The sequence below is a fragment of the Amborella trichopoda genome, chromosome 9 (assembly GCF_054954075.1).
Source record: "Amborella trichopoda isolate Santa Cruz 75 chromosome 9, AtrichopodaSantaCruz75HAP2 v2.0, whole genome shotgun sequence".
In the NCBI taxonomy this organism is placed as follows: Eukaryota; Viridiplantae; Streptophyta; class Magnoliopsida; order Amborellales; family Amborellaceae; genus Amborella; species Amborella trichopoda.
In genome coordinates, this window is record NC_142344.1 from 42,517,974 (window position 1) to 42,662,152 (window position 144,179).

Sequence of the window (144,179 nt, forward strand, 5' to 3'; positions counted from 1 at the left end):
TTTTTTAATCAAGAGAAGAGTACGTTACTAAACAAGAGAAGGTACGTATATTTTGTTTTGGGGTAGAGCAAATACAAAATATGATTTTTGTCTCTATGGAAAAAATTTGAACGCATAAATTTTTAAGTGATTTGGATTTGTAAAAAAAATAAATGAAAATTCAAATACGAAATGAGATTGTAGCCTTCAGATCAACCCATATTAAATCTGAGCCATTGGCTGACATTGTAGCAATCTGCCCGTGGGCTAACAGAATCCACCCCTATATATATATATATATATATATATATATATATATATATATATATGGTCATTTTTATTAAAGATATAATTTTTAAATAAAAAAATTCAATTATAATTAACATACGACCAACAAAATATAATCCATTCACAATATTATTATTTATAATATATATTTTGAAGTAAATTAATTGATTAATTCAATAATAAAATATTTTCGAACAGTAATTGTAGTAGTAATAGTAATAGTAGTAGGAGCAACAAAGAATTAATAAGACTTCACAAAAATATTATAATGATGATGATGATGATGATGATGATGATGATGATAATAATAAAAATATTATTATTATTATTATTATTATTATTATTATGAGATAATCCAATATCTAAGAGGGATCCTTTCTTTAGAGAAGATGCAGGGCATGAGAACATCAAATGGAGAAATTTAGGTCATGATGTGGAATATGGTTCTATTTAAGAAAAACAATTCTTTTTTCTGGATAGAGAAAGATTTTAGGATAGGATAGAAAAAATATATGCGCTTTAAGAGACTTTAAGAGAGAAGTATGTCATGTGTGGAATCTATCTTATTAAAATATATATATAAGTGAAAATAAATATATTCTAATGTATATTAGGTCCTTTTTAATGATGAAAAGGTTTCTATACTGCCCTTATGGCATAGAAGATCTATGCTTCCCCTATCATTCAGCCATCCAATTTTGATCAAGAGAGCCAATTACCATTTGATCTTAGATCCGATGTCTCAAAGTATTTTATTTATAGTTTTTTTAATACAAATTTATGAATATGAAATTTGGTACGTGCCATCTTCTCATTGGGACGCACCTATAAAAAATTTAAAAATAAAAATACCCCTTTAAACTTTCAAGGATATTTTCGTCTTTTTATTTTATTGGAAATATTATTTTTATATTTTTTTCTAGTGCGAGTTTAATAGAGGATTGGACATCCAAAATTTGGTGTCAAAATAGTTTATAGAAAAAAATTAAAAATAAAATAGTGTAGAGACGTGACATTGTGATTGGAGCAATCTTAGCCCTTCATTCAGAATGGACGGTTGGATAAAGGGAAGTATATAAGTTTTATGCTATAGGGGAAGCCTAGAAAGCTTTCCTTTTTATTAAATATATAACTTTTAAATAAAATATTAACATATGACCAACAAAATATATTGTGTTTATGATGTTTTTATTTATAATAAAAATTTATTCAACAATAAATATTTCAAATAATTCTAATGATGATGATGATGATGATGATGATGAAGATGATAAATAGTAATAAGACTACATAAAAATATTAAAATTCCCTATTATAATTATATAATGATATTTTATTATAATTATTAGACAATGAAAAATCATAATATTAATGTTAATGTAATATTGTAATATATCAAACATAAATAAATAATGAATAATATTGATAATTACAATAATAATAAATATTGAATATGAATATTATTTCTAATTTGGTTTCTATCTCTATTTCTTGAAATGTGTCATCTTTGATTTAAGGGTTTTTCTTTTCTGGGGTGTTTTCATGTATGTAGAGATTTATATATTCGAGTATCTCCCTCCTCTTTAAATAAATATTTAGGAACGTCATGGGAATAAATGGGACCTTATTTTTAGAGAGGTCGTAGGAAAGACATTTGATTTAGAATCACATGCTTTTAATACGACAAGGCTTTGAAATACCATACTTGTATCGTGATGATTTTTATTTTCCCCTCTTTTGTATTATAAAATTCTTTTGGACATCTTTATGGGCCTAAATTCAAAACAACGAAAACAAATTGAAAAAAAAATTAAAAACCATAGAAAAGTTGGAGGAAAGGATGTTTAGCGAATTAAAATTGTAATGGACAAAATATGTTAGGATATTGGAATACTTGTATTGTGATGAATTTTATTTTCCCCTTTTTTGTATTATAAAAGTCTTTCAAGCATCTTTATGAGGCTAAATTAAAAAAAACGAAAAAAAATTTAAAAAAATTTAAAAACCATAGAAAAGTTGGAGGTAAGGATGTTTAGCGAACTAAAACTGTAATGGACAAAATATGTTAGGATATTAGAGGAGACTAAAGAAGTATATTAAATATTTTAGGGCATGAGAGGACAAGATAAATATTAATTTTAAGTAAATTTTTTATTACTATCATATTGTTTTTATGTTGTATGGTTTTTGGTATTTGTCTAGTCTTATTTGTTATTTTAATTTTATTATAATATATATCATTGAATATCTATTTATTTTCCTTGACGTTTAAGTAAATTTAGAGTTATCTAAGATCTATATTTAAAAAGAAATAATAAATTTATTATTTTAAAATTTCATTTACGCAAATATATTTTATGGTTTTGAAACTTTCTATTTTTGTAAATTTGTATGGAAATTTTTTTAGAGGATTAATTTTCAATTTCATTTATTTTATTGATCATTGTACTCTATCTATATAGTTATTTGTTATTCTTTTGTTTAAAACTGAAATTATCGTCATATGTCTTTTTGTTTATTATTCTTTTGTTTAAAATTGAAACTAACTTATATAGTTTTTGTGTTTGTTATTCTTTTGTTTAAAATTGAAATTAACTCCATATAGTATTTTATGCTTAAGCACGTGCATTAAACTAGTAAGAGAGAGAGAATTAGTTGTTTGATTTGGATCTCTTGAATTTCTGTGCTCAAGGAACTGAACCACCTAATACAATACATTATGCCCGCTATTGAAGACTTAGTTAGAGAGAATGAGAATTCAAGACTTGGTTCTCTATAAAGAGATTTTGTATTTCCTTCTTTGTAGTTTGGTTTCTCTTTCTATAATTTGGTTTCTCTTCCTATGTTCTGTGGTCTTCGGGATATTGAGCCTTCTTCTTCTTGAGGCATTTCATTCTATTACTTTTCTATTCGTCTTTGCTTTTTCTTTTTTCTTATTGATTTTTTGGGTTGGGTTTCATGCGTTCATCTTTATTGTTGTTTCTTGCAAATTCAATTGGAACATGTGTCTTGGTTTTGTATTGTTTTAATCAATTGGAACATGCGTCCATCAAATCCTTCTCTTATACTCTTAAATCTTGGTTTCAATCTCTATTTGTTTTCTTGATAGGGTCGCAAGGTAAAACTTAACTTTCTCTGATTTATCGTATCTTCGTTTCTTTTAAATATTTCTTCCATCGGTTGGCTTTGCTTTTGCGTATTTCTTCTTTGCATTTGTTCATTTCCATTTACCTTTTTTCAAGTAATATGAATTATTAAGTTTCTTGGGTAATTATAAAAAATGTCTCGTTTTTCCAAAAAATTAAAAAATACCCAAATTCTTTGAATTATGTATCCATACCCATTTTGTCGTTATTTTCTTATTTTTGGCTCAAAATGTGCTTTACGGACCCTAATATTTTTGCTCAAAATGTGCTTTACGGACCCGATAAGGCCGTGATCCTTAAATACGGCTCTATCTAGTCCGTAATCAATCAATGACCTTAAAACAATTGTGGTTTGGGTCTCATGGAGTATCACGATCTTAGTAGAATTGTCATTCTCCCTACTTAAACCCATGTCCTACTTTTTTTTGTTATGTGAAAATGAAATGACCATCATGGTTCTATTAAAACTATGATGGTCTATAGACAATATGCTTTTAAGGCCACACCAACAAGTTGGAGTGGGAGATGCTCGGATTTTTAGGCACCTATTTGGTCCATAATGGCCCTTCACGGCTCTATTGGGTTTGTGAATAGCATTTTAGGTGAAATAATAAATTGTGAAATGTCATGGACATAGTTTTTAAAAAATTGGATATTTTTGAATTTTTGGAAATTTTTTTTTTAATAATTACCCTATTTTCTATGATTTATTTCTTTGATGGTTTTTGCATTGTTTTTCATTTTCTTAGTTGTTCAAGGAAAGTGAACGTACTTATAAAGTAAATATTTGGTTTTTGCCTTTCTTTCTGATATGAAGTAAAAATTTCAAGATATTGGGTGCAATCAAACATGCCCATTGTTTTATTGAGTTTTAGCCCATCATTTATTTTTTTAAAATTTTGCAGAAATTTCTTACTATGCATGACATCATGTCTCTATTTTTTTTTATTTGTTTAATATTTCTAATTTTTCAAAAGAAGACTTCTGTATATCCCTTGGAACATAGTTTTTAGGCATTGTCCCTTTAATACTTTTCAAATCACACAACTAACCCAATTACTATTACTTTTGCAGCCACTCTCAAAAAGGAAATGGGTTTGTTTTAGATAAGGATATTCCCATATATAAACACACAATTGTGATAATTTCTCTCCAAAAATTTCGATATAATTTATCTTTAACTGTTTGGAATGGGAGGTTAACAGCTTATATGTGATGACTTTTCACGATTCTTTCAAGTTTGTGAAGGGAATTTTAGGTAAAAAAAAATCGTAGATACTAGGAATGGATGTAGTTTAGAAAAAATGGATATTTTCACATTTTTGGAGAAAATGGATATTTTTTATAATTACCATAGTTTATTTGATTTATTCTTCAATCGAGGAACTTTATTTGCTTCTCGTCTCTCTCTTTTCCCCAACCGCCCCACCCAGATTATAATAGAAAAAAAAAAAAAAACCCTAAATTTGTGTTATTGAGTTTTAGCACATCCATTTGTTTCTTTTATCTTTGAGAAAATTTCTTTCCATTCCTGACATGCTTCTATCTGGTTTTTGAATATTATAAAATATGTTCCTAATCTTTTAAGGGAGACTTATATATACGTCATGGACCGTACTTTCTTGGCGTTGTCTCCCAAATACTTTTCAATCCACACAACTAGCACAATTATTATTTATTTTTGCAGCGACTCTTAAAAGGAAAAACCTCTTTTGTTTTTTATAAAATTACCCTATATGTATAAATCCCCGATTCTTTCTCTAAAAATTTGAGATAATTTTTTTTAAAATTTTTTGAGACAGACTCTCTCTAAAGGTTTGGAGATAATTCTTTTCTACTTGAAATTTGAGATAATTTTTTTCTTTAAAGATTTTGAGATAGTTTATCTCTCTAAAAATTTAAAATTTGAGATGATTTTTCTCTAAAAATTGGAAGATTCTCTAAAATTTCAAATTTTAAGTTTGTAGATAGAGAATTGTGGATTTATTTATGGGGATATTTTTGTAACAAATTCATTTTCCACCTTAGGCAGTAGCTACAAAAATCAATAGTTATTCGGAGATATTTTTGTACGAAATTTACTTTCTACGTTAGGGAGTAGCAATTGAAAGTAAAAATAATTGGGTTAATTGTGGCTTAAAAAGAATGGGAGGGATCACGCCTATAAAGTATGGTTTAAGGGTATAAATAATTCTCCAAATCTGTAGCATGTACTATGTTCGTTATAACTTTCAGCCTATCCATTTATTCATGTAAATTTTTCTAAAGGCACATCCAAAAATGTTTGATTTTCTAAACTGCTCATGGAAACAATTTAATTTTGCGTTTTTTTAACGTTTCTTAATTTAAAAATATTGGCATATGTTTGTAGGAAATTATAATTCATGTGATTTGCTTGGGTTTTCTAATTTGTTTTGGTCACTCGAATTTACTCAATTTTTGAATTACCATCAAGATTTCCAGTGTTGAGCACTACATGTCTACCTAAATCCCCTTCTCCCCCCTTCGGACATGCCCCTACGCATTTTTTAAAATAGCTTAAGAGTTAGCTTTTTGAAAAGGTTAGTGGGAAGATATTAATGGAAATGAAAACCACAAACATGACAATTAAAGTGAAGCATCATTTCTTTATAAAATTGCGGTTGGGTGAAATCATGTTGAAGAGCTATTCCTTTTCAAGAATTCGAAAACATTATAAAATTGTGGTTCGTTGAACTCATGTTGAAGAGCTCTTCCTTTTCAAGAATTTGAAAACAACAAAGCTTAACTCCTTCTCCAACCCCGTCTCTCTCCAACTTTATAGAAGAATTCTATTTTGCGCCCTAACATTTTTTAAAGGAAAAAGTTCATATAAGTTTGACGCTCTAAATAATCAAATCACGGCCCACCTCAAAAGTTTCACTCGGAGAAGTTTTTTTGATGTTCAAATATCTTTAAATCGATCATCTCAACCTCAAGATGCATCAAATGAGAAAAAAATGAATTTCGAGTTTTGAAAATAGTGCATCTTGTAATGCATTTTTGGGTCATCAATTTTCAAGGTTTTCAAGTTTTTATAGATCAGCTCGATCTACACTATTTTTGAAGCTTTAAATTTTATAATTAAAGACGAAAATATATTTTAAGGCTATTACAAAGATTCTCATATTGAAACTACACTCTCGACTCTATTTAAAAATGTGTTTTACTTTGATAGTTTAGAGCCTCGGCTCCATACAAACCACACCTTCTTTAAAACCTAAAAAACAAGTCAAGATCCCTATATGCGCATATCAATCAGTTCTAAAATTTCTAGTTGAAGATTTACATTTACGTACTTTGAGCCCTTAAAAATAAAATAAAATTGGAACTCACTCTAGCTCTTTAGAACTCGCCCTTGAAAGTTGTATTTTTTCCCAGCGTTGCCACCCTTGAGAGTTCTATTTTTTCCCTGCGCTGCCACTTCACAAAGTTGCACTGCCGGGGCAATGTCGGGGACTTTCCCACGTTTTCGCCGTTATCAAACGCACAAAAAAAAGCCAAATATATTTCGGAACTCAGATAGTAAAAAAAAAAAAAAGCCAAATATAATTCGGAACTCAGGTGGTAAAAAAAAATGAAGAAATGCATACTCAACCACCTCACCAATGCTCGAGGTTCTGATCTCATGAGTCTCGAGCTTTCTTTCACTTCTCTTAATGGTGGAACTCTTTGGCTTTTGCCTATTGAGAGAGTAACCGTGCAGCTCTTACCTAGCCTTTAGGGCAAGTTAAGCCTTCCCCTAAATCAGCTTCATCTTTAAAACGAGGTTTGGGCTTTCTTCCTCTCCCATTAATAGTGATTCTTTATTTATTTATTTATTTATTGGTAATAATGGTGGTTCTCTTTCATTTTTCTGAAAATGATTCTTGCTAAACCTGAACCATGTACATTGGGGACCTTTAAATCCAGGTTATCTGATCAATGATTATAAGCTCTCAGGCCTTTTTCAGCTTTCGTTAATGGCTTCTAGGGTTCATTTTGTGAAATTAATGAGTATTTCATGTGTGTGCTTCCCTTAGGATTAGTTAGGCCTGGTTCTTATGTTGCTTTTTCCATTTGAAGGCAGGATATCCAACATAAGATCTGAATCATGTTGAAGTTAAGGGCTTTTCGCCCTACAAATGACAAGATCATGCGGATTCAGACGCACCCTACGTATCCATGGATTGTGACTGCGGATGCATCGGATCATGTGGTTGTCTGGAATTGGGAGCATCGCCAGGTAATTTTCAAAATTTCTTCCCTTCCCCTTCTCTGCAATATATTGATCTTGTAGTCTTTGTTGTTTCTCATTTATCTTTGTGTTTCGATTTTTTCTTGTGTCTCACGTTTGCTATTGAATTTTCAGATTATTTATGAGCTTAAAGCTGGGGGTGTGGATGAGAGGCGTTTGGTGGGGGCAAAGCTTGACAAGCTTGCTGAGGGCGAGACTGGTATGCGTCTTGCGCTTTTGAACTGTCTTTGACCTTTCTTCTCTTTTTTGATGAGTATTTCTCCGTTTTTTTTTTTTTTTTTTTTCTTTCAGTGGATCAGGGTTTTCATTTTTGTTAGTTTTGAGGTTTTATGCACGCAAAATGCTTCAAATATTGTGAATCATGGCTAGTTTTTTGGATCATATGATGAAAATGATCGAATGGGTCATTCTCAATATTTTGGTTTAGTTCTTTAAGGCTGTTAAGTATGATAATTTATGTCAATATAACCCAAAAGCAAGTCTATCAATGTGAAATTCATGTGTATAGAGATTTTTCTGCAAATCAACGTGTAAATAGCATAATAGAAAGAGGAAACTGAAGTTCTGAATTACATAACTACTAATTTGGAATTTAAGAGGAATATTCCTTGTAAATTATTATTTATTATTATTTTTTTGGAAAAAGATGCTCCATAGACTGTTAATGATGCCTTCTCTTAGTTGTGAGAAGGCATTATGTGTATGTCTATACCTTACATTTTGATCTCAGTAGCATGTCTTATCTCCTCACATTTTAGGCTGTGAAATTTCTTTAAACTTTTTTTTGTAATCAATCTATACAAACTTGCATTTGTTACATGATACATTGAATCTCAACATGATTACTTGACGTGCAAGTTTTGTTCACTTTTTATTGAGCAAACCATCAATGGCATTGATATCCGTTAACTCGTAGTCTTCCTTTTTGCTTGATTGCTAGACTCAAAAGCAAAACCCACAGAAGCCATGCGGGGAGGGAGGTAATGGTTCTATAAGTGCTACTTTCTTTCTCTCTTTTGACTTTTATCTAATTCAAATGCATTTGAGCTTTCGTCTTATCCAAGACACACCAAGTTATGGTCTTTTACATTTGGTTTCCAAACAATGAAGTGTTAAGCAGGTGAGCTTTTATGATGACGATGTTCGTTTTTGGCAACTTTGGCGCAACCGTTCTGCAGCTGCCGAGGCACCTTCTGCAACAAATCAGCTCTCCTCTGCCTTCAGTTCTCCAGTGTCTTCAACAAAGGGTAGACATTTTCTTGTTGTTTGTTGTGAGAATAAAGCCATATTTCTCGACTTGGTTACAATGCGTGGCCGTGATGTACCCAAGCAAGACCTTGACAACAAATCCCTTATCTGGCAAGTCCTTCTAGCTTCATATGTGATGGGGTTTGGTGTTTTACTTTTTCGTAAGCGACTTAATATGATCGGGACTGTGATTACATTCATAAATGAATGCATCTTAAGTTGCTATGTTTAATGATTATACAATGGCAATGAGAACATAAGCATTTGTGTACAACATGGATCGTGAGCAATTGAAGTGCCGTCTTCATTGCTATTATTATTTTCTTAATAATGACTAATTTTATTTCTACAAGTATGAGATTACAAAGTTGCTGTGGACACAACATATACACTTTACACAATTTTCATCCTCAAGTCTTTGAGGCTGAGTAACCCTCTCTAGCCAAAGACCACCAGAGAGTTTCTCCTCCTGAGTATGCACAAACTCTATGATTTGTATCATGATCTTTACATCAAGCAAAAGCTTACTCTGAAAAACACCAACCACCAAGATTGGTTGGCCCTGATTTTAGCCCAAGTTATGACAATCTCCTTCCATCACTATAGTTTTCCATTTACCTATCAATATTTCATACTGGAGAAGTGTTCTTGCCTCACTTCGCTCACATTGCATATTCCCATTGGACCACTTATGTTTAGATTTGTATCATTTGTGGTCAATCGAAAACCTATGCCGATACTCTCAGGGCCTGGATTGCCCTTAGAGATTCATACTTTTGAAAGACTGTATCAGTAGGAAAATTATTTATATTTTTTTTTGGAGAACTTGGGGTTAAGATGTAAGGTGAGATATATTAACAAAGTCAGTGATGTAATTCATGAATTTTTTGTGAAGCCCAGGGCTCATAGGCACTACGTACATGAAACATGATGGTAATAATGCCTATGAACTAGCTTTTGAAAATATGCTGGTTTTAAACATTAAAACTTAACCCTCTACCTCTCTTTGGTAGCATGAGGAGGAGACGTCATCTTCCTCCTCTTCCACCTCCTTTTCCTGCTCTTAGACATCCTTCTCATCCGGCCCTCTCTCGTCCTTCACCTTCTACACCAACTCCCTCCAGGCTTCACTCTTCTTGGTCCCCGGCCACTCCTTTCTGGAATAGAATATACAAACTTTACCCTAAACCTCTCTGTGCCCCACACAAGGCTTCCCCTAAGGGTGCGACAGTCTTTAACTCTTGGCTAACCACAAAGAGTGTTACCGACAACTGTTTCTGGGCCTCCTGTATCCTTCACGCTTGTTGTTGCACGCTCCTCACCCTCCCTCCCTCTTACAGGCTCTTCGGTTTGCCCTTAGGAGCCTCCCTCTTCTCTCTGCCGCCAGCCCTCGGTCGGTCCCTTCTTCGTCTCCATCCCTTCTGAAGAGTCATCCTCGCTTAAGGCAAAGTTCCAGTCTTTTTTAGTAGTCTCGTTTCGCCCTTCTTGGCATGATTTTAGAGGAGTTGAGAAATGGGCACAGAAAATTTGGGAGGATACCAATATTTCGGCTCGACGCCTCTCTAGCGGAGACTATCTTTTCACCTTTTCATCACAAGCTTATACCTGCCAGGTTTTGCAGGACTCCAAATCTATGTTTTTCAAAGGGGCATCTTTGTGTCTTGCTGCTTGGTCCCCCCAGGAAGGATCTTTCAGAAGGCAAAAAGTTTGGCTTACGCTACACCATGTGCCACTCCATGCTTGGTCTCTTGCAACTTTTGGGAGAATAGCAGAAATTTGCAAAAATTTGATCTCGATTCGATGGAAATATCTGAAAACTCTACCGCTAGGCTCCATCCTGCACCTAGTGGAGGTCCTGGACCCTAAGAGTATTCCACCTTGTGTGTGGATAGAAGTGGATAACCTGTTCTATCTGATTTCTCTGGCCTGGTCAGAGGTTTCTCCCCCCTCGGTTAACCTGGTAAATAGCTGTCCGTACTCGTTGCAGGAGATCTCTTCACCCCTTTCTTGGGGCGTCGTTACTAAGAAATCAAGCAAAGCCAAGCGGCGCCATCGCCGAAATCTCCATGACCATTTTCCTGGCAAGAGAAACAATCGGCCAAGCTTTCCGGCCAGTTACCAGTCTTCCCAGTGGACCCCACGGGGCACCCCCTCCCAATGCAATCTGGGGACGATGGGGACGGTGGAGTCAAAGAGTCGGCAACGATCGCATGCGTGGGGTCCACCTTCTCTGAACCATTTTCAGAAGGCGGTGGGCTTGGCCACAACGGTCTCTTACCATCGAGTCCCCTGGCTTCCTCGACCTGGTAAGGAGGTAGTAGAGGACTTTGTTCTCCAAACTTCTCCTGGTCTATCGGGCTCTGTAAAGGATCCGTCTTCCTCAGTCGGGGCTGTGGTTTGGGCCTCGGTAGCTGATCCGTTTCACGTGGTGAGGTCCCCAATGGACGAAGGTACACATGCCGCCCTGAAGCCTGTCTCTGTGGCCACGCGGCAGGTGCATCCTTCCCCATGTGTCCCAGGCTTTCGTGGGGAGACAAATGCTACCTTTCGCCACCTTCCATAGCTTCGGAAGCAGCTTTTGTCCTCTCGTATGATTGCACTTTGCCCAAGAAATTATCTCGCCTCCCCCTCTGCCACATGGCCTCCCGCCACAACCACCCCACGACGGTCCACCTAACGCCGTCCCTCCCTCTACCTTTTCCTCCCATGATATTCCACCTAGGCCTTCCAATGAACCTACCCCCGCTTAGAGCTCACCGATCTCCACGAGCGAGGAGTTGCAAGCTTCCATCCTATCCAGTTCTCCGTGCAGGTCCTCTCTGTGCCTCTCAGAGGATGTCTACACCAAAGACGAGAAAGCCAGACCCACTTTCTCTTGTCACCCTGGGTCCCCCTCTATTCTACACTGACTTTCCTACCCTTTCCCTTCTTTTCCCATAGAGGCCCCCCTCTGTTTGCTTCTTTTCTGCCAATGGAAGTGGACCCTTCACTTCTTCCTTTCGACATCATCATGGTACACTCCCTTCTTCCATCTCCCCCTGACCCTTCTCACCTCTCTGAGCTTCTTGGCCCCTTTCTTCCTCAGCCCTCTCTCCTTATCCCTCTCGGCAGGATAACGACAGTACTCTTCCCTTTTAAGTTCTCCCTTGCTTCGACTTTCAACCTTGGTCTCCAACCTTTTCCTTATCACTATTTATCATTCTACACCCCTCGTCCATCTCTGCCTGTCAACCCTTACCCTTATGCCGTTTCCAACTGGGCTCTTCCCCTTGTCACCTTCTGGACCCCTACCTAGTCTGAAGCCTCCCCCGGGCACCCTCTTGGCTCACCACATACTTCTACTCCTTCCCATGTTAACCCCATCGCTGAGTTCCCCACTGCACTGTCGCCTGGTCTTAGCCTTGGTGAGCCAATGTCCTTGCCGTCTGTCTTTCATCCCCCTTGCCAGTCCTCCTACTCCAGTTAATTTTTTGGGATTGTTCGTGACCCATTATCCCAAGCACCCTCTTCTTCTCTTTCGGCAGAAGGCGATCTAGAGAGAGCAGGTGGGAAAGATAACATTCGAGAAGCTGACAGGATGAAGGAGATCTATAGGGTAATGTGATTTGAACACCATGGACCCGAAGGCCCGACACATCTGTTCTTGCAGGCGGACGCCCAAAGCAGGCTCAAGGTGAATCTCAAAGGACATCACGAACTGCGTAACCTCTTTTCTTTTATTAATTATGACATAATCGCTACTGATGTCAAGCCTCCTCCCACCATTGCCCAAACCTCCCCCACTCCAAGGCGGTTGCCCAGAACTGCCTCCACCCCTGCTTCTCCCCATAACTTATGAAGATACTCTCTTGGAATATTAGAGGGTTGGGACAGAAGTCCAAAAGGGATTCGGTGAGAGACTTTTCTTTAAAACTCTCCCCATCGATCCTTGCCTTGACAGAGACAAAACAACCGGAGCCTACTCTGCAATCCATCCGCAGCGTGTGGGGCAGAAGGCCGTGTCAATGGGCTTCATTACTGACAATAGGGGCTTCTGGCGGAATTTGGGTAATTTGGAACCCAATTGAGTTTAATCTCCTCTCGTCCCACATAAGAGAATTCTCGGTCACTGTCCTTCTCTCCAGAACAACAGACGGTGCGCTGCTTAAATTCTCCGCCATTTATAGTCTAAACTCAGCTTCCCCTTGGTCTGAATTGGATCTGGTAGCAGCCTTACCACATCCTGCATGGTGTCTGGGTGGTGATTTCAATATCACCTGATGGTGTCATGAGAGAAACTTCAACACCAATATTTACCACGGAATGTTGGATTTCTCTGACTTCATCTCTCGACATGAACTTATAGACATTCCAATTCAAGGGAATGCCTTCACCTGGTCCAATCACTGTGCTCAGCCCTCCCTGGCTAAACTGGATCGTTTCCTTTTGTCCCTTGGTTGGGAAGTTGCTTTTCCTGGTTCCCATGCTCTTACCCTGCCTAAACCTACCTCGGATCATTGCCCCATTCTTCTTGATACACAAGGGATTTATAGGGGGCCAAAACCTTTTCTTGTGTGAATTGGCTTGGTTGGAAGAGCAGTCCCTTGTGACTCTCATCCCCAATTGGTGGGATTCTTTCTCTTCACAAGTCTCGGGTAGAGAGGGATTCAAGCTTCATACCAAAATCCAGCTGCTTAAAAAGTCCTTAAAAAATTGGAGCCAGTCTCGGCCAAGGAATTATTCTCGATTAAAAAGCTCTTGGCTCAATTGTATCCAAGACCTTGATAAAATTGAGGAAGTTAGACCCCTCTCAGACTCTGAAGTATAGGTCTGAACACAATCCAATCTGGAATACCTTTCTACACTCAAGAAAGAAGAGCTTTTTTGGTACCAGGGATCCTAGGTTAAAATCAAGGGACCAGAATACTGCCTTCTTTCATCGTATAGCCAATTGTAGAAGGAGAGAGAATCTGATATCCACAATTAAGGTGGATAACAATTTTCTTACCTAGCCAGATGATATCGAAAATGCCATCCTAAATTTCTTCACGTCCCTCTATACTGCCCTTGTGGGACTTAGGCCAAGGATGACCACTTTGGATTTCCTTACTGTTCTTGATCATTGGTCCAACGAGTTGGAAAGACCTTTTACAGTAGAGGAAATCTCAATCACCATTGACCAATTAGCTAAAGACAAAGCTTCGGGGCCAGATGGTTTTCCCATGGCCCCCTTTAAATCTTTCTTGAGTACTTTCCTACCTAATCTCAGGAGCTTCTTTGAAGAATTCTATCATAGGGGGATCCTCAACAAAGCTATCAATGGCACCTTTATAGCCCTTGTCCCCAAGAAAGAAGGTGCTGAAGAGCTTAAGGACTTTCGTCCAATTAGCTTACTCAACTCTTCATACAAAATTTTGGCCAAGGTATTGGCTGCAAGACTCAAGCAAGCCCTTCCTTTTATCTTCTCGCAGTCCCAATCAGCCTTCATCCAAGAAAGGCTGATCTTGGATAGTGCTTTGGTCGCTCATGAGTGTATCTACTCTAGGCACTTATCCAAGAAACCGGGCTTGATTTTCAAAATCGATTGGGAGAAAGCATATGACCATGTGGATTGGACATTACTGGATGAGACAATGGCTATAATGAATTTTGGTCCTCGATGGAGAAAATGGATAAAAGGCTGAATTTCTACCCCCCATTTTTCGGTCCTTATTAATGGAAGCCCTAAAGGATTCTTTACTGGGTCTCCGTCAAGGGGGACTCGTTATCTCCCTTTCTTTTGACAATAGTTGCCGAGGTTTTCAGTAGGTCTATCTCTCGTCTCTACCAGGAAGGACTACTTTCGGCTTTCCCCTGTAGCTCACAAGGTCCTTTGGTATCACACTTGCAATACGCAGATGATACCCTAGTCTTCCTAGATGCAGTCCCTCAGCAAATCGAGAACCTTAGAATCTGCCTCAAATGCTTTGAGAAGGCCACTGGCTTCAAAGTAAATATGGAAAAATCAAAGATGATGGGAGTGGGCCTCACATTTCAAGAAATCAAATCCCTGATTCCTTCCTGGGATTGTAAAGTAGAGGACCTTCCTACCACTTATCTGGGGATCCCTTTAGGTTTAGGGAAACCAAAAAAGAGACATTGGGCCCAAGTGATTGATAGAGTTGATAGGCGTCTAGCTGGTTGGAAAGGAAGATTCCTTTCCCTGGCCGGTCGTTCTACTTTGGTTAAGGCTACACTGGCAAACTTCGCTATTTACTTAATGTCCATCTTCCATATGCCAGTGTCGGTAGCTAATAGATTGGATCAACTGATGAGGAACTTCTGAGGTCCGGCCAAGCCGAAAAAACGAGACATCATCTAATCTCTTGGGATAGAGTCCGATTGCCCAAAGCCCATGGTGGTTTAGGTATCAGAGATCTAAGAAAGCATAATCTTGCTCTATTGGGGAAGTGGTGGTGGAGATTGGCCACCCAACTAAACTCTTTCTGAGCACAGGTTATTCGGAATAAATATAACATTCCGGACCGCATTTGGGTACCTGAGAGGCCATCACGAAGCAGGGCTTCAGGAGTTTGGAAATCTCTCGCCTCTTCTCTTTCTCAGTTCAAGAAAGCGCTTCGTTTCCGTCCAAAATAAGGAAACAGAGTTTGCTTTTGGTCTGATCTATGGATTGGACATGCTTCCCTTAGGGACTTATTTCCTAGCCTGTTTCAACTTGCTTCCAACAAAGAGTCCTGTATTGCAGATGAAATGTTCTTGGCAGGGGGGCGTAGAACTTGGAACCCCATGTTTCGAAGGAATCTCTCTGAAGAGGAAATATTAGCTTTCACCACTCTTTCAGCTGCTCTTCACCCGGTGTTCACTATCTCCATCTGGTAAGTTTTCAGTAGCATCTTTCGATAAAAAACTTATCCAACCTCCTATTTTCCCTTTAAATCCCATCTCTCCTCTCTCCAAAGTGTGGAACACTATAGCTCCTCCAAAAGTTCAGTCTTTCTATTGGATAGCAGGCTGTCAACGGGCCCTCACACTTGATCAGCTCCAAAAAAGCGGCCTGCCACTTCCTAACAGGTGTGTAATGTGCCTGAAAGAGGAGTCAAACTCCCACCTTTTTCTACATTGCAATGTGGCTTATGAGCTTTGGACACTGATTCGACACTTATTTAGTCTCAAATGGGTCCTCCCACATTCGGTTAAAGATTTATTTCTTCATTACTTGGAAGGTCCTTGGCCCAAAGCAGGTAGAACCTTGTGGAGGGCAGCAATCGCTGCTACCGTATGGGTTTTATGGCTAGAAAGAAATGAGAGGGTCTTTCAAGGACACAACAATGAAGTTTCAGGGCTGTTTCATAAGGTTACCTCACTCGTAACTTTTTGGGCTTCCACCCACAGTATCTTTGGTGGGATTCCTATGAGCTCTTTCTCAGGCAATGTGACAATATTATCCAACTCCAGCCTTTCGAGCTACAACGACCTCACAACTGGTTACCTCCTTTAGAAAATGCCATAAAGCTTAACTTCGATGGCTGTTCCTTGGGAAACCCGGGCCCTTCAGGAGTAGGGGGAGTTTTCCGCGACCACAATCGAAATGTTCTCATGACATACTCAAAATATGTCGGAAATGGAGATTCACAATTTGCCGAAGCATTGGCACTCCTAATGGGCCTGAAATTTTTTAAACCATCTTGGGGCTAATCATTAGTGGTGGAAGGAGACGCAAAAAACATTCTATCATAGGCAGCAGGCACCACTACCCCTCCTTGGTACCTTTCTAGAATCTTTGATGAAATTTACCACTCAACATCTGTTGGATGCATACCTGGCGGACGTCGAACGAGTTCGCCGACCTCCTCGCTAAAGATGGTGTGCGACGATGACCACACTTGGAAGACAATGAATGGTCTACCTCCTTTTTTGCACTGGACCATCGAGGTCTTCTAGGACACTAGATTTTTTGGTTGTTGTTTTTTGTAACAGGGTGTGCTTATAAGCCCAATTTTTTTGGGACCTCAATCTTTTGGTTACAGCCACTTCTAAGGATATAAGTTGTATAGGGTTTTTGGCTAAATGTTTTGACTGAGATACCTGGCTCGTGGGTATTCTCAGTCCTCTCCTCCCTCTTTCTGCGGTATTCCTTCTTTTTATATAGTAATACAATGATAACATTATTAAAAAAAAAAAAAAAAAAGCCTATGAACTATTTCCCTCCCCCCCCCTCCTCCAAAAAAAAAAAATAAAGTAAAAATGCAGTGCCTCTGAATTGTTACAAGATAAGATAATTAAAGTGGAGCATTACTTGTCTTCTGTCCTGTATATGCATGTGTGGCCAACCTTCAGCCCTCCTCACTATTCCCCCCACCCCAACCAAATGAAGAATACATGCCTTGAAAATGCCTATTTTTTAAAATCATGAAACTTGATTACTAGAAAAAATTATGCGAGTAGTGACGATTTGCCTATTTCTTACGTTTAGTCTTCACTTCTCATATCATATCCAGAAAAGATATATAAATAATTGTTGCTAAATGTGTTGAGGAGATGCAGCAGGAGTGAACTTCTACTTCAAAAATTATGAAATACATGTTTTGTAGAAATCTAGTTGATAGAAAAATATATTACTTGTAAGCTTTGCTTTGTGGATATGTTGTAGGCATTGGTGTTAAACATTTGTCCTGGTTTCCTATGTCATTGGTTTGAGCGTGTCAAAGTAGATGGTCTTTCTCTTGATAAGTTGGTCCACGTCTCCTATGCCTGCGGGAGATCTAATTAGAGAATGGATTTTTCTCTAGAACCCTGGTTTGGACTTTCTTTTCCCTTTTAGCCCACCCTTGAGGGTTTTTCAACGTTTTAGATGAGGAGGCTTGAACTCTTGCTATTCGGGCCATAATCCTAATATTTAGGCCCTAGTCCTTCTCTAATCCTCTAAAAATGTCTCTATTGAAAGGTGACTTAAGTCATTCTGATCAGATGGGGCACAAATGAGTCCTAGTTCCTTGGTGGGTCATTGACATTCTAGTAGAAGTCTAGGAGTCTGAGCTTCCACTTGTTGATCACCTTCAAACATGTTCTTCTTGAAGTGGTTCTCCTTATTGCGTTGAACATGATTTTATGTCATGTTATGGTCATAGATTGCATTGTCAAACAATGTATATGTGATATAATTAATAGATTGAATTGTTTAATGATAGAGAGTGATTAAAAAATTATAGTGAACAACATAACATTGAATGAGTGTAGCTGAGATGAGGATGTTGGGATGGATGAGTGACAATATAAGAAATGATAGAATTCGGAATGAATACATCCGAGGGACTTAGGGGTAGTTCCAATAGGCAATAAGATAAGGGAAAGTGGATTTAGGTGGATGGCCATGTACAACGGTGGCCTAGAATAGTACCAGTTAGAAGGGTGATTTGTTTTAAGTGGAAGCTCTAAAAGGGCAAGGGGCTGGCACCTAGGCCGCTAGGTCGGTGCCTGGAAACACCTTTGCCCCCTGCGGGGGGGGGGGGGGGGGGGCGGCACACCTTGGCTATCGTCTATTATTTCAAACATAGACTTTTGTTTTTTTGGTTTGTTTGTGCTGTAGTCTATTTATTTCAAACAACAATATCCCAATTACTTCAAATACATACATGAAGGAATGTACACAATATTCTTTTACTTTTTTTTTCACGCAAATTCTTTGTTGTGTAATATGAAACCATATGTTGCACCACTGATCTATAATCAAATTTCTTATAATCTTTTGTGGGGTTTAGCCAATTTTCTTAATTTGTTTTATAATTAGTATCCCGTCCAACCAAAACATGCAACTAACCCTAATTTGCGAGGGTCCCTGGCATATTTACTTCCACATATCATCGAGACCGGTCCTTTTTATCATCAACGATCATTTCAAAATCACGTTTAAAGAATAAAGGAAGGCATCTTTATGACCTTATGATTTGATTGAGGGTATGACCATTGATAGAGCAGATTGGTAGAACAAGATTCGTGCAGCTGACCCTAAATAGTTGGGATAAGGCTGGTTTGAACTTTTTTTCCCCCTTTCAGCCCGCCCGTGAGGGTTTTTCAACTTTTTAGATGAGGAGGCTAGAACTCTTTACTATTTGGGCCATAATCCTAATATTTGGGCCCTAATCCTTCTCTGTTCCTCTAAATTGTCACTATTGAAAGGTGACTTAAGTCATTATGATCAGATGTGGCACAAATGAGTCCTAGTTCCTTGGTGGGTCATTGCCGTGCTAGTTAAGGTCTAGGAGTTTGAGCTTTCACTTGTTGATGACCTTCAAACATTTTCTTCCAAAAGTGGTTCTCCTTACTGCATTGAACATGATTATATGTCGTTGTAGTGATAGATTGAATTGTCAAACGATGTATATGTTATATAATTAATATATTGAATTGTTTACTGATAAAGAGTGATTAGAAAAAATTATATTGAACAACATAACATAGAATGAGTGTAGCTGAGATGAGGATGTTAAGATGGATGAGTGGTAATGTAAGAAAGGATAGAATTCAGAATGAATACATCTGAGGGACTTAGGGGTAGTTCCAATAGGCAATAAGATAAGGGCAAGTAGACTTAGGTGGTCTGGCCATGTACAACGACGGTCTAGAATGGTACCAGTTAGAAGGGGTGATTTCTTTCAAGTGGAAGCTTTAAAAGGCCAAGGGAGAGGGTCAATATTAAAAAAAAACGAGGGTTGGCGCCTAGGCTGCTGAGTCGGTGCCTGGAAACACCTTTGCCCTCGGTGGGGGGGTGGGGGAGGCAAATTCTTTGTTGTGTAATATGAAACTATATATTGCACTGATCTATAGTCAGATTTCTTATAAATTTTTGCAGGGTTTAGCCAAATTTCTTAATTTTTTATAATTAATTTCCCATCCAACCAAAACATGCAACTAACCCTAATTTGTGAGAGTCCCATGCATATTTACTGCCACATATCATCAAGACCAGTCCTTTTTATCATCAACGATCATTTCAAAATCACGTTTAAAGAATAAAAGAAGCCATCTTTATGACCTTATGGTTTGACTGAGGGTATAACTTTTGATAGAGTAGATTGGCAAAGCAAGATTCGTATTGCTGATGGCTTGGATGATGATGATAATGATGATGTCAGTGGATCAAAAAACTTCTTTTTGTAAGATTCACAGAAATATTGGCAAAGCAGTATTTTTATTTCTAAAAATGTTATAGAAAAGTCCCTCTCTAGAAATTGCATTGATGATGAATTGCCATAGCTTTTTAATACATTTGCATTGTTAGGCATACTAATCACTGTGTTTGTTTTCTGGTGGGTTCTTGATGTTGCTGCTGAATAATTTGCTTGGTATCTTGACTTGGTTCTTGACAAGGCTTCTAAATGATTAGCATTGAACCTTGCAGTATGGAGTTTCTTTCAAGATCTGCTGCTGGTGACGGCCCACTTGTTGCATTTGGTAGTTCAGATGGTGTGATCAGGGTCCTTTCAATGATTACATGGAAGGTATGAATCTAATTTGAATTTTTTATATAGAGTATCCATGCTTTTTAAAACGCTAATGGTCAACAACTATTCTCTGTAGCTTGTTCGCAGATATACTGGTGGTCATAAGGGATCGATTTCTTGCTTGATGACATTCCTAGCTTCATCTGGTGAGGTAATTCGTACTTCTTATCCAACATAATGTGGCATATTAATATTGTTTACAGTATTATGGTTTCTAACTATTGTTCCTTGACAATCACTGTAGCCTTTCTATGAATGTGCTGCCTTCTTTTCTTTTTTAACATACTTGCATCTACTGAGTATGGTAGGGATTTTACATACTCCTTGCATAATATATAATGTAGTCCAAAAAATGGGGTGTGTCCAGTCTCCTTGCTAAACTATGTCTAATATTCATGAACATGGGCATCAGATGTACGAGTTGCTGTTGTTTGGCAATAGAATCTCCGCTTTTTGAGCTTCCCTACAAAATAAGTAATGGTTTTAGTTCTGTTCTGTGTACTTGTGTACTAAATGGGATAAGGCTTGGATGATGATGATGATGATGATATGTTGTTGTGTTCTATTTGACTTTAGTATAATAAAGCTATAGACACACATGTTGTTATTTCTTTGATGTACGCTTTGTTTAGGCTTCTGTTGATTTCCATATCATATTACAATTTGGGCCAATCTGGAATATTTTATTCATGTGCAATTTGACCTCGAGGGGTCTTTGATTTTCAAGTTTGAATTGATTCCAATTGGCCCCTCAAATTGAATGCTTCGCAAAGACTCCAAGTTGTTTTGCAAAAAAATTCATATTCGCTCTCTCTCTCTCTCTCTCACACACACACACACACACACACACACACATACACACACACACACACACACACACACATACACCCTGTCACCACCACCACTATCGCCGTTAAGGCTGAGAATTTACCTGGTTTGGATCCGAAAATTGAATTTCGGACCTTGTTCGGATCTGGGTATGGATCTAAAATTTGGATCCGATGGGTCGGATCTAGATCCAAAATTTGGAGCCAAATGGTAATTCGGATTGGATCCGGGTATAGGTGGATTCGATTAGGATCCGACCCAGTTATATAAAATATTATATATTGTTATATATATTCATATATGTTATATAGTATTTTTTGTTATATATTATTTTATAGATATAACATAATATATAAAATTTTTTTTTGGATCCAATCATGTCTGGATCCCTATCCGAATCCCATGTATACTTTTCGGATCCTCATCTAGATCCAAATATTCTAGATCCGATCTGATCTAGATGCGGATTTGGATCCCATGTATATTTTTTGTACCTAAATCTGGATCCCGGTGGATCTGGATCCAATCCGATCCATTCTCAGCCTTAATCGTGATTGCCACCCCTGCTACCACCACCAACACCACCGCCACTCCATTACCCACTCCACCCCACCACCTGCTAGCATCTCCTCCATTGCAGCCTCCTAGCCACCACTACCTCATCACGCACTCCACCGCCATCTCCACAGTCTCCAGTAGCAGCACCACCACCGCCATCACCACTGTATTTGCTCCATCGCCATCACCACCACCACTGCTGCCATGATATCGCATTGTGACCACCACATCATCACACCAAACAACCCTGGATAACAACCAATCACCATTGCCACCCCTGCTACCACCACCACCACCAACACCACCGCCACTCCACTACCCACTCCACCACCTTCTACCATCTCCTCCACTACCGCCTCCTGGCCACCACTAGCTCATCATGCACTCCACTGCCATTCTCCACAGTTTCCACCACCACCAGCAGCAGCAGCACCACCACCACCACTGCGTTTGCACCATCGCCATCACTACCACCAGCACCACGTCCACCACCACCACCACCACTCCACCCCCCCTCCCCCAAAAAACCACTACCTCCTCCATCACTACCTTCACCACCATCACACTGCTGCCATGATAATCACATTGTGACCACCACATCATCATGCCACACAATTATAACTTGCAATTCAATTTGAAACAATCAAACACCCCTGGATATCAAATGATATACAGCAATAGTCAATTCTAATTTGGATAAAAGCACCATTTGACAAAAAGTGAAATCAAATGGTGCCTTAATATTTCAACAAAGCTTTTCTATCATCACGTGATTTTTGGTCCATACATCTGAAGTGTATTTGGACGTTCTCATCTATATTTATGTATCTTGTCAATGCTTTCAGGCACTCCTAGTTTCTGGCGCTAGTGATGGTTTGCTTGTTCTTTGGAGTGCTGACCATATTCAAGATTCTCGTGAACTTGTACCCAAACTGAGTTTAAAGGTAACTTTTCTGCCCCCTGTAGTCATGCTTTTGATGGTTCTTTCATAATTGAGGCAACAAATAGCGACAAAAGGGGTGGTTTTTCTAGTTGCTTTTACCTGGTTTCTGTATTACGTTAGGTAGAAATAACGATTCCATGATTTTTGAATTAATTCACAAAATCTTGGATCGTTAAACAATAGGACTACTACAACTTGATCTTTGATGCAAGTTCTTATATATGATGTGGAAGAAAACCTTTAATTCTGTATGTTGTTTTTCTAATTGGTAATCATATAGTGAGCTTCTTATGTCTTTCTGCTCTAATTTTCTAGGCTCATGATGGTGGACTTGTAGCTGTTGAACTTTCCAGAGTATTGGGAGGTGCGCCGCAACTGATTACAATTGGTGCTGATAAGTCCTTGGCTATTTGGGACACTGTTTCCTTTAAGGTGCCAAAAGCCAAAATCTGTTTTACTTTTGATGCAAGGGATGGATTTTTATTTCAGGCTATATTCATTTAGTTATCAGGCTAGATTCCTAGGATGGAATTTTATTGTATATTTTCTTTAACTTAAGCATACTTCTTGGCTAATCAGGAGATGCGGCGTATTAAACCCGTTTCAAGGGTTGCTTGTCACAGTGTGGTTTCTTGGTGCCATCCTCGTGCTCCGAGCCTTGATATCCTAACTTGTGTTAAGGATTCCCATATTTGGTATGTAATATCAAACCTTTTGTACTACTGTTGTGGTTATTTGTAATGTTGAGCTTTGGAATGTTATGCTTTATCCTTTTTCTTTCTGTAGTATTATTATCACCCTGCTTAATTTGTTTTCTTTTATTTTTGGCCCTTTGTAGGGCGATAGAACATTCGACTTATTCCGCGGTGACACGACCCTTGTGTGAGCTGTCTTCATTAATTCCTCCAAGTGTGCTTGCACCAAATAAAAAACTGCGGGTATGTACGTTATATTTCTTCTCATTTAAATGCATAAAGGGAGTTAACTTTGTTAACGATTGTTCTCGGGAAAGCGATAAATTTTCATCATGTTGAATAGTTCTCCATGAAGCTTTTTAAGGTTAAAGGAATGCTTATAGTTTTTGAAGTAGACACGCTGGGGCCTTTACAATGAGCCTTTATTGTGAATTTCCATTCTAGAATATCTTTCAGTAGATGATATCAGGTATCCTATGACAAACGTACCAATCTATTGTGCAAAAAGCATTAAATTTTAATCTGTAGCTTACAGAAGTCCCGGAATTCTTTTCTTATATTGTTTGTATTTTTTCTTATAGTACTTTTCTAGAATTGTCCCTTCACAGCCACAACCATGGTAAGATCTCATTGTTAAGAAGCGTGTAGGAATCTATGACCTTAAAGTTTGAGATCTTAAATGCTATGATATTTTCTTAGTGGGGACTTTCTCTCTTTCTTGTATGCTATTTGCAGTATAGATATGCTCAAATAAGCCTTCCTTACACCCAGAGACATACTTGCAAACTTTGGATTGTCTACCTGTTGGCTGGTCAGCATTATTGTCATGCTTAGCTAGTGCCTTTTTGCATTTATAAGAAATCTGGTTCCTTCTTTTTCTTGATATATGCCTCTCATGTCATTTTTTATCTTGCTATATGCTTTGCCCCCTGGATATCTTCTACGTTCTAGATTCAGTTTGCTAATTACTAACTTCTTGTTTTGGTGTTGTGACGTAGATATTTCTGTTATATCCCTTGAAAGTTATATGGGATTTAACTGCTCTTTTTTTTACATAAATTACTTAGGAAGTGTATGATTATCTATGTAATTTATTATTATTATTATATTATTATTATTATTATTATATTATTATTATTATTATTATTATTATTATTATTATTATTATTATTATTATTATTATTATTATTATTATTATTTGATTTGGAAATGCACAACACCTTTCTGGTTTTCATACTAAATTTCGTTGCATCTTTTTCATACCCATGTTGTCAATGTGCTTTTTGCTGGCATCTAATGTGCTTGTGCTTTTTGATGGCCTCTAATGTTCTTGTCAGGATGTTTATTATAGTGTTGTTGCTGAAATGAAAATAGTAATCAAGTGTTGCTTTTTACTATCGTTGCTAGACACCTTGAATGACCTACTAGTTGGCTTCTTCTTGAATCATGTTGTGATGGATGCTAATTTAGAAGTGGGTTCCCTTGCGTTTGAAAGAGCCCTGAGAGTCTCCTTGAGTCATGTTGTGAGTTTTTGAAAGAGTCTTGAATGTCATCATCTGAACACCTTTCTGTTGCCTTAAGTCCCCTTATCTGCATTATGTCTATAGCAGTTTGTATGCTGTGGATTTTTACTTTTATTAAATATTATTGAATGTCACTCTATAGATTTTATTCTTGCATAGAGACCCTTTCACTTATCATTATGGGTATTCTAAATAACTATGCTACTATTTGTAGTACTCTGCAAATCACTATTTACTTTTTCGATTCTTTGTACCATGATTGTTGAGATAAATTCTGCGACCATCTATGACTAATATACTGTTGTAATCTTTCAATCATAATGAGTTGTTTAAGACAGAGAAGAAATCAGGTGGCTCTGGAATTATTCGTAGTTATTAAACGTAGATGCATCCCTAAAAGCATATAGATTACAGACATGCGAGATCTGACGTTACCTAGGTTAGCAGTAATTCTCTTATATATGTAACGAGAAGCAACCTATGTCATTTCTTAAAGTCGGAGTAGTCTGTTGTTTTCTATTGTAGTAGCATTCTATTCTATTCTATATAGTATTAAGTAGTCTATTGTTTCCTATTGCAGCAGTAGTCTAGTGTAAAAATAGTCTTTGCCTCGTATACATTGTTGTAGGGTGTTTTTGACATGTTTGTATCCTCTGTGCAAATAATGGAGAAGCCAATGGCAACATAGACCCACAGGTACAAAAAATGCTTAAAGACTAAGGAAACCTTGACTGAATAAGTCTTATTCTTGAGAGCCTTGATAGTAATGCCATTTCACCTCTAAATCAAGCACATGAGTCTAACATGATGATCTAAGAACCCCCTCCAAGTTTTGGTCTATTCGGATGCAAATGGAAGAAATAGGTACGATTGGTTTTCAACCCAAGTTCTTATCATGCTACAGTGCACCATAGCTTGAACTCTACTCTAGAGATTTCCAAATGACTATGAGACCACTGTCAATGGATTTGGGAGGCCGATAACAGTTATTGTGCCAAGTTTCAATCCAATCTGACCTTCTTAGGTCGTACCTACTAAAATTGGCAAGTTTCTAGCATGTTATGGTACAACATAGCTGGAACTCTACTCTAGAGATTTCCAATGAATATGAGACTACCGCCAATGGATTCAAGAGGTCGAGGACAGTCATCATGCCGAATTTCATCTCAGTCCGACCTTGCTAGGTCGTATTTACCAAAAATAGTAAGGTTTTTAGTATTCATTGAATCCATTTGAACCAGTTGCTATTTATAATAATTATTTTTTTTTGTAAAAAGGAAAGCTTTGGAAGCTTGACTCTCCCTCGTCTTAAAACGGATGGATCTCAAATTCGAGTATGCTGTTCCCCTCATAAAGTTCTACGATTCAGTGGGTGGCTTGCACCATGGTAGCTCACAGAAAGGGAGAAATCCTACAGAGAAGGTCACCAAAATCGATGAAAATGTAGAAAATTTCAGCTGTATATCTTCTCGCTCCAATGCTCATATCTTGAAATTCTGGACTCCCACGACCTCAAAGCCGGGTTCGTTGCGACCGCAGCTCAGAGAGCTTCGTTTTGAGTACTCATTCGCTAGTAATGGAGACTGAGAATGTGCTATATTACGGCTCGAAAGAAGGCACATTTTTCTACGCCAGGAATTCAATTTTCCAGTCACCTCCCCAATTTGGAATGTGATCATTTAACACCCAAATCGAGGGATTCTATTGCAAAATGATCAGAATAACTTTCCCTTGGATTTGTGATAAAAAAAATGACCGAAAACAAGAAGAAACGAGCTAGATCGAAGATTTAAAGTTGTAAATTTATGAGTTTGGCCGGATTTTGAGAACAACCTGAAAACTTCGACTCAAACTCAATAATGGACATGAAAACAATCTCCTTGATACGACAATGGTTTTTCCGATGATTGATCGTTTGAAAGCTCTTCGAAAAGTGCCTAGTATGGTTTATTGTGAATCCCTCAGGGTATTGAGGTTTCAAGCTTGATACCTTTCTTGTCATTCGTTAAATACCTCCTTGGGGACGTTACGTTGGAAGGCCGCCCAATTTTTGGGTGATTCTCTCTCTCTCTCTCTCTCTCTCTCTTCTACCTCTTTTACCTCTTCTATCTTCACTTTCTATAATTCTGTCTCGGCCCAAACCGCTAAGTTTTGGTTCCCAAATCTCCTAAGGACTATGACTAGTATGGGTAAAGGTGTATAGTTAGCTTGGGTTGGGTTGGGTAAGGTAGGTTAAGGACCATGATTAGTATGGACTATGGTTAAGGTGGGGTATAAGTTAGGGAGTATAATGAATGGGTAAGGTACGTTGTATGAACTAGGATCAAGTGTGGTGTATGGACTAGGATGGGTTAAATGTGGTACAGGGAGTATGGACTATGGGTGGTATGGACTATGGACTGGAGTTGGGTGTTATGATATGGGTAGTGTGGTCCAAGGTTTGGCTAGGGTGGTGCAAGGGTTGTCTCTCACTTGCAAAATATTTCTCTCTCCTCTCTCTTGGGGTGGAAATGAAGACACAAGCAGAAAAAAAGAGCTAGCACAAAGCACTTTCTTAATAATTTTCCACCTTAAGTTACAAATGAATGATAAGGAGCTTATATGTGATCTCCCCCAAACATGGGTGGATGATCAAAACAACTCAAAATTGCTCAAAATTATATTTTTCTTTATTAAAAAATGATTTTCGTCTTTGGGACAAAATGACCGTTTTGCCCTCTCAACTTTCTTTGAAATGACAAAATCGTCTCGAAAAAGGGGCCTCTTGCCTTCTTTGTGGTTTGGGGCTCTTTTGGGCACTTTCTGGCGAGCTTTCGGATGATCAATCATCGGAAAAGCGATTGTTGTGTCGAGGAGATTGTTTTGATATCCATTATTGAGTTTGAGTCGAAGTTTTCTGGTTTTCAAAATTCGGCCAAACTCATAAACTTGCAACTTTGAATATTCGATCTAGGTTGTTTCTTCTTGTTTTCGGTCATTTTTTTTATCATAAATCGTAGGGAAAGTTAATGCGATCAGTGTTCCAAAAAGCGGACTGCCTAGCTCTTGGGAGGCCGCCTAGGTGGATCTGAGGGGCGCCCTAAAAAAGCGGTGGTTCCTTGGCGCCCTCCTAGGCACCCAGGAAACCGCCCAGCGCTCAGACTTGGATGGCTGCCCATGTCCAGTGCCCCACCCAGAGTCGGAAATTGCTTTTGGTGGGGGCATTTTTTGTCCATTTGTTTTGATACTAAAGGGCCAAGGTTTTAGGTTCATTTGAACCTAAAACTTATTGGAGCCAATTTTAGAGAGAAAGAGCCTCCAAAAAACTACTTTTTTGGTGATTTCTTTAGGATCGTAGGGTTTCTCAAAATTGTGAGAAATTGATCAAAAGATCACACATTGATATTAGGTTTAATTTTTGATATTTTATAAATCTATTGTGGGTTTTTTTAGAAGATTGAGTCCTTAGAAGCATCTAGTTTGGAGATTGAGCAATCAAACTCAAAGTAAGTGATTTTTTTTATTGCTTGTATAAATTGCATTAGTTTGAGATGTCTTATTCGGGATCTAATAGGAGTGGTGATCCCGGTTGGATACATGGGTACAACCCAGATCCTAATGATAAAAATTGCATAAGATGCAATTTTTGTGAGAAAGATACAAAAGGGGGCATATGCTCAAGAAACATATTGCCGGTATCAGTGGGGATGTTGCCCCATGTAAAAAGACTCCTGATGCTGTTAAAGAAGAAATAAACAATTTTTGAATAATGTAAAAATGAAAAAAGATGAGAGATTTGCCTCTATAGCAGAGATTAGGTTTGGGGTTTGGGTCAATTATGATGATAATGAAAGTGATGAGGGTGAGATTGGGGAGAGATGTCAAGAGGTAGAAGTAGAACAATCCATTATTAGGGGAAAGGGAAAGGGAATTGTAATTGCTTTTGGTTTTTGTTCTGGGAGTAAGAAACCTCGGGTTAGAGGCCCTATGAAAAAAAAATGAAGAAGGTAGTGAGAGATAGAGCTGCTTATTATCTTGCTACGTGGTTTTATTAGGCGAGCATTCATTTCAATACCACTCGCTTAAGCATCTTTTATGCTGCGGTAGAGGCAATTGGCGAATTTGGGCGTAAGATGAAATCCCCAACCCCATATGCCTCTTTTGAAAAAGGCGGTGAGTGTCAAGAAGGAAGCTGTAGAAGTTAAAAAGGATGCATGGACTCAGTATGAGGTTCCTATTATGACTGATGCTTGGAGTGATATGAAGAGAAGAAGTCAGATGAATTTGCTTGTGAATTGTCTTTTAAGGGCTGTTTTTTTGAGTTCTATTGATGCCTTTGATCATATCCATGATGCCCATTACATATTCCAAGTTTTAGAGAAGGGAATCAAGGAGGTTGGGGAGCATCAGGAGCATCATGTTGTACTGGTTGTCACAGACAATGCTGCTCTTAATGTTGCTGCTGCTAATTTGTTGCGCATAGCTTATCCTAAAATCTTTTGGACACCATGTGCAGCACATTGTATAGACCTCATGCTTGAGGCTCTTGGCGGTTTAACCGAGATATCAGGTGTAGTGAAGAAAGCAAAGTCAGTTGCAAATTTCATTTATGGCCACCATCTCACCTTCAGCATGATATGTAGATTTACAAAGAAAATAGAGATTGAGGCCTTGGGTCATGAGATTTGCGACTTGGTACTTATGCCTAGATAGCATAGATTCGAGGAGAGTGTAGTTGAGGCAGATGTTTACCTCGGATGACTGGAGAGCATGCAAGTGGTCCAAGGATCAGGTTGGGAAGAAGGTGAGAGATTATCCTTTCTAAGGCTCTTTGGCGAGGAGTGAAGGGTGCGCATAAGGTATTTTTTCCGCTTGTCAAAGTCCTTCGCATGGTTGATAAGGACAAGCCTTCTATGGGCTATATATATGAGGCTATGGAGAAATGCAAAAGAGAGGTAGCCCAAAATTTTGATGATGATGAGAACTGCTACAAGCCTGTTTGGGAGATTATTGATGAGAAGTGAGATAGGCTGCTACATCGGCCATTGCATGTAGCTGGTTATTATTTGAACCCAGATTTTTTTATATTGACTAGGATATACACACAAATGATACAATTATGATTGGATTTAATAAGCGTGTAGATGTACTCGTCTTGATCCTGATATCCAGGATATTATTATATGCGCTGATCAGCTGATAAATTACAAGTGCTGATTAAAGTCTTTTGGAAGTCCAATGGCGATGAGGCAAAGGACCAAAATTGATCCAGGTAGTAATAATATTATTAAGTTCATCAAGTTCAAATAATCAAGTTTCATTTTTATAATTCTATTATTTGTTTATGAGTTTATTCTATATCTTAGCTGCCAATTGGTGGAGCCAACATGGGTGTAGGTCTCCAAATTTACAAAAGTGGGCCATTCGGATCTTAAACCTAACCACTTCCTCATCCGGTTATGAGCGCAATTGGAGTACTTTTCAAGGGGTAAGGCCGTATGGGTAATTTGTATAATTGTATTAATAATACATGAACCATAGATTTTTAATTTGTTTTATATGATTATGTTAGATTCATACAAAGAGAAGGAACATGCTTGAATCAAAGAGGCTCAATGATCGAGTCTATGTTAAGTATAATAGATTCTTGAAGGACATGTTTGCTAAGAGAGATAAGAGAGACCCCATCAGTCAAGGGGTATGAAGGATTGATATGGGACATGGTCATGGATGCTTCAGGGACATCAACTGACCCTCCTAGGGCCATTAGATCTTCTGCACAGAAAACAAGGGTGGAGGAGGAAGAAGAGGCAGATTCAGAAGAGACAGATGAGGAAGACCAATATGTCGAGGAGGGTGACTATAGTTTCAAAAAGCGCTGGGCGACACCCAGGCGGCCATGGGGGTCCGGGCCGCCCAGCGCCTAGGTGGGCGCTTAGAACCTGGGTGGCCCAGTTGAAAAAAAAAAAGAAAAACTAATGAGTAATTGATGATTGATAATGATTAATCTATAAGAATTTTGATAATCTATAAGAATTTTAATAATCCATAAGACCATAATCCCAGTTAAAAAAAGAAATATAAGTCGAGAAGAAAATTTTGATAATCCATAAGACCAAAATCCATATTTTCATATAATGATAAAGCAGTAAAACCATACAAGCATACACTAATAGTCTGATACATTGCAGACTGTACACACAAAAGTTAGATAGTAGAACTAGAAACTAGAAAGTAGAAACTAAAAATAAGAAAACGAAAATATAGAAAAATTAAGCAAATTTACAGGCTAGGACACAATAGTCAACACTTAACGCAACAATCAGTTCTCAACACCAATAGTCTTCAGTCATCATCATCATCATCAGAAGGAATAGGGTCATCTTCATCATATGCATCAGGATCGATGCCATCATCAGAGTCATTTCCCTCTTCAATATAACGCTCGTCCTCCTTAGTTTCTTCTGAATCTGTACTCTTCTTCTCTACCTCCCCTTACTAGTATGTGTAGATGAGGCCTTATGAGTCTTGGCTACTTTTCTATCTTTTTGTGCTTCCCTGAACTCAAATATTGTATAATTTCCTCCCTAGTAGCCTCAAGAATATTTTTACACGGGGCATCATCCCCTTTAATACCGGCAAGGTGTTTTTTAAACTGGTAATGCTCACATTAATATCCTTTCCACAATAATTATATTTAATATGATTTTTGTCATTCGGATTTGGGTTATAACCATACTTCCAACCCGGATCACCACTTCTAGAAGAACCTGGAGAAGATATTTCTGTAGAACAAAGCTCATTTTTATCATTTTCTGGTTCTTTTAAATTCAGAAGTTGTCTAATCTGATCCCGAATAGCTTCAGGAACCTTTTTACAAGAAACAACATTCCCTTTAATACCAACAAGGTGTTACTTAAATCAGTTAATACCCCCATTGGTATCTTTTTCACAAAAATTATACCTTATGCAATTTTTATCGTTTGGTTTTGGGTTATAACCATACTTCCAACCCGAATCACTTCTTCTAGAAGTAGCAGAAATAGATATATTCAAATGACAAGGATTTTGTTCCTGTTTTCGTTTTACAAAACTCATATATTGCTTAATCTCCTCTCTGATAGCTTCAAGAACATTTTTACAAGGGGCAACATCCCCCTTAATACCGATGAGATGCTTCTTAAAGCGGTGTATTCCCCCTTTCGTATCTTTTTCACAAAAATTGTCATTTGGATTTGTGTTATATCCATATTTCGAATCCGGATGTTCACTTTGACTAGATCTTGAAGAAGACATTTCAAAATAAAACAATCTAAAAAATAAATTTTTGCACTTACTTTGATTGTTCGAACTCCAAACTCCCACCTCTGAGATGTTTTCTGGTGCTAAAATAATAAAAAACGCTATTTAATAGGATTATAAAACTCCGAAACTAAATCAAATTTACCGAGGTAATATTTGGATCCTTTTTTCGTAACTTTGAGAAGCACTTTGATCCAATAAAAGTCACAAAATTTAGTTTTCTTGAGCTTTCTTTCTCTGTAAAATGGGTTATTGTGGATTTAGATTTGAAATGAGCCTAAAACCCATCCTTCAATTTATATTTTTAGAAAAAATCAATACAACTAAAAAACAAAAAAAAATTCCGACCCTAGGCAGGGCGTAAGCCCTTGGCGGTCGCCCATGGTTGGGCGCTCGCCTAGGCGGGTTCTGTATCGCCTTGGCGGCCACCCAGGGACTGCCACTCAGTTTGTCCGTCTAAGCTTGGGTGATGCGCCCAAGCCTTCTGGACCGCCTAGGCAGGGTCTTCTTTTTTGAACACTGGGGTGACGACTCCGATGAATATGTTGCCAATGCAGTTGACCCTAATTTTACTGATGATGAATGATGAATGTTGAATAATTATTAAACTTTGAACTTTGATTGAACCATGAATGGTAAGTTTTAAATTTTAATTGGATATTAGGGGTTTCCTAATCATTGTGAAATGAGGCGGAGACGTCTTCGTTCCCCACCCCCGTCCCCTCCCCTCCCCTCCCCTCCCCTTTCAACTGGAATTTTATCTATGACCTTTGCCCCAAGCCCTCTCGGTGTGATCCTCATCCTACTCCCAAGACTCAGCCAAGCCCTCGTGGTTTCTCCCCTCAGCCATCCCTCTCAAAGGAGATACATGCCCCTCTTCCCTCCTCTCTGTAGGAGGTTCGAGCGGCCTCCACCTTCTCTTTCCCTCTCTCCTTCTCGTAGGTTACTGCTCGCCCCAAGGCCCCCATTGCTCCATTAGTGTCTTCCGTGGCCTCAAAGCTTCTCCCCCTTTTAAGGCTTCCCCACCCTTTCTTTGTCTCCATCCCCCCAGAGGAGACCTCCCATCTTCAATCCAAATTTCTTTCCTCTCTAGTTGGATCATTCAAGCCCTTACGTGACGATGCGCGAGGAATAGAGATTTGGCCACAAAGCATTTGGCAGGACCCTAACATCATTGCCAGGCACCTCTCTGGAGGGAACTTTCTTTTCTCCTTCTTGTCCGTTGAACATGCCAACTAGGTGTTACAAAACCCCAACTATTTAGTCTTCAAAGGGGCTACCCTCTGTCTTCGGGCTTGGACCCCCCTGGAAGGGTCCTTTAGAAGGCGAAAAATCTGGCTCACGCTTCAACACTTGCCCCTTCATGTTTGGTCTCCGTCCACTTTTCAGAGAGTGGCGGAGGCCTGTGGCAGTTTTATTTCCATTCACTGGAAGTCCATTGAAACCCTTCCGCTTGGATCTATTCGGCTTCTTGTGGAGGTTCTGGATACAAAGCTCATCCCAGCGTGCGTGGGGATTGAATTTGCTAACCTCTTTTACCCTATCTCTCTCTCTTGGTCGGAGGCTTTTCCTCCCTCGGTCAATTTTCTCGACTGCTAGCCTCATCCCGTGGCCTCGCCCTCTTCTTGGACCACGGTTTCCAAGAACCCTAGCCACCACCAGTGGCGCTGCCGTCACCAGCTCCAAGGCCCCGCTTCCATTTCGGGCCATGCCAGGCCCAGACCTCCTGTTCGGCCCCAGCTCTCCACCTTGCTACCATGTGGCGCATCCCTGGTTCCCTCTGTTATAGCGAAAGCCAGTTTGCAGGAGCCACTGTTTGACCTCGAGCCTACCCACCCTGGCTCTTGCCCCGAAGGCGGCAAGGTAGTTGAACCCTGTCGGTCCCCCCCGGGCTTTCAGGCTCCACCTTCACACCGACCTGGGTAGGAGGTTATTGTGGATGGTGACCATCCTTTCCCTCCTGGGCTGTCGGGCTGCACCAATTTCCCGGATCCCCCCTTCGATAGGCCTCATCTTGAGAACCTCTGCTGACGTTCAAACACCTGTCCCATCCCCTCTGCCCACCCCTGTCCTTTGCTCTGCACGCTTGACACGTGGTCAACAGCCGTGCCCTCCCCTCCCCAGTCTGCATGGTCACTAGCCTTTTCGCCTGCCTCTGGTTCTTCGGTTGAGACACCTGGCGATCCTCAGCCACCCTCCGCCCCTTCCCCTCCTTCCTGTCCTTTCACCTGCCGACCCTTCCTCTCACCTTGTTGACACCTCCCCCCTCGCCTCGACACTTGGCCTCTCATAGCTGCTTTCCTCCGTCCCGTTTGCACCTGCCTCTTCGACAATTGTCCTCTCTTTCCCCACCTTGGGTGAGGCCTCCCTCCGCCCCTTTCAAACCAACCTCTCTCTCCCCTCCTTTCTCCCTCCGGGTTCCTAGGGGGTCTCTTCTTCCTCTGACCTTGCTCCGACCACTTACCCTCCCTTCTGCCGCTTCCCCTCGGCTGGCCTCCTCCCTTGCCTCCTCCTCCTGCTTCCCTTTCCCCTTCTGCTAGCAGTGAAGTCGGTCCATCTCTCACCCCTTGGCCCCTCCGCTGCTTTCCTTATCTTTTCTATCGCTAGATCTGCTCTTCGAGGGTGGTTTTTCCCAGTTTTCCACTGTGTGGAAATCTCTTTCGTTTATGGATTTGGACACCTCCCTACTCCCCTTTGGCATCCTTGCTGTGCACTCTCTTGACCCCTCTCCCCTTGACCCGGCCTACCTCTCCTCTCTCCTCGCCCCCTACTTTCCCCAATCCTCGCAACTCGTTCATATCAGCTGGGTCACAACGGTTCACTTCCCCTACCCCGCCTCTTATCCCTGCCCGTTCGCAGCTGTCCCCCACCCATACCCCCACCACTACCTGTCACTTTACCACCCACCCCCTTACTTTGGACCTCTCAGCACATATGGCGCAACACCTCTTTCTCCTTTTCTTTCTCCCGATGTCTTTGGTGCTTTCCCTCCCCCTTCCTACCTGGGGTACCAGCCAGTCCGTCCCCTGTAGTTCTCGCTTGGCCCCTCATTGCCTTTGACACGTCGGAGGCCCTTGTTCCTGCAACGTCAGTCGTGCCACCTCCCACTCCCACTTCTGTGGACTCGCCACCTCTGCCGCCTAACCTTTACCCTTCTCAATCCCCCCCCCACCCTCGAAACCTTCTTTGGTTTTGCCTTGGTTCCTTTCCTCGCCTGGCTCTCAGTCGAACAGAGAGTTACCCAGAGACCCTATAACTCTTGCACCATCTCTCCCCCCCTGGCAGCAGCGAAAGCCGAGATGGGGATGGGGACAATAGAATAGCAAAAAGAACGAAGGAGATGTTCCGGGTAATGGGACGACGGACTTGAAGGCCCGGCGCACCCCTTTTTGCTTGTTGATGCCCAAAGCCGTACCAAGGTGAGCGTAAAAGGTCAATGGGAACTGCTTAATCTCTTTTCGCAGATCAACTATGACAAAAATGCAGACAGTGCCCTAACTCCTACCACTCCACTGCTTCCATCCTCTAGGCGGTCGGATAGGATTGCCTTCTTCGCTGCTCCTCCCTCCATCAATGCAGATTCTCTCTTGGAACATTAGAGGGTTGGGACAGTTCCAAAAGGGACTCTGTTAGGGACTTCTCTTTCAAATTTCGCCCTGCCATCTTAGCCTTAACTGAGACCAAGCAGTTGGAGCCGAACTCCGGTTAATCCGCAGCGTGTGGGGTCGAAGACCTTGCCAATGGGTTACCTTACCGGCGGAAGGGGCTTCAGGGGGAATTTAGGTTCTCTGAGACCCAACTGAGCGCCGTCCCTTCGATCCTCTCACATAGGCTCTTTCTCTGTTACAGTCCTCCTTTCTCGGGTTTTTGATGGTTTTCTTTTCAAATTCTTTTGCTATTTACGGGCCCAACTCTTCCTCTCTTCGTCCTCTCCTATGGTCTGAATTACATTTTGTTGCTTCCTTACCACACTCTGCGTGGTGTTTGGGTGGTAATTTCAATATCACCAGGTGATCTTACGAGAGAAACCTCAACCCAAACATATCTCAGGGCATGCTCGATTTTTTCGACTTTGTGTTCCGCCAAGAACTCTTAGACATCCCTCTTCAAGGGAATGGTTATACTTGGTCCAACAACTCTGCTCAACCTTCCCTTGTCAAGCTGGACCTTTCCTTCTCTCGCTGGATTGGGATGCTTCTTTCCCTGGCTCCCATGCTCTCACTTTGCCTAAACCCACCTCGGATCATTGGCCCATTATGCTGAATACCTAGGCAATTCGAAGGGGGCTGAAAGCTTTTCACTTCGAACTAGCTTGGTTAGAAGAGCTTTTCCTCTCTGGTCTTATCCTTATTTGGTGGTCCTCTTTCTCATCCCAGGTCTCGGGTAGAGCGGGTTTTATGTTTCAAACTAAAGTCCAACTTCTCAAAAAGTCTCTCATTACTTGGAGCAAATCTCTACTAAGCAACTACTCTCAAACTAAAAACTCCCAGCTCCAATCTATTCAAGTTCTCAATGGGGTAGAAGAGTCCAGACACCTCTCAGAACCAGAAGCTAACCTTAGAACCCAAACTAAGTTGGACTACCTTTCCACCCTCAAGAAAGAAGAAATCTTCTAGTACCAGAGATCCAGGGTCAAATGGCTAAAAACAAGGGACCAGAACACTGCCTTCTTCCATCGTATTGCTAACTGCCGTAGAAGAGACAGTTTGATATCCGCTATCAAGGTGGATAATCGCTACATAGTTCAGCCTGATGAAATAGAATCCGCCATCCTTGTCTACTTCAAGTCTCTCTACACTGCCCTTATGGACCACAAACCAAGAATGACCTCTCTAGACTTCTTAACTCTTCCTGATCATTGGTCACAGTGGTTGGAATGACCTTTTTTGTAGAGGAAATTGTTGGTGCCGTTGCCCGACTAGCCAAAGACAGCGCTCCAGGGCCGGATGGTTTCCCGATGGCCCCCTTTAAATCCTTCTTGGGTACTTTTTTACCTGATCTCTGTAGCTTCTTCGATGAATTCCACCGTAGGGGGATTTTAAATAAAGCGATAAAAGCCACTTTTATCGCTCTTGTTCCCAAAATTGAAGAGGCAGAGGAGCTAAAGGACTTTCGTCCTATTAGCCTGCTAAACTCTTCATACAAGATTCTGGCTAAGGCCTTGGCATCGAGACTCAAGCATGTCCTCCCTCTGATCATATCCCCATCCAATCTGCCTTCATCCAAGATAGGCAGATTCTGGATGGGGCAGTGGTCGCTCATGAGTGCCTCCGCACAAGGCATTTATCCAAGAAACCTGGTTTAATTTTGAAAATCGTCTGCGAAAAAGTCTATGACCATGTTGATTGGTCATTACTTGATACAATGGCTAGGATGGGTTTCGGTAACATTTGGAGAAAGTGGATGAAAGGATGCAGTTTCCACCCCCATTTCTCTATTCTGATCAACAAGAGCCCTAAAGGGTTCTTCCCCTCCTCGAGGGTCCTTCGCCAAGGTGACCCCTTGTCCCCCTTTCTCTTCGCAATTGTAGCAGATGTTTTCAGCCGGTCTATCTCTCGCCTTTACCAGGAAGGTTTTCTTTCAGCCTTCCATAGTAGCTCACTAGGTCCTTCGGTGTCATATCTGCAATACGCAGATGATACCTTAGTGTTCCTAGATGCATCTCTACTCGAGATTGAAAACCTTAGGCTCCTCCTCAAATGTTTTGAGACTGCCACTGGCTTCAAAGTAAACATGGATAAATCTAAGATGATGGGGGTGGGTCTGACAACATAAGAGATCAGAGCCCTTATTCCTTCTTGGGATTGTAAAGTAGAGGACCTCCCCACTACCTACTTGGGCATACCTTTGGGGCTGGGGAAGCCCAAGAAAAGACAATGGGCTCAGGTTATTGACAGAGTGGATAGGCATCTGGCCGGTTGGAAAGGGAGGTTTCTTTCCCTGGCTGGCCGTTCAACGCTAGTCAAAGCCACTCTGGCCAATGTCCCGGTTTACTTAATGTCTATCTTCCATATGCCAGCCTCGGATGCTAACAGGCTGGATCAGCTCATGAGAAAGTTTCTTTGGTCTGGCCAAACGGAAAAAACCAGATACCATCTGATCTCTTGGGACAGAGTCCGTCTACCCAAATCCCAAGGTGGCTTCGGTATTAGGGACCTTAGAAAACCAAACCTGGCTTTGCTAGGAAAATGTGGTGGAGATTGGCCACCCAACCCAACTCCCACTAGGCGCAGTTTATCTGCTACAAATACAGGATCCCGGTTCACAAGTGGGTGCCTGAGAGGACCTCCCGCAGCAGGGCCTCTAGGCTGGCAGGCCTTTGCATCCTCTCTTGCCCTTTTCAACCAATCTATCCGTTTCCATCCTAAAGAAGGCACGAGAGTGCATTTTTGGTCCGACCTTTGGATTGGACATTCCCCTCTTAGGGACCTTTTCCCCTCTCTCTTTCACCTATGTTCCAACAAATAGTCCACCATAGCTGATGAAATGGTTCTTTCAGGGGGTCGTAGGTCTTGGAATCCCTCTTTCAAGAGAAACCTAACTGAAGAGGAGACCTCACTCTTCGTTTCTCTGTCTATTACCCTACACCCAATCTTCTTATCTCCATCAGGGATTGATTCTCTGGTTTGGACCCTCTCCCCATCCGGTAAGTTCTCAGTTGCCTCTTTCTACAACAAACTTATTCAACCCCCTACTTACCCGTTGAACCCCATTTCTATTCTTTCCAAAGTCTGGTCAACCTTAGCCCCTCCAAAAGTCCAAACGTTCAATTGGATAGCTTGCTGCCAACGGGCTCTCATAGTCGACCAGCTTAAAAAAAGAGGCCTTCCACTTCCTAACAGATGCGCTTTGTGCCTACAAGAGGAAGAGACAAACCCTCACCTTTTCCAACATTGCAGCCAGGCTTTCGATCTATGGAGCCGTATTCTTCAGCTGTTCCATATTCAATGGGTCCTCCCACCCTCGGTTATGGCACTCACATCCTCCTATTCTGGTTCCCATTGGCCAAAGGCCGGTAGAACTTTATGGAAGTCAACAATCGCTGCCACCACATGGATCATATGGATAGAAAGGAATGGAGGGTGTTCCAAGGCCACAAAAACGATGTTCCTGTGCTCTTCCATAAGGTTAATTCCCTAGTAACCTTTTGGGCTTCTACCCACAGAGACTTTGTAGGGATTCCCTCTAACACTTTACTCAGTCAGTGGGAGAATATCATGCACCTCCATTCTCACAAGATTCAAAGACCTTACAACCGGCAGGCCCCTCCAAAAAATGCAGTCAAACTCAACTTTGATGGTTGTTCGTTGGGGAACCCAGGGCCTTCAGGGGCACGAGGGGCATTTCGTGATCACAATAGCAATATCCTTCTCACCTACTCGGAAATGTGGGACAAGGAGATTCCCAGTTCGTTGAAGCCTTGGCTCTTCTGTTAGGCCTCAAAAGATTCAACTCCTCACGGGGTCAAATTTTGGTTGTGGAAGGAGACGCCCAAAACATCATCTCTTGAGCAGCAAGCACCTCCCCCCCTCCTTGGTACCTCTCAAGGATTTTGACGAAATCCACCACGTATGCAGGGATATCAACGTCTTATGGAGGCATACTTGGCGGACATCGAGAGAGCTCGCGGATCTTCTAGCTAAAGACGAAGCACGTGCATTTGTGGAAGACCCCGACCGGTCCATCTCCTTTTTTGCTCTGAACCACAGAGGGCTCCCAAACCTATAGTTAGCCTACTCTTTTTCTTGTACTCGAGCGTTCTTATAAGCCCCTTTTTTTTCTACACTATAATTTTTGTACTTCGGCAGTAGACTAGGCCATTTTTGTATAGGGTCTTGGGACCTATTTTTTGACCGCCCGTCTCGTGGGTACTCGAGTCCTCTCTTTCCTCCACTTGTACCCACTCTTACAACAATACAATGTCAACTTTATCAAATTTTTTTTTTTTTTAATTGGATATGGATTATGGACCAACTTATGGTTATGCTTATGGAGTGTGTATAATGTGTAGTATACTTTGAATTCTGATGTGCTCTAAATACTTAATTCTTATATTTTATATAATATACAACTGTAGAATCCATTTTGGGTTCAACTGGGCCGCTCATGTTCTGGGCACCCGCCTAGGCGCTGGGCGGCTTCGACCCGCCTGTCACTTTTTGAAACACTGATTGCAATCATTTTGCAATAAAATCCCTTGATTTGGGTGCCGAATGATCACATTCCCAATTGGGGAGGTGGTTGGAAAATGGAATTCCGGCCGCCAAAAAATGTGTCTTCATTCGAGCTTTAATAGAGCACATTCCCAGTCACCATTTCTAACGAATGAGTACTCAAATGAAGCTTTCAGAGCTGAGGTCGCAACGGACTTGGCCTTGAGGTTGTGGGAGTCTGGAATTTCAAGATATGAGCATTGGAGCAAGGAGATATATTGTTGAAATTTTTTGTATTTTCATGGTTTTTGGTGACCTTCTCTCTAGGATTTCTCCCTTTCTGTGAGCTCCCATGGTGCATGCTACCCACTAAATCGTAGAACTTTATGAGGGGAACAACATACTCGAATTTGAGATCCATCCGCTTTAAGACGAAAGAGATTCAAGCTTCCAAAGTTCCTTTTTTTACAAAAAAATTATTATTAGAAATATTAACTGGTTCAAATGGATCAAGTGAATAGTAAAAACCTTACTATTTTTGAGAAATACAACCTAGGAAGGTCGGATTGAGATGAAATTCAGCATGATGACTGTTCTCGGCCTCTCAAATCCATTGGCGGTAGTCTCATAGTCATTGGAAGTTTCTAGAGTAGAGTTCCAGCTATGGTGTACCGTAACATATTAGAAACTTGCCAATTTTAGCAGGTACGACCTAAGAAGGTCAGATTGGATTGAAACTTGGCACAATGACTGTTCTCGGCCTCCCAAATCCATTGGTGGTGGTCTCATAGTTATTGGAAGTCTCTAGAGTAGAGTTCAAGCTATGGTGCACTGTAGCATGATATGAACTTGGGTTGAAAACCGATTGTACCTGTTTCTTTGATTTGCATACGAATTTACCAAAACTTGGAGGGGGTTCTCTGATCACCATGGGAGACTTGTGTGCTTGATTTGGAGGTGAAATGACATTGCTATCAAGGCTCTCAAGAATAAGGCTTATTCAGTCAAGGTTTCCCTGTCTTTAGGCATTTTTGGTACCTGTGGGTCTAGGTCGCCACTGGCTTCTCCATTATTTGCACAGGGGATACAAACATGTCAAAAATACCCTACAACAATGTATACGAGGCAAAGACTATTTTCACACTAGACTACTACTACAATAGACTACTTAATACTATATAGAATAGAATAGAATACTACTACAATAGAAAACAATAGACTGGGCATTGGAGTGGGGAGATATATTGCTGGAATTTCCTACATTTTCATGGTTTTTAGCAATTTTCTTTCTTGGATTTCTCCCTATCCATGGGCTCCCATGGTGCGTGCCACCCAACGAATCGTAGAACTTGGGAAGGGGAACAACATACCCGAATTTGGGATCCATCTGCTTAAGACGAGGGAGATTCAAGCTTCCAAAGTTTGCTATTTTTGCAAAAACAAAGTTACTATAAATAGTAACTGGTTCAAATAGATCAAGTGAACAATTACAATCTTATTATTTTTGGAAAGTACGACCAAGGAAGGTCAGATTGAGCTGAAAGTTGGCATGGTGAATGTTCTCAGCCTCTTGAATCCATTGGCGGTGGTCCCATAGTCATTGGAAGTCTCTAGAGTAGAGTTCCAGCTATGGTGTACCGTAACATACTAGAAATTTGTCATTTTTAGTAGGTACGACCTAGGAAGGTTAGATTAGGTTGAAACTTGGTACAATGACTGTTCTCGACCTCTTGAATCCATTGGAGGTCTCTAGGGTAGAGTTTCAGTTATGGTGCACTGTAGAATGATAGGAACTTGGGCCGAAAACCGATTGTACCTGTTTCTTCCATTTGCATCCGAATTGACCGAAATTTGGAGGGGATTCTTGGATCATCATGGGAAACGCATGTGCTTAATTTGGAGGTGAAATGGAATTGCTATAATGGTTCTCAAGAATAAGGCTTATTTGCTCAGGGTTTCCGTAGTCGTTAGGCCTTTTTGGTACCTGCGGGTCTAGGTCGCCACTGGCTTCTCCATTATTCGCACCGGGGGTACAAGCATGTCAAAAATACCCTATAACATATATATTTGATATGCTATCAACTATTTAGATTGTTGTTCACCCAAAAAAAAAAAACTATTTGGATTATTTTCCCATTTTTTAGTTTGGGTCTTTGGGAAAGCAATTCAATAGAAAAAGTCCATTGCTCCCAACCCGAATGAATATTTACTGTTTAGAGTTGTGTATGCTATGTTTGATTTGTACCTCTGACTTTTTAGCAATATATTTTATACAAAACTTATTAAATAAAAAAATGTGAATTCTGTATACAATAAAAGACCGGGGGAGTGGTAGGGGGTCCAACAATCTGCAAGGATTTGATCCTCCACCCAATGCAGGCTGCCTTTGTGTCTGGGGTGCCGGCCTAGGTGGCCTAGACCCTTGGTCGCCTAGGCAGCCGCATCTGCTTTCTTGAACATTGGATGAGATGGAATCGGTATTTGCTTATGAGGTGACTCATTCGGATGATGATAACGATATGTACATGTGGCACATGAGGTTGGGTGAGGGCAAGATTGATGAGAAACGGCTTTTGGAAAAATGTAGAAGGGAATCTTTTGAAAATGTGAGCCATGCGTACAAGGCAAACTTAGTAAGAAACAGTTTTTGAAAACTATGAGAGCAATTGGCATTTTCGATGTTGTCCACTTTGACATTGTGGTTTAATGAATTGGCCACATGATGTCAGAAGAGATACCTTATTACTTTTCTAGATGACCGTTCATGTTTGGGGCATGTTTATTACTTAAGATTAAATTTGATGCAGTAGAAACTTTTAAGGAGTTTTAATGCTTAGGTGGAAAATCATCCTGCTAGGAAAATTATTGTCCTTTGGTCTGATATGGGATGCAAGTATTCATCTCAATTGCTGGAGTTCTCACACAGAATGGTAATTTCACCAATTCACCATGCCATGCACATTCGAACAGAATTGGTTGACGAAGAGACAAAACGGGAAAGAAGTGGAAATGGTGAGGAGTATGATGGGGTATGCTAAGCTCATCCTAGACTTTTGGGGTGAGGCAGCTCTTCAAGGAGAGAATGTCCTGAACATGATTTCCATGAAAGCAGTACCTTGGATGCACCATGAGTTGTTCACTCGTTGTGTTCCATCCCTTATCACCTGAAAGTGTGAGGGTGATCAACTCATGCATTGAGACCTTCTCAGAATAGGTCAAACCTGGATCCCAAAACAGTGAAATGCATTTTTTTTTTCTTTCTTTTTGGTATGTCCAACATGGGAAATGTTTTAGATCCTGTGGTGGTGATTGATTCTAAAGACACCCACCTTTTCGGTGATGAATTCCTTGAAACTACACATGGCCAAAAGGGCAGATTTTCATGAAATGAGTGACAATGAGATTGAGATTCGAGTCCATAAACCACAAGCTCTTAGAGAAGCTAAAGGATTAGGCACCTGCCTGAATTCTTTACCATCCTAGGAGGATATTAGCAAAAGGAACCAGATGGGCCTAATGATGATTTCTCAACCTAATAGGAAATCTCAGAAAGACTAGATAATGACTTGTGTTTGGCCGCTATGGATGAGGTAATGCACTCAACAGAATGGAATGGTGTCTGGCACCTGGTAACATGAAGTGGTCTTGTTTCCGGATGATGGGAAACCCATAGGCTATATATGGATGTTCAAAAGGAAATTGAACTTTGACGGGCAAATAGAGAAATATATGGCTAGACCGCTAACAAAAGATTTCACCCAAAATGCAGGGATAGACTATGATAAGACTTCAACTCTTGTAGCCAACTTCGTATCTATTCAATTTCTGATCTCCATGATGAGTTACTTTGATTTTGCAGTTCACTAATGAACATGAAAACGACACTTCTAAATGGAGAACTAGAAGAGAGAATATATATGAAATAGTGTGAATAATGGGAGGGAAGATCATCGATGATTTGGTTAGAAGTTTGTAAGCAGTTGGATTTAACTAGTCAAGAGTCCTAATTTGATTAGGATTGTGTGTAGTTAATAAAATTTATTGAATACAAGTCCTTGTTGCATTAGGAATTTAAATAAAAAATTATTAAATAGGCGTCCTTGTTGGATTAGGATTGTGTTTAACACGATAGAGTTCTATCGCTATTTGGGTTTGAAGAAGTCATCGAATAAGATTATAGTTACTTGTAGCATTAGTCTTCTAGTAAGACTTGTCTTCTTAGTTATTTGAGAGTTATTTGTAGGATTAATAAGACTTGTCTTCTTAGTTATTTGATAGTTATTTGTAGGATTAATAAGACTCTTCTTAGTTACTTTAGAGTGTTTACGAGCGGAATGATCATGAGATAAAAAAATACACCCTGAACACAGAAAAACACATGGGCGCTTCGAGAAACAAACTTTTGCTCGATGTACATCATACGCCCACCAACATAAGGTTGCAAAAAGAACACCATGGAAGATAACATAAGAGAACACTAGAGATAGAAAGAACATTTTCTTTCATTCATTCATCTGTTCTCAAAGTAACCCACTCGATATATATAGAACTATATTTATATATGGGAAAATTTTATATAGAGCCGATGCTCTAAACAATCAAATTCGAGCCTACCTCAAAAATTTCACTAGAAGAGGTTGTTTTGATGCCCAAATATCCTCAAATTGATCATCTCGACATCAAGAAACTTGGACATGAGAAAAAAATAGATTTCAACTTTTGAAAATAGTGTACTTTGTAACACATTTTTGGATTGCCAATTTTCAGGATTTTCAAGTTTTCATAGATCTCTCGATCTATGCTATTTTTTAAGCTTTAAACTTTATAAATAAAGATGAAAATATATTCTAAGGCTATCAAAAAGATTTCCAGTATTGAAACCACATTTCTTGACACTATTTGAAGGTAGGCTCTAATTTGATTGTTTAGAGCCTAGGCTCTATACAAACCATACCCTTTATATATATATATATATATATATATATATATAGATGCGCACGCGCACACACATGTTACTAAGAAACAAGTCTTACTAGAAGACTATTCGTACAAGTAACTCTAAAATAACTAAGAGGGCAAGTTTTACTAGAAGACTAATCAAGTAATTCTAATCTTTACCAATGAAATTTTTAAAACCAAATAGAAGTTGAACTCTATTATGTTAAACACAATCGAAATCTGACTAGGACTTTAGTTCTCAATTTTTATTTAAGCGCATTCCTAATCCATTTAGGACTCTTATTAATTTTTTTAAGTAAACAAAATCCTAATCCAATTAGGACCCTCGACTACCAATCCTACTACTTACGGACTTCTAACCAAATCAGCGACGATCTTCAAGACTCCCCCACAGCGCTGTGATTCTCTTCTTGTGACTCTAAGTCGTCCGTTGAACTTTGCAACGCTGTGATTCTCTTCTTGTGACTCCAAGTCGTCCCTTGAACTTTGCAAACTTCAGAAAATGCAAACCTTTTATGAGCCCTTTCATAGTTTGCTCATCTGTTGCCACAACTAAAAGGTTGATGTATCCAGTCAGTACTTCTTTCCGAATGAAGTGGGAGAGAGAACTTAGCGTGCAAATTGCATAGATCCATGTAGGGCCTAAAACAAGCCTCGTGGTTGAACTTGAAGTTTCATGAAGCCTTGGCACAGTTTGGCTCACTCTAAATGAAGAAGATTATTGTGTATATGTCAAGGTTAGTGGGAGATATGTTGTGTGACATGTCGATTGTTAGCAACTTGTTAGCTCTCGTAAATGAAAAAGAAAATGCTTTTTGTCTCGAAATTTAAAATGAAGGACCTTAGTGAGGCCTTGTATATAGTGGAGATCAAGATAATATGCTGTGCACACCATTTACTTCTCACAAGCCTCATATTTTAGAAACTAGAAAGGTTCTTGAAAGTTTTCCATGGAAAATTGCAAACTTGTGATTTCTTCAGTGGAGAATAGAGTCAAAGTGAGTTGAGCTGTGTCTCCAAGGGGGAAAGCTTAGTTCAAGTATACGGAGAAGGTGCTATATGTTAGTACAGTTGGATCTTTATGTATATGATACTAGGCACCCAACCCATGTTTTTCCGTGAGTCTGGTGAGAAAATACCAAAGCAGCTTGAGGCCTGACTGCTAGAAATTAGTGAAGAGAATCCTATGTTACACCCCAAAAGTACCGAATACTACATGTGTTACGGGGAACTGATGTGTGCGCAGAAGGTTCGTAGAATGCAGATTATTCCGGTGATCACATTGGAGTAGGATCATTGGATTGATTCCCACAAGGCAAGCTTCTTATGTGAAATGTGTATAATATGTTCTGTCATCATAAGGACTGGATTAGATTGGTTGGTCAGACTGGTTGAACCGGGAACTGGCCTAGTTTGTTCGGCCTAACCCAACATTGGAAATTGATCAACACTGATTAAAACTCCTTTCAAAATGGCAGGGCAGACTAGTCTGGTATAATTTTCTTCCCAATTTTTTCTACTTTTTATTTTCGTCTATTTTCTTTCTCTCTCTCTCTCTCTCTCTCTCTCTCTCTCTCTCTGTATCTCTTTTTTTTTTAATGACTGGTCCAATTTGACTGATTTTGACCTGACTGGAACCCTCACCTTTTGTCTTCTGCTCTGGTTCAGTCTATATTACTTATTTATGAGTGCTTCTGTGCTCTCTTTAATTTTTAATTGTGTTTCTATAACACACCTGTGGTATATAATTGCATTCTGGATCTGAAACTTTTGCCCATTGTGTAGGTATATTGCATGGTTGCACATCCTTTGCAACCACACCTTGTAGCAACTGGTACCAATATTGGTGTGATTCTCAGTGAATTTGATGCTAGGTCTCTACCGGCTGTGGTTCCTTTACCAACACCTCCAGGAAATAGAGAACATTCTGCTGTGTTTGTTGTTGAAAGAGAACTTAGACAGCTGAGTTTTCAGTTGTCTGCGCCTGCAAGTCCTTCTTTAGGAAGCACTGGTTCTTTGCCTGAAACAGAACGGTCAAGGGCAGAGTCAATAGAGCCATTACCTGTTAAGCAGACAAAGAAGCACCTAGGGGCCCCTGTTCCCCATGATTCATATTCAGTTCTTTCAGTGAGCACATCTGGCAAGTAAGTTCTTATCAACTCTCTCATCATATATTGAATATAAGCCTTTCTAATGGTTCCACATGTTTTCCTTTTATTTGGATTTGCCTTGATGATGCAAATATTAATAGTTGTTGTCTGATCAATATACTTTGATGCCTCGTGACAAATGGCTTCAGAAAAGACCATACTTTGGGAGATGAATTCCCCACTTTTTTTTTCTCAAGTTACAATGAAGAAAATATGATTGTACTTTGTCTGGATCTATCTGTGTCAGTTGATTTTCGAACCCTAAATTTGGCTGAAGATGTTTTCTATTTCTATTTTTTTTGATTTCCTGAACTGTATTGACAAACTTTCGTGTATGGCTGCTGCATGAATTTGAATGGTGCCACAAGTATTAGATCTTTGTATTATTTGTAAATCCAATGCGTTTTGGGTGATTTTGGGATTAGGTTCATCACTCTGCAAAAGCATGGGCAGAGGAAACAATTATGGGGAAAATGGATCCAAAATATTCATTTTGTTGCAATTTGGAGATTGGAACATGTGTTCACACAATCTGTTTACATGTAAAAAATGGGGTCCCTTTCTTAAATGCATTTTTGAACAGGAGGTATTGATTTTGAGTGTGTTAAGGGATCTGAAACTGAAATATTTGGCGAATTCTTAATCATTTCTTTCTTAGAATTAAGCGAAATTAACATTTGTTAATTATTGATATTTAGTTAGTAATTGTGCATTCATGTTTGTGATTTGTTTTTTCCATATAAATAATATTGTGAACTTTTTTTTGATAATCGACCAGTCTTTAAAGTAGCCACTTCTTAGGGCATTTCAAGTTGCACACGGGGCTGTAGATGCATATGTATATTAGAAACGTTAAGTAGGAACCAGGCATCAGAGCCAAGTTTCTGACAGAAGCTTTTCAGATAATCTCTCTCACCAGTGCATTAGCCTGTTTCATTGATTTCTCAAGGAAATGATGGAAATTATTGTCCTCCACCCAACTAGCTTGAGATATGTGATCTCTTCCACAGGATATGGAATCTTGCATGGGTAAGCGCCTTTTGTTGCAGTTATCCTATTACATACACATTTAGTGAACAGATGAAAGGTACTCTCTGGCATATCAAGTGGGTGGCCGCTTTTGTAATAGCCGAATCACAAATCCTAGCAAGTCTATCAAGACCTTCCTTGCTGTTGCAGGGCTGTCATGAGAAGGAAGGTCTAAATAAAAGTTTGGGAAGAGTACAGCTCTAGATTTTTGGGAAGAGTACAGCTCCAGATTTTTGGGAAGAGTACAGCTCTAGATTTCAGGAAGCATAGATACTCCGAATTAGTTAAGTGCTGCAATCTGCTCTGAACACTATGCCACATATTTGTGTTATGTATATTTGTTGAGAGGAACTCCTCAAAAAAAAAAAAAAATACACTCAAGCAAAGAAAATCCCGATGAAAATTTTAGTTGATTGAAGTGCTTAGCACTCTTTGTGTTCTATGCACTTTGGTTAATATTTCTGGAAGCTGCTTGAAACCTTGCTAAAGATTCCACTTTTCTCAAAGTTTTGCTTCACATTTTGTCACAAATGTGGCTGAAATGTTGTTCCATTTCGACCTTAAATTTCTATTTCTTTTTAAAAAATGCACTCAAAAGATGATGGCATGTGTTTTTCTCATCTTAAAGCCAATTATGGGCATGGACAGTGTTGAAAGCCCTTTTATCTGCAATACGAAACTCATGCTTACAACTTGGAAGTTAATGATGCTTTTGATGCTCAACTTCCATTTTTAATGGAAAACATTTCTATCCTCACCATGGTGAGGCCGCAACCTCCTCACCATCCTCATTTTGCCCCCCCCACCACCACCAAACCTGCTCACCACCCCTCCTCGTTGCCCCTTAGCTGTTCCCAATGCTATCTGGACTCTGATGCGTGCGAATCTTCACTCCTTCCTTATGCTCCCTTCTCCCCTCGCCAGGACAACTTTCGGGCCCTTGAGAGTTTGGGCGAGAACTGTTAGGGGGAGCCCCTTCTCGGTTGTCGCCTACCCGTAGATGGTTCCATTCTTTTCAACTTACCCTCTGAGAGCAGTGCGCTTCGTGCTCTTCATTCAGACGGTTCTGTAACCTTTAAAGGAGCCCAACTCTCCCTCCGCCGCCCCTTTTCCCAAGATGAAGGCTCCTTTTGCAAACAAAGAGTTTGGGTCACAGCTTCCCACATCCCTTTGCATGCTCTTGCCCCAACCACTTACCAAAGGATATCTGAAGCTTGTGGGTCTTTTGTGGCCATCAATCGGAGATCCATTGAGTTTCTTCTGTTGGGTTCCATGCAACTGTTGGTTGAGGTCTTGGACTACAATCTCTTACCCTCCTCCCTGTGGCTCGATGTTGAGGAGGTTTTTTTGCAGGATTCGATTATCTTGGACTCTTGCCTCTCCCTCGTTTCAACATTTCTATTGCCCCCCCCCCCTCGCTATTCCGACCCACCTGGAGCGCCCCTCTAACCTGTGGACGCTGGTTATTAGGAAACGTCGCTCTTCAAACAGCCCTTAACTCTAGAACCACCGCAAGCGCCACTTTCCTCCACCCCTCCGCTCCGCTTCATCCCTCGGTAACATTGTCGCTGCCTCAGCCCCTCCACCATTTCGCCCTAACTCCAATTCTGGGCTGTCCCCCCCCTCACCTTCCCCAGCCTCTCGTTTCCCCTTTGACTGTGCACCCCTCCCCACCACCTCTTGCGGCCCCACTCTTCTCTCTTCGCCACTCGCATCTCCCCATGGCCAGAATACCCCGCCTCCCTCCCCTCTCCTGGTCCCAACCCTTTACCCTAGCTTAACCGAGCGACACCCACTCACTCCCCTTCACTGCTGCAGTCTTGGTCCCTGACATAGCCTCCCTACCTACCGCCTCCGTTGGGCCTGTGATCGCTCCTCCCCTAGTTTGCACTCTCGGCTCCTCAGACCTATCGACATCTGCGACTAAACCTTCGTCCTCATAGGAAGCCAACATGGACTACCCCTCATCACCTTCCCCCCTCGGAGTTGGAGGCCGAACCCCTCATCTTTCCCTACCTATCGCCTTCCCTTCGGGGGCTTCTTGCGACCTGTGTCCCTTTTGTGGGCCCCATCCTTCAAGGCTTCTTCTCCACCACTATGCCCTTACTCCCTTGGCCACCCTACCAGATGCTTCACCTTGGCCTCTTACCCCACTCAATCCCAGCCCCTTCTTTCAATCTCATCCCAAGTCCTCCATCCCTCCTCTATAACCCTTTCTTGGACCCTTTCCCCCTTTCCTCTCCCCCTTCCCCTTTTTCCACCCCACCCCACCCCACCCCACCCGCCCCCCCCTCTGGCACCCATTCCGCCACTAGCCACTCGTTTCCAAGCTCCTCCCTCTTCACCCCCTCTTCTCCTATTCTCTCCCTCTCCACTCGCCCGCACTCTTCTCCTCCCTCATAACCTCTAACGCTACCCTCTTCCCCGGCTCCTCTCCCCTTCTATCCCTCTCTCTCTCCCCCTTCCCTCGAGGCCTTCACTTCTACTTCCCTCCCCTCTTTTCAGACTTCTAGCTCCTCACCTCTCTCCTCCCTCCTCTTCTAACCCTTCTCTCCCCCCATGTGACTTCTTCGTTCGTGGACTGTATGGACAAGGTAAGACAAAGTGAAGGACATTCTTCGTCTAATGGGCTTTCCCTACGTTGACACAAAAGGTCTGTTTCATCTCTTCTTTCAAGCCAATGCCCAAGCCAGGATGGAGGTAAGCTCTTTCTGTTCTTTGGAGGACATCGCCTTGCTTTTGGAAGCTCACCCAAATTCTATTACAGCCTCAACTTCTCCCTCTGCTGCACCTCCTTCCCCCCCCCCCCCTTCTTTGCCCCACCTCCTTCCCCCCCCCCACCTTCTCTGCCCCACCTCTTAGATGGTTTGCTAGGTTGGCCCACACCTCGCTGATTTCGCCAAGAAGCTCGTCGTCTCATGGAATATTAAGGGGTTGGGCCAACCCTTGAAATGTTCTTCTGCCCACGACCTTTGATCCAGACTATGCCCCTCCATCCTCTCTCTCTTGGAGACCATAGTTACCGGAGTCGCTTTCCTTGCTTGGCGATCCCTTGCAGAACCTTGATTCTCTCGATCTCAAAGTGGATCTCGTCTGAAACTCAATTTAGTGTTTTCGAGATCTCTCTCCATCTTATAAGGGAGCAAGTTCCTTCAAATTTAATTTTGCTTTCCTAAACACTATAGGATCTAGTTCCCTAGTCTTATGGTTCGTGCTTCAGAGCGCATAGGGATCTAGATTCCAAAGGACGGAACACAAGCATCGCCATAATTGGCATCTAGATCCCACCAATATGGGATCACTTTAGAGTTCCGTATTTATTTTCATAGAAGACTAAGCCAACATGTTATTGGTTAACAACTTTGGGAGCTACATTTTAAAGCCACAAATCCTTATTACCTATATGAGGAACTCGTGTTAAGAAAATGGAAATCACTCCTACAAAAGTCATTCTTCGCTCCATAATATGTTGGATCACTTTTACGAATGCACTCCTTGAGTTAAGAAACTAAAAAAAATGCCCTTGGGAACTTTGCTTCTGGCATATAGGATCTCACACCTTTATATAATAATTCTTCATCCTATGTAATAAAGGAGCTCGATCCCCAATACACATGGGCCTTGATTCTAACCTTTGAGACTCTACGGCCATCGATCCCTTACACATGGATCTTTAGTATAGCTTTGAGCAGCAGATCCCTACCCCAAATCTCGCAACCATTCCTGTTTCGTACTTAACAACTATGTTGGAGATTAAATCTCCTTCCCCTTCTCTTAGGCTGATTAGCCAGATTTGGGGACATCGACCATCCCAGTGGGAATCCATTCTAGCTTCTGGTGCGTCCGGTGGCATTTAGGTGGTCTAGGACCCCACTGAACACACGCTTATCTGCCCCCATCTGGGTTGGTTCTCGGACACTGTCCTCCTCTTCAAGATCTCTGATGGACAACTCTGGAAGTTCTCAGCCATCTACTGTCCAAACTTTGTTGAAGCTAGACCACAATTGTGGGAGGAACTTGACCTGGTAGCTTCTCTTCCACACCTGGCATGGTGCCTGGGGAGCAAATTTAATATCACTCGGTGGTCTTTCGAACGGAATTCCAACACCAACATTTCCTAGAATGCTCGACTTCTCTTATTTCATCTCCAGAAACAAACTTATTGACATTCCCCTCCAAGGTTTCCTTGGCTCTCATGCCATTTCCATTTACATACCCAAACCCACGATCCTCCTTGATACCCAACCTACTGCTAGGGACCCCAAACCTTTTCAATTCGAGCTTGCTAGGTTAGAGGAACCTTCTCTCCTCTCCTTTTTCTCGTCTTGGTGGAGTTCATTCGCCCCTTGGTGTTGGGTAGGGCGTGGTACAAACTTCAAAATAGAAATTCAAACACTTAAACGAGCCCTTAAGACTTGGAGCAGGTCCCTTCTAGGCAACTTCACTCCCCTTAAAGCCTCTCTCCTCTCGAAAATCCAAGCTTTGGACCTCACCGAGGAATCCTGCCCCTTTCCGAATGGGAGGTTTCACTATAGCCTAGCTCAAACAAGACTGTCTCTCCCTCCTTAAGAAAGAAGAAATTAACTGGTTCTAAAGATCCAGGGTCGAATAGCAAGAGTCGAGTGACCTCAACACTGGCTTCTTGCACAAGATCGCAAACTGCCGTCGTCGAGACAACACTATTTCGCACCTTAAGGTCAACGATAGATTGCTTGACCAACCTGGTGAAATCGAAGAGGTCGTTGTCTCTTACTTCAAATCCCTGTTCTCGGCTCCCTCCAAACACTCGACCTCGTATGGGCGATTTATCCTTCCTCACGCTTCCACCTAACCTTGCCGAGTGGTTGCAACGCTCGTTTGTTGAAGCAAAAATCACCTCCGCCATTGCGGACCTTGGCTAGGATCGGGCACTGGGGCTGAACAACTTCTCGGTGGTACCTTTTAAGATTTTCTGGTCCTCCTTCAGGGACGATTTCCTCTCCTTCTTTGAGGAATTTTTCAACCAAGGAATCATTCACACCACCCTGAATGCTACTTTCCTCACCCTTGTTCCTAAGATCGATGGTGCCAAAGAGCTTAAGGACTTTTACCCTATCTGACTTATCAACTCTACTTACAAATTTTTAGCTAAGGTCCGTGCCTCCCATTTGAAGGAGGTTCTGCCCCATGTCATATCCGCCTCCCAATCGGTATTCGTGAAAGATGAGAAAATTCTCGACGGGGTTTTGGTAGTCCATGAATGTGTGCATTCGAGAGACCTTGCCAACCTACTGGGTCTCACTTATAAGATTGACTGGAAAAAGGCCTATGACCATGTAGACTGGGCCATCTTGGTAGAAATCATGTTTCGCATGGGGTTTTGAGAAAGATGGAGGAATTGGATGCGAGGATGTTACTCACATCCCCATTTCTCCATTCTGGTTGCCAAATAGGATTCTGAGGCACAACGCATCAGGTGCTTGGAAATCTTTCTCAACTGCTGCCACTCCTTTCAGAAGGTCTGTAAGGTTCCACCCAAGAGATGGATCGAGAGTTAAATTCTGGTCAGATTTGTGGTTAGGACCCTCACGCATGTGTGAGGTGTTCCCTACACTCTTCTCTCTAGCACATAATATTTTTTCCTCAATCGCTGAGGAGCTGGTTTTGACTGGAGGACGAAGAGTTTGGAACCCTTCATTTCGAAGGAACCTAACCGAAGAGGAAACCATTCACTTCCAGGTTCTCTCGTCAACCCTACACTCTCTTTTCTTCCTGCCTCAAGGCAACGATGTTATAGTCTGGACTCTTGCCCCCTCAAGGAGCTTCTCGGTCGCCTCCTTCTACAAAAGCTTAACTCTGCTACCCACACTTTCGGGATCTCGTAACTCGGTGCAGTCAAGAGTGTGGGCCACCATAGCTCCCCCTAAAGTCCAAACTTTTAATTGGCTAGCCTTCTCCCACAAAGCACTCACAATGGATAAGCTCCAGAAAAGAGGGATCCCCATCCCTAATAGGTGTGCTCTGTGTGAATGTGAGGAGGAAACAAATCTCCACTTCTTTATCCTCTGTGAGTTCTCCTACGACCTTTGGGGTCGAGTCTTGCAATTATTTCGCATCAACTGGGTCACTCCTCCCTCGGTCAAGGCTCTGATATCTTATGATCTTGATTCTTGTTGGCCTAAGGCCGGGAGAATCTTGTGGAAGGCAACTGTAGCTGCTACTATCTGGACTGTTTGGCTGGAATGAAACTCAAGAATCTTTCTTGGCTCTAAACTCCAAACTTCGGCAATCTTCCACAAGGCTATCTCTTTGGTCACTTTTTGGGCCTCAAACCACCAGGTTTTTGCGAGCATCTCAGGGAGTTTCTTCCTTTCCCAATAGTACAATCTCCTCCATCATCGACCGCACTTGACTACAAGGCTAAATAACTGGCAACCTTCTCTAGAGGGAATGATCAAGTTAAACTTTGATGGGTGCTCCCTAGGTAATCCGGGCTCAGCAGGGGCTGGGGGGGTCTTTAGAGACCACAATGGCATTATCCTTCTAACACTCTTTGAGCACATTTGCCAAAAGGATTACCATCCTGTTGAAGCCTTGGCCTTTTTAATTGCCCTGAAACACTACAATTAGTCATGGGGCTTACACCTCATAGTGGAAGGTGACTCACAAAATGTCATCTCCTGGGCAAGCTGAACAAGCCCTCCACCTTGGCACCTTATTCCAATATTTGATGAGATATATCACATTTGTTGGGCTATGGACGTCTCCTGGAAGCATATATGGAGGACGTTCAACGACTACGCAGATCGGTTGGCGAAAGCGGGAGTTAGAAGTCAAAGTCAAGATGTTCAAGCCGGGTCCACCTTCGTTTTTGCGCGGGACAGGTGGCACACAACTTAAACCTCTTTGCCTGAGTTTTTGCACAATTGTTTTTTTTTTTCTGAACGCTCATTGTAAATCTTTGTATTTGGGCGACTCTATAAGCCCCTTTTTGTACAAGATAGTCTAAACGATTTTTTACCGAGTCTACAACTGTTGGTGACATCGGACCACTCTTGCCATGTAATCTTTACCATTTTAATACAAGTTAACTTCATAAAAAAAAAACACCAAAAGATTACTTCCCGGCTTTTAGGGGCCTCGGACAAGGGGATCCCCCTATCCCATTTCATGTTTTCCATCGCGACAGAGGTTTTCAGCCAATCTATTTCCTGCATGTTCCAATCTTGCCGCCAAACCGGGTTCAAAAGCAGTCCGTGAGGGTTTCTTTTCACCCACCTCCAGTATGCCGGCGATACTTTGGTCTTTCTTGGTGCCTCCACAGGGGAACTTGAATCCCTTCGCCTTTTCCTCTAGTGCTTCGAATTTGCCCTGGTGTTCAAAGTAAACATGGAGAATCGAAGATGATAGGGGTGGCCTTAAGCCCCAAAGAGACCCTCTCCTTTGTCTCAGGTTGGAACTGCCAGATTGACGAACTCCCCACTACCTACCTGAGCATGACCCTTGGCCTGGGCAAACCGAAAAAGCGCCAATGGTCCATGTCCTTGACAAGGTTGACTGACGCCTAGCCAGAAGGAAAGGTTGCTTCCTCTCCTTTGCAGGCCGTACTACCCCATGTCATTGTTTCGCACCCTTGCGGCTGTCTCATCCCACCAGAAACATCTTATGAGAAATTTTCTCTAGGCAAGGGATGCCGGCTCTAAGAAGCTTCACCTCTTAGCCTGGGACAAAGTTCATCAATCCAATCACCTTGGGGGTTTGGGCATTCGATTACTAAGACAACATAATATGGCAAGTTTAGGTAAATGGTGGTGGCGTCTAGCTACCCTTGATAACCTCCTTTGGATCAATGTCATCCAGTGTAAATACAGACTTGACCCCACCAGTAGACCATCTGGGGCTTGGAGGTCCTTCTTAACCTCTCTCATGTCCTTTCAACGACTCATTTGATTCCACCCAAGGAGGGTCGTCGAGTTCTCTTCTGGATTGACATCTCGTTGGGGCACACTCCTCTCAGTGGCCCTTTTCCTTCGCTCTTCTCTATTCCTAAAGACCAATCCTCCTCGGTAACCGAAGCCCTACCCCTCTTGGGCCCCTCTCAATTCTGGTCTCCCTCCTTCCAGGGACTTTTACCAACTTGGGAGTTTACCAACCTCTCTGCTTTTCTTCATTCTTCTTTCTTGGCCCCCTCAGGCCCATACAAGATGATTTGAAGCCCATCCCCCTCGACCCTCTTCTCTGTTGCTTCCTTTTACAAACACCTTATCGCCCAAGCCTTGTCCTCCATCGCTCCCCCCAAAATCCAAGCTTTCCTGTGGATAGATCTTCTCGAAAGGGCTCTCACTATTGATCAGTCGCAATGGATTGGTTTACCAATCCCCATAGATGTACTATGTGTCAGTCTGCCGAAGAGAATAACGCACACCTCTTTCTCCACTGCATTGTGGCCCAAAACCTTTGGGGGTCCCTATTTCGTCTCTTTGGATGGAAATTGGTCACCCCATCCTCCATACCAACACTGTTGAAGTTCAGCCACGACTACCCTTGGGCAAAATCTGGTCGAATCTTGTGGCAAGCAGGAATGGCAGCTACGGTGTGGAACATCTGGATTGAGAGAAACTCTTGGATCTTTTGAGGAGAAATATGCTTGAATCCTCTATCGTATTTTGGGCCTCAAACCACAAGAGATTCAAAGGCCTACCCTCATCCACTTTCCTACCCAACTGGAAGTCTTCAGTCCTTCTTCGGCTTCCCCACCCCTCTCGGTAAGACTGTCATTACAAATTTAAGTTAAGTTAGGATATATGGGCCAATGTGTTATTTGTTTGGACATGTTTTATATTTCGAACATTAGATTATAATATAAGAGTGTATGGGGCCTTGAGGAGATCAATTCCACATATTTTTTAAACATTGAAAGAGAGAAAAGCTTAGGGTTTTGCAACCCTAACTTGAGGTATGGAGAAGGAACCCTCGATTTCTTGGAATTGTACTTGGCTTTGTTTCTTGTTGATTTAATTGTTCCCTCAAATTCTCGTGCATCAAATTGGTATCGAAGCTTGCATTCTACATCGAAAGTACTGTAGTAGAGTACGCAGTTACTGTAGCACCATACAGAGTTACTGTGACATCAATGTTTTGGTTCCCTAGGTCCGCAACAAAACGGGGAAGTTATAATGGGGTTCTACGGTTTTTTGATTTTTGCCAAAGTTTTGACAAAACAACCTAGATCTTGCTGATTTCAATAGTTTTTTTGTTGATTGTTTGCCTAAGGTTGATGATTTCGACGAATCCATGGCAGCGAGAAGGGGCCATGATGACAGAATTGAGGAACTTGAAAGGCAAGTAAAGCAGCTGGTGCAGTAGTTCGCGAGCCTCAATAATGTGTAAGACGTGATCTTTCTGACCTAGAGGATCTCTAGTACAAGCCTTTTCACTTTTGCACTCCGCGTGGGAGTCGAGTGAAGAGGATAGTTAACATACGACTTGGATGTGGGAACATCACTCTAGGGTTTTCGATTTGGAGGATGAGATTCTTAATTTTGACACAGATTATATAAAATCTGTAGGATGTAGATTGGGATCTACCACCAATCTTCGACACATACTTAGATGAAGAACAAGATCTTGTAGGAGATCCAATCTATGATGATGATCAAAATTTGTGGTTGAATTGATATTTAACTAGGAAAAAGATGGACTCAAAGGAGAATTGAAATGTGAGTCGCTGATCTCAAAGATGCACCCGTGGTGTGTTCTAGAGCTGAGTCTGGGCAAATTCAACATCGTCACATGGCTAAAGTGATGCAATGTGATTAAAATATTTTACCGACAAACAATGACTATTTCCTCGAGGGATTCTCAATTCTAGTGCACAATCATTGGGTTTTGATTAGTGCTGTAACCCACTAGTCTCAGGATCATGTTTACAATATTCAAGTTGAAGAATGTTGCTGGACTAACGCCAATTTCATCTTAGCACACTTCAAAAATCGTCGTCAAGTTTTCTCCAACTAGGGAGAATGATGGAGGGCAAAATTATTCTTATTTTTTATTTTTATTATACTTAAATGATGTATCTTATAGTTTAGTTTTAGGGTTGATTTCTAGGGTTTTTTTAGTTTTTTATGGTTTTTATTTTTTTGTTTACTTTGTAAGTAATATTCACAAGTACTATTCACGTGTACTGTTCATAGAGGTAAAACTGTCATTATAAATTAAGTTAAATTAGGATATATAGGTCAATGTATTATTTGTTTGGATATGCTTTGTACTTTGAGCATTTAATTATAGGGAAAATATCCTATTATCCCCTATTTTTAACTTCTATATCTCATTATCCCCAAGAATTGAAAATATTACTTGTAAGCAAAAAGACTCCATCTTTTCTATCTTCCAACCCCCTAAACCCTTTTCACCATGTATTATTGACCTCAACAACTTATGAAATGACTCTCTTTCTCTCTCTAAAACTCCATCTCTCTCACATCATTGTATCTCTCTCTCACAAAACTCCATCTCTCTCTAAAACCCATACTACATCTCTCGCTCACATCATCGTCTCTCTCTCTCCTTAAAACTCAAACTTCATCTCTCTCTAAAACCCAAACTCCATCTCTCTCTCTCTCTCTAAAACTCCATCTCTCTCTCACACATAAGAAGTTGTGATTGTGTTCGTGTTCGTGTGCGAGCTCAAGCTAAACCCCTTAGTTGGTAAACTCACCAAGAAGCGAAGAGGGAGAGATGCAGTTTTAGAGAGAGATGGAGTTTGAATAGGGTGTCATTTTAGTATTTGTTTGGGTAAAACATTTATGATCAAATGGGTCCAAGGGGTTGTAAGATAAAAAAGATGGAGACCTTTTGCTTATAAGTAATATTTTCAATTCTTGAGTCTCATGAGATATGGAAATTAAAAATAGGGGATAAGGAGATATTTTCTCTTAATTATATTATAAGAAGTTGTGGGGCCTTGAGGGGGTCAATTCCACATGATTTCTAGAAATTAAAAGAGAGAAAAGCTTATGCTTTTGCAATCTTAGCTTGGGATATAGAGAAGAAACCCTCGGTTTCTTCGAATTGTGCGTGTGTTTGGCTTTGTTCCTTTCTTATTTTATTGTTCCCGCAAATTCTCCTGCATCACATATGCACGAAAACAACTCCTCACAGGTTGAATGCTCCTTACATAGTATCAAAAGAAAAATGAGGGGCATACAATTCTCTAGCATCAAAGAATGGTGGGTATGTTGGTCATTGCTACAATAAATGAAAAACTGATGCATTTATGGTCCCACAAGAACAAAAAACAGTTGGATAGCTGCTGGTTTTCCCCTGTAGGTCCCCTTGCCCTGCCCTCACTAGCCAGGGCATTGTCTTCATGGTTTGCTGCCCACTGGATGTGAGGTTTAGCTGGCCGCAAAGATGAAATTTATGGTCTAAGAAAGGAATTGATCTCCATGGGCTTTGGGCTCTTTTCGAGGCCCAAAGCATGGTATTCTTGGAGTTACTCTCTACAATAAGGGGGCTACCAATATTCCCTATTTGGGGACTTTTTTCAAGCCTTTGAGCATTGTGATACTCTCAGTCATTGTTGAGTTGAAATTGCAATATATCCCAAACTCGAGAACAAAGTATACCCTAAGCAGTCTCCATGGATAGTTCTGAAACTAGCTGGTCCTTGGTTGCTTGGGGAACAATCGTCGATGTGCAATCCTTAAAAAAGAAAAAAGAAAAATAAATAAAATAAAAAAAGAATATGTTGAGGTGCATGCAACTCCGAAACAAAAAGAAAGAAAAAAAGGAAAAAGTGTGTATGCTAGACGCAACTTGTCAGGTATGGGCATATATGTAGCCCATGGTTCAACATGCCTAACAGGTGTGCTTTATGATGTAATTAGGGTGATACTTATTTTATATTATTAAGGTTTATTTCATAGTTACCAGAATCTCTCCACTGACCTCAAGATTCTAGTTCCGAAGCTCGATTCCGTGTTTTTGTTAAGGAATCTCCATGGAAACCATTTTTCGGAACCAAAGAAACTCGATTCCTTAATTTTGGAACCTCGATTCAACACATCTTTAGAAACCATTTTTCAAAACTAAGGACACTTGATTCCTTAATTTCGGAATCTTGATTCAGCGCTTCTTTAGATATCATTTATCGGAATCAAGGAAACTCTATTCCTTAATTTTGGAATCTCAATCCAACACATCTTTAGAAACTTGAACCCATTAATTCTGGGTAGACGTTGCCAAATATATCGAATTTGGATTCCAGCGAGGATTAAATCTTGATTCAAAAATAAATAAATTCTAAGTATCAAAGAGAAAAAAAACCAATGCAATATACATAATGTCCATCACATGTTTGTGATGGTTGTGCACTTCCTAAAGGAAATTGGAATAGAAATCTTCATTCGAATGCTTTTAGTGGTTGCAGTGTTTCATTATTTTACTGGTGCCACCCTAGACGGCCTTTACTTTAAATTTAAAATATAATTGGTTAATACAACACATGCAATTAAAAGTTAAACCATGGCACAAACATAATCCTATTTTGTCTTTATAGTAATGAAGTCAAAATCACAATTTAGAAATACTTAGCTTTTGTATATAATGACCGTAAGTTCAATAGCCAACACAATCACTTTAAAATTTGGGAAACCTTCTAATAAGAGACATCCAATATAGGTTCGAAAGTTGATAAGGTCAAGATGTGCTTGGGGCTTCGTTCTCCATAAAAATGAAATCTCGATTCCTGATGGAGGTCGTGAAACGCATTCCATATTCCATATTATTGTAAATCTCGATCCCAAATTGTTATGGCGCTTTGATCCATATACTTCAGAAACTGATTCCACATATGTCAAAATCACGATTTGAAACAGCAACATATCTCTGTTCCACATATGCTAGAAACTCGATTACATAGATGTCCGGAACTCGATTTCGCATATTAATGAATCTTGACTCCTGGAGTGTCGATTCCAAGGGGATGGGAATCTCGATTCCAAGGAGGATGGAATCTCGATTCCAAGGAGGATGGAATCTCGATTCCAATGAGGATGGAATCTTGATTCCATTTGTGGATGAAACTTAGATCTATTTCGGTCTAGACACGATTCTTAGAAACTAGGAATCTCGTTCCTAATGATTCCTAATGTACGGACAACGATTCCTAAGGCAGGAATCTTCTAGCCGGCCGTGATTCTGCGATTCCGGTTCCTAAAACGATTCAGGTTCCCTTGCATTTCCAACAACTATGATTTATTTCTTAGGAATCTGTAGGGTTAAGTTTGATTATTTTTCTGAGATTTTAGGATTAAGTCATTTAGTTTTATAAACATTAAATATTTTTAGGGTTTTGGGGTTTCTTTTGTTTCCAAATACACGATCTATTGTAAAGAAAGATGTAGAGAGAAGCTATTGGTTTTCTTAGACTTGATTTCTGTGGGGTGGCTTCCCTGCAGGTCACTGTATTTTTTCAAATATTCTTTATTTATTCTCTCCTCACTACGTGATTTGGCTTGTTTGGTGAGCATTAAAAACGTCATACCCAAGGCAAATGCATGTACCTCATGAATTCAATAGAATACACAAGGAAACATGCTCCAAAATGCCAGGCCAGTCATTCCTGTTGGGCATCTATCCATGCCTCAACATGGCGAACATATTTCATCGTGTATCCTAATGTGCAGAGTTTTCCCCTTTAAACTCCTCTACAGTATATGCATATAACATCGAGGAAAGGATTAAATGAGATTGACAATGCTTCATATTGGCTTTTTCTTTCAAATCTTGTGCATGATTAGAAGGACGATACCCTATCCTATGGATTATCGAGAAAAGAAAGTAAAATATAATGCTCCATTCTGTGATGATCTCATTTGGTTGACATGGATTGATAAGATCTTGGAAATTTTACAGGATGGTAATTCTGTTTGCTTATTCACTTGCTGGATCCTTTGGATTTCTCTATATATGACGAGACGTAACAAGGAAGTATAACATGTAGGGCAGCCGATGTTTACAGATGACATGGTGAAAGTTTAAAGGAGTAAGGCTGGAGCGTTTTTAAAAGAAATCTAGAAAGCCAAAAAAGCGTTATCTGTCTTCGACAGTGCTAAGCATAACTAGATGATGGCTTATTGTTGCATTCAATGGCACATAAGAAAGACTTTGTTCTGGGTGTGATAGGAGATGTCTGACAATGTGGTCCATTAATTTTACAGTGTCCCTTTCAAAGGGTAAATTGTTAGGGTTTCTTTTATTATAGGTGAGCCTTAGAAATCTAGAAGGCTTTGGGTTCTTTAGTTTTATATCTAATGGGTATAGGAGCGTTCTTTAGTTTATATCTAATGGGTATAGTAGCTGTTAGGTTCCTGCAAATTGTTTGTTTAATGATTTCTTTTTATCGGTTCGTTGAATGACTTTCTTTCCCTTCATTCTTGCAGTTCAGTAATTATACTTTGCAGATTTTTATCTTCTATTTGTGAAAGGTGTATTTTGCAATTTTGTATGATGTTTCTGATTTGAACAAGTTCACTGATTGACCACCTAGATGATTCTGATGTTTTCCGTGCTTTGTTGATTTGTTTACAGGTATGTTTCAATTGTGTGGCCGGATGTTCCTTATTTTTTAGTGTACAAAGTAAATGATTGGTCAGTAGTTCATTCAGGCATAGGAAGACTTTTTGCTTGGGATACATGTCGTGATAGATATGCTGTGGTGGAATCTGCATTGCCTCCAAGAGTGCCTCTCATTCCTAAAGGGACTTCCAGAAAAGCAAAGGAAGCTGCTGCAGTTGCGGCTCAAGCTGCCGCTGCTGCTGCCAATGCAGCATCCGCAGCCACTGTCCAAGTGCGTATTTTACTGGATGATGGGACCTCTAATGTTCTGGCACGTTCTATACATGGACGCAGTGAGCCGGTATGAGCATTCCTGTTGGTCATCTAAGTCTACGGTTTTCTTTTCCCTTTATATTTGCATCTTTTCTGTCGTGAACTGGGGTGGCCATCTTTTGTCTCATTTTAGATGCGGTTCTTGAGACATGAGTCCATCCTTTACGATCTCAATGATGTGATCATCTGCGGAATTCACTCTTTCATCACCTCTTAGTCAAATGGCAGATTGTAAAATGATGTTTTGCAGTTACAGAAGTGTTTGTACCATAGTTTCTAGGTCTCTAGGAAGTAGTTTGTGAAGTCCTGGCAGCACTGAGACATAGATGCTTTTGTGTAGGTATTTTGTGCAATATATATTAGAATGGCCATGTACAAACCATGGTTGTTGGAAAAGCCTGAGATTCGGAATCGGTTTAGGAATTGGAAGCATGGAATTGCAGCGGTTAGAAGATTCATCATGTTGGAATCACTGTATGTACAGTGCGAATTGCAAGAATCGAGATTCCTACTTTATGGGAAATGTGTCCCAACCCAAATGGAATTGAGATTCTTACCTCTTTGGAATCATGCATCAACCCAATTGGACTCGAGATTCATACATTTTTGGAAGCAAGTTTCAACCCAATTGGAATTAAGAATCCCTTAATATTGGATTGGAGATTCCCAATGGTCCTAAAGTATTGAGTGGCCTTAATCATGGTTCCCCACAAGGTATTGGAATCAAGAAAGTAAAAATGCGCAATTTGTTAATAATGAAATGTTAAAAAGAATATATTTATTTTGGTTTTGCAGATTTAGGAATGGTGTTACGTACATTTAGCAGATGCTTATAGGGTTCTTTGACACCGTTCATTTATTAAATAATAGTAGATTTCGGTAATATAATATTTCACTAGTCCACTAAGGAATTCATGATTCGTCGAAGCCTTCTTCCAACTAATTGGGGTTGGCTACATGAATCCTGGTCCACCATTTTGCAGTATTAAAGATCATACCTTGAGTACTGTAGGTTCAGGATTCATAGTAAGTTCTGACAAAGTTTTACGGTGGCTGGCTACCAAACACAACCCAGCCTCTTTACCCCGGGCATGGGACGGGTTAAGGGAAAGTCCTTACCCTTCTTAGACCAATGGAAAGTTATGTATACGCATAATTAATTAATATACAAAAAATTTTCCTTTTGAACACAAAAAATAATAATTGACTTTTATCTGGTGTTACATGGAAATCTATATGAGTGTTGCTGTCTCACATACGTGTAGCTTTCGGGCATAAAGAGTAGGACACATAGAATAATTTCACACAAATATTATTTGAAACAAATAATAAAAGTTCTCTCTAAATCATAAAATGTCCTTAGGTTAAGATTGGAAATCAGCTTAGTTTAGCAGTAGTAATCAGTAGTAAAGTGGGGGACCACACAGCACCTCTCCAAGAGGTCTTATGCCCGAGAACCTTGTGAGCACTTTTTTTGGTTTTATCTTTTAAGAGTCCGGAGGTGTCAACGCGTATTAGCATGCAACACCGGCCCTTTGCTGGACTGTTGCAGTAGCACGGCTTATATCCTTGTTTACAATGACATCTAATATCCTCTGGCTATAACTGTAAATCCAGACTGAATTCAATACCATCTCCCATTAATGCAGGTCTCAAAGGGAGTGATTGTGATGTGTTAAATCCACTGAATGCTGCTATGTTGCCACTAATAACATAACATAAACATGGCAACTGCAAATGATAAATATAAAAGATTAATAGGTATGCTTTCGAATCATTACAAACAGCATACTCCAAGCATAATTAGCTCCAGAAAATTTTGGAAAACTACCTCGTCACAAAATCATGAAATCTAAGGAATTGATGATTGTGTTTACAAAACATACAAATATTTTTAAAAAATACTGAAAATGAGATTTTGATTTTAATATATATAGTTGAAAATGAGAGTTTGTTCATCATTGTGATGCTCCATGTTGTAATAGAGTGGAACCAAAATCTCGTTCCTAGTTATCTTTAAAACAAGTAGCTGCTAAGTTCTAGCACTAGTAAATTGCGGTATGTGATGCTGTAGAATCTGGATTTCAAAAACAAAAAAAAGGAATCGGAATTCTATAAAGCTGGAAGCAAGATTTCTATGTTGATCTAATTGTCGTTCCACACACTTGTGATTCACAGTATTTGATGATGTAGAATCTGGGTTCCAAAAAAATCGAACTGAGATTTAATAAATATGGAATGGAGATTCTTAATTTCATGGAAAGGTGTTCCATGAAGATTCCTCTAAGGAATCGCTGAATTGGGATTTTGAAGTGGAATCATCACCTGGGTGAGAGATTTCCGTAAGTATGGTACAAACTACTTTTGTACATATGTATTTTTTTATCTTCACACTCGCTTGTGTCCTCATTCATGCATGCATGGGCTTTTACATACATATGTACATAATATACTGCGTGTGTCCACAAGAATGGGCTCTAGGTAGAGGTGGCCACAGTGGCAGGTGCCACTATTGATGTCTAGAGTTCCATTCTCACCATGTCCCATGTTAACATTCAAAAAGGAAAAAAAAGAAAAAAAGGAATACTGTGCATGCTAAAGACCACATGAACGTACATATAAGCACAATTGCTTTGCTTTCAGCATCCTCAATTAGGTCATGAAGAAGCACATGGACAGTTCTGGAAGCTTAAACTGCAGGGTTTGCCAAGTTAAATTCCTTCAATCCTGCTGCTAGTGATAGTTCTCATTTTCTTCTTGTTGAAAGCGGATAATGAATGGCCTTCAGCCAAAGATTGCGGTAGTGTGGACCAAAGAATTTGTAGCATGTCACTTGGATGGAACTCATGGAACCGAGACGTCGGGCCTTTATGAAAGTCTAATGAGATTGGTTCTATACTTTCTGATGAAATGTGGTTGGCTTTTTAATTAACTTTAGCATCACACATGTTGCTATGTCCTTATCCTGTTTCTCTGCAGTTACAAAAAATTGTCATTTTTGTAGAGATAGAGAAATCAATATAGAGTGTGAATTATGTTTCCCATAAAAAATTATACGAACTGAATGCAATGTAAGAAATATTGTGCTCTGTTATTTACTGTGTATGTAGTTACTCACATTCATATGGTGTGGTAGGGTCAACTTTTACGGATAGTCCATCTGTTGAAGTATATTGTTTTTTTGAGACCATAAATGTGTGTTTATAATGGTAGTTCGCATTACGACTGATTAGTTGCATATTAGTTTGTTAGATATGTATATCGCTGTGTGTGAGGGTGCGTGGGGAAATTGTTTTGGGTGCATCCCCCGATGCAATGCAATAGTTGTGGCTTCATCATCTGCACCGTCTTTTGGAACGGGTAGTGTACATTACGATACATTTTCTAAAAAAAGGAGTGGAGGTGATATTTTCTAGAAAAAAGGAGTGGAGGTGATTACTGGTGAACTGGGGAACTGGTTTTCTCTTTTATTCAAACTGGGCCCATCATTTCCCTCATTGACCAGTCTCTCTCAACCACACCATTCCCTCACTCTCTCTCTCTCTTCTTCCCCCCCTCCCCCCCCACCAGACCCAAAACCCACCCTCTCCTTTGTTGTCCCTCCCTCTCCCATCCTCCTCCCCCTCCAGGCTCTCTCTTTCTCTCTCTCTCTCTCTCTCTCTCTAAGCACCTGTCTCTCTCTAACATCCTCAAGAGAGAAAGCTGCAGAGAAGTTTAGAGAGAGGAGACATAAATGAAGAGCTAGGATGCAAAAGCATCCAAACCAGAAAAGCAATGGCATATATTTATCCCTTTCTCCAAATCATGCATCAAGATGAAACAGTTGGCAGCATCTCTACCCCTATAGATGGAGAACAGACTTTATTTCACTCTTAATCTACAAGATCGGCACATGTTCCCTTTTTCTGGCAAAAAATCTGTGTGGAATCGATTTTCCACTAAAAATCTGGCGGGTAAGAAATTTCTAGCAAAAATCCATTGGAGAATCAGAAGCCTGATTCATTTTGTGTGTTTTGGGGGATCATGCAAGAATAACAGAGAGAAGGTAAAAGGCAAGAATGAATCAATTCAACATAGGTTTCCATTATCTAGTTTGGCGAGTTCCACTCTTCAGAGGTTTAAAATGATTTTTCTGGTGGATTTCTGGCGGATTTCTGGCCAAAATGTTTTCTGATAGGCTTCCCAGTAATTGGCTGGGGATGGGGTTGCAGGTCGAAGGAATAGAGTTGGCTGTTCCCCTTCTAGGCGGATTAAGATTTTTTTTAGTTCATGAAGAACATGAATGGTTGGTCACCGATGAGCATGGGTTGATACAGAAAGTTACAGCTAAAGTGATCCCAAGTGACTTGTCACCACCATTTTGTTTGGTGAGCGTTCCTTCTCAAAGATTGTGGATAAAAGAATCTCTATGTTCATGATAAATGATCGTTGAGAGCTACTTTCAATTTTTTCTCTTAGTCACATTTTTGTTTTTCTTTGACTTCTTTAAAGGCTTTCTGAGTCATGTACAGTTGCTCAATATAAGATACTCAATATAAATCTACATCTTTGTCTAGAGTCTAAACTGAGTTTTCTTGCATTGTATTTTTTAACCCCTCTCTCTCTTCTCCTTGAATGTAAGTTTCTCACTTTATGTTTCTGGAGAAATCACAGGGGAATAAAAACTAAAAGTTGTAATCACAAAGAAGGTGAGATCACTAGAACAAAGGACTATATGGTGATCGGGATGAAACATACTTAAAAACAGACCCTATGTAGTTTTTGGTTTTATAGAGAAAAAGGGGGCTTTGGTAGGTTTTGGGTTTTCGAGAGATTCAAGGTTAGGTTTTGAGAGAAAAAGAAGAAAAAGAAGGCAGAGGGGTGAATTTAAAAAAGGGATTCGGTAAAAGGAAGGGAATGAAATGTTGTCTGAAAAGAGGGCAAGGGCTACCCATTTCCGGTTGTCCCTAACTAGGTTTTTGTATGCACTCTGCACCTTCGAGATGGTGCGGATTCCGGGGGATGCACCACCACTTTGGTGTATTTGAAGGTTAAAATGGGACATTGGTAGGAATAGAGCTCTAGATGTCATGTTGTAATACCCCAGGCATCCTGCTGACCCAGGCCTAGAGGGCATTCCTTAGTTAATATGTATTTTACCTTTTGAATTCATTGTTTTCTGCTATATAGTAAATCGACTCCCAGTGGTGCACTGTTTTGTTCTCTCTATTTTCTAAAATTCAATGCTTCACTTTGATACTAGCCAACAAAGTGTCCAAGTATGTCAACCTTTCTGGATTTTTCTCGTTTATTTCGAGGTTTTTTATTTGGGTACGTACAAGGTAAGGAAGCATGACCTTCTCAATTCTAAGAATTTATTTATTTTGACTAATTATCATTACTTCTATATTTTCACTCATTGGATATGGCTGTTTTTTATGCTATATATAAGAAATGTCACTCATTAGCATGTATAATGATGTGTTATATGTGGGAGCTTATGTTTTCTTAAGAGTGGACACATATAGCATTATTTCTTAGTTCTCCTTATGGTTGCTTAATGTTTTTCTTGGCTTTCTCTTGCATTTTTAAGGACAATGTTTTACATAATTGACTTAATGATTTACCTGTCCTTCAATTGACTATGTATATCTTTGTCCAGTGACTTGATGATCTATTATTTATTTCCTTTTGTGTCATTTTACTAGGTTATTGGCTTGCATGGTGGTGCATTGCTTGGTGTAGTATATAGAGCAACACGAAGAGTGAGCCCTACCACTGGAACTGCAATCTCTTCTATTCAATATATACCGGGCTTTGGACATGGTGCTCATTCATCATTTACTCCTGTTGACGATGCCATGAAGGTCTCAACTGCTGAAATGTCAACAAACTTTCAAAACTTCGAGCTCTATAGGTGCGAAAAGGATAATTCTTTTTTAATGCTCCTCTTTTTGTTTTTTATTTATAGGAATCATTTTCCTTTTCTTTACTTATAATTGATATTCCTGAACTCTTCTGACAACAAAGTCGTGTTTTGTTTCACAATTTAACTGGATACATTGTGGGATGTCACAGTTGGGAAACCTATGAACCTGTGAGCACTCTTCTTTCTCAACCAGAATGGACTGCATGGGACCAGACTGTCGAATATTGTGCTTTTGCTTATCAGCAGTATATTGTGATTTCCTCGTTACGTCCTCAGTACAGATATCTAGGGGATGTGGCAATTCCGTCTGCGGTCAGTGGAGTCTGGCATCGAAGGCAGTTATTTGTTGTAACACCAACTGCAATTGAGTAAGATTAATTAACCAATCTACTCAACTAGGCCAACATAGGTTTTGGTGCCTAATTGAATTCTGACTTGCTTTTGCTTTCTAGATTATATCAAAAGTATCCAATAGGTGCTTGCTGCCACCTATGAGTGACTTGCATAAATTCTTATCTCCCTGATGTCTCTTGTGCCATGATATATACTCTCATTCAAAGTTCTGAGTAATGATTAGTGGTAATGTTTCCTGTGTACTAAGTAGACATTGGTGTGGCATGCGAAATAGTTTCTTGTATGAGTTTCCATTGGCAGATTTTTACTGACAGAGATTAGTAATCATATGCCGTCCAATTGACTTTACTGGTTATTTCCTTTAGATGTTTTGATCTTATCATCTTCTTGTTCCTCTTTTACTGGCACAGCATGTGTCTTCATTGTCTTGAGAGTTTCATATTACTTTTTAATTTAAAGGAGATGACCACTTCTTTATAGCATCTGAAAGGCAACCTATCCATTATACTGGGAAATTCCTTTTCTCAAAATACCTCTTAATCCCAGATCAGCTTGAAATCTCCCTTTCTCTCACAACCCTATTCTCACTTACTCTAAACGCTAAGATCTCCCTCCTTTCAATCTGAAGTTAGACCCAAATCTCTTTCTTAACCCTAATCTCTCTCTCTTTCTCACCAGCACCTCATATATGTATATCTATATATATGGACAAGGTTTCTATGGGTCCTAGGACTCATATGTAGAAATGTGTCCCCTCTTGAAAATCTATTTTTGAGATGGATTTAGGACCTAAACTTTATAGAATATAAATCTCTAATATGGAGATCATGAATATGTAAAAATAAATAAATTTTAAAAACTTAAAATTAATATTTTCATGAATAAACTATATCGACCTGTGATTTTAACTTTCTTATGCATCCATCTTTGAGATGGATGTTTTATGCCTCAGGGGACACAATTGTAGAAATCATCCCCCAATGCCTACGACAGTTTGGTTGAGAGAGAGAGAGAGGAGGGATCTCACCTTGTCCTATCTGACTGATTGTATAGGCTATATTGGGCGTCTCTATTATCAAAACCCTAATTCCACATTAATAAACCAAAAAAAAACTAATTATACAAAAGCCTTAATTTCTCTCGTCCTTCCACTCCAACGCCCTAATTTCTCACTGACATATTGCAGCCCTCATCTCCAAGTCTGGGCTCTTTCTTATTGCAAACATAATTTCTCAGAATCCGTAGTTCTTTTGTTCCTTTCCACTAAAAAAAACAAAAATAAGTCCTAATTTCAGAAACTTAAAATTTATCCTTAGCCCTTTATTTCTCGATTAATATACCATTTTATTCCTCCTTTCTTCTACTGTATTTTAACCCTTGTTCTCCCTTTTACAATAATATCGGATCCATTATCTATGGTCACCACCAAGTTGACCTCATCTAATTTCATATTATGGAAGGGCCTCATTGAACCCTTGGTCTGTCACGTATGACCTATTGGATACCTATATGGATCTTCTAATCCTCTGTCCATACTTGTCACAAAAGAAGAGATTGACAATAATGGGCAGTGAACATTGTTTCGACAAAGATTGCGTATGAAGACTGGTTTGCCAACAACCTACAACTTAATGGATGAATCAATGCTACTCTTGAGGAAGAAATTCCAGCAGCAATTATTGGAATGCGAAATGCTACAGATGTATATAAGGCTCTTCATAATCCCTTTTGTAAGAAACAGGCATGTGTGATGCACTTGAGGTTTTCTCTCCAGCAATGCTGGCAAGAAAAATGGCAGTTATAGAGTGTTGCATTAAAATCAATGGGCTTTGCAATTAGCTTGCCAAAGTCAAGTGCAACTTTGTTTTGTTTCTCAATTGACTCGAGTGCAAGTCAAATTTTGTATTTTAACAATTTTCTGTTTTATTGAAGGATCCATTGTTGGGGACTCCATGCACTTGAGGGGATCGACAAGGAATTTTCTGTTTTATTGAAGGATCCATTGTTGGGGACTTCATTCACTTGAGGGGATCGACAAGGACATCTATATGTCGTGGATGATCATTAGAGGAAGTTTCCATTACTACTATCTTCATTCCTAGTAAATGTTGATGCCAATGTTTGGTATCACTGTCTGAGGCTTTGTAAAGAGGGTTGATCCCCTCATCACCCAAGAGTTGAACTTCGTTCAGTTGCCATACTTGTCACTTGGGTAAACATTCCCAACTTCCTTTTTCTCATTCCACTAAACGAGCTTTCTTGCCTATTAAATCATTCCGGTGTATGTGGACCATCACTGGTAGCTTCTTCTTCTCACTTGAGATTTTATATAATCTTTGTGGATAATCAAACTTGCATCTACTTTCCCAAAGAGAAAACCCAAGCATTTAATACTTGTATACAATTCAAATTTTTTTAAAAAGTCATTTTTATAAACCAGCTCTGTTTTCCGAAGTAGTGAATGGGTGAGATCTCATCTCTTGTTTCCGAAGTAGTGGAAGTAGCCGACCCCAATTAGTTGGGAAAAGCTTTGACGTTGATGATAATGATGACGTACTCTACAATAAAATGGAGTGGCAAAATGAAAACATCACCATCTTTGTGAGGTTGCCCTTTCTTTGTTCTCTAGTGGGGCACCAAAGTAATTACAGATTGAAGCCTTTCATACAATTGTTTACATTGTAAAGCGACTGCCCATGATGTTTTGATTGGTTGAACTCCTTATAGTATGTTTTATGGTAAGAATGCAAATTCTTCGATCTTTTGGATGTTATGCTTATGTCCTAAAGACAAGATCAAAGAAAGGAACTCTCCAAAGGAGAAAGAGTGCACCTTTGTGGGTTGTGAAGGCTATGCAGTTAGAGCCCTAACTTAAACATGTCACCATCTCATGACATGTTAGTTTTGATGAATGAGGATGAGCAATCCACTTAAGGTAATCTTATCTCAAGCATAGTGTGATTCTGACAAGGAATCTTCATAAAAACCACTTCCTAGAACTTAGGAATCTCGATTCCGTAAGTTGAGAATCTCATTTGTGTAATCTCGGTCCCAAATTTTTTCATGAATCTTGATGCCATTATTTGTGTAATCTTGGTCCCAAATTTTTCGAATCAATTCCAACATTTATTGAATCTTGATTCCATGTCTGTTTATTCTTGATTCCACACGTGATAAATCTTGATTCGTTATGGTTTTGAATCTAGAATCTACAACATAAAATACTTGCGTTCGTAGGAGCAAGGACCTTGATTCAATCAACATGGAATTTTTCTTCTACCTCCATAAGATACTTGTTTGATGTCAAAATCTATCTCTACCCATGTGTTATTTTTTAATTCATACAATAATATATCCATTTGTGTGCTTGATGTTTATACTGAATTTCTCCCCTATCACAATGGCATAATGTGAATGCAAGCAAAAATAAAAAGTAAAAAATATAATAAAAAAACAATTCGAAGTACATAACATCCAATTTCCTGAATGGTTACCACTTTTTAAAGGTAATTGGTGTAGAAATCTTCATTCGATTCGCATGCTTGTAATAATGCTAAGATCGACTCGAATCACATTTCTAATAGTGCTAGGATGGATTGCCTTTCCTTTAAAGTATAATTGGTAACTACAACGCATACAATAAATGCCATGGCACAAAGAAAATCCTATTTTGTCTGTATAATAATGAAGTCAAGATTGCAATTTAGAAATACATTAGATAACATTTGTATAATTTAAGATAACTTCCCTAGTGGACTACTTGACCCTAAGTTCAATAATCAATACAAGGACTTCAAATCTGAGGAACCCTTCTACAATTCTAATAGGATACATTTGATGTCGATTGCTTAAATAACTTCTTAGTCGATAAAGCATGAGATGTCGTTGATATATGAAAATTGTTTTTATGGGGCTTCGTACTTGACTCAATGGAATTACAAATCTTGATTGTCAGTTGGGATCAAACTCGACTTTAAGTTAATATGATTCCCGATTCCAAATTAGCATGAATCTTTGTTCCACATTTCAAAAACTAGATTCCAAATACATCGGAATCTCGATTCCATTTTTGTCAATTCTTTATTCCCAAAAAAATAGGAATCTCGTTCACTACGATTCCCATTGTACGAACGCCGATTCTGAAAACAAGAATCTTCTAGCCGGCTGTGACTCACCGATTCCGATTCCTAAAGCGATTTGGGTTCTCAGGCATTTCCAACAACTATGTTCTCAAGAGAATTTCAACAAGGGTACAATTCATAGCACTCAAGATCCGTAATGAGAGATGAAGTTATCTTGTTTGGGCTTGCTCCCAACAATACTCATTAACTTAGCACCATTGATGAGAGAACGCCTCATCACATAGGTGGAGATTTTGAGCACCTTTTTGATGACGACACTCCATCTAATGAGCAACCTAATGCTGTGACTAAAGAGGTAATCGTATATTAGAGATGACTTCCCAATGAGCAGCCCAACATTGCACAAGGAGGTGATTATATATCATAGATAGTACTAGAGTAGACAGCATGATGAGATCATGGCCAGCAAGTTGGATGAAATAGAAGGGCAGCAAGCAGAAAATACACAAATACCGGGGCAGAAAGGTGATAATGCTGAAAATATGGGTGTTGGGTCTGCAGGCAGCACGCTGAATATGGAGAGGCTGCCACAATGAATGACGATAGTGCAGTAAATCAAAGCATTCATTGATCTATCCATATCTTTCATCCTATAGGTGGATGGATAAGCTATGGAAACTTCACAAGTGATTATTCAGCATTTATATAAAATGTCTTAAACTAAGGAGCCTACCAGCTATAATGTGGCAAAAAGCAAACCAATGTGGGTTGAAGCTATGTCCTTCGAAAGAAAAGCCACGTTCTGGAACTACACATTGTGGGCAACAAATTGGTATACAAGATAAAGTAGTAGTTCGATTGTTGGTATATAAGATGAAGTGCTAGTTGAATGGCAGTATCGAATGATTCAAAGCTTGATTAGTGGTAAAAGGTTTTAATCAACAACACTTATGTAAGCTAGGATCAGCCACTCATTAATCTTGGATTACAAGAACCTAAAACTATTTTGGAGAACCCTTTAAATTCAAATGAAGCTAAATATCTACAATTTCAGCAGTTAATTATCTAAAAAATTAAATAAACAAACTTGTGTAAATCAACATGTAATTCAAGAGTTTATTTTAATGCCTAGAGGATATAATTTCAAATTTATAATGGATTGAAATCTGCCCCTAAACAAAATTAAGTTAAATAAAAAATTGATCTCGATCAGATATAAAGCTAATCTGCTACCTGGTGAGAAGCTGGTGTAGATTTTTAAAGTAACTCCCGAAGGTTTGCACAACTAGTTTTAGAGTTTGTTAACATGTAAAACATCAAAGTTTTGACTTTAGGTGTGGAATAAGGGTTAAGGTTTCAAAGGGTTTTAATTAATTCTAGGAATCTATGGGTTATTTTGTTTAAGGGTTTTGATGGATTCTTTGAATGAGGTGTATTCGTTGTTTGGAGTGTTGTAGTAAAAGAAAAAAGAAAGAAGAATTTAGGAAAAATAAGGGAGAAAGAGAAAAATTAGAAAAAGTGGAAGCATACAAAGACTTAAAGGAAGGGAAAAAAAAAGATGAAGGTAAAGAAAGTAGAGGACAAAAAAGTTTAGGGGGAAGAAAACGGAAGAATTGAGAAAAGAATTGATGAGAAAGAGGAGATGAAGAAATTGAAGAGTACCATGGAAGCGACAGACCTTGGGAGGTGTTACCAAGGCTTTTCTGCCTTATATCAATGAATTGAAGAACCCCTTTTAGGGTTTTTCTTTCTCAAAGTTCTTAAAATAAAATTGTCACTATTCGAGTAAAGAATGCATTTCTTTTCCAACTTGATGTAAAGAATGCATTTCTTCATGAAGAGTTAAGATAAGTATACTGGGAGTATCCCCTACGTTTTAATGAGAAGGATCTATCGGAGTACTTTTGTGAGTCGTAGACATCCTTTTATCATTGAAGCGGCTTCTTGTAAATGGATTCAAAGCTTTATCATGCAATAAAGGACTATGGTTCATGAGGACAGCACTGATCTTTTTCTTTGCATCCACAGGAGCGCTAGAGCCATTGTGATTATCCTCATGCATGTTGATGAAGTACCATTTCAATACTTTCTTCAGATCTTAGCATCCACATCAAGGGCTTCCTTCATGTTATATTTCAGAGGAAAGATTTTGAACAGCTATGATACTTTCTCGAGAGAGAAGTGTCTCACTCAGGATGAACTCTGATTATCTGAATATAAACATGTGCTTGGTTTACATGAGTGCAATAGTATGTTGCATTGCAAACTATCAACCACTCTAACAGCACCCTAGAAACGTTTGATAGTGGATAAAGGAAAATTACTTGAAAAATCATAGAAGTGCTGCAACATGGCAAGCACACTTAAGCTCCTCACCCTCACTCGTCCCTACATAGCCTTTACAGTAAATCAGGTATGCTGGTTTATGCACGCACCCACGAATGTCCACATGGAGGCATTAAAATGCATAATCCGATGCTTGAAGTTGCACAATTAATATTACATACCTAAAAACATGTAGATGATATAAGTTTTGCTTCTTTCATTGGCTACTCCGATACCAGCTGGGTGGGAGATCTTGACTCGCATAGGTCGGTCTCAAGATATGCATTTATTTTGAAAGACACTTGGTATCTTGTAGTAAGAAGCAAAAGTTCGTGGCATGATCAAGTATGAGCATTGGATTATATGGATACGAAATCTGATCATATAACTTGGTTATAAAGTATAACAACGAACCTTCTATTGTGATAATTGGAGGTTCTTGCTATTGTCGCTAATCATATTTCTCTTGACTGCACGAAGCACTTAGTATTAATTATCTTTTTGTGCACGAGAAGATAGAAGCAGAGGTGATTCAAATGATTATATTTGCATCGAGAATCAAATTGTTGACATTTTTACCGAAGGGCTCACCAGTGAGTGACATCACTTTCTAAAAGACAATTTATACATGTCCAAGCATGATTGACTATGAGGGGGTGTTAGACTATGTATCATGTACAAGGGGCATTGATATCATAGTTATCGAGTCCTCCACCTTGGGAGGCAATTCTACTCTGAAATCTCACTCTAGCACTTCGGAAAAGGGATCTTCATGGAATCTCATTTTCTAATTTAGGTTTCTCACTGCCCACCATTAAGGAATCTCAATCCTGAGTGATTTAGGATCTACATTCCACCACATTGAGTCTTGGGCTTATAAGTGCACCAAACCGTGATTTGATTTACATGTTATTGAAGTTTTGATAACGCGTAATCAAGATTCAAATGCAAATGTCTAGAGTGAGAGAATGATTATCACATAAAAGAGTTTATAAATTGATACAACAAAGAGAACTTTTTTTTTTTGGTTACATAAATTAGCACTTAAATGGGTTATAGAATGATTGCAATAATATTATGAAATGCTTGAATTTCCTTAAATTTTATTTGAAACATTCTATTCTTTAAAAATTATTGTTAATTAAGACAAGAATTGTATTCTCTTTATTCAACAAAGGAGGATTGGTTTCTTGAAACTCTACTTAACCCCAATCGTAAATACTTAATAATAGGGGAACCTGAAATAAGTGTCTCATTTTCTAAAATTTATTATTAATTAAGTAATTGTACATTTTTTATTTAGTGAAGAACGATGGCGTGTTTAGAAACTCTAGTAACCTCGATTCTAATACTTAGGGAGCCTTGGTCAAGGGCACTCAAGGACTTTGATTTTAATACTAGTGGGGAACCTTGATTAAGGTCCCGCAATACATTGATTCCAATTCATGTGGAACGGCTTGTTCCATGTAGTCGAGAACTTGATCCCAAAAGTTTGAGATTATTATTTTTTGAATATTTTGACTGTTATATTAAATAAGGATAAAATTGCATAGGTATAGGCTACCCACATGCCGGTTGCCCTGTATAAAAACCCCAGAAGGGCGGAAAAAAATGATATTGCGTTAGGTCACAACAAATGCTATAGAGTCAGGAGGCATTAGACAAAAGTATCAAAAAAAGGGACGGATGCATAAAGTTTGCTGAAAATGTCCCATGTGGATTCGCAATAGAGGCTTCCGCTAGTGTAGCACCTAGTCTAGGGAGGGTGTCGGCTGCTGCATTTTCTTCCCTCCATGTATTCCTCCATGAGTCGTGCACATTCTTGCAAAGGTCGTTTTTGGAGTCTCCCTCAATGAGTAGGGTTGAGCTCCAGTTGGGGTTGAAGTTCTAAGGGCCTTCTAGGAGGCTAGGGCCTTGGCTGAACTGGATTCGGCATATGCCCGATTGAGGAGTAGGAGATGAGGGTACAACCATTGTGGTCTCTGAAAATGCCCCCAATGCCCGTTGGACCTAAGTTACCCAAGGAGCAGCCATTGAAGTTGAGTTTGTCCTCAACATGTTCAGGCGGCCTCCATAAGGAGGTGCGTGCGGTCAGGCCTTAAGTTTAGAAGAGCCTCCCAATCTTGGTGAAAGTTCGCGTAGGAGAAGTGCTTGAAAGAATTGCTATTTTTGGCCCAAAGATGACAAGGGATTTGATCATATCTTTCAAAGCGCCGATTGTTGTCCTCTTGCCATGGAATATCTTTTTTGTTTCTCTCGGTCCAAATGACCCAAAGCACGACTGCTATGGAGGCCCTCCACAGGGGGATCCCGGACCATGACCAAGGTGGGAGTGGATGAAAAGTTTGAGATATTTGGATCTCCAATGGGTTGGGATCTCGATACCTAATATATGCGTTGTATCAGTGGTGATGCTCTTACCATTGGGATCTTTTGGTCTATTGTGTTCCCCCCTTCGGACAAATTACTCCCGTACTTGCTCACCTATGATGTCATTCTTATTTGTTATTTTATTTCATAATATTACATCCCTGGATTTTTAAGGCATATATGTAGTTGTACATACCCTTACATCAAGTCTTGTAATATTTAATCACATAGTGAAGATGCAACCCCATACATAGTGAATGTGGGGTCCACACTGGTCTCTCTTGCTATCCTTTTGTCTCTCTCTTCTCGGTGACAAAGTATCATAACTTACAGTCACTTCTCTAATTTCTCTATAATGCTGAAAAAACTCTTTGCTGATTCATTCACAAAGTCACATAGGGGAATTAGACGTATAATTTGTGGGTAACTGATATAAACCTAAGCATTCCTTGCTTTCAGGTGGTATTCCATGCCAGATTGATGAGGAGAATGTCTAATATGTATCTACATCTTAGATATCCTTAAACCAGTTTTTGAGAGATGTGTTTGGGGAGAAGTGCGACGGCCAATGTGGCTGCAATATTCCATATCACGAAAACCCAATTATCAAATTGAAAGGGTCATTGCAACCATCTGAATGATTGAGCTTTTGTGGCAGGGCTTGCATCGAAATCGTAAATTATATTTGCCTGGTCATCTTTTGGCTGCCTTCTATATTAAAAGATTGAGCTTCTAAATACAATTCTGTTTGTCTTCTTAGGCCTGAGAGTGCCTCTTTAACACACGGTTGAATATTCTTGAAATGATGATGCACGACCAACGGGTTGGATCCTACATGAGTCTGACAAAGGTTTAGTGGGCTATATGTGAGGTTTAGAGTCAGCAGCGTTTAAGGTAATCTAAGATATCCTATTTTTAGTAGCAGTGAATAATTGGAGGTCTTAAGGGGGTTAGGACTAAAGGTGGGATGAGGGTTTGGTGAGGTTGAGGTAATGTTTAGGGTTTGAAATAGAGGGTTTAATGGATGTTAAAGTTGCTAGAATTTATCAGGTCCAGTAAGATAGGAGGATGAGATGGATTGTAAGGTTGAATTAGGAAAAGGTAAGTGTTTAGTTTGTAGCCTCTGGAGGTTGTGTATTTGGAATGAGGGTTGTAATGGCATAAATTACTTGAGGGTTGGACTGCTTAAACTAGGGTTTATGGTAGATCTTGAGTCAGTGAATTTTGTTTTGGGAAATCTTAGACAAGGATGTGCCTCAAGAGGGGAAAGAAGGGGGATGCAAGCTTCTGTGGGGAGAACCTCCAATTGACAAGCTAGGGTTTTGAGTAATCTTGCTGTTAAAAGAATAAAGAGGGCTATAACCTTTGCGGGAGATTTCCAAACCTAGGCTAGAGTTGTAGAACATTTTCTACAAAAAGATAAGGAATCTTTCTCTAAACGTAGCCTCACCTCACACCATAGATAATAATTGCTTGACTTGATTTGGTTCGCCATATAGACCCACATGGGTGTTTGTAGACGTTTGAATCCTTCTTTATTTGACTGAACTTTAGTACCCAAGTTATGTCTACTCCTACGCTTCTTAATCTTCTAGGTTATTCCGAAATTAGTTTAGTTCCTTTATAGTTTCAGAGAACCATACCTTTACAATACATTGAAAGAATCATTCTAACATCTTAAATATAATCAGGAAACTAATTTAACTTATGAAACAGAGAAAGAAATAATTTACTAGATTTGAAGAATCTCAACTGTCTAATTTATGGAGCTCACAATCTTCTAGAAGATTGATCTTTCTAGAAGGTGGTCTACCTTATAGGACTCAGTAATGGAATGAAACCTAATGCCCTAAGGAAGTAAAATTTGTTACTGATTTTTTCAGCAAGCTTTTGGCCATAAAGCCGAAAACATCCGAATTATGAACAACCCACAGAGATAAGGGTCTTATCACTTGAAGAAATCTTGAACTGATGGTTTGAAGTACCCCAACAGACATCCTGGTGAAAATTTGTCCTTCGAAAGCTGACTGCATCAGAAAATCTTCTATTCATCAGTAATGATTGTGTTACAAATTAGTGCAAACTTGTGCTACGGTTTTATTTGTTTACTGGACATAATGCAAATATAAGAGATGATTGTCAGTTAGTTTAATCATAAAAATGACACGTCTAATATGCATATGTTCTTTTAAGCAGTGTTTTTACAAGGACTCCTGCTCTGACTCACTTGGGTCCCCAGCCCAAGTCACCCAATATAGAACTGCATAATTCTGTTATGATATTTTCAGTTCTTCAATGCCACTTGTGAAATGTATCATTTTGTTTATCCCATCCTACTGATAGAGGTGATGTTATATGCTTATCTTATTATATTGATATCTTAAAACCTGTCGTGACTTGGTGCTTGTCTCGCATGTTTTCAAAGGCATGTAATTGTTTGTATTATTTTATCTTTATTCTTTCTTTTGAAGCTAATGTAACTTTCTATATTTCTGCTAGATGTGTTTTTGTGGATGCTGGTGTATCATCAATTGATCTAGAAACAATAAAGAAAAAGGAAGAGTTGAAGGCAAAGGAAGCACATGCTAGAGCTGTAGCTGAGCATGGGGAGTTAGCACTGATCGCAGTTGATGGTCCAAAAGCTGTTGCTCACGAAAAGATACCCTTGAGACCTCCATTGCTTCAGGTCTGATAATTGCAATTCTTATGCTGCGTTATAGTTTATAATGTATTGACATGCTCCAGAATCACATATACTTAAAGCTCTATATTATGTTGTTCGATGATATTTATTTTTAAGATAATTGAATGTTGAGGGCAATTTAGTATTGACCAATAAACCTTAAATCTACTATTTATTTATCCTGCTTATGCTGGCACATTTCCACCTGTTTGTCTGTTTGTTTTTCTTGAACCCTACTTTTGTTGAAATCGCCACAAACTAGCACCTAAACAGAAAAAGTTGGGTTGAAAAAAAAAAAACTTATTTTTCCTGCATTACAGAGTAGTGCTAATACGACTACTCGTAGGGTGGTGGTCCAAACTCATCCTAATATAATAGTAATTTCCACATGTGATTCTTACGTGGTTGATATGCTTCACTAAGCTTCCCCATGAAATCATGCTTCTATTTTTTAAAGTTAAAATAAAAATTCTGTTTATATTCAAAGAGATGACCCTCAATTTTTAATACTGATTTTGAAGCGACATTACTTGGTCATTTCTTGGTTTCTATACAGTATTATCTGTTTGTTTATTGTTTCTTACTGTATCAGGCCAAACTATTATGGTGTTCTATACTTCTTGGTTGTTAGTGAAAGAGGACTATGTGATCTAGCACAATATGTATAGTTTAAAGTTTTCCTTTTTTTCTCTTTTGCAATACCTGCTAGAACACTTACAGATGTCCAAGAATTTACAATCTTTGTTAAAAAATAAACTCCAATACAATCTAGGATCTTCTCTTGCATACCATTGCTTGCATACCATTGCAATTCTATATAATTAAATAAAAATACAATGCATGAAGAATCAAGAAATAAGGAGCCATTAGAATTACCGAATACCTTGCCTCAAGTTACCCCCAAGGACTTCGTACACCGACTTTCCTCTATCAATGGTGCACGGGTCTTGGTCTTTCTTGAATCTCAACAAATGAAAGCTTTGGCTAAACCCTCTTCTTCAAAGTATGAGAACATGTGTGTGCACAACATGGGGCTTTTCCTCTCTTGAGTATGTGGGGCGTGTCCCCCTTTCTTTATAGACCACCTAGGGGCGTGCCCCCTTTCTTTCTTTTAAAAACCTTGGAGAATATGAGAGGGAGAGATGGGAGTAGAGAGAGGGTGGCGTGCCACCTTAGGAGGAAGAGGGAGAGGAATCAAATTCGATGTAGGTAATGGATCTCCCAATGTGATGTATTTATAATAGAGAGGCTAGGTTTGGAATTTAGGGTTTAGCCATCTTTATGGAGATTTGATCTTGACCATATATCATAGGTGACCTGTGGGGTGAGAGATCTTAGCCATACAATCTTTAGATCAGTCATCATGATCTAGAACCTTATCCCTTAGTTTCTTTAACCTAATCCCATCAAAATCTCTTTCATGGAAAAGTGTCACCTAATTGAAATTTGTCATATGATTTTCAATCATCATTCTTTCTATTTTGAAATCAATCAATCATATAAGAAAAATGCAATTGTACTAAGGCACTCCATCTCTACTAGTGACCGTATCCCACACTCACTTTCTTAAATTGACCCAATAGTTTCCATGACCCACAGTCCATCTCAAGGGTTCATGATTGGACCATCAAAGCCTGCTAATAGGTGATGAGAACACAGTTGTAGTCTATGGACTACAGGTTCCCCCTATGGTCAAGCCTAGGTCACACAGACTTGTGCACACTTATCGCAATTGGTGCATGGGGGTTATCTCTTGCACATATACATGTTACACCCTCAATGGATATAACATTTGGAATTAAAATGGAATTTAGGGTTTAGCCATCTTTATGGGGCAGCAGTGAGATGGTTCATGACTCCCATAGAGGCTATATCCAATCGCACACACCGGTCACACAGTCCCTTAGCCAACGACTTTGGGCATCTCTCCGACCTCTTACCCTAAACCCTCCATGGTTGTGTCTCATGCCCAGAGATAAAAGGTTTTAAACTCAACCCAACCTAGCTCATTAAGTCTAGTTTGAGCTTCGGCATCAAAATTGCCATAGTTGGTCCCCTTGGACCGTACTCCCATTGGAGTATCATATCACTAAGGTCATAATTTTACATGCTTTCATGGGGCCTTTAAATTGTCACATAACCCCAACATCTCCCACTTGGCCTTTGAAGGCCCTACAATCTCTCTCTTACATTGTCATCTGCCCATTACAATCTCTCTCTCAAGCATTTCTCACTTATTTTCTCTCATGCTCCTTATATAACCTGGTGAACTCCTTCACCATCAGTCCTTTCACTAAGGATTCATGGATATAGCCTCTGTGGGAGTCATGAACCATCTCACTGCTGCCCGGATCTTGTCTCGAATGTAACCATAGTCCATCTTTACGTCTTTAGTCTTAGGATTATGAATCATGGACTCGTTGTCGCATAATATCTTCATACACCCTCATCGCATGTGGTCGTATTTCAGCAACTGAAGGAAGATCTTCAATCATGCTGTTTCCTTTCGTAGCCAGACAACCAGTACCACATATCCAGGTTTCACTGTGGATTGCATTGCCGTATATTGTTCCAGCTGCTCCACCAAGTATAAGCAAGTACTCCCACTAGAATGTTAGATTATCTGGATCCCCTCGGCAGTTTACAGTCGAATACATGTTATAAAATTGACTCAAAAGGGCAATATAAAGACTCAGTGTGGGCCTCAAAACATTTTGTTAAGAAGGGATACAAAATCATGACATTCACGTCACCAAAACAGTCTTCGTTTTAGAAAACAGCTTTTGAGCACCCTTCAGTAAAATAACCATGTCTTTCAAACCATAGGGATTTTGTCCATGAAATTATTATTTTTTAAAGTAAGACTCAATTTCAGTGAAATACAGTCAGATATTCCCCCAAAATAAAAATATTTACTTGGTGGAAAAATTCATAGAACATAATATACAGTTCTTGGATTTTGCAGGATCATAACTAACACCCCTCAATGATGTGTCCACGACTCTCAATCCCCACATGATCTCCCATTGAAATTTTGCAGGGAAATACTACTTCAAAAAAAGACAAAATATCACTGGGGTATACCCGAGAAAAGTACCTCATCATCTAGGTCATATCAGTGCGCCAAAATAGCACAAAAACCCTTATCTGCAGAGTGCCTTTCTGGGTTGGAAACATGCCAATACTTTTTCTGGAGGTGTATCACTTGACCACAAAGCCATTGGCTCTCAAGTTTCTTGATTCAAAACTCACAAAAAAAACATCCAAAGAAAAATCAATATAGCAGCAAGTGATTAAGCTCTGATATTAATGAAAGAGAACAATGTAATCTACCACAATATGTATAGTTTAAAATATTTCTTTTTTTCTTTTTCTTTTGCAATAACGGCTAGAACACTTACATATGTCCAAGAATTACAATCTTTGTTAAAAAATAAGCCGTAATACAATCTAGGATCTTTTCTTGCATACGATTGCAATTCTATACAATCAAACAAAAATACAATCCATGAAAAATCATGAAACATGGAGCCATTAGAATTACCGAATACCTTACCTCAGGTTACCCTCAAGGACTTCGTATACTCCACACCGGGTCTCCTCCACTTGGCATACGAGATCTTGGTCTTTCTTGAATCTCAGCAAATGGAACCTCTGGCTAAATTCTCTTCTTCAAAGTATGTGACCACCTAGGGGTGTGCCCCCTTTTCTTTTTTTTTCTAACTCTTAGAGAGTATGGGAGAGAGAGATGAGACTAGAGAGAGGGTGGCGTGCTACCTTAGGAGGAAGAGAGAGAGAGAGAGAGAGAGATCAAATTAGGTGCAGGTAATGGACCCCCCAATGTGATGTATTAGGTTATGGTTTGAGATTTAGCGTTTAGCCATCTTTATGGAGATTTGATCTTGTCTGTAGATCATAAGTGACCTGTGGGGTGAAAGATCTTAGCCATACAATCCTTAGATCAGTCATCATGATCTAAAAGAATGTGCTAGAACCTTATCTCTAAGTTTCCTTAACCTAATTCCATCAAAATCTCTTTTATGGAAAAGTGTCATATGCTTGAAATTTATGTCATGATTTTCAATCAATTGTTATACTTTCTATTTTGAAATGAATCAATCATATCTCTCCATAGCTTCTAGATGGCCTCCTCAACAAGCCACCATGTAACAAAAGGAGAAATAAGGAAAGAGTGGGGCATCCCACTCAAGTGGGCCCCTTGGTGGGCCTCGATAAATTTTGGGCCCTCACAATCTTAAATAGATTTTAAAACAAATAAAATGAGTTTTTAAAAAGCATAAGTATTTTATTTTTCTATGAATATTTAAAAACCTGAAAATTCAATTTTTGCTTATGAAAATATCTATTTTGATAAAATAAAATATCCAGCGCCTTCTAAAAATTCATATCAAGTTCTCGGTAGCCTCCTCTATAAAAGCTTAACTTTGCCCCCCACTCTCCTGGGGAATCCCACTTCGGTTCTGTCCAAAGTTTGGTCCACCATAGCTCCACCCAAAGTTTAGACTTTCAACTAACTCACCTGCTCCCATAGAGCTCTCACAGTGGACCACCTCCAAAAGGAGAGAGATCCCGATCCCTTATAGGTGTGCTTTGTGTCAATGTGAGGAGGAATCAAATCCCCATCTATTCATCCTCTGTTACTTTACCTACAATCTTTGGGGCCAAGTGTTGCAACTATTTGGCATCAAATGGGTCACCCCTCCCTCGGTCAAGGCCTTGATATCTTACGATTTCGACTCATGTTGGCCGAAGGCCGGAAGAATCCTTTGGAGGGCAACAATAGCTGCAACCATTTGGACAGTCTGGGTGGAAGGAAATGTTAGAATTTTTCAAGGCCAAAAACTCCACACAGTGGCACTCCTACACAAGGCAATCTCTTTGGTCACCTTTTGGGCCTCATACCATAAGGCCTTTTCGGGCATTCCAGGGATCCTCTTCCTCACTCAATGGAAAAATGTCCTTTATCACAAACCGCGTTTGCAAACTAGAACCAAGAACTGGCAACCACCGCCAGTAGGAAGCATCAAGTTAAACTTTGATGATTGTTCCCTAGGGAATCCAAGCCCCACAGGGGCAGGGGGGGTCTTCAGAGACCACCAAAGCAACATCCACCTAACGTTTTCTGTGCACCTTGGTCTCAAGGATTCCCACCACGCAGGAGCCTTGGCCCTCTTACTAGGCTTGAAAAACTTCAACCATTCTTGGGCTTGCACCTCATAGTGGAAGGAGACTCACAAAATGTCATCTCCTGGGCAAGTAAAATGTCTTCTCCACCATGGCACCTAACCTCAATTTTTGACGAAATTGATCACATTTGCAGGGCTATGGACGTCTCCTGGAAGCATATATGGAGGACGTCCAACGACACCGCAGATCTCTTGGCAAAAGAAGGAGCTAGAAGCCAAGGACAAGCTCAAGCAGGGTCCAACTCCTTTTTTGCTCTGGACCATTGGCACATAACCTAAAACTCCTTGTATATTGGCATATTTTTGCCCTGCTGGAATTTTTTGAAAGCTCCATGTAAATCAAGGTAATTGGGCGGTTTCTATAAGCCCGTTTTGTACATGATAGACTAAACGCATTTTTACCGAGTCACCCTGTGTGGGTGACTTTGAACTCTCACATCCATATAATCATTCCCCACAGCAATACAATGTTAACTTTATCAAAAAAAAAAAATTCTAAAAATCATTTAACACAATTAATTATGTTAAAATTATTTTGATGGAAATCGGATCCAACTTCATTAAGAAAAATGCAAATAGACTGAGGCACTCCATCTCTACTAGTGACCATGTTTTACACTCACTTTCACAAACTGACTCAATAGTTCCCATGGCCCACAGTCAATCACAGGGGTTCATGATTGGACCATCAAAGCCTGCCTACAGGTGATGAGAACACAGTCCTAGTTTATGGACTATAGGTTCCCCCTATGTTCAAGCTTAGGTCACACGGACTTGTGCACACTTATCGCAATTGGTGCATGGGGGTTATCTCTCGCACATATACATGTTACACCCTCAATGGTGTTTGCTTCTCAATATGGCTATCATATGTAGATGTTGTACAATGGTCATGATGAGGATTTACCCTTGTTCCTTCAGGCCCTCTAATCTCACACAAGGGTCACACCGTCTCTTGGCCAACCACTCTATGCATCTCTTCGACCTCATCAAGGGCTAACCCTAAACCCTTCACGGTTGTGCCTCATGTCCAGAGATAAAGGGTTTTAAACTCAACCCGGCCTAGCTCGTTAAGCCTTGTTTGAGTTTTGGCATCAATTTTGCCATCTTTGATCCCTGTGGACCGTACTCCCACTGGAGTTATTATATCACTATAGTCATAATTTTACATGCTTGTAAGGCCTTTAAATGGCCACATAACCCCAACGGTAAGTGTTTGTCACTTTAACCCTTCCAGGGTTGTAGATGTTGTAGATAGAATGAGCTTTTTTCTTCCTTATTTAATCAGGTTTTTTCCTTTATTGCTCTCAATGGTAAGGTTTGTCCTAAAGATCTTTTGATGGCATTGGAGGGCAAGAATTTCTTAAGTGATTCTGATCAAAGTGACCAAGCTCAGAAGTGTCCAAACTCCTTATCTGAATCAGTGCTTCTCGAAGCCTTGTTTTTTGTTGTATTGCATTGGATCCAAAGCTCTCTTTAGATGATTGGAAATTCAGAACTGAAAAAAAAATTAAAATCATTGATTATCCAAAGAGTGTGAACTGTGATTTGTCCACACCTAAATATCATTTTCTGAGCTTCTCTTATACCTTCCCAATAAAAAAATGTTTTCCTTTTTTATTTTTGAAGTTGTTTTCTGTTTAGAAAATTTATCTTTGTCTGAGAAGTGATTGACTGTATTACCATAGAATAGAGTTTGTATACAAAATCCCCCGTATGGCTACCCGCACACTGGACACTCTAAAAGGGTTTCCAAAGTGCAAACCAAAAAATAACATCTGGATCAGCGGCCTACAAGAAATTGACTGCAGGCAAAACAGATGAGATATCGGGGAGATAAAGAAGGGGGAGTGGAGAGAAATAGAGGGATATATATATATAGAGAGAGAGAGAGGAAGAGTGAGCTGGAAAATGGGAGTGGGTGGTGGACAGAAATAGTCAATGGAAAGAGATAAAGAGTAATGGGTGGAAAGAGAGGAGATAAGAGTGAGAAGAGGGTGAGATATTAGAAAGGAGAAAAGGAATGGGAGGGTTTCAAGCTGTTGGGCGCATCGTCATCGAGATGCCTGCTGCTCCTTCCTTTGTCAACCTGCCAAGTGAAATTACCTTTACACTCACATCCATACATGTTGCATCCATTGCTTGTCATGTTTCTTCTCCAAATTTCTTACTATGAAACATGTATGTTTTTATAAAAAAATAAACACAAATTCTTCTTCTGTGATCTTTGGTTATATTCTGAGAATAATTACATGAAACTCACTGACATAAATATACAATCCATTCATTTTAGAATATATCCAATGTGATCAATCAGGATAGTTGTTCGTGATCTGGACTTGCAGTCCTTCATCTATTAGCTGTTGCCATCTGCTATGGCTCTATGACTATTAACTCCATTATTCGCTCTTTTAGGTTGTAAGGTTGGCTTCTTTCCAGTATGCGCCTTCTATTCCACCATTCATAAGTATGCCAAAACAGTCTAAAATGGATATGGAGGACATGGTTCCAAGAGAGATGGAGGAACGAAAGGTCAATGAGATAGCTGTTGGTGGTGGAGGGGTGTCGGTGGCAGTCACACGTTTCCCTCCAGAGCAGAAGCGTCCAGTTGGTCCTCTTGTTGTTGTTGGTGTCAGAGATGGGGTCCTCTGGCTGATTGACAGGTAACACCTTGCTTTCATAAGAGTTGACTATTGCATAATGCTTCGATTTTTATTTTGTAGTGGTGGCCAATGATTTATTATTGGCAATCCATCACTTTGGGTTACTGAACTGTGCTAAATTTTTATTCCTACGAGCCACAGAGAATACATATATTGTATTATTGTGTGCTGTTATGTTTGTTTATCATGTGTAGAGTGCATTTTTGTAAATGTATAATATGAGTTTTTTTTGGTAGATAATGTATAATATGAGTGCTTATGTCATATGAGGTTTTTATCCTTTCCATGTTGTCAAGATTCTAGACAGATACAAATATCTGTCATGGATTTGTATGTGCGTAGTTTTATCTTTCTTGCCAGTTTCCCCAATTGATTACCTGATGCTCTATCGATTTTTATTGGATGGTAAGCACAAAGTTATCCTATAATAACGATCCCCTTGTTAGTTATCCAAAAACACGATTGTGGTGTAGGAGAACTTGAAGAACATAGAAAATTAGCAAGAAAGCACCTTGATACAAGCAAATTTTGGAGAAACCCCAATGCTTTCTCCCACCTATGGCTCAAGCCTTAGTCTTCTTTTACAAGACATTCTTTCTAATGGAAAATTATTGTTTCGGACAATATTTGCTCATACAATTAACTTTTGACCAAAAGGTCCTAACTTAAACTTAAATTTCGTAATAACAAATTTGCCCCTATGAATAGTACCCATGTATAGTATTCATAAATAGTGCTTGTGCATAGCTTCCATGAAATAAACAAAAAAATATAAAAACCCTAGAATCCCAAAAAAACTAAAAACACTAAAAATAGACCCTAAAAAAAATTATAATATACATCCTTTAAAGTTGAATAAAAATAAAGAACAATTTCCATCAGATTACCATTGGCTTAATGGGTGGATCCAATACATGATGCTTCAAGGTGGACCTTTATGTTCCATGCATGGTTGAATTTGCTGTTCTTGATCAACTCATGTTTATACTAATTACCATAGGAATTTGCTAAAATGCAATCTTCTCCAAAATCTTGGGCCTTCTTATATGAATCTTTCTTATATGAATCTTGTATGGGATGTTTGTTTCAAATGTAACCTTTTTCCATTTTCTATTGTATAAAAGTAATTTGTTAAGAGATTGCTGCACAGTTCCTAAAAGTGAGTACATCTCCAAGTTTGGTTATACTTCTTTTCCCTATCTCAGGTACATGTGTGCCCATGCTATAGCTCTTAGCCACCCAGGTATCCGTTGCCGCTGTCTTGCTGCCTATGGGGATGCTGTTAGTGCGGTTAAATGGTATATCTTCTTGACCTCTTTCATTCATAGGCTCACCCGTGTCAAGAACTTATCATGCTGCTGCCTGTTACAGGGCTAGTAGGCTTGCTAGGGAGCACCATGATGACTTGGCTCAATTTTTGCTTGGAATGGGATACGCAACTGAAGCTCTTCACTTGCCTGGAATATCTAAGAGGTTTACAACTCAAGAGCACCCTCAGCGTCAACGCATTGCCGAGTTTTTACATGGCATTTCTGAACTTTGCCTTTATAGTTGTGTTTTTTTGGCTTGCATCACATTAACCTCCTCTTTTGGTTTGCCGTCCATTCATAAAGTTATTAACCCTTTGCATAAAGATGAAGATAGTGTTTTGTTTTTTTTGTTTTTAATATATATTTTCTTTCCTAATCTGTTTAAATTTATAAATTGGATTTATAGTTTATTCCTGTTTTTCCAGGTTGGAGTTTGACTTGGCAATGCAGAGCAATGATCTGAAACGAGCACTTCAATGTCTATTAACCATGAGCAATAGCAGGCATATTGGGCAAGAAAATGTTGGGAGAGAAGTAACAGAGATCCTCAATTTAGCAGCTAAAGCAGAAAACTTAGTAGATACTGTCCAAGGAATAGAAAAATTTGCAAAAGAATTTCTCGATCTTATTGATGCCGCTGATGCAACTGCACAAGGTGATATTGCTCGGGAAGCTCTTAAGAGGCTGGCTGCTGCTGGTTCTGTAAAAGGGGCTTTGAAGGGTCAAGAGTTGAGAGGGTTGGCACTACGACTTGCAAATCATGGAGAGTTGACACGCTTGAGTGTATGTCATAATGCTTTAGCCCTTTCTTTCTAAAGAAAGCGTACACTATTTTCTTTAGGACTATGGAACTACCATGGTCCTTAGGCACAGCACTGCTAAGTAGAATGATGAGTGCTGATGGAGAGTGCGGGAGTGGGCCTGTGGGTCCACTCTCTCTATCGCCGCCCATTTCACTAGGTGGTGGTGCCTTTAGGAGTATGGTTTTTCTATATATCCTGTTTAGGATTATTATATACTTGGCCTTCCTCAATTATACTCTCATGCATAGATGGAAATCCGCCAAGTCAGGCCTATTTGCTTGCATTTAAACATGTGCCCATAGATGTGCATTGTGCAGCTACACGGATTTCATGTGTAGTCATTGAAACTCTGTTATTTGAAATTCTCACATGTTCTTTGTTTTTCTCTCCAGGTTCTAGTAAATAATCTGATCTCAGCAGGCCAAGGACGTGAGGCTGCATTTGCGGCTTCGGTATTGGGAGACAATACTCTCATGGAGAAGACATGGCAGGATACTGGCATGCTAGCAGAGGCTGTTCTCCATTCACATGTAATTTTCTTTCACATTGCATAATGTCATGGGTTTGAAAGTAAAAAATAACCGCTTATTTCTCTTTAGGCCTTTGACTTTCAAGATCTAAAGCACTACCTGTAGCTTTGAGAAAAAAGGAAGTATACCGTACACCATTCGTTATGGGATATTTGGTTGATCATGGTGGCATCCACAGCCTGTTCTGGTCACTGGTGGTGGGGTTCAGGTGTGTCTTCAGGTACTATGGGCAATCTCCCACTTCTTTTCATTGAGAACTGACCTTGGATGCCCTAGTGTGCCAAGTCCCATACACTGGTTGTGTGAGAAATGTGAAGCTGCCCTGTTACCATTACTATTTAGAATGACAATAGCCACTCTTTTATACAAACAAACATCCGTGTGTGTGTGCGTGCGCTAGAGCGGATGAGGGGGGCTCCCCAGGGGGTGGGGGGGATGGGAGGGGTGAGGACGTGGCCTCCCCTTGTAGTGACAGCTTTTGCAAAGTTCTCTAATTTGAACCCTTGACAGCATTTTCTTTCCCTCTCCTGTCTACTCATTATCATCGCCTCTGAAAATAATGTTCCTCTCTCTAGGCTCATGGACGCCCATCACTTAAGAGCCTGGTTCAGGCGTGGAACACCATGTTACAGAAGGAGCTTTCCAACATTCCCACTTACAAATTAGTCAAACTGGACCTGCAATCAGCTGCATCCTTAGAGGAACCAAAGCTAACAAGCTTAGCAGAGGCAGGCAAGAAACCGCCAATTGAGATTCTTCCTCCGGGTATGCCTTCACTACCTTCGTCAATCACAGCTAAAAAGCCACCAACTCCCACTCCTCAAGGGACACAGCAACAAAGCAAACCACTTCTCATAGAAGCTTCTCCGCAACCAAAAGAAACACCAGAGGTCCCACCTTCTGAGCCTGAAGCACCGAGTGAAACTAAGCCTGAAGCATCGAGTGAACCTATGCCTGAAATTCCAAGTGAAAATAAGCCTGGAGGACCAAATGAAACTAAACCTGCAGCACTGAGCGAAAGTGTTCCTGTAGAATCAGAGTTATTTTAATGGTTGTTACTTCATTCTTTTCTTTTTATTTTGAATGTATGTCTCACAGATTGTATATTAGTCATTCTTTGTACTGGTTTGCTGTCTCTTTTTGGTTGCTTTCTTACCTCTTTTGAAGGGGTGATGAATTTTCACTTTGATTTGATTTTATGTTGTGCATTTTATTCATGTAGTAATGCAAAGCTCATTATTTCCCGGGCATTTGGATACTTTATTTGTATCAGTTTGGATGGGGACTTCATGATCTTGTGGACAGTGGATGGTGTGAACCGTTCATTGGGACATAATATTTCCTCACTCTTTTTAATGCCAACTGGTGTTTTTCTTTTTCTTTTCTTTTTTTCTTTTTTTTTTTTTGTTTCAACCTAATTTTATTTTTGAGGACCCAAAATTCCCTTGTTGAGGATGGGCTTTTTGATTGGGAGTAATATTGCCATTGTGGCATTGATAGCCATTTATATTTGGTTCGTGCTAGACTTGTGTTTTTCTTATTGAACGCATATTCTATGCTCTCTAGGGAGGCTATTGCGCATCTCCTCTCTCACTGAAAATGGCTATTTAGGAGAATATTTTTAGTCTAAAATATGGGAATACACATAATAATTACTAAATGATTATTTTTAAACAAAAATTTTGAATAATAATTACTAAATGATTATTTTTAAAAGAAAATTTTGAATTTTAAGTTTTGTGACACTTGAATACCCTTAAAAAATTGGACTGTCTTTATTAATTGAGGCATTAGTTTTATTTAGTACAGAGTTTATTTCAGAAATTTTTCTTGTTAAGATTATACTAGGAGTTGTAAAGCTTGAGATCCATAAAATATTATAGCATGTGATTTTCCCTAGGGACAGGGAGGAAATGGATTGTATCCTCCCTTGGGAGGAGGATATCTTATAGCTTTCTTGTTCATCCATAGATTGCAGCCATGATGGTCCTGCTTGCTTCTTAAGTGAGTGGCTTTCCATTAACTCACATAAATTGCTATAATCACCTGTGCAGTTTTTGCTGGCTCTATTACGAGAATAGTATTCGGGTATAACTCTCATAAATAGTGTTCCTTTGATTGCTTGTTTGATTATACTGTCATTTAGTATCCTTGATTGATAATTGATTATTTACTTGGTAAGAGAAGTAAAAGAGGGGAATTATGCACTATCCAATATTTCGCTTGTTTGGTCTGATTATATACTCATCTTGAATACTTCATTGATAATTTATTTTTGACTAGGTAAGATAAGAAAAAGAAAGGGGAGTCCTGCCTTATTTATCGTTTCATTTTTTTGTTTTTTTTTGTCGTAATTTCAAATAAAAGGATATGTTGTAATAAAAATAGGTAAGATTAGAAAAAGAAAGGGGAGTGCACTATTTATCGTTTCAGTTTTTTTTTATTTTTGTCCTAATTTCAAATAAAAGGATATGCTGTAATAAAAATTGTAGGGGTGACAGTTTTCTAATTTTGTTTTCCCTCATAGCCTAAGGATGGCAACAGGCGGGGCTAGCGTTGGCCTTGGCCCGACCTTTTTCTCATAGGGCTGGCCAAGCTGGGCGAAAAAAAAGGAAGGTCGGGCCAAGCCAGGCCAAACTGGATTGGCACTAGCTCTAGCTTGGCCACAGTTTGTGGCCTAGGCCCTATTTTTTTAAAGCGGTCACCCGGCCCATTGTCAACCCTATTGTAGCCCTATGAAATGGTTTGGGAGATATTTGTATTTTCAAACATCAATATCTCACAAAGTCTCGATCAAAATAATAATAATAATAATTTTAAAAAATAAACAAAGATCTAGAGTCACCTTGTGAGATATTTTGGCATTTTGAATATCAATGCTTCACGAGTTTTAGAATTTGGCAAGATATTTGTATTTTTTTTTTTTCTTTTTTGAATGTTAACTGGTTACTTTAGGAGGGTGGTTTGTATAAGATTGTAACTTTTTTTCTTTTTGACAAGAGTGTTGAATATTATTTAAATCATGGAGTTATTACAATCATAGTTCAAATCAAGTAGATCTATAAATATATGAAAACCTTGAAAATGGACGGTCCAGATAATGCGTTGCAAGATGCACTAGTTTTTGGGAATCAAAATCTCTTGTTTTTCATGTTCATGTATTTTTCATGTCGAGATAATTAATTAGATGGTTTTCAACATCAAAACTGCTTTTCCCGATGATTTTTTAGGTGCACTTTAATTCTACGTTTTAAGGTTGAACCTTATACAAACTTGTTCCTCTACTGAATCCCCAAAAGAAGTATTAGAAAGAAAAAGAACGAAGACATACAAAAATTATACAAAATTGGCAACTACCAACGATGATTGATGAGTACCACCCTTGGCCAAGGAGTTAGCCTCGGTATTTAGATTCCCTATAAACGTGGCACCACTTGGTAGATAAGGAAGAGAACAACTATTTAATCTCCAATAAAAATAGGATTATGTCTCCCAGGGATTTTAGTCTCCCTTTTTTTTTCGAAGCAATGACATCGGCAGAGTACCCTGCCCCCTAACCCGATATAAAGTTTCAATCCTTCCAACAATTGTTAGCAAAAATTTGATGGAGCGAGTATAAGATCAAACCTGAGATTAGAGAAGGGTGTTGTGAGGCTGGTGATCGCTCGTCTTTTAGAGAGATGTACGTCTTTTTCTTGTTGTACACATCATCTCTGTGGCTTCCCATTTTATAGAGAGAAGAAGGGGTAACCGTTGTATTTTTCCAACGGGTCTCTGAGAAATGAAAGGTTTCTTGATCTCCAACGGGTTTCTGAAGGGTTACATTCATATGGATATGACCGTTGGATGAAGGGTTATGTTTTATGTTTATATTGATATGACCGCTGGATATATGGAATTCCCATAAATGTAAGCTAAGACACGTAAGGCCTCATATCCATATATGTTAACATCTCCCACTTGGTTATGACGGCCAAACATGATAAGCCACATGCATACGACCTTTAAGAAAATATCTTGTCATGAAGTTTTTCTCACGCTTTTACGGATATGCCTCTCATAACAAACGTTTATCACGAGGATTTTCACACTAATGCGGATTTGTCATCTATCATGAAGATTTTCACTCTAATACGAATTTATCACTCATGAAAAACTGAACAAATGTCCATCATGAGGATTTTCATGCTAATGCGGATTTATCACTCATGAAAAATTATCTGACATAAGCATTTTTAGGTCCATTATGTTGGTCTATCAAGAGGATCTTCACGCTAATGCGGATTTCTCACTCATGAAAACTGTCGACTTAAATATTTTTAAGTCCAATTAAGCTAGTTTATCATGAGGTTTTTCACGCTAATGCGGATTTCTCACTCATGAAAACTGTCTGACTTAAACATTTTTTAAGTCTCACTAAGCTCATGTACTTAGATAGTAGTTCAACACTTATACCCTTTGTTAATGGATCAACGATCATATCTGAGAGGGCAAGTAACTAATAGTTACTTCACATTTCTCAACTACATCTTGAATGTAGTGATATTGGACATCTATATGTCTTCTTTTGGAGTTATTTGCTCCACTTTGAAATAATTTAATTGCGGCTTGATTATCACAAAATATTTGGATCGGTTTGTCAATTATTTGCAGCTTCAAGTCATCTATGAAGCGCTTTATCTAAACGACGGAAGTACAAGCAGTGCTACATGCAATGTATTCTGCTTATTGTGTGTACCTTGCTATACACCCTTGTTTCCTATTACACCAAGAAACAGCTGCCCCTCCAAAGAGAAAAATATGTCCTGAGGTGGACTTACTATCGTCCTTATCCTCATCAAAATCTACATCTTAATATCATATAATGTCAAGCTTATCTGCTTGAAAACACATTTTTAGATGCATTATTCTCTTAATGTACTTTAGAATTCTTTTTACTGTTTTTCAAGTTTTGTACATCTTACTGCATATACCAAGCTACCAATAGCTTGTGCATAACGAATGTTAAGCTTTTCTTATCTTTCTACTAGACAATCATTCTTAGTCAACTTTACTCTAATGGTTTACAATTTTCCATTGAAACCTTTTGAGGACAGAGCCAAGATATCTCTCTTGGCTCAAACACAACAATTTTTTTTCTTATCTCTAGTTATTTTTATGCCTAGAGCGTAAGATGCTTCTCCCATATCCTTCATCTCAAGCCGAGAAGAAAGTCATGACTTAGTTTTATCAATCGTTTCTAAGTCATTTCTAACTATTAAGATATATATACTACGTATAATGAAAGTATTGTGAATTTACTCTCACTCTTCAAGACGTACACAATGGTCCAATCTATTTATTTCATATCCCATATGTATGATGGTATCATAAAATGTTAAGTAACATTGTCTTAAGATTGTTTTAAATCATAAAAAATAAAAATAAAAAAATAAAAAATAAAAAAATGTAAGATATTTTCGAGAGCAACCGGCCATCTTGCGGAACGCTCACGGCATAGCCACGTATAGAACTGCGTGGGACCAGCAAAATTGTGAGTCCCGTTGGCTGCAGAGGGAAGAGGAGTAGACAGTTGAATGTGGGTACAACTTCATTTGTGAGTCCCACTTTCCTTTCTCTCTTTCTAAAATTGATCAGTCTCAAGGGCAGTGGATCATGTGCAAACAGCAATGCTTTCATTGAAATTCATCCTTGAAGCCCAATTTTCGCCAGAACCAATTCTTAAAAGCATCTTATTCATATTGATTTTCAAGCAACTGATCAAATTTATTTTCCACTGGCTAAAAGTGGATTGACCTCAGAATCATCCAAAAGCACCTGAGAGGAATTATTTTGAAAATTTCCATTGGATTTAACACTTCACATTTCGCGTTTATAGTAATCTCCCATATAACTCTTTGCCAATACACCATTTTCCCCAGAATTTACACCGATAAACACCTGATCAGGTTTATTTTCATGAAAATCCCTAGGAGACAAAGCAATCGAAGTGTCTATACCAGAATTTTGCCAAAAATGTTCCACCCCACTTCTCTCCACTACTATTTATCATCAAAGTTTTGGGTTTTCTACTCTAATTTATACCGGAAAGCACCTTATCAGACTTATTCTGACCAAAACCAATCACAGCGAGAGGAGATGATCTCCACTGTAGTTTAAACCTGAGAACACCCCATCATTGTCACCAAAATCCATCTCAGGAAATGAATTTTTCTCATAATTCGACCACATTTATCCTCACCATTTTTCATCGAGGAGACAGGATTTCCACTGTAATTTATGCCAAAAACTTGCTTCCGTAGCCCAAGCTCCTTCGAGGCATGGACACGGGCCTCACGAGAAAGAAGCAGACCACACGCTTTCTCTGACCTGCATCTTCCTCCGAAAACCCAACATCTCTCTAAAATTGATTTTAGTCAAACTTTCAAGCCAAGGCCTACTGGTGATGAGGACCACTGTGAAGAACTTCTCCATTGGATACTTCCCTAGGGCTTACTGTGATTAGGCTCTGGGAATAAATCTACAATCTGTATTAAAATCCAATCAGCTGCCATGCGAAGAACATTTCATTTGATTAAATGATTGGCAACTCAATAATGGCATCCTCAAAGATTCTCTTATTCCACTTGAGACTTACCCAAATTGATCTGCAAAGGATTCTATCAATCTTTGAAATACCTGAAAACGTCCACTATTGTAATACCATTTTCATGTTGGAAGGCACCTGAATATGCAAGTTTAGCAGTTCCATAAACCCAATATAAATGGGCACTGCGGTAAAAGATGATCTGTAGTCTCATCAGCTCCACACATGATACAAACATTTGACAAAATAAAATCACTACTTTGGTTTTGATAAAGCGTGCGGTTTGCATAGAGCAGATGCTCTAAACATCCAAGTAATGCCCACCTTAAAATATTTGTGATAACTTTTAATTATATCTTCATCTTTAATTACAAAATTTAAAGCTTCAAAATTAGTATAGGTCAAGCAGATCTATGAAAATCTTGAAAATTGACGGTCTAAAATTGTGTTTCAAGATACACTATTTTCAAAACTTGAAATCTATTTTTTTCATGTCCATGCATCTTGATATTGAGATGATTAATTTGAAGATATTTGAGCATCAAAACAACCACTTCTAATGTAATTTTTTAAGTGGGCTCTAATTTTATTGTTTAAAGCTCAGCTCTAAATAAACTTTTTCCAAACAAATTTTTATTTTATTGAACTACATTTTAAATAAAAAATGGAAAATAAAAAAGCTTTCTTGGGGAACTAGCTAAAAAAAAAAAAACAACAAAGAGTACAAAAAAAAAAAAAAAAAACATAGAAATGATAGAAAACCGATCAATTCAATAGAGTTTACGTTTGGAGAGAGAGGAGGGAGGGGGGGAAGAGAACAAAGAAAAAGAGAGAATTGTTGAAGAGAGTGACAGAGACACTAATTCCAACTTATAAATTTACACTAAAAACTTCAAATTGGTATTATAAAATATTTAAGAGTGTATAGAATATTTATATTGAAAAGCGTTCTCAAGCCTTTTACATTTTTATTAGACCACAAGAATTCTAACAACACAAAACCATGAGTCTCATTTGACATGTAAGTTCAAACGTGCAACACATTCTAGATTTAGCCATAATAGGATTTTCAACCCAAGCTGACATTAATTTATTTTTCAAATTTCTTCCGGACATAGTCAAACAGTAGCAATACATTTTTAAGTTGCATCCAAATATTACCCAAACAACAATATTTCATTGCCAGATAACATAGTACATTAGTACTATGTTACACAAATAATTTATTTAACAGACTATATTTTCAAGTACTCAAACGGCTCTTAAGGTGTATTGCTCCTAGGGCAATGGACCCGTACCCAACCCAGGACCCGATGGGTATGGGTCCAAATTACTACTCGGGGGTAAGGTTCGGTTCAACAATGCATATCCAAAAATTTTCGGTTACGGGTATTGGTGGACCTGCCCCGTACCCGACCTGGACCCATTAGTTAATAAGTTATTAAGTATATATATTTAGAATTTAAAGTATATATAAAGATTAATAATTCATTATTCAATTAAAATCATATTATATATTTTAAAACGTAATTATCTAACTAAAATATAACCTACCTAATTATAATTTAACATTAATTAAACAAACTTAAACCATCGTGTTTTAAGCTTTGTTTTTTTTTATGGCCAAACCCTAAATCCCTAAATCCCTAAATCCATTCCCAAACGCAAAGCTCCTGCTCAACTGAAGCATTGAAGCTTTAACCTCCCTCTATCTCTCTATTTGAAGCTTCGATTACAAAAACCCTAGCCGCCCGCGCTCTACGTCTGTCTACGTCAGTTGGATCTTTGAAGCTTCGATCGCATTTGCATTCTCTCTCTATCTTCCCCTACAAAACCCCAATTCTTCTCCCTCTCTTCCCCTGCAAGCGCCCAACTCTCTCTTCCCCTACGGCCCACCAAATCCTATTTTTTTTCCAAGCTAGATCTTTGATAAGAAAAAATGACAAGTTTTCATTTGATTTTTGTGCAATCTTTTTTTTCATCTTGATCTTCAGTGTAAGATCAACAAAAATGACAACTTTTTATTTGATTTTCACACATTCATTTTTCGCATCTTTATTCCTGGTGGAAGATAAGCAAGAATGACAAGTTTACATTTAATTCTGTGCTTTCTTTTTTTGCATATCGATGCTCGATGAAAGATGAACAAAAATGGCAAATTTTTATTTGATTTTCATGCTTTTTTTTTTTTACATCTCGATGCTCGATGAAATTCAACAAAAATGGCAAAGTTCCATTTCATTTTCATGCTTATTATTTATTTTTTTTATATCTTGATGCTTGATGGAAGACCATAAAAAATGGGAAATCTTTATTTGATTTTTCTGCTTTCTTTTTGATATTTTAGCACGATTTCTTAGGAAAACTCTATGGAAGAAGCTGCATTAAGGAAATTTGGTGGGTTTTTACATAAATATGCATGAAAAAGAAATTTGGGATATTTTTACAGAATTATGCATTAAAAAGATCCATCATATTTGTCCTGGGCACCGGTCTGGGTCCTAGGTTGTAATCCATATCCCGAGTATGTGTACGGGTATGGGTATAGGTATGGATTCTTTGGACCCATCAAGTATGGGTCCATAAGTGGCATTTTGGGTCCAAATCCAAGTCCAAGTCCAGGTCAGGATCTACTCATTTTTGTCCTGGGTATAGGTCTAGGTCCCAGGTCGTAATCCATATCCCGGGTACGTATACAGGTATGGGTCTGGATTCTTTGGACCCATCAGGTACAGATCCAGGTACAAGTCCATAAGTGGTATTTCGGGTCCGGGTCTGGACCCGGACCGGAGCCAGACCCATCCCATACCCGCTGCCACCCCTAATGGATCCTCGGCTCTGCACAAAGTCTGGCAAAGTCGTGCATACAATAGTACCTTTCCCTTGCAGTTGGGCACACTGAAGAACCACTAGTGCATTAAATCCTATCAAAGCTCGTGTAGCGTGCATGCAAAACCAGAACTCTTAATTTTTTTTTTTCTAATTTTAAGTAGATTTCATTGAGATGATGAAAACCAAAACTCATCTTACGAAACTCATAGTAATGCTGCCAATTTCTCATAAAATCTCCCAAAACCATACATGCATACGGGTATGTGTGCAAGCAACAAAACCCTAGGAGAGTCTACAAAACTACTTCCCATAGACAATTCTGCAGCAAAGCTGACTCAAACAGATGATATGTACATGAGAACCTTGAGTTTTTCCTTTTTTTCTTTCTTAATGTTTTTCGATGAAATGCAGTCCTAAACAAGTATTATTACAACTTATTCCTCTTAATGATTAATTGCATACTTTAATAAATTGAATAAGAAGTGGTGCAGAACAAGTTAATTTACTGAGACCTAAAAGGGGGGAAAGACATGATGCAAACATTGAATCATTTACGCATTAAAAGCAATGGCAACGACATAGGGAAAAGATCATTTCCTCTCCTCCCGTTGTGAATTTCCCTACTGTAGAATGCCTGCAATTGGGGATGGTTTAAGCAGTCAACTGCTACAGAACCAAGACTACAGGTCCTGAAGAGTACAATATAAACATGTTAAAACTTATTTCCCCAAAAGTAAAACTAGTACCTTCTATATTTGTAGAAAACACATCTTAAAATTCCTGGTCTTCAGATTGAAAGTTGACGGCAATACGAGACAAAAGCTTAGAAAGCTCTGAGATAGCCACCTGGTAGTCATCCGGTTGTCTCGACCTCGACCATGCAGTCGATTGTGGATTGAACTCGTATTCATTTCTTGCTACTTTGATGTTTTTGATATGGATTGTGCTTTTTCCAAGTCTGACTGTCTGAGAGGTCTCGGATTCTGAAACACAAATCTACAGCTTTTAAATTTGATTTTGTTGAGATTTAAATTGGAAAATTTGCAATTTTTCTTTCAATAGGTATCTCAAGGGAACACTGTTACCAAGCACTCCATAATTTTATCTACCCAAAAAAAAAAACCACTTCATAATTATGAAATTAAAGGAGGTCTCCTTGTTTTCCAATTGAACTCTGTTATATCATGGTACTTCAGTGGTTTTAAAAAAATCCATAATGGAGCTACTGTTATCTGTAAATATCGTGCAATTACAATCACTAGGACTACTTGTAAAGTTTCACTAACCTTACTCAAATTCAATAATTTTTTAATCCAAAAACTATGCAATTAAACTCACTATCTTTTAAGTAATGCAATTACAATAATGCTGCATTTTGTATAGTTTATGCAAGCACTCAAACAAATTAGATTTTACCTCATAAAATCTTCTTCTAGGGATAAGATTTGTTACTTATAAAACTGTATTTGTCTGGAAAAATACAGTTTGGTTATACCTAAGGCAGTAGCATGGTCTCAAGTAAAATTACCAGAGCGTTGGTCTTTACAATCTGAATCCCAGATTAAAAATCCTGAAAATAAAGACCCTGAACAAATCATAGAATACTCTGACGAAGAGATAGAAATCCGTTATCCATCTTCCAGAAAGACCATACTAAGACTTGATAATTCAAGTATCAGGGATCCTCCTAGGAGTTCAACATTTTCAGTTCCACAATCTGAATATGAAAGAATACCCACTCATAGAAGAACTGTTATTGAAAGACTTCATAGAACTCCAAACCAAGTTCAACAACCAGTCTATAGAGTAGACACTCCAGGATCGTCTGAACTAGAAGAGCCAACACCCTCATATATTGATTTTTATATATGTGTTATTCAGAAAGAAGAATTCAAGATTGACAAAAAATGGAACCAAAAAGGCTTCTTCTCTGAAGAAAATAGACAAATAAGAAAATAGTTCTTCAAAGAGTTTAAAGAACCTATTCGGGATGCCTTCAGTTTCACCTCAAAAGCAAAAAATGGAAATATCAAAATATGTTGCAATATTACAGCAACAAAACCCCAAACTATCGAAAGAAGAGCTTAAAAGGAAGCTCTGGAGTGCAATAGAAGATAATGTGGAAAAACTGTCCACCTCTACTCAGAGTGACGAACAAGAAGACTACAGTCCAATGAACGGTGATGATTGTGCAGGTATTGAATTTCCTTCAAAATAAAGAAAATTCACAAAAGGTACTAAAACGACTCCACCCCTATCCAGGACACGTGTCCCAAAAAACGACAAAATCTGCTTTTCACTGTAGCCACCACCAACAGAATCTGCTTTTCACTGTGGCCACCACCGATAGAATCTGCTTTTCACTGTAGCAGATAAACATCTTTGAAAAGGCTGTCGGAACAGATTTCAAATAAATTTCAAATCCGCTTCACTTTGCCAACTATAAAAAGAGGAAGGCTTCCTTCATTTGGATATTTGGAGTTTGACGCAGGAAAGAGCTCAAGTTAGTGTTGAGTGCTCTCTCTCTCTCTCTCTCTCTCTCTCTCTCTCTCTCTGTATATCTGGTGGTGTATCATACCATCCAGCTTCTCTTCTGTGAGTCTGTAAAAGTGTGAAATTTCATGTTTGATTGCTTTTGGGACGAGGTGCCAAAGTATATTCCCGAGCAGTTAAGGCTGTTTACCAGCTTTTGTATCTGTGATATGTAAGTTCTATCCTGATTATTGTTACTTTGATATTGTTCTGTTGTATGTTGTTGTGTTCTGTTGTTTATTTTGTTCTGTTGTTTATGGTATCAGAGCCAAGTTTATTTACAGTGGTATAACTGTACTTATTAGCAGTAAGCTGAACCATTAAGTAAGAAGTATGAAAAATCTGCAAGGTTAGTTCAAAGTCGTTGCAACCCAAAGATCACTAAGGCCAAGAAGAGCCACGAAAATGTAGGGACTGTTTCCAGTTGACTCGAACTTAATGGCAAATTTCATCAGATTATTATCTAATAGAGCAACTACCACTAGTAATACACTTTGTGTTAATAATAGAGAGGAAGTAATAATAGATAATATAGAAAAACAAATCCAAAATTGGAATATACTAAAGGTACCCACAATAGATGTTTATAGTAATGGAACTTTTGATTTCAAAAGTAGTTTTTCAATCAAAACAATTGAAAAAAGTATCTCTGTTATAGAAACTCAAGATAAATTCCAATTACTTTCTCAAAGAATGATCGATGATCATAAGAAGAAAGATTACAAATATTTGCATATTAGATTGGTACAAATAGCTGTCAAACCATTGACAAGAACGGGATTAAATAATTATGTTATACTCAGTTTAAGAGACAATCGACACAAAAGATTTACTGATTCTTTATTAGGAATAGTTGAATCTAGTTACTGTAATGGCCCAATATACTTTAATTGTTTTCCTAATTTCTCTGTGGCCTTAACAGATCCAAATCTGTTAAAAGTCCTAACTCTAAACCTCAAAACTCATGGTTTTGAAATGGACCCAAGTTCTCAAAACTTGCCATTTGTTTATAGAATCTGTTACAAAGTAATGAATACTTTATGCCCAAATACTAGGCAGATGGACTTAATACTATTAATTTCATGAATTCTAGGTTTATCAATAAAGGTGAATTTAACCTTATGTCCTTCAATACTAGCCTCTATCCCTGTATCATCAATTTTAATTGGATAGAGCATGTTTAAGAAGGGAGTCCCTAGAATAACAGGTTGACTTAAACCTTTTACCATTATGAAGGGGAATTTGAAACACGCACCATTATTACATACTGTAGCATTTGATAATTTATAATTAATAAGCATCTTGTTGCCGTCGGTAGTGTTAAGAACTTGGGTAGTCTTGCTGAAGTATTTTGTTGGAACTAACCCTTCATTAATGCAATTTAAGTCATCTCCTGAATCTATCAGGACAGTAGTTTGAAAACTTTATTCCTTTTGAACTACAATTTTGATATTAGTAAACTATTTTTGGGTTATTATTTTGTCTACATGGTTTATGTATTTACAATCCTTGACCTTTTCTATCACATTCATATTAGCTTTGGAGGTTTCAGTTTTTTCTTTAAGAAGGGTATCTTCAACCTCGGGTGGTAACGGGATATCATATTCAGTTACCAGATTATCAAATTCAATTTCTATGTTTTGTTCTTCAGTTTCTTCTTTGAGAGGTTTTTGGGTTAACTCTAAAATTTGAACCCTCGTTTTTAGAGCTATCAACTCGATTTTTACCTCATTGATTTCATGTTTTAATTCAGATATCGAAGGTTCTCTTTCAACCTGAGTTTTATTTCGTACTCTTTTAAGAATGTCATGGAAACTATAATCTTCTTTTGTTGGCACAAGAGAAGATTTTGTTTTTCCTGATGGGGCCTTAGACATGTTGATGTATTGAACTAAAGTTTCTCTTTTAGCCTCTGGATCTGATATTTTGTCAATAAGGTCTATAATCATATCTTCCTCTTTCGTAAGGGTGTTGAGACTTAACCCATTCATATCCATTATTGCCTTATAAAAATTAAATTGGCAATTTTCTTCATTTGGATTATCTTCATCATCGGAGACTGAATCAGAACTGCTGATAATGATATCTTCCTCAATAACTTCTCCAATTAACATTTCATTTTCTGAATCTGAAGTTTCATCTTTTATTTGTAGTATTTCAAATAATTGGGATTTAATATTATCAACTATTTTTAGAGAGTTAATCTTTCTTTTAAATCTACATTTATGTTTGTACTGGCTTACTTTGCCACAATTATAACAAACGAGAATACTTCTTTTTACCCTATCTTTAAAGGATGGTTTGTTTTGTAAGAATTTTCTAGAAATTTTTTCCCGTTTCTTTGAAGACTGTTTAAATTTTTCTGAATTTTTCATGCTTTTCTTTATGAAAGGGTTTTGAAGGGGGTAGGGTATTATAACCAAACTGTTCACAAAAATCTCCTAACTCCTTTCTCCCCGTTATTCTCTGTTTTCTAATTGTCTTCGACGTTTTAGGTCTGTACATAAAGATAGACCTTCAGCACATATTTCGGCTGACAATTCTCCTAATGTATATAGAGAATAAGGAAGCTATAAATTTTTTTTCCAATGGTCTGATTTACTTTCCTCTCTTGATAGTAATCTTGAGAAAAATACATCTTTATACTATTTATAATGGTGGGACAGTTAGAAAAATTGATATTGTGTTTTACTACAATTCTCCTAGTGTATACAGAGAATAAGGAATAATTCCACCAAGTTTATTTACAATGGTATAACTGTACCTATTAGTAGTATGCTGAACTATTAAGTAAGAAGTTTGAAAAATCTGCAAGGTTAGTTCAAAGTTGTTGTGACCCAAAGATCACTAAGGCTAGGAAGAGCCAAGAAAGTGTAGGGACTGTTTCCAATTGACTCGAACTAAATGGCAAATTTCATCAGATCATTATCTAATAGAGCAGCTACTACTAGTAATACACTTCGTGTTAATAATAGAAAGGAAGTAATACTAGATAATATAGAAAAACAAATCCAAAATTGGATTATACCAAAGGTATCCACAACAGATGTTTATAGTAAGGGGAACTTTTGATTTCAAAAGTAGTTTTTCAATCAAAACAATTGAAAACAGTATCTCTGTTATGGAAGCTCAAGAAAAATTCCAATTACTTTCTCAAAGAATGATCGATGATCATAAGAAGAAAGATTACAAATATTTGCATATTGGATTGGTACACATAGCTGTCAAACCATTGACAAGAATGATCTTAAATAATTTTGTTCTACTCTGTTTAAGAGACAATCGACACGAAAGATTTACTGATTCTTTATTAGGAATAGTTGAATCTAGTCACTGTAATGGCCCAATATACTTTAATTGTTTTCCAAATTTCTCTGTGGCATTACCAGATCCAAATCTGTTAAAAGTCCTAACTCTAAACCTTAAAACTCAAGGTTTCAAAATGGACCTAGGTTCTCAAAACTTGGCATTTGTTTATAGAATCTGTTACAAAGTAATGAATAATTGGATGGAACTTGTTTAAGAAGGGAGTCTCTAGAATAACAGGTTGACTTAAACCTTTTACCATTATGAAGGGGAATTTGAAACAAGCACCATTATTGCATAATGCAGCATCTAATAATTTATAATTAATAAGCATCTTGCTGCCGTCGGCAGTGTTACGAACTTGGGTAGTCTTGCTGAAGTATTTTGTTGGAACTAACCCTTCATTAATGCAATTTAAATCAGCTCCTGAATCTATCAGAGCAGTAATTTGAAAACTGCATTCCTTTTGAACTACAATTTTGATATTAGTAAACCATTTTTGGGTTATTATTTTGTCTACTAGGTTTATGTATTTGCAATCCTGGACCTTTACTATCACATTCATATTAGCTTTGGAGGTTTCAGCTTTTTCTTTAGGAAGCGTATCTTCAACCTCGGGTGGTAACGGGGTATCATATTCAGTTACCAGATTATCAAATTCAACTTCTATGTTTTGTTCTTCAGTTTCTTCTTTGAGAGGTTTCTGAGTTAACTCTAAGAATTGAACCCTTGTTTTTAGAGTTATCAACTTGTTTCTTACCTCATTGATTTCATGTTTAAATTCAGATATCGAAGGTTCTCTTTCAACCTGAGTTTTATTTCTTACTCTTTTAATAATATCATGGAAACTATAATCTTCTTTTGTTGGAACAAGAGATTTTCTTGATGGGGCCTTAGACATGTTGATGTATTGAAGTAAGGCTTCTCTTTATTTGGATTATCTTCGTCAACGGAGTTTTAATCAGAGTTGCTGATAATGATATCTTCATCATTAATTTCTCCAATTAACATTTCATTTTCTGAATCAAAAGAATCAGAAGTTTCATCTTTTATTTGGAGTATTTCAAATAATTGGGCTTTAATATTATCATCTATTTCTAGATAGTTAATCTGTCTTTTAACTCTACATTTATTTTTGTAATGGCCTACTTTGCCACAATTATAACAAACGGGAATTCTTCGTTTTCCCCTATCATTAATCACCATTTCAGAGATTTATTTATCTGGTTCTTTTTGTAGGACTTGAACATCTCCTTCCTTGGTTTTGGAAGACTAACCTTTTTCTTTTTCATTGATATTCAATTTCTTCAATCTTCTAACCAATTCATCTAATAATTCACTATTTTCCTCTTTTTTCTTTTTTCCTTGTAAGCTAAACTTTTCTATTTCAATAGTTGGAGGAGGTTTGAATAGAACAACTTCTTTTTGCTTACCAATCTCTTTGGTTTCTGCAGTTGGATTTAACTTATTAACTGCATTTTCTATTCTTGTAGTTTGATTCCCTATTGTTTGGAGAAAAATATTTGTATAAGTATTTTGTTCAATAATGTGTGATATCCCTTCAAGCTTGGCCATATTATGGTCACTTTCTTTAGGTCCTATTTTAAAAGATGAGGCTTTGACTTCAATTTTCTCCTCGAGCTTTTCTCCTTTAAGTTGTAGACTAGTTTCAGGGGGATGAATAGATTCAAATGTCTCTCCTTTTGTGGTTTGAAAGGTTTGAGAAGATTTTTCAACCATATTTACCTCAATTTTCGAATTTTTATTCCATAATCTTTTACTATGTATTTTAACCATTTAAAAAATTTAGCAGTTGCTTTGTGCTTTATCATGAACCTATTAAATTTTAAATGGAAGGCATCCTGAACGGGCTCTTTAAACTCTTTGAAGAACCATTCTCTTATTTGTCTATTTTCTGCAGACTAGAAGTCTTTTTTGATTCATTCTTTGTCAATCTTGAATTCTTCTTTTTGAATAACACATATATCAAAATCAAGATCTGAGGGTGTTGGCTCTTATAAGTCAGAAAATCTTGGAGTGTCTACTCTATAGGCTGGTTGTTGAACTTGGTTTGAAGTTCTATTAAGTCTTTCAATAACAGTTCTTCTACGAGTGGGTATTCTTTCATATTAAGATTGTGGAACTAAAGATGTTGAACTCCTAGGAGGATCCCTGATACTTGAATTATCAAGTCTTAGTGTGGCTCTTCTAGAAGATGGAAAACGGATTACTATCTCCCCGTAAAAAGTATTCCATGATTTGTTCAGGGTCTTATTTTCAGGATTTTTAGTCTGGGATTCAGATCGTAAAGACCAACGCTCTGATAATTTTACTTGAGACCATGCTAATGACTTAGGTATAACTAAATTTGATTTTTCCATTTTTGTCAGGAAAAATACAGTTTGTCCTTTTAAGCCCATCTGCCTGGCATTTAGACATAAAGTATTCATTACCTTGTAACAGATTCTATAAACAAATGCTAAGTTTTAAGAACCTGGGTCCACTCTAAAACCTTGAGTTTTAAGGTTTAGAGTTGGGACTTTTAACAGATTTGGATCTGTTAAGGCCACAGAGAAATTTGGAAAACAAAATATATTGGGCCTTTACAGAGACTAGATTCAACTATTCCTAATAAAGAATCAGTAAATCTTTTGTGTCGACTGTCTCTTAAACTGAGTAGAACAAAATTATTTAATCTCGTTCTTGTCAATGGTTTGACAGCTATTTCTACCAATCCAATATGCAAATATTTGTAATCTTTCTTCTTATGATCATCGATCATTCTTTGAGAAAGTAATTGGAATTTATCTTGAGTTTCCATAATAGAGATACTTTTTTCATTTCTTTTGATTGAAAAACTACTTTTGAAATCAAAAGTTCCCTTACTATAAACATCTGTTGTGGGTACCTATGGTAGATTCCAATTTTGGATTTGTTTTTCTATATTATCTATTATTACTTCGTCTCTATTATTAACACGAAGTGTATTACTAGTAGTAGTTGTTTATTAGATAATGATCTGATGAAATTTGCCATTTAGTTCTAATCAACTGGAAACAGTCCCTACACTTTCCTGGCTCTTCCTGGCCTTAGTGATCTTTGGCTCACAGCGACTTTGAAATAACCTTGCAGATTTTTTAGACTACTTACTTAATAGTTCAGCTTACTACTAATAAGTACAGTTATACCACTGTAAATAAACTTGGTGGAATTATTCCTTATTCTATGTATACATTAGAAGAATTGTAGTAAAACACAATATCAATTCTTCTAATTGTCCCACCATTATAAATGGTATAAATATGTATTTTTCTCAAGATTACTATCAAGAGTGGATAGTAAATCAGACCATCGGAAAGAAAAATTTATAGCTGGTCTACTACGCCTTTTTGCATAAACGGCAAAAACAATGCTTAAAAATAAGCATGGTGGAATTATTCCTTATTCTACACTAGGAGAATTGTCAATCGAAATATGAGTTGAAGGTCTAGCTTTACGTACAAACCTAAAACTTCGAAGACAATTAGAAAAACAAAGAATAACGGGGAGAAAGGAGTTGGGAGATTTTTGTGAACAGTTTGGTTATAATACCCTACCCCCTTCAAAACCCTTACATAAAGAAAAACATGAAAAATTCAGAAAGAGAAAATTTAAACAATCTTCAAAGAAAAGGGAAAAAATTTCTAGAAAATTCTTACAAAACAAACCATCCTTTAAAGATAGGGGAAAAAGAAGTATTCTCGTTTGTTATAATTGTGGCAAAGTAAGTCATTACAAAAATAAATGTAGAGTTAAAAGAAAGATTAACTCTCTAAAAATAGTTGATAATATTAAATCCCAATTATTTGAAATACTACAAATAAAAGATGAAACTTCAGATTCTTCTGATTCAGAAAATGAAATGTTAATTGGAGAAATTAATGATGAAGATATCATTATCAGCCGTTCCGATTCAGTCTCCGATGATGAAGAAAATTGCCAATTTAATTTTTCTAAGGCAATAATGGATATGAATGGGTTAAGTCTCAACACCCTTACGAAAGAGGAAGATATGATTATAGACATTATTGACAAAATATCAGATCCAGAGGCTAAAAGAGAAGCCTTAGTTCAGTATATCAACATGTCTAAGGCCCCATCAGGAAAAACTTCCAATAAAAGAAGATTATAGCTACCATGACATTCTTAAAAGAATACGAAATAAAACTCAGGTTGAATGAGAACCTTCGATATCCTGATGGGGATATAGAAATACAGTTTAACTCAAATACACGAACTCGAATAAACCTTTCAGAAGGTTCTTTACAAATGCCATCAAGACACTCTATTTCGTCTATACCTCAAACTGAACAAAGAAAAAATTCTACAAGACCTATAATAGATGGGCTAACTAGAACAAACAGCCATATACAGCAACCAATGTATAAGATATATGAACCTAGCTCTCCAGATAAAGAACACACACCATTTGATTTAGACTTTAATATCCTTGCTCTTTAGAAAGAAGAAAAATTCAAAATAGATAAAGAAGGAATCAAGAACGACTTCTTGTCTGAAGAAAATAAAGAGATACAAGATTGTTATCTCGCTGAATTCACCCAAGAATTGTTGGATGCATTCCATAAAAAATTCAATAAATCCATAAAGAAAGCTAAACAGAATTTAAAGTTCTTTAATTGGTTAAGATATACCCTAAAAGAAAAGGAGATACCAATTCCAAATTTTAGCCTTAATACTCTAGAAAACCAATATCAAACCTTCCATACAACAAAAAGAGAAGAAGCACATAGTATTCACCCTCCTGAAAAGAGCCTTCAACTTAAAGGAGCACTAGAAGATAAACCAAAAACTAAAGCTTCTCCCTATAAAGTTATTCCAAAAGAGACAGAACATCATACTCATAAAATAGATGCCATACCTCATATTATTGAACAAAATAATTATACCAATATTTGCCTTCAGACTATTGGAAAGCAAACAACGAGAATAGAAAATATTATGCCTAAACCTCAAAACCTCAAACCTCCTCTAGTGCTCAATAAAGGGCAGTTTAGCCTTCAAGGAATAAACAAGAAAGACGATAATAAAGAATTGATTGATGAATTAGTAAAGAAACCGGCAAAACTGAGCTTAAAAGGGAAAGGAGTAGCTACTGATCAAGGAGGCATGGCGCTTCAAGAGGAATCTTTATCTAATAATGAAATTCAAAAAATAGAACAGGCTTTTAAAGAAGAAAGCCTTGAAGTAAATAGAATAGACTATGGAAGAAAGTAAGACCAACTTCTCTAACCAGAATGTATTATTCTAGGCCTACTCTTATAGCTCTCCAGTTCGAAGAAGATTTGATTACCAGCTCGGTATCCTACTCAGGGAGATCCATTGTTAATTAGAATATTGATGGAATGTCAGAAAACCAAATACTTGATCTAATGAAGCATATGACTATATACGCAACTGCGTGTAAAATAAGTGGAAATCATGATCAAGAAATAGCCAAGCCATTATCTGTGGATTTACAGGGTGGCTAAGGGGATGGTGGGATTTTCATGTGGAAGAAAATACAAAAAATGAAATACTAACTGCCACAAAACAGTGGGCGGTTAAAAATGAATTTGGCCAGGATATAGTAAATAATGAAAGTGATGCAGTAAATACTCTAATATATACTATTACTCTCCACTTTGTAGGGAGTACTGCGTTACTTGATGCTAGATCAGAAGACCTACTTTCTAATCTTAGATGCCTAACACTATCCCACTATAAGTGGTATAAAGATGTATTCTTCTCTAGACTCCTTTCTAGAGAAGACAGTAAATCGGATCATTGAAAGGAAAAATTTATAGTTGGGTTAACCCATCTTTTTGCAAAAAAGGTCAAAACTCGATTGAAAAATTAGCATGGAGGATTAATACCCTATTCTTTATATACACTAAGTGAACTCTCGACTGAAATTTGTGCAGAAGGCCTTGCTCTCTGCACAGATCTAAAACTAAAAAGGCAGCTAGAAAAACAAAGAATGACTGGAAGAAAAGAATTAGGAGATTTTTGTGAACAGTTTGGATTTAACACCATGCCTTCTTCCAAAGACAATGACAAAAGAAAATATAAAAGTAGAAAATATAGCAATAAACTAGGATCCAATAAATCTTCGGGCAAAGACAAGTTTTCTAAGAATTTTTTTCCAAAAAATAATAATTTTAAAGAACCAGGGGAAGAAGAAGGATACCTGTTTGTTATATTGCGGAAAAGTAGGCCATTATAAGAATAAATGCAGAATAAAGAAAAAAATAGATGCCCTACAATTAGTTGATAATATTAGAGATCAACTGTTTAATATATAACAAATAAGTAGTCTTCTGATAGTTCTTCTAGTTCTGAAATAGAAATGCTGATGGGAGAAATAGAAAACGAAGATTTGATTTTAAGTAGCCAGATTCAGATAATACTAATACTAATTGTTTCTGCAATACCCTTACTAAAGAAGAAAATCTAATCCTAGATATAATAGACAAAATAATTGATTCTGAGACTAAGCGAGAAGCTCCTATCCAATATATAAACATAGCCAAAATAAATAAAAAGCCTTCTCCTCCTTTAATTCGTACACAAGAAGCTTATAGTTTTACAAAAATTCTTAGGGAGTTGAAGACAAAAATAATAATAATCATAAGGCACCTACAGTCTCTGAATTAAGACATGAAATCAATGAAGTTCGCGATGAACTAATAAAACTAAAAAATAGGGTACAAATTCTAGATTTGGCCTGTAACCCTGAAGATAGCTCTGGCAATTTAGACGATGAAATAGAATTTAATACTATCATAAATAGTTATAAAAAGCCTCTGCCCCCAGAAGTAGAAGAATTTCTTCCTGAGGTAATAAAAGATGAACCAGAGTCTTCTAATATGGTACAAGATTGTAATTATGTGAGTCTTATTGACAAAGTAATTACCCAAAAATGGTTCACCATGATAAAGATAATTGTTCATAAATAATATAGTTTCCAGACCCTTGCTTTAATAGACTCAGGAGCAGACTGGAATTGTATAAATGAAGAACTAGTTCCTACTAAATATTTTAGTAAGACTACTCAAGTCTTAAATACAGCAGATGGAAGCAAGATGATTATAAATTATAAACTTTCAAATGTTGCAGTATGTAATAATGAAAATTGCTTTGAGTTCCCTTTTATTATGGTAAAAGGATTAAGCCAATCTGTAATCCTGGGAATACCATTTTTAAACATGCTATACCCAATAAAAATTGATAGTACAAGAATTGAAGCCAATATAGATGGACATAATGTGAAATTTGAATTTCTTGAAAAACCTAAGACTAGAGAAATTAACAATATCAAAGAAACAATTTTTAATAAAGAAAATTTTTTATATTACCTCAAAGAAGAAATTAAATATAAACAGATAGAAGCTAAGCTCTTGCTTCCTGAGAATAAGAGGATGATAGAAAATATTAAAAATAATATTGAGAGAGAAATATGTGCTGAACTACCAAATGCTTTTTGGGACAGAAAGAAGCATATTGTCATTCCACCCTATGAAACTGATTTTCATGAAAATAAAATCCCTACTAAGGCTAGACCAATACAAATGAACCCCCGACTCTTAGAAATTTGCAAAAAAGAGATTGCTGATCTATTGCAGAAAAGACTTATTAGAAAAAGTTCCTCTCCTTGGAGTTGCTTAGCTTTCTACGTGGAAAAAGCTTTTGAAATAGAAAGAGGAGCTCCCCGGTTGGTAATAAACTATAAACCGCTTAATAAAGCATTAAGATGGGTTAGGTACCCTATCCCTAATAAAAAAAGATCTGCTAGATAGGCTTATAAATACCTGTATTTTCTCTAAATTTGATTTAAAATCTGGATATTGGCATATCCAAATTATTGAGAAGGATAAATATAAGACTGCCTTTAATGTCCCTTTTGGGTAATATGAATGTAACGTAATGCCTTTTGGTCTTAAAAATGCTCTTGCAGAAGTCCAAAACATTATGAATGATAACTTCAACCCTTATACAAAATTTATGATCATTTATATTGATGATGTTTTAATATTCTCTGAAAGCATTGAACAACAATTTAAGCACTTACATATTTTTGTTAAGGCAATAAAATCTCCAGGACTAGTTTCAGCAAAAAAGATTAGTCTTTGCTAGACAAAAATAAGATTTTTAGGACACAATATCTTTCAAGGTAACATAATCCTGATTGATAGGGCTATTGAATTTTCAAATAAATTTCCAGATATCATCACAAATAAAACTGAACTTCAAAGGTTTTTGGGTTGTTTAAATTATATTGCTGATTTTTATAAAGATTTAGCCATTGATGCTAAACCATTATTTCCAAGACTTTGAAAAAGCCCACCTAAATGGACTGATATTCATACGATGGCAGTAAGAAAAATAAAGATAAAAGCCTAAGAATTACCTTGGCTTACTCTTTCTAACCCTGATGCTTTCAAAATAATTGAATGTGATGCTTCGGAGGTAGGATTAGGAGGAATCCTAAAACAAAAAATTGAAAATACTGAACAACTGGTACGATTCACTTCTAAAGTTTGGAATCCAACACAGCAAAATTACTCAACGGTTAAAAAAGAACTTCTTGCTATTGTCCATTGCATCACTAAATTCCAAAGTGACTTGCGCAATCAAAAATTTCATATCCGCACTGATTGTAAAGCTGCTCGAGATATTCTTAAAAAAAATGTCAAAAACCTAGTCTCCAAACAAATTTTTGCTCGATAGCAAGGTATTCTCTCCTCATTTGAATTTGACATTGAGCACATCACTGGAAATACTAATTGTCTTCCTGACTTTTTAACCCCTGAGTTTTTGCAGGGGGAGAGGATGATAGAAAACACCACCAACAAGGGAAAGGAAAAATAGAAGTAGTCCCTGTACCAAGTAGAGCTCTGATAGCCTCAACCTCACCAATAACACCCAATCAAATAATTAAAAAACAAGCGCAAGAGATAACATTCTTGCTTGAACCAGTACCAAAAACATCATCAATAGAAGAAAAAACGTAGGTTTTTGAAAACCTCTTTTATGCCCATTATGGTAATAGAAAATATCCATAGAGATAATGACCCATATGAAATACCAAATATTTACATGAATAAGTATGTACATCCAAATGATGGAGATAAGACTAGAGAATATTATGAAGCTATCCTCCTAGAAACTGGATCAATTACATTGGTCCACTTCTATAAGAAAAATACAAATATGATAGCCTACTCTAAATTCCAGATACGAAGAATACTCTCATATAAAGACTGGAGTATGGAACTTTCAAAACCAAGAAAAATGCAATCAGAAGGATTTACTAATAAATATTTTCAGTGCTTTGAATATATTACAGCCTGACATAAAGTATTTGCATTTCAAAATAATAATAACTCCCATACTTGGTTCATACAAATAAAGATACCAATAGTAGGAGAATTCCCAAACTGGTTTACAAATTGGTTCCGATTATGGGGTTCAGGGACCGAAATATTACCACTTAACATCCCAGCTTCTCAAAGGAAATTCATAAAATATAATAATAATGATACTAGAATAGACCTTCATATGTATTTCATGGCTCTATATCAAGTACCATGGATTATGAAATGGTTCTATCAAATAACAGAAGACTATACTAATACTTGGGAATACATCCCAGAGCTCGGAAGACAAATATATGTAAAATGGTGGGATGTATATGAAAATAAGACCATTAATCCCGAAAATATAAAATTGAAAAACATACCACTTGCACCTCCAAAAGAAGAAGTTAATATGATCACCTATATCAACAAAATGAGGCAACAAAATCCTACAGTTACGAAAGAAGAACTCAAACGAAAATTGTTGCAAATGTTCGATGAAGAAGAAGAAGCAATGTCTACATCCACATAGAATGAAGAAGACTACGCATAGGAAAATGAAGACATAGAGTATGGACAATCCCAAAGGGGATGAATAATCATACTACCATCCAGGATGAGAAGACTGCACTTCACAAGCACATGAGTCCTGCCAAAAGGTTCCTATCAACAAAATCGTTTCTGTCGACGAAATAGTTCCTGCCGACGAAATAGTTCTTACCGACAAAATAGTCATCTACCTTTCGATCTTGTCACCTTTTTTCTATTCACACCTTTCGATCTTTTCACCGACATCCTCAGACCCTGTAGCGGATCACATCCGTTAGCTCTATAAGGGAAGAAGAGGCTCATTTCAAGACACCGCGAGTTTTCCCCCTCAGTCTCCATTTCTCTGCAACCTCTTCTGCTCTATAGCCCTTGCATTCCTCTGCAATCTATTCTCTCTATTGTTACTCTACTCTCTCTCTACTATTACTCTGCCCACTTTCTACCGTTACTATACTCTTTCCTTACTGTTACTTTCTACTGTATATCTGGTGGTGTATCTAGCCAACCAGATCATATTGTGAGTGTGATATGTGTGACTGTAACTGAGACAATATGTCTAATTATTGCTCAGGATTGAAAGAGAGAAGAGTCATGCGGTGATGGCGCGCACCGCAGCATGAGTTGCGCGGCGATGGTGTGCGCGAGGAGGGTAAGCGCGCGGCAAAGGGAGGAGCGCAACAGGAGTGGTTGCACGACGGTAAGCACTGGGTGAAGTTGCACAGTGATAGACGTAGTAGAGGCGCACGACGATAAATGAGAAAAAGAGAAGGGAAGCGCTTTGCGAAGCAAAGGACGCATGGCGCGGCGAAAGGAAGAAGCGCACTGTGAAATGAAGGGCACACGGCACGCGCAAGTGGTAACGTCGTGCGAAGAATGGGCTATCGTCGGCTGGTCACTGCCACCTATGTTCCTAGCATGCATGAGTTGTAAGCGCCACTTAGAGAGTGCATGTTTACTTGAAGCCACGTGTTCAGATGTGCAAGCCTTTTTGCACCACTTGGACAAGCCACCCCACCTCCAAGAATACTTAAGCTTGCTCCCTCTCTCACGCCACTCATTTTCCCCTTCATCTCTCTCTCTCTCTCTCTAGGGCAAGTTGGGAGAAAGTTGCCATTGTTGGAGTGGGGGTGGAGCTATGCAAGCAGAGTTGTGAGAAGGCGCCATTATTGTGTAGGTAAGTGGATCCTTCACCATTGCACTATAGTCATAAGGATGCATGGAAACTTATGTATGTGAACTAAGAAATGGAAGTATATGTGTTGGGATTTTATGGTATGATGAATGTGAATGTTATGACTGAGGGCATGAATCATGATTGTGTGAGAAATGTATGTTTATGTGGTTATATTGTGAGGAAACTGTGATTACCATGTTCTTGGGCAAGAGATTGAAGTTATGGAGCATGTTCTTGAGGCATGCTTAGTACCACTGTGAAATTCCAGAAACTTACCCGTTTTTGTAAAAGGGTTTTGAATAGCCAAACGAGGTCCAATTTTCCTCAAATCATAACTATTGAAAAGCTATGTGAGTCTAGTAAAATGTTCATGTTTGGCCCTTATTGAAATTCTTTACAAAAAGGGAGATATATTTCGAATTGTGTGGGTAGGTCACTGTTTGACTGTTTTCTTAGATTTTGCACTAACCCTACTGTAATCACTAGTTTCCACCAAACCAATGAAGTCCAATTCCTGCCAAAACATAGTCATTTGAAAGAGCCTTGGAAGGACTAAACGTTGCATGCACAAATTATCTAATTCCTCATAGATTGGAAGATATGCATCATTTTGTGAAGATGTCACTGTTGGCAGTTAGATAAAAACCATAACTATCACCTTATTTGGAACGGACTTTTGAACAACCAAATGGAGTCCAAATTCTTTAAAATTGACCTTGTTCGAAAGATATGTGTCTTGGAATGCATTTTGGTTTTTTTGGAAATGTCTTAAATTCCTCACGGTTCTAAAGTTATAGCATTGTAAAGTAGGGTATGTCGTTGTTCCATGCACACAGCAGAGTACAGCGGCTTCTGATGAACCTTTGGGGGGTCAAATAAGATTCAACTATATTCAAACTATCTTCCTTTGAAAGATTGGTGCGTTTAGCACAAAAATGGTTCTGGAACCGTTTTCAAACTCTAATTGGTCCAAGAGTTACGACCCAAACTGTGAGCGCATGTCATGGTTTATGAATGCAAAAATTGTGCTATGTGCTTAAGTGTGATATTGCCATTGTTATCGTGATATTCCCATTGCTAATGCTATATTACCACGGATTATGCTACATGTGAATGGGTACCTACTGTGTGAATGATGGTACCATACTGTTTATGTGATGTTATGCTACATGTGAATGGGTACCATACTGTTTATGTGATGTTATGCTACATGTGTATGGGTACCTACTATGTGAATGATGGTACCATACTGTTTATGTGATGTTATGCTAAATATGAATAAGTACCTACTGTATGAATGATGGTACCATACTGTTTATGTGATGTTATGCTACATGTGAATGGGTACCTACTGTGTGAATGATGGTACCATACTGTTTATGTGATGTTATGCTACAATGGAATGGGTACTTACAGTGTGAATGATGGTACCATACTGCTTATGTGATACAGAGATGGGCACCTACTGTGTCAATGATGGTGCTGGCAGTAAAGATCTTCCGTAACTCCTCATGATAGGACATGAGTTAGGATGTGATTAGTTGGGAGGGTCTCGCCCCCCAGATCTATAAAGGCACTACGCATTGGGTCACCCAACGGTAGTATAACGCTCTCTCCTCAAAAGGGCATAGGGAGAGGGTCGTGTCTTGCATGGCCATTGCCTAACGAAAACCCCAAAGTGCGTTGGGGATGTGTGTGTGTGTGTGTGTGTGTGTGTATGTGTATGAGGATATTATAAAGTGGGGTACCCACTTGTCATTATCCTCCCTCCAGAATGAGGGTAGAGGTTTCATGCAATAGGATTGGCTTAGCCTGAGCAATGAGACTGCTACTTCGGGAGTCAGCCTTACTGGTTTTGTGACTATGATCTGTGGCCCTTACTGTTCGGCTTTAAGTAGGTGATTGTGACTTATGCACTATCTATGGAATTGATTTTATTATACTACTGTTAAAACGTTAAGAAGCATGTCTAGGGACTTCGTTTGGTACCTTGTGAATACGATCTCTGTACTATTTGCATATTGGAAACGCAAATATTATTTGCATGTTGGAAATACAGATGAGTCTGTACTATTTGCACGAGTCTGTATTACTTGCATGTTGGAGATGCAGGTGAAGATAGGAATACTAATTTCATGTAGGAGCTCTGTACTATTTGTATGTTGGAGATGTGGGTGAGTCTGTATTACTTACATGTTGGAAATGCAGTTCAAGATTATTTGTATGTTGAAGATGCAGTAGAAGATGAAAGAAGAAGAAGATGCAGGTGAAGATGGGAGAGGAAGAAGCGTTTCCTATTATTTGCATGTTGGAGATACAGGTGAAAATGTGAGAGGAAGAAGATGCAGGTGAAGTTGTGAGAGGAAGAACCCTTTCCTATTATTTGTATGTTGGAGATGCAGGTAAAGATGGGAGAAGAAAAAGATACAGGTGCAGATGGGAGAGGAAGAAGCCTTGGAGATGCAGGTGGAGAGGAAGAAGATGCAGGTGAAAATGGGAGAGGAAGAAACCTTTCCTATAGATGTGTACTATTCGCATCTTGAAGATGGGAGAGGAAAAAGCCTCAGACATGCAGGTGAAGATGGGAGAGGAAGAAGCCTCAAAGATGCGGATGAAGATGGGAGAAAAGAAGATGCAATGAAGATGGGAGAAAAGAAGATGCAGGTGAAAATGGGAGAGGAAGAAGCTTTCCTATAGATGTGTACTATTCGCATGTTCAAGCTGCGGTTTCCTATAGATGTGTACCATTCGCATGTTCAAGCTACGGTTTCCTATAGATGTGTATTATTCGCATGTTCAAGCTGCGGTTTCCTATCGATGTGTACTATTCGCATGTTCAAGCTACGGGTGAAGATGAGAGAGGAAGGAGACGTTCCTATACTAATTGCATGTACGAACTCAAATTGAATGTAGGAACTCAATGGGGATGATACTTTCTAGTCATGTTTATTTTATATGTAGGAACTAAATGGGGATGATACTTTCTAGTCATGTTTATTTTATACTCAGTGGATGGACGGCTGGCCAAATAAATAGTTTATTTACTCTTTTCTTTTTCTCTAAATTGACATGAAGAGTCTCATTGCCAAGAAAGTATAAATAAATAGTTTATTTACTTATTCTTTTTTCTCTAAATTGAGATGAAGAGTCTCATTGCCAAAAAAATATTTAGATGAAGTAACTTTATGTCCATGTACTTACAAAAAATTTGAGATCAAAAGTGTGATTGCATAGAATATATTTAAATGAAGTGTATATAAAGAAGGAGGATATTGAGATTTTATTTGGCCTTTCTACTTGCATATTTTGAACATATTTTATATAAAATGCTCTGTTTGTTAAATTATTATTATTTGATGTTATGGGGCTTCGATCAGCTTTGTTATAAAGAGAGAGGGGTCTTGAAATACAGCGCAAATTGTGTCTACTAACCAAGGGAATGTTTTGGTTAAGAAATTTTCAAAATAATTCTCAACAAGTTTCCTTCAACCATGAGTGCACAATTATGCAAAGGAGTGAGAACGTTTGAATGTAACCCTTTTATAAATCGAATGTTGTTTACACTTCGATCTGTGCCGATTTCTGTAATGAGATTTACTCAAATCTTAGGAAAAACTAAGTTATTTTTTAGACGGTAGCGAAAGTGGGGTTGCTTGAATTATGGGCTTCGAAAAATCCCAAATCTATACAGATCCGGTCTTTTTCTGAGTCTACTGGCAGCGCCAGCACCAAATCCGTATTTAAAATTAAAAACACTTACAAATTTAATTAAATCTAATAATAAATTACTTTCCAGAAAAAATAAAATAAATCTGAGAATTAAATAAAGAAAAACAAACTAAATTAAACAATGAAATATATACTTATCTCTCAAGACCCAAAACCGGAGTTTCAGGCTTAGATCAGGCCGCTCTTCCGATTTATGTGTAATAATCATAAAATTTCAAAAAAAAAAAAAAAGAGAGAAAAAAAACTTTTATAAGTGATGGTCCATATAGGTATGATGGTCCTTAGGGACCATCACCACTTTTTGTTAACCTTTTACCTTCCCTTTAACACGTCCCTTAATTGCGTGGGACTTAAAGCTTTTACGTTTAATATAAACGTTACAACTCGTGTATGAGGTGTAACTTCATAAAATATTATTATAAGGTGTCGTAAGAGTTTAAATACGAGAGGCGAAGACTCCCACCTTAGAAAATTTTGAGGTCTCTCTCTCTCTAACCGAATTTTTATCGGAAGCTCCCTCTCAAAATATTTTAGGTAAGTGAACTCATTATCTTGAAAAATAATTTGTTTTTTTTTTTAAAATGAAATGAAATAATTACTTTTGCTTATTATCACGAATTTTAGGCGCGATAAATTTTATGCGCAAGGAACCTCATTGTCTCGAAAAATAATCTTTTTAATAGAATTATGATATTTTATCTATGTTAGAAATTTTAAATGCTATAAATTCTTAGAAATAAATTTATTTATTTTCTTGTCTATTCTTAGAAAATTTTAGATACTGTAAAATTATTAGAAATAAATGTGATATTTCACCTTTTACTAAAATTGTGAGATTCTTTCTACTGTTTTTTAATATTTAGACATTGTAAATTTCATGTGCAAATTACTGCCTTATTATTTGAAAACTGATATTTTTGCAATTGATTATAGCATTGTCTGTGAAATATTTATTTGCGAATTGACATCCCATAAATTGTGATGATTCCATATTCTTGAATTTCTATAAGAATCTTTCTATACATTTAGATTGGCAATTATGCTAGAATGTCTTTACGAACTGCTACCTTTCTAAATTTGAGCCCAAAATATTTGATTGGTTATTTTTGAAATGTTATTGAAAGTGACTTTTATTAATGGTTTCAGTGAAATTCATATTAATGATTTCAGTGATATGTTGAGTACATGATATTGCTGCTTTCGAATGTTTAAAGAGATTTAGAAATACTTTAAGTATACAAGTGGACTCATTCGGTTCGCCGGTGAGGTATAAGTGGACCTATCCGGGACGCCGGTAGGGATTAAGTGGACTCATCCGGTACGCCGGTGAGGTATAAGTGGACCTACAGCGATTCAGTGGACCTATCTGGGACGCTGATAAGGATTAAGTGGACCTATCTGAGACGCCGATAGAGATTAAGTGGACCCATCAGGACGCTGATGGGGTATATAGGTGACCTACTTGGGAGGCCAGTAGGGTATTTTGTGAAATCTTTTGAATTATGCATTGATGTTAAAATGTGATATGCATTTCAATTATTCGGATTATACTTAATTATGCAGTTTTAAAAGTGAAACTGTTAATGGATTCCTGTTAATAGATCTCCTTTTTGAAAATATTGATATCTTTCATTCATGATTATTTTTAGGATTATGATGATCACTTACTGAGTAGCCAAACTCATCAAATTATGGTAAACATTTTTCAGATTAACTGCAGTTTTATTTTGAGTACTCTTCAAGGGCAACTTTGGAAGATATTTAGTTGTGCCTAAGCTTTTTTTTGTTACTTTGTAAGAATTCGCCACTGTAAATTTGTCCTATTAAGAGATGTATATATGTTTTGACTGTCACATCTCAGGAATATCAGTATTATAAATTCTTGGGGTGTGACAATTACAGTATCAGAGCAATAGGTTTAAGATTCTTAAGAAATAAAAAAAAAAAAAAAAAGAATATACTTAAAATTGCATTTATTGCATGTACAGAGTGGGATGAAGTCAAGATCCAGAATAGTTCAAGTTATTATAGAAGGAATAAACCAAACTTTGGAAAGTATGGTTGCTCTAATGCAACATCAAATGGAAAACAACAATCCACCCAGGCAGTCAGTTACGAGAAATGGTAGGAGTGATATCGAACAATTTAAGAAATTGAACCCACCTTCTTTTAAGGGTGCTGTAAACTCACTAAAAGCCGAGGGATGGATTATGCAATTGGAGAAAATATTCAAGGTAATGGAATGTCCGGATGATAGGAAGGTGTCCTTGGCAGTTTTTATGTTAGAAGGAGAAGCACAACATTAGTGACGAATGGCAAAAAGAGTATTGGTTAAAGAAAATAAACCCTTGACTTAGGAAGTATTTCTAGAGACATTTAATGAAAAGTATTTTTCGGATTTTATTCGAGACCAAAAAGAAATGGAATTTCTGGAATCAATCCAAGGAAACCGGACAGTAGCACAGTATGAGGCCAAGTTTACTGAATTGGCCAAGTTTGCACCACATATGATTAACAATGAGGCAAGAAAGGTGAAAAAATTTGAAAGGGGTCTCAGGCAAGCTATCAGAAGCAGGATATCAGTCTTGAAATTGAAAACTTATGCTGAAATAGTAGATCGAACCCAAATTGTCGAAAAAGATTTTGAAGATTACCAAAAGACGAAAAATCAGAAAAGTCATGTTAGACCCACACCATCTAATCGACAACAGTTTGAAAGGGCAAACAAGAAGCCAAGGCCCTTACCACTTCAGAGCCAAATAGAACCATGTAAAAAATGTGGGAAAAACCACAGATCCAGCCCTTGTTATTGGAATACCGGAGCCTGTTTTGAATGTGAAAAATTGAGAGACCAGATTAGACAATGTCCTAGCTTACAGATGTAACAGCTTCCAAAGCAGGAAGAGATAGCTCAAAAGCCTCAGATGAAGGGAAGAGTATTTGCGATCACCGAGCAAGATGCTCAAGCCACAAAATCAATGATCCAAGGTACTCTTATTATCTTCCAAAAAGTAGCTCATGTTTTGATTGATCCTGGATCTACTCATTCATTTGTGTTATCACACTTTGCATGCCACTTAAAGGTAGAACCAAAACAATTAGAATACATTCAAGAGGTAGCCACACCGATGGGAAATTCAATTAACACCAATATAGTATACAAATCATGTGTAATAAAGATAGAAGAAAAGGAACTGTTGGTTGATTTAATACTCCTCGAAATTCAAGATTTTGATGTAATCTTAAGCATGGATTGGCGTTCCGCATACCATGCAAGTATTGATTGTTTTAAGAAAATGGTTACCTTTAGTATTTCGAATCAACCAATATTTTACTTCAATGGTATCAAAGAAGACTCCCCATCATATTTAATCTCCTGTATTCGAGCTAATCGTCTCCTTTGAAAAGGGTGTCAAGGCTTTCTTGCCTATATCAAAGAAAATAGGAAGGAAGAGATAAATTTGAATACCACTACGGTTATCCGAGAATTTCCCAACGTTTTCCCTGAAGAATTGTCAGGATTACCGCCTGATAGGGAAATTGAATTCTCTATTGAATTATTACCAGGGGTGGCCCCAATTTCTAAGGCACCTTACAGAATGGCACCTGCAGAACTTAAGGAACTTAAACAACAATTGGAAGAATTATTAGATAAAGGTTTTACCAAGCCCAGTGTCACCTTGGAGTGCTTCGGTATTATTTGTTAAAAAGAAAGATGGGACCATGAGATTGGGCATTGATTATAGCCAGTTGAACCAAGTGACAGTGAAAAATAAGTATCCATTACTTAGAATTGATGATTTATTTAATCAATTACAAGGATCACAAGTATTTTCAAAAATTAATCTTAGATCTGGATACCATCAGCTTAAGATTAAAAGTGAAGATGTTCCCAAGACAGCTTTTAAAACAAAGTATGGCCATTATGAATTTTTAGTCATGCCTTTTGGATTAACCAATGCACCGGCTGCATTTATGGATTTGATGAATCAAATCTTTAAGCCCTTTTTGGACAAATTTATTGTGGTATTCATCGATGATATTTTAATTTATTCCAAAAATCCGAAGGAACATGAGCAACATGTAAGAATGGTATTGCAAATATTAAGAGAGAAGAAATTATATGCAAACTTAGTAAATGTGAATTTTGGCTTGAACAAGTGACATTTTTAATGCAAGTCATATCAAAGGAAGGTCTATCAGTTGATCCTTCAAAGGTTGAAACCGTTGTTAATTGGAAACAAGCAAGTAATGTGACTAAAGTTCAAAGCTTTTTGGGATTGGCAGGATATTATAGAAAATTTGTAGAAGAATTTTCTCGAATCGCAACCCCATTAACTCGATTGACAAAGAAAATGTCAAATTTGAGTGGACAAGTGAATGTGAGAAGAGTTTTCAAGAACTAAAAGTTCGATTAACTTCAGCACCTATTTTAACTATTCCTGAGTGGAGTGGGGGATTTGTGATTTATAGTGATGCTTCACATAAAGGCTTGGGCTATGTATTAATGCAATATAGAAAAGTAGTGGCATATGCATCCAGACAGTTGAAAGAATATGAGAAAAAATATCCAATTCATGACTTGGAGCTCGCTGCAATAGTATTCACTTTGAAAATATGGAGGCATTATCTATGTGGTGAGCAATTCGAAATATACACGGATCATAAGAGCTTGAAATACCTCTTCTCTCATAAAGATATAAATATGCGGCAAATAAGATGGATGGATTTCTTAAAAGATTATGATTGTACAATCCATTATCATTCAGGAAAAGCGAACATTATGGCCGACGCTCTAAGTAGAAATCTACGGGAGTCTTAGCTCATCTAATGATCCAAGAAATGAGATTGTTAGAGGACATAGTCGATTGGCATTCGACTCCGTCCATTAATAGTGTGGTAAGTATGATTGCCAACATTAAGGCAGAACCCTAATTAATCCAACAGATCCGATTGGCACAAAAGAAAGACCCTCAGCTTATAACAATTATAGAAAAAGTGAAGCAAGGAAAAAGAGATGAATTCTCTATATGTAGTGAGGATTTGCTAAGATTCAAAGGTCGGATTTGTGTCCCGAATGATGAGAGTGTGAAGAAAGCTATTTTGGAAGAAGCACGTCACTCTCGTTATACGATACATCCCGGAAGTATTAAATGTATTAGGACCTGAAGAAAACCTTTTGGTGGAATAAAACAGGTAGCACTATTTGTGTCTAAGTGCTTAACATGCCAGCAAGTAAAAGCTGAACATCAAAGGCCCGTTGGGTTGTTGCAGCCTTTACCCGTGCCAGAATGGAAGTGGGAGCACATTTCTATGGATTTTGTTTCTGGCTTGCCTAGAACAAATTCGGGACATGATAGCATTTGGGTCATTGTGGACCGGCTGACCAAAGCTGCTCATTTTCTGCCTATTCGCACAACGTATACTTTGGATCGAATGGCCCAGTTGTACATTAAGGAAATAGTGCGATTGCATGGAGTTCCGATCAATATTGTATCGGACAGGGATACTCGGTTTACTTTTAAATTCTGAGCTAGGCTACAGACAGCCATGGGGACGAGACTCACCTTTAGCACTGCCTTTCACCCTCAAACTGATAGACAATCGGAGAGGACCATCCAAACCTTGGAAGATATGCTGAGGGCCTGTGTCATTGACTTTACAAGAAGCTGGGATGACCATTTACCCCTTATTGAGTTTGCTTATAATAATAGCTTCCAAGCCAGTATTCAGATGCCACCATATGAAGCCCTGTATGAAAAGAAATGCAAGTCACCCATCTATTGAGACGAGCTGGGTGAAAAAAAGCTTTTGGGGCCAAAAATTGTCTAGATAACCACAGATAATATAGCATTAATTCGTGAAAGGCTCAGGACAGCTCAGAGTCGACAAAAGAGTTATGCCGATAACCAAAGGAGAGATCTTGAATTTGAGGAACGTGATCGAGTTTAACTAAAGATCTCACCAATAAAAGGTATTATGAGATTCTATAAGAAAGGAAAGTTGAACCCACGTTACATCGGACTATTTGAGATCCTGGAAAGAATCGGAGGTATCGCTTAAAGACTTGCCTTACCACCCGAATTGGCAAACGTCCATAATGTCTTCCATGTATCATCGCTACGAAAATATCAATCCGACCCATCCCATATCGTGAAATATAAACCTTTACCGATCAGGAAGGACCTATCCTTCATTGAGCAGCCAATTTTGATACTAGATAGAAGGGTGCAAGTGTCGCACAAGAAGGAGATTCCTTTTATCCGTGTATTATCGCAGTACCATTCAAGAGAGGAGTCGACTTGGGAACGAGAAGACGATATTAGAGAAAAATATCCCTATCTTTTTCAGTAATCAGGTACACAAATTTAGAGGACTAAATTTCTTTAAGGAGGATAGAATATAATAATCCTAAAATTTCAAAAAAAAAAAAAAAAAAAAGAAAAGAGAGAAAAGAAACTTTTATAAGTGATGGTCCATATAAGTATGATGGTCCTTAGGGACCATCACCACTTTTTGTTAACCTTTTACCTTCCCTTTAACACGTCCCTTAATTGTGTGGGACTTAAAGCTTTTACGTTTAATATAAACGTTACACCTCGTGTATGAGGTGTAACTTCATAAAATATTATTATAAGGTGTCGTAAGAGTTTAAATACGAGAGGCGAGGACTCCCACCCTAGAAAATTTTGAGGTCTCTCTCTCTAGCCGAATTTTTATCGAAAGCTCCCTCTCAAAATATTTTAGGTAAGTGAACTCATTATCTTGAAAAATAATTTGTTTTTTTTTTTTAAATGAAATGAAATAATTACTTTTGCTTATTATCACGAATTTTAGGCGCGCTAAATTTTATGCGCAAGCAACCTCATTGTCTCAAAAAATTATATTTTTAATAGAATTATGATATTTTATCTATGTTAGAAATTTTAAATGCTGTAAATTCTTAGAAATAAATTTATTTATTTTTCTTGTCTATTCTTAGAAAATTTTAGATACTGTAAAATTATTAGAAATAAATGTGATATTTCAGCTTTTACTAAAATTGTGAGATTCTTTCTACTGTTTTTTAATATTTAGACATTGTAAATTTCATGTGCAAATGACTGCCTTATTATTTGAAAACTGATATTTTTGCAATTGATTATAGCATTGTCTGTGAAATATTTATTTGCGAATTGACATCCCATAAATTGTGATGATTCCATATTCTTGAATTTCGATAAGAATCTTTCTATACATATTAGATTGGCAATTATGCTAGAATGTCTTTAAGAACTGCTACCTTTCTAAATTTGAACCCAAAATATTTGATTGGTTATTTTTGAAATGTTATTGAAAGTGATTGTTATTAATGGTTTCAGTGAAATTCATATTAGTGATTTCAGTGATATGTTGAGTACATGATATTGCTGCTTTCGAATGTTTAAAAAGATTTAAAAATACTTTAAGTATGCAAGTGAACTCATCTGGTTCGCCGGTGGGGTATAAGTGGACCTATCGGGATGCTGGTAGAGATTAAGTGGACTCATCCGGTACACCGGTGAGGTATAAGTGGACCTGCAGGGATTAGATGGACCTATCTGGGACGCCGATAGGGATTAAGTGGACCTATCTGAGACGCCGATAGGGATTAAGTGGACTCATCAGGACGCTGATGGGGTATATAGGTGACCTACTTGGGACACCAGTAGGGTATTTTGTGAAATCTTTTGCATTATGCATTGATGTTAAAATGTGATATGCATTTCAATTATTCGGATTATACTTAATTATGCATTTTTGAAAGTGAAACTGTTAATGGATTCCTGTTAATAGATCTCCTTTTTGAAAATATTGATATCTTTCATTCATGATTATTTTTAGGATTTTGATGATCACTTACTAAGTAGCCAAACTCATCAAATTATGGTAAACATTTTTCAGGATAACTGCGGTTTCATTTTGAGTACTCGTCAAGGGCAACTTTGGAAGATATTGTAGTTGTGCCTAAGCTTTCTTTTGTTACTTTGTAAGAATTCGCCACTATAGAATTGTCCTATCAAGAGATGTATATATGTTTTGACTATCGCATCTCAGGAATATCAGTATTGTAAATTCTTGGGGTGTGACATTACGCTACCATCTCCTTTTTATGGATGCCTTTTGTTTGTTGGAATTGGTAGATCTAAGGTTCTTTGACCAAGATCTAGAGTTACTAAGGTAAGGGAAAAGCTGAGAACTTTAGGTAGGGTCTACCTAGGCTTTTCTTAGAATTGGAGGAGAATTTCTTTAGTTTTATAAGGGTTTTAGGATCTCTGGAGGTTGAATACAAATTCTAACATTTTCTCTCATTCTTAGGGATTTTTCTTAATTTTTTAGGAATTTTCCAAGGGACTTTCCTATTTTTGGTATTTTTGGGCGATTTTTCTAATTCGAAGAATTTCTAAGGGATTTCTTTGTGGTTTCTGGTTATTTATAGGGTATTTATAGAAATCAATTGGTGATTTTCCTGATTTTTTAGAGTTTTTTGGATTTTTTTTTATTTATCTTGAAGTTTTGGCCTTATCTAATTAAAGAAAACGCGTTTACTACATCATAAAACGCATTAACTGCATCATAAATGCCGCCTCTGGTCCTGTCGGGCCGTTACAGCCCGGCCCGAGGCCTAACAGTTGGGTCTCATAGGGATTAAATTGTCATTTGTTAAATATTTTTATCCGTAGATCCGATTCAAGCGATTCTTAGACTGTTGGAAAGCTATTGGGCTTCAAGTTGTGATAGAATTTGGGTAGTTTTGGGTTAATTAAATTGGGTCTAGGTTGCTTATGGTTTACTAAAGTTTGTGTGGTCCTTTAAGACTAGAATCGAGGTTTTTAGGAGTTCCTTTAACCAGAATTTCGAGGGGATGTCAACTGTTGCCCCTCTTTGGCATTCACTTAGGACACCAAGTGAATGGCAAAGAAGTAGACACCTAAGACACGGTGGGAAGGAAAACATTTTTCGATGGATCATTCTTTTGAATGACCAGTATCCCTTGGGTAAGCGGTACGATGCTTTTGATCCGTAAGACATCGAACTGACACTGCTATCTTTGAGTCAGTGCGGTTGAGAGGTCTCTGACAATCGAGATCCGAAGTGACAGTCAACAGGAACCGTACTATCTTTGACCCGGTGACGCTCCTTGTGGTAGTCACTCCAATACTACATGGGAAGTTACCAGTGTAGTCATCTTCTACTTTAGACCTTTTTCTCAGGGTCTGATTCTCCAATCGAATGAGAATTTGATTTAGAAGAAATGATGGGATGATGAATTTTTGGCGAATTGAACTTCTTGTTCATCTTTGATTCTGATTCTTGGGGTTCATAAGTTCAGGATTTTTGGTATGAGAACCTATGGATTGGTCTCTGCTTTCCTAAGGGTTTGCAAGCATGGCAATCCAGGATTTTGTAGTAGCGGACGCATCATATCCAAGCCTCCATGAAATTCCTTTGTTTTAAAAAAACATTTTAGAAAGTTTTGAAGATAGATTGAATTTTCAAACAGAAACAAAGTTTCAAGCTCCGTTTTAACCAGAGAAATTAAGGTTTTTGAAAACTCACGAAGCACATAGGGGAAATTTTAAAGATAGATGAGAAATTTTGAAAAACAAGTTTTGGTAACAGTTTAGGCTCATGCTATCATGGAGCTCTCTCTTCTTTTCTTTTTTTTCATGAGCTTGTCAAGCCTCTACTTGGGACTTTCAGAACGAGGAATCAGTAAATACTTCATCATCTTCCAATCTTGGCTCTTATGTCACAATTCAAGGAAGACTTTTTCTTGTTTTTTTGAGCAAACCGGTGTCTTGGGTAATATGAGATGTGCTTCAAAGTGCTCAAAATATCCTTGGACTTCCAATTTTGTTCCTCCACTAGTATTCTTTTGAAGTTCAGATAGTCGAACCTCTTCAAGTTTTACTTAGATTGATGCCTTCCTTTGCTTTCTGATACCATTCTGACTTGAAAGGAGAAGAACTTTTGGAGATTTTTTAGAAGAGACGAAAAGATAAAGAGTTTCTATTTTTCTATCGCCCTGGGGTCCCTTCGGATTTTCAACCCTGTTCCACTTCCCTCTTCACATTATTCCACTAGAAAACCTTCTTTAGGTCCTGATACATTTTTGTACTCCCTGGATGTACCGTATAACGGGAGTGGTATGCTTCTTCCAAAATAGCCCTTTTTACATTCTCATCATGCGGAACACATATCCGATCTTTAAATCTTAACAATTCATCACTGCGCATCGCGAAGTCCCCTTTTCCTTCCAACTTCATTTCCTTGAGAATTTTCATGAGCTGATGATCTTCTTTTTGTGCCACTCGGATTTGCTGAAAGAGCTGGGGCTCTACCCTTAAACATGAAATCATTCCTACCCCATTACTAAGAGGTCGAGTTGGGTGCCACTCTACGATATCTTTTAATAGTTTCATCTCTCAACCCATCATATGAGCCATTGATACCATGGGCTTCCTACTCAGGGTGTCAGCTACAACGTTTGTCTTACCCGAGTGGTAATTGATGGTACAGTCTTGATCATTCAACAAGTCTATCCATATTATTTGTCTCATGTTCTACTCTTTATGAGAAAACAAATACTTGAGGCTCTTATGGTCAATAAACACCTTAAATTAGGTTCCATACTAATGATGCCTCCAAATTTTCAGGGCGAAAACCACAGCCGCAAGCTTTTAATCGTGAGTTGGATAGTTTGTTCATATGGCTTTAACTGTCGAGAGGTGTAGGCTATGACCTTTCCCCGTTGCATCAACACACATCCAAGCCCTTTATGCGAGGCGTCAGTGTAAACTACAAAATCCTCATTCCCCGCAGGCAAGGTCAGAATCGGAGCTGCAGTTAGTCTCTTCAACTCTTGAAAACTTTTCTCACAAGCATCTGATTGCACAAACTTTACTTCCTTCTGGGTTAGGCGAGTCAGGAGAAGTGCTATCTTTGAGAAACCTTCCATAAAACATCTATAATAACCCACTAGTCCCAGAAAGTTGCGGACTAATGACACATTTATTAGTCTTCCCCACTCAAGTACAGGCCCGATTTTACAAGGGTCAATTGTGACCCCGTCCTTAGAAACAATATGCCCAAGGAAAGCCATGCTCGAGAGTAAGAATTCACTCTTACTTAACTTGGCATACAGCTTTTCGGACCTTTAGGTCTGGAGGACCATCCTTAGATGTTGTTCATACCCATTCAGATTCTTCGAGTATACCAGAATGTCATCTATAAAGACCACCATAAAATCGTCTAGAAAGGGTCTAAAAACTCAATCCATTAGATCCATAAAGACAGCTGGAGCGTTAGTTAATCCAAATGGCATTACCAAAAAATCATAGTGACCATACCAGGTCCTAAATGCGGTCATGGGAGCATCTCCTTCCTTAACCCGCAGTTGATGATAGCCTGATCGGAGGTCAATCATGGAAAATACTTGGGCCCCTTGAAGTTGATCAAACAAGTCATCAATTCTAGGTAAGGGGTACTTGTTCTTTATCGTGACCTGGTTCAGCTGTCTATAATCAATGCAAAGCCTCAAAGACCCATCTTTCTTCCTTATAAATAGAACATGTGTGCCCCACGATGAAACGCTGGGCCGAATGAACCCTTTATCCAATAATTCTTGTACTTGCTCTTTCAGTTCCTTTAACTCTGTTGGGGCCATCCTGTAAGGGACTTTAGAAATGGGAGCAGTACGAGGGGCTACTTCTATTTCAACGTTTATCTCCCTAACTTGGGGCAGAGAGGTTAACTCCTCAGGAAAAACTTCTAGATATTCCCTCACCACTGGTATCTTCTCTAACATAGACTGGACATCCTCATTTTCCACCACATAAGCCAAGTATCCAATACATCATTTGGCCAACAGGCGGGAAGCCCAAAAGGCCGACATAAGGTGTAGAGGGGAAACATCCTTAATGCCTATGAAATTCAATTCAGGTTGATTCGGGTGTCTAAAGGTTACAGTTTTATCATAACAATTCACCGTAGCATGGTGTGTGGACAACCAATCTATGCCCAAAATAATATCAAAATCCTGGATATCTAGGAGTTTTCGTGCCTCTATGTCAATAATGTGCAGTGCGAACCTCAAAAGTTCAACAAACTTTGTTGTGTATTGTTCCATAGACATCTTTCCTTGCTGCAGCTCTATAAATTCTACCTCCTTTCTTTCTCTCACCGAGTCAAGAAAATACTTCTCATAAAATGCTTTCAGGAAGTTCTACCAAGTTGTTACAGTTCCTGACCTCTCCCGAGACTGCTTTACTGAGCCCCACTAGTACTCAGCTTCTCCTTCTAGCATAAAAGTGCCCAGTCTCACTTTCTGTACAGTGTAGGACTTCAAAAATCTTCTCTACATGTCCTCTCCACCTTTCAGCTTTCTCTACTCCCCTATGCCCCACGAAAGTCGAAGGTGCCAGCCTCCTAAATCTCTCTATCAACCCACTATCACTTTGATCTGGGCAGGGGTAGACGGGGTCGGCATCGATTCTCTCATCATCCGGGTCATGGCCCCTAGAGTCCTGAAGAATTCATTGAAAGCCTCGGTATTCTCGTTGCTGGAACTCGCATTGTTGGCACGAGTCCTCGTCATCTAGACCTAAAACACAAGCACCCAGCTACTAATCTATCCAAAAACTACTCTAAGGACACTTCTAAAACTCCTAGGCCAATAATCCTATCCTGGATGCTCTGATACCATAATCAGTCACGACCCCGCCCCCGCCCCCGACCCCATACCGTACATACCAAAGGCCGATTGAGTGCGGGACCCCGACATGAGGTGGCGAATGCCACTTAGGTGGGAGTGGCACAACACATATAACAAGCAGAATCAAGAGCAAACCACGAAATAAAAATAAAATCCATTCATCAAGACATATATCTTAACCAAAAAACAAAGTCATATCCATTTACAATCATTCTCCAAAAGTTCTTTACAATCAGTTTAAGGCATTAATGGCCTACAACATACAAGGTAAACATAAGACAACATCTCAGTGGTGCTGCCACCAAACACCTACTATAGAAAGCTTCTCAGAAACCCTTCACCAAGCCCTAAGCTTTGAGCGCCCCAACGCCTGAACAGTTGCCCTCTCACTAGGGCTAGGAACTATCACTTTACAAGGATGAAAAAGAAGGGAATGAGCTAATAGCTCAGTAACTAGATCTACACCATTGCATTCTGACCTATAAATGATAATAGCAAATAACAGTGTTCACTAATTTACACAGATATCGAGAAAATTTTCTCTATTCATGCCCTTCAATACTTTAACAGTGTAAGAGTATATACAGTTCAATTATAGAAGAACATGCAGTGTATAAGCCATCAATCATTTACTCTGTAGCTGAACAATAATGCCGATGGATCAAAACTTCACACAGTACACAATAGAAGCTAGAGAAGCCTGCTCTTGAAATTGAAGTTCTATTGATCAGGCCAAGCTAATCCTATAGCTTAGAACCTCTACCCTCGTTAAGGAGGGAGGACAATGACAAGTGGGTGACCCACTTCATACTGTCCTCACACACACACCCATCCCCAGCGCGCTTTGGGGTATTTGATAAGCAATGGCCTTACGAGTCATGGCCCTCTCATTAGCCCTTCCGGCGAAAGAGCGTTACACTACCATTGGGTGACCCAATGCATAGTTCCCATAAAGATCCAAGCGGGCACGACGCACCCTGTTATTCAGTTTCACTGCCTAACCCCCCAGTCCTATCATTGGGGTCAAGGTACAATTAGTGATTGCCGACATAACAATATCCAACTATCAATGGGTATCCTATTGCATAGTGGTTAGTGTCACAATATATCACAGTATAGCAGTATCACAGTGTTAAAATAGTATAACATTACCCACTACCAATGGGTGTCCCATTGCATAGTGGTCAGTATCTTAGTAGATGACAGTATCAGTATCACAGTATCAAACAGTACAACAGTACCCACTACCAATGGGTGTCCCATTGCGTAGTGATCAATATCACAGTGGCTCACAGTATCAGTATCACATTATCAAATAGTATAACAGTATCCACTACCAATGGGTGTCCCATTGCGTAGTGGTCAATATCATAGTGGCTCACAGTATCAGTATCACAGTATCAAATAGTATAACAATACCCACTACCAATGGGTGTCCCATTGCGTAGCGGTCAGTATCATAATATCAAACAGGATAACAACACCCACTACTAATGGGTGTCTCAATACATAGTGGTCAATATCATAGTGGCTCACAGTATCAGTATCAAACAGTATAACAGTAACCACTACCAATGGGTATCCCATTGCGGTATCAATATCACAGTGTATATGCAAAATCAAACAATAATTTCACATATATATTAATGTTCCTGTGTAGGCTGTTCAAAATTAATCACAATATCATGGGCATGCATATATAGTATTTCAAGACAGTTGATTTCATTTCCCATGTTCTGATTATTCATTATACCACTTGTATAATTCATGCATAATTTGGGGATATACTATTCATTTCATCAGGGGTGTACATATACTAACAGAGGCATGATATCCGACTCACAAGAGATCCCAATTAAATCTCAATATTAACTTGAAATAGACCTTTATATCAATTAATTGATAGCGATTTGCATCTATTCAATCATTATTTGATCAATCAAAAGTGTAGTGTGAAAAGGACTACAGTTCTAAATTTTCTGCAATTCCCCACAGTTTCATACTGTCATAGGAAGGGACATAACTTTTGTTCTATTCAAAAATTTGGGGATGGTTCCAAAACCAAAATTGTAATAGACACGTATATCTTTCAAATGGGGGTGATTTGAAAGCGTTTGGACCCTGTTTCACTAATCAAAAGCTTTGTACAATGGAAGTATATTATCTGAAATCTGCTGCACATTTGTGACAGTGAATGTCTCACTTAGCAGAATTATAACTTTCAATCCATCAAGCAATTTAAGATGGTTTCAAAACCAAAGTTCGAATGAAAACACGTATCTTTCCTACAAATGCAGTTTGAAAACATTTGGACTCCATTTGAAAACACGTATCTTTCCTACATATGACCGCCACCAATAGCCACTGACAGTCAAGATAAAGCTTTTCTTTCCAAGCTCAGAACTTTAACTGCCAGTCCCGAGTGCCCAGCCATTTGCTCTAAAAAATTGTAGGTTATCGCTCTACATCGAGAAAATCAAAGGGGTGAGCTATAAAGCCCGGTAAGCAGATCAACACCATGTATTCTGACGTCAACAATGACATTTATAAACATTGTCCAAAATTCAAGCAGGTGTCACAGCATGGAGTCATGTATCACAATTCTGTCGTAGTGGTGGAAGAAGTGTAAAGTAGATATCAGGAAATCACACATCACATGAACTAACATTTACCCCATCTTTTCATCAAAACAACATATTAGAAATTTAGGCGAAACACATAGAGCATACAGGCAGACATGTAGTGCATACAAACAGACACACAGCGCATACAGGCAGACACATAGTGCATACATTCAGTCCTATGCACCTACTCCCAAATTAGAAGTTAAGTCAATCCTATTACTTAGGACTTCTACCCAGACTCAAGAGGGAAGACAATGACAAATGGATGACCCATTTTGTAATGTCTTCATGCACACAATCCCCAACACGCTTTGGGCCTTTTGATAGCCTATGGCCTTGCAAGACACGACCTTCTCCTCATGCCTTTCCGGCAAGAGAGCGTTACACTACAAATGGGTGACCCAATGCATAGTGCCCATAAAGATTTGGGGGGCACGACCCTCCCAATCATTCGACTTCACATCCTAACTCCCGTCCTATCATTGGAATTCAGGGGAAGATCCTAACTGCCGGCATAACTTTCTTATTATATCAGAACATATTACACTACCAACAGATAACCCGTTACGTAGTTGCATAGTGTCTTATTCAGTAATTTCAAAATCTCATGTCATACTACAAATGGATGTCCCATTGCGTAGTGTTTCATATCTCTATCTTATCATATCCAATCCCCACTACTAATGGATGTCCCATTGCATAGTGATTCACATCATAGTCTTATCCTATCATATCACAACTATGCACGTGCATACTCATAAGCACTCACTCATACCCAAGCATATATCATTATAATTTTTCAAGAGTTCATGAGCATTCACTATATTATAAGCATGCACATCCAATAATTCATAACATAACAAGATTTTCAATATGAAGGCCTCAGAAAATTAGGCCTAACTTCCATTTCATGGGGATTTTAGTCATGGTGTCAAAACCCAATTTGAAAATAACTCATCTACTTTTCATTTAGAAGTGCTTTAACCTTGATCAGATACATATTGGTTAGTGAACAGTCTTTCATAAAATATATAAAATTCTGAAAATTCCACTGCAACTCACAACAGTGACATATGCCTGCAAATAGGGGCATAATTCTCACATTATCAAGAATTTCAACATGGATCCAAAACTAAACTTGAAATAGACATACCTATATTTCTTTTAAAAGTGGTTTGAAGTCATTTGGACACCATTTTTTGAGTCAAACGTTCAGTACAATATGAGCTACTGTCCTGGAAACTGCTACAACTGATAACAATGACATGTCTATAGAAACAGAGGCACAACTTCCAAATTATGAAAAATTTCGACATGGTTTCAAAACCAAATTTAAAGTAGACACATAATATTTCATTTAAAAGTGATTTTAAGTCATTTAAACACAATTTGTATAGCTAAACGTTCAGTAAAATATGAGCAACAATCATGGAAACTGCTACAACTGATAACAATGACATGTCCATATGAACAGAAGCATAACTTCCAAATTATGAGGAATTTCGACATGATTTCAAAACCAAATTTTAAGTAGACATCCATATTTCATTTAAAAATATTTTTAATTCATTTGGACATAATTTTGTCAGTCAAAGGTTCAATACAATATGAGCAACAATCCTGGAAACTGCCACAACTGATAACAGTGATATATCTATACAAACAGAGGCATAACTTCCAAATTATGAGGAATTTCGACATGATTTCAAAACCAAATTTGAAGTAGAAAATCCATTTTTCATTTAAAAGTCATTTTAAGTCATTTCGACACCATTTGATCAGTCAAAAGTTCAGTACAAAATAAGTATCAGTCTTGGAAACTGCTATAACTTCCAAATTTTGAGAAATTTTGACATAGTTTTGAACTAAATTTGAAGTAGACACATCCATATTTCACTTAAAAGTGGTTTGAAGTAATTTGGACATTATTTGGTCAGTCAAAAGTTTATTACAAAAGCATGCAGGGTCCCTGGAAATTCACAGCAAAGAGTTGGCACACCATATAGAATAATCAATAACTTCCAAACTAAAATGGATACTAACACAAAACCTTTTTCATCTTAATTTAGACATACAGGGGTACTCCTCCACATAATTTCATGACCAACTGAATGATTTTCAGTACTAAATTCATCATGCTAAGGAGGACCACAATTCTGTAATAACAGTGCACAAACAACACAATTTCACTAGCATGCAGCCATATTCCTATCAAAATCACACTTATACTTTGCTTAATTTTCTTTCTTTAATCAAAGCTATGGAAATATGAGTGTTAAATCCACTTACTCGTGCTCAAATATGTCCCAAAATACCCTACACAGTCGAGTCCCAAGCTCTTCAACATTAGCTCTAAGGGGTGGCAACTCCAAGTGTTGAGAAAGGGGTTCTCAAGAGTGAGAGGAAGAACCAAGGCTTGGGAGAGGAGAGAAGGCGTTTAAGTACACCCAGAGGGCGAAGTGGCAGCACAAATTTGCCTAGTGACACTCACACTATCACGCAGAACGACAAATGCCATGCAATGCAACATGCAATAGACAAATGGCATCCAAGGGGCATGCATGGGCTCGACAGTGTTGCGCACTGCGGCTGAGACCATCACGCACAGCGGCGTTCTTCTTACTGCCACGCGTGTTCCCTCTTCTTCTCCCTGCCACGCACGTTATCTCTTCTCTCCTCGCACACATGGTGGCCTCTCGCCTTGCACGCATGGCAGCCTCTCGCCTTGCACGCATGGCGGCTTGCTCCCTTACACGCATGGCTGCTTCCTCCCTGTCCAAGTCATGCAAGGCGGTGTGAACTCCCTGTCACGCATGGCGGCATCCCTTGCATGCACGGTGGCTTCCCTTTCACGCACGGCAGCTTGAACTCCCTGTTGCGCACGACAGCATTCTCTTCTTGCTGCTGCATGTGCACTCCTCTTACTGTCGTGCACCTCCTCAAGCCAGAAAAATCTCAGTCCTTACATTCTGCGACATTGGTTGTAACTTGTCCATACCACTTTCCCCTGAATATTAAAGTTGCTCAGCGCTCTGGAGTTGATATAGCTACTCACGTAAAAGCTTCTTGAGAATAGTTTTGAATTTCTACTATCCTTAGGTTGAACTCCTCTCATCGAAATGAACGTGTGGCACCTTGGAAAGCAGATATAATGGCCTTTTTAACATCATTGCGAATATGTTTCATGTTCTTCCTAAGATTTTCTGTCATGTGGCACTCACAAAAAGCATGATGGGAATTTCAAAACATATTTGATCCATTGTCGCCTAACCCAATCTGTCTATCGGAAATAAATATGATTGGTCGATCCATCCCAATACCACTATTCAAGTTTTCTAGAAACCAAAACAAATTGTCATAATCCTTTGCATCAACGATAGAATATGCAAGTGGAAACATCTGATCCTCGGAGTCTATAGATATAGCGGCAAGCAACGTACCATGACATCGAGCTTTCAAATGTGTTCCATCAAGGAAGATAATTGGACGGTTCCCATTTTTAAAGCCATACGTTGAAGCAATAAGTGATATGAAAACTCGACGAAATTTATTGTCTGACCTTTTTTGCATTGCCACATGACTTCCTGGATTTGTCTTTAATAGGTGATTGAGGTATGCTGGGAGCCGATTATAAGCATCTTCTTCAGTACCACGAAACTCTGTTATTGCTATCTCTTTCCCCCGCCATGCCTTAAGATATGGACGCTCTATCCCATAATCTCGAGCTATGTCCTTTATCATCTCTCTGGGCTTGTACCGTGGGGTGTCATCCAACTTGCTTTTCACAAGGTTAGCAATAAGTTGTTTTGAGGCTCTCTTATGGACATTGATGTTAGCCCCACAAATGAATGTTATCTCCTTCATGTCCTAATTTTGAACATCATCAAATGCCCAACTTTACTAGCATAAAACTCCCAATTGCAATTATCATTCTTACATTTTGCCCTCACCTGGTAGTTCTCATTTTTTATGAAAACATACTCAAAGTGATGCTCCATTGCATACTTACAAACATCATGAAATTCAGATATATTGGGGAATTCTTGACCAATATCAGTTAATAAATTCTCCCATGTGTAGAGCAAAAGAGGCATATTATTATGTTCATTGTTACCTTCCTCAACATTTGAAGAAAAGGGCAGGACCCAACAAAATCATCGTCCCTAACACATCGGAATGAACAATAGGGTGATTAGACAACATCTATAGATTTCCAAATTCATATGTTATCCATATCTTCTATATAAAACAAAGGTTGATTAGATCAAATTTATAGGTCAGCATACCTTGTGTTACCATTGACCAGAGAAACACCACTCCTGCGTTCACATCCATCGAAGACAGATTTCTAACTCATTGCAACCATCACGTGCAAATAACATCCTTTCGATATCACGATCATTAAATAAGGTAACGAGGTGTCTCTTGTTACTCGGGAAGATGTACTTAAGTGACACTCTAGATGACTCTATGGAGAATTGATTTGCTACATCTTCCTTTACTTCATTCAATTTCGTTTGTCGATGAACTGAAAAAGTGCATGAATCGCCCCCAACATGCTCCATAATAACATCAAAGTTATTGCAAAGTTCACCTCCATATATACACAATAACATTTTTTCATCCATGTTCACTACTGCATAAAAGATGATGAGGTTCAACACTATTACATCAATCTACAGAATAATACTCTAATTTAAGCATTGGTGGTGTTATACAGCTATTCATAGTTAAACACAACATATATCACAGGCACTATATGAGGCAAATCATAAAGGATTGTATGCAATAAAAAAGAAATTGAAACCTGAACCAATCAAGATGTGAAGTTAAACAGAAGCACTATGAAGTAAATGAATTATTGAAGCAAAATAAATAACAAACTAGCCATTACGATACCCCCTATTCCCAAAACAGTTAAATTACAGAAAAAAAAAAAAACTCTAAAAATTTCAATGGAACTAGACTTATTAACAGAAAAATTTGTCGAATTTGTCTCTAAAAAAATAAAGATTAAAAAACCAATAAATACTTTAAGTGGGATTTAATGCTTTGTATATCTCCTCCATCGATAAAACAGATGATCCTCACACTTTTTTTAGCAGGGGTCCACATGAAAGATATCCATATTCTCCATTTCTTCATGAGTTGTAATACTAGTGTCTTTGATAGCAATTGAAATAGCAGAATGATGCTCAATCTTCTAGTCGAGCAAGTAATCAGCCATAAAAATTCAAATTTATGATCAATAATGGTAACCGTGAAAACTAGTTGAGAACTCAGAACTTGATTTAAAAACATTCAAGTGTAAATCTTACCTCATGCGCAAATCTTGGCACTGTAAGAAAAAGCAAACCAACACCAAAACAAAAATTACTATTAATCAACACATACAAGGATGCTGGAAAAAAAAACATAAAAAAATAAAGTAAAAAAAAATAAACGTAAATTGCATACTTGATTTGGGGTTTTTGAACAGATTCTTGATGGAAATATTGGGTTTTAGAGATTCCTCCTGATTTGGGGTTTTTGAGCCGCTTTTGACCTTAGATCCTCTGCCGTTGTTTTTTATTTTGGGAGCAATGAGGAAGATACCTTTGATTTTGAGAGCAATGAGGAAGAAGATGAATGAGAGAAGAAGAGAGAGGAAGGTCGCGCAGGAAGGAAGAGGGAAAAGAGAGAGACGAGGTAGAGAGAGATATAGAGATCTGTGGGTTTTTTAGATCGGTGGGATGGGGCTGAATAGGGAAATAAGGCTTCAGATCTGATTGTTGGTTTTTTAGAGAGAGAGAGAGCAGAGAGAGACGATATAGAGAGAGGAACTTCTGCAGCTTTGGGTATTACAGAGAGAGAGAGAGAGAAATGGAATTTTGAGAGAGAGAGAGAGAGAGGTGCTTTGAGAAAAACGTGAAAAGAAAACACCTGTGTTGAGGGTGTTATTTTAGTTTTTGTTTGCGTAAAAAATTCATACTCAAAGGGATCCAGGGGGTTTGTTTGCATAGGGACAATTTTTTTCGAGGGGTTCAAAGGATCTATGAGCCTCAAGTTTGGTCAAGGCCTTTCGCTATTATAGGGGCATTTTAGTCTTTTATTAAGTATTGGGATAGGGGTGGCAATGGGTATGGTGGTGCTGCCCAGCCTTCTCTTTCTTTGCTTTTTTTTTCTTTTATTTTATTTGGCCCTGCCGACCCCAAGCCCAGCCAGCCCTATAGGGCTTGGCGGGGCTTGGGACAGAACCTCTTTGGCCCAGTTAGGACATGCCTCATGGGTTTAGGACCGGATAGGGGCTAGGCTAGCCCAGCTCGGCACATTCTTAACTAATTAGTGCAACTTTATAGTCTACTAGGCAATTGCACGTGCTCCGCACGTGGTTTGCAAACGTGTTATGAATGAAGTACCTACAATTTGATAGGAAGATATTTTATTATGGAAGTTGTGTAATATAAAATAATAAGAGGAAGTGAATATGTTACGGGGCATTAGTGAAGCGTTTAGTATAAAGAGAGGGAGATATATAAGAGAGAGAGAAAGAGAGAGAGGTGGATACGAATAGCAGTACACATAGGTAAATGGATGAGCTAGAAAAGGTGAATGACGTTGATATGCCAGTGAGGGATCTTGTTTCAGTGATGCCTTTATCTATGCTAAGCAATATTCTATAAATAGAAAAATAAAAATGATATTACTAATGAGGAAGCATTGATGAAAGGAAACGAATAAGGTAATAATATTGATCAGTTGTAAGATTATAAATTGAAGAATGATTAACAAATAGAAGGCAAAAATAACTATTCAAATGAAATGTTCGATTTCTATGTAAGTATAATAAAATAAAATACAAAACTATATGGGAAAAAGTAGGAAGTTTAACCATACCCAAAAGATGAGAGAAGCATGGATCATAAACATTGAGGTAGACTTGAGAAGAATTGAACATGATGGTGGCAACAAGCGAACACTAACCATAACACAACATTGTATACATCTTATTATAATCATAATCCCAACAAAAATCACCATATATATTTTCCATAATCAAATCACTATAAGCTATCAATTGAACCAGTTAATAATTTAACAAAGCTTCAT

The 144,179-nt window shown here is 38.4% G+C and overlaps 1 protein-coding gene and 1 long non-coding RNA gene across 14 annotated transcripts; one reads left to right on the forward strand and one right to left on the reverse strand.

Annotated features, from left to right (window-relative positions):
• Positions 1 to 6,785: 6,785 nt before the first annotated feature.
• Positions 6,786 to 92,877, forward strand: LOC18438955 (Transducin/WD40 repeat-like superfamily protein). Of its 8 annotated transcripts, none has more exons than XM_020670200.2 (22): positions 6,786 to 7,200; positions 7,454 to 7,656; positions 7,783 to 7,867; positions 8,609 to 8,648; positions 8,779 to 9,027; positions 20,294 to 20,393; positions 20,473 to 20,547; positions 22,628 to 22,726; positions 23,041 to 23,157; positions 23,305 to 23,420; positions 23,564 to 23,663; positions 47,122 to 47,480; positions 63,093 to 63,420; positions 69,080 to 69,288; positions 69,450 to 69,668; positions 80,931 to 81,117; positions 88,737 to 88,984; positions 90,190 to 90,282; positions 90,356 to 90,457; positions 90,720 to 91,077; positions 91,490 to 91,627; positions 92,203 to 92,877. In XM_020670200.2, exons 2-22 carry the CDS (start codon positions 7,525 to 7,527, stop codon positions 92,674 to 92,676), a joined length of 3,828 nt encoding a protein of 1,275 aa, XP_020525859.1. In that variant the 5' UTR covers positions 6,786 to 7,200; positions 7,454 to 7,524; the 3' UTR covers positions 92,677 to 92,877. The 8 variants fall into 8 exon arrangements, with proteins under 8 accessions (XP_020525859.1, XP_088702663.1, XP_006849192.1 ...); XM_088846537.1 differs by having other exon boundaries at positions 6,867 to 7,200; positions 7,497 to 7,656; positions 91,697 to 92,877; XM_006849129.4 differs by having other exon boundaries at positions 6,867 to 7,200; positions 7,497 to 7,656.
• An 8,517-nt stretch (positions 92,878 to 101,394) lies between these two features.
• LOC110007685 (uncharacterized) lies at positions 101,395 to 142,629 on the reverse strand. Of its 6 annotated transcripts, none has more exons than XR_016040569.1 (5): positions 142,548 to 142,629; positions 142,409 to 142,428; positions 138,244 to 138,332; positions 101,892 to 102,028; positions 101,395 to 101,734 (listed from the first exon to the last, which is right to left on the reverse strand). It is a non-coding gene; the product is annotated as an uncharacterized LOC110007685 (long non-coding RNA). The 6 variants fall into 6 exon arrangements; XR_016040564.1 differs by lacking the exon at positions 138,244 to 138,332 and adding an exon at positions 142,182 to 142,290 and having other exon boundaries at positions 101,395 to 101,679; positions 101,792 to 102,028; XR_016040566.1 differs by lacking the exon at positions 138,244 to 138,332 and adding an exon at positions 142,182 to 142,293.
• Positions 142,630 to 144,179: the final 1,550 nt, after the last annotated feature.

Bases quoted from the DNA above. Each gene is read 5' to 3' on its own strand.
- LOC18438955 (XM_020670200.2), top strand. From the start codon at position 7,525: ATGTTGAAGTTAAGGGCTTTTCGCCCTACAAATGACAAGATCATGCGG. The intron at 8,649-8,778 runs GTAATGGTTCTA...CAAACAATGAAG, and splicing joins GAAGCCATGCGGGGAGGGAG to TGTTAAGCAGGTGAGCTTTT. The intron at 88,985-90,189 runs GTAACACCTTGC...TCCCTATCTCAG, and splicing joins GTCCTCTGGCTGATTGACAG to GTACATGTGTGCCCATGCTA.